The 144,179-nt window shown below is 40.6% G+C and overlaps 3 protein-coding genes across 7 annotated transcripts; 2 read left to right on the top strand and 1 right to left on the bottom strand.

The window, feature by feature from the left end:
• Positions 1-33,269: 33,269 nt before the first annotated feature.
• On the top strand, positions 33,270-56,468 carry TOM1L1 (target of myb1 like 1 membrane trafficking protein). 2 transcript variants are annotated; one of them, XM_048323413.1, is made up of 15 exons: positions 33,270-33,646; positions 33,728-33,812; positions 35,974-36,052; positions 42,013-42,162; positions 42,427-42,546; positions 44,077-44,184; positions 44,767-44,883; positions 47,749-47,882; positions 50,235-50,295; positions 51,677-51,794; positions 52,552-52,648; positions 53,106-53,166; positions 54,022-54,109; positions 54,386-54,458; positions 55,372-56,468. In XM_048323413.1, exons 1-15 carry the CDS (start codon positions 33,319-33,321, stop codon positions 55,415-55,417), a joined length of 1,665 nt encoding a protein of 554 aa, XP_048179370.1. In that variant the 5' UTR covers positions 33,270-33,318; the 3' UTR covers positions 55,418-56,468. The 2 variants fall into 2 exon arrangements, with proteins under 2 accessions (XP_048179370.1, XP_048179371.1); XM_048323414.1 differs by lacking the exon at positions 33,728-33,812 and having other exon boundaries at positions 33,477-33,646.
• A 1,064-nt stretch (positions 56,469-57,532) lies between these two features.
• On the bottom strand, positions 57,533-61,445 carry LOC125335636 (cytochrome c oxidase assembly protein COX11, mitochondrial). The gene is given in 5 exon segments (XM_048323415.1): positions 57,533-59,121; positions 59,611-59,736; positions 60,855-61,010; positions 61,077-61,348; positions 61,351-61,445. Coding segments are annotated over 5 exon segments (828 nt in total). The 5' UTR covers positions 61,442-61,445; the 3' UTR covers positions 57,533-58,938.
• Positions 61,436-142,389, top strand: STXBP4 (syntaxin binding protein 4). Of its 4 annotated transcripts, none has more exons than XM_048323411.1 (23): positions 61,436-61,562; positions 63,268-63,386; positions 70,674-70,747; positions 70,932-71,027; positions 72,008-72,077; positions 72,894-72,968; positions 74,974-75,059; positions 75,670-75,799; positions 76,357-76,489; positions 78,565-78,671; positions 79,054-79,234; positions 80,204-80,282; positions 82,818-82,900; positions 83,392-83,488; positions 84,814-84,926; positions 85,588-85,674; positions 86,728-86,793; positions 92,461-92,637; positions 94,677-94,793; positions 95,314-95,363; positions 96,484-96,614; positions 113,938-113,995; positions 126,934-129,840. In XM_048323411.1, the coding sequence occupies exons 2-23, from the start codon at positions 63,349-63,351 to the stop codon at positions 127,043-127,045; spliced, it is 2,160 nt and encodes a 719-aa protein (XP_048179368.1). In that variant the 5' UTR covers positions 61,436-61,562; positions 63,268-63,348; the 3' UTR covers positions 127,046-129,840. The 4 variants fall into 4 exon arrangements, 3 of the variants coding, with proteins under 3 accessions (XP_048179368.1, XP_048179369.1, XP_048179367.1); XR_007207506.1 differs by lacking the exons at positions 61,436-61,562; positions 63,268-63,386; positions 126,934-129,840 and adding exons at positions 66,955-67,187; positions 140,529-140,689; positions 141,792-142,384; XM_048323412.1 differs by lacking the exons at positions 61,436-61,562; positions 63,268-63,386; positions 126,934-129,840 and adding exons at positions 66,955-67,187; positions 140,529-142,389.
• The last annotated feature ends 1,790 nt before the right edge of the window (positions 142,390-144,179 follow it).

Genomic DNA, 144,179 nt, shown 5'->3' with positions numbered 1-144,179 from the left:
GTCTGTGCTTCCCTTTGCTCATTTCACAAATTCTGTTGGGTTTTTTTTCCTTAGACCAAGAAAAAGAACACACCTCAGTAAAGAGACTTGTACAAATAGAACTGGATATGAGTTTTATACAAGGACATCTTCTGGACCAGTGAAGTGCAGCTGATGCTCTTAGAGCTTAAGAGGGCACTTTCAGGTAAGCAGTGTTTCTCTGCCAGGCCATCTGCTCTTCCTTGAAGGACTCTTAACAAATTCTTGATGTAGAGATGATGCTGAGTTTAAAGTAGTTTAACTCATCCTCATTACCACCATCTCAAAATCAGTCATGTAGCGGTTCTGGACTCTTGAAAGGTGTGGATTTTCCTTCATTGGAGATTACATGGACATAATAAGGTGTCACTCATGGAGACATGAAGCAACATTTTCAAGTTTATAGTGTCTTACACAGCAACAGGGTTGTTCTCAGGAGCACTGAGGTCACTGGAGCTTGAATGAAAAAGGCTGCAAGGGATTTCCATTTTTTAAATGACCTTGCAGAGAAGACAACGCATATGGACATGAATGTCTTACCTGTAAGTTCAGGGTTTTCTACTAACCAGACATTTCTGATTTGAGTATTTGTTTTAATGGAATCCCACAAAGTCTGTGCCAGTGCCAGGACCTGGTGCATTGTCAATACTTCTGGGCTGTGTTTTATAACACAGATTTGCAGCATAGATTAGTTTTTGAGGCTTTTCTTTACCTCTGACAGCTTTTATTTTATTGTGGGATAGTCAGGGTTTGGTAAATCCAGTGTTACAGAGCTGAATGGCATTAAGCTGCTGGGGGTATTTTCAGCTTATGTGTTTGATGCAGTTTCAGGGAAGTGGCTCAGTGACCTAAAGGATCCTACCCTGTCAGCAAGACAAATGCTTCCAGATTGAACCTGTAAAGTTCTGATTTCATGTAATGAATCATTGCTACAAGCCTGGCATGAAACATAAAAAATGCAAGAGAACAAAAGTGTTAAATGATATACCAAACAGCAATTTTCATACTCAATTTCTTTCATTTCCAGGACATTTGAGTGTTTTTCTTGTGTTTTTGTTTCTATCTATTAATAGATTAATAGGTGTTTAGAAATGTTTTGCAACATTTGTAGAAGTTCTGGGATTTGATGAACTCTTTGAAGTAAAGAAAGGAGGTTTGAAATTTGTATGGTGAGACACAGCCCAAGTTAGATTCAGTGTGGTTCCTGCTAGAGAAGTGGTACTTCAAATATGGTATTTTACCTCTCTGATCATTTGTTCTAAAGTATCCATTCCTGTGGTTTCCACAAAGCAAAAGCAGCAAAGGATTATGCACCTTCTTACTAATTTGGTGTTAACTTATGAAAGAGTGTTTTGGAATAAAGATTCTTCTTGTAATCAGGCTCTAAGATCACAGTTGCTGCCATTCTGCAGCATTAACCTACAAAATTAATGTACATCTTGCTTCCCAGAGGAGTTTGGGCAAGTGTTCAGGGCAGTGAGTTTGGGCAAGTGTTCAGGGCAAGAGTTCAGGGCAGGTCTGATAGGAACAGAGACCCATTGAGCACTGAGGGGATTTGAGTTCGTAATCACTCTTACGCCTCTGAAAATCCTGCCTGGAGCTCTGTGGGTCAATTTACACAGTAACATCTGGCTGTTAGCAAGTGAAATGTAAGTGCTAAAAATCCCATCTTCTCATCTTTCCCCTTCCCCCCCCCCCCCCCCCCCAAAAATACTGGCCTTAGAGCAGATGCAAGTCAGCAGATTAAAAGGGATTGTTCCCAACAAGAAGTCTAACAGGAGGAACTTCCCAGGAATGAGCTGTTCTGGGAGGAAGCCAAGTTAATAGTTTTTTGTAGCAGTATGATAGCAAGGGAGCAGGGTTACTGTAATGACCTGAGCTTAACAAGCAACCCAACACTATGTCAGGAAGGATAACTCAGTCTTGAGGTTATCAAGGATGTAGTTTTTAAGTAATTTTTGGGTTTCAGTACTTCAGCCTTTCAATGGGACTTGCTTCCCACCAAGCCAATGCTGCCACAGGAGCATCATTCTCATTAACCCTTGGAGGATCCAAACAAGAGCTGAACTTCAAGGCACACATTTCTAGAAATCAAACTTCAGTGTTTCAGCTTTTCACAAAGCTACAGATTTTTCAGTCAAAAATAAAAAGTTGCCTAAATGGTAGAGTGAGAACATGATTTGACCAGCTCTAGAGCTGGGCTAAAGACAGAGACCATTGATGTGTGTCAATGAAAATATCAGCTCAATATGAAGTGCAATTGCAGACAAAAATATTTTCAAGTAACCACACAAGCCTTAAAGAGCAAACACCAGTAATGACTTCCAGAAAGATGAAGACCTTCCTCTTAGGGAGAATGTTTAATTTGCTGACAAGTTTGTATACTGGTTTTTTGGAGAATGGTGGCCAGTGTGTTCTTCAGCTGGACAGTCTTCTCAGGCACATCAGTTCTTGCAGGTGAATTTATGGTCACGCTTCACCCATGGCTTCATCAGGGGATTTGGATTTTTCTCTCTTGGAAGGCAGGGAACAGAAGTACTTGGATTTCATAGGGAAATGAGTGTTGGGGAAGATGAAACAGGAAAGCCTTATAAATATGATTGCCTGACAAAAGATTTTGGGAATATGAAAACTACAGGCAACATCGAAATGAAAGCCACTTTTGAAATACCAAGTCTTAGTTACTGAACAACTGGAAAACAATGATATGGCCGACTGAAGGTAATCCCCTCTTGATTGAACAATACCCTCTGCTTGCAGGCAGGTCCAAGGGTCAGAGCAGACCCTACTAGCTCAGCAGAAGGGGTCCAAAGAGTAGTGTTTAGAAGTTAAGATGTAACACTCTATGGTAATATAAGAACTCTTATAGGCTATATGTAAATGCTATAGGATTTGTATCTTGTATTAGATTGGTTAGTGACAATTAGAATATTCAGTACAGAAGATGATTTATTGTATTGTAACCAGGACTTCACGTTTCCATTCCATTCCATTCCTCTCTTACTCTTCGCACACTCTTACACTCTCTCTCTCTCTCCTTACTTACTCGCTTACTCTCTTGCTCTCTTGGGCCTGCTCAGAGCTGCCAGCTGCAGCTCTAAGCAGTGCCCCTATACCCACGCCCTTTGCAATAAACCGCATGTTCCAAGATCTGCTTATAGAGATCTCTCGTCTCCAACCATCCGTCCCGACCGTCCGAACCACCCCAAAGTCCTACAAATGAGGAACAGAGAAACAATTTCTGTGAGCTTATATGTAATGGACTCTGATAGGTATTGGATAGTATTACTGTTTCATCTATGAAGCTTCGTGAAATGGATTATCCAAACTTTTGTTTAATTGCCTGGTGTACTGGATTTGTTCAGCCTCGTTTTAGGTAGCAGGGGGGCCACAGAGGTGGCTCCTGTGAGAACCTCCTGGAAGTTTCCACCATGTCCAGCAGAGCCGGCTGATGGCTCTGAAGATGGACATGATGCTGGCCAAACCTGGGCCAGTGAGAGAGGTTGGTAACGCCTCTGTGATGACATATTTAAGAAGAAAATCAAAACAAAGTGAACACAGTTGTTTTCCCAGTCAGAGAAGAGGAGGAGGTGAGAACATGTGAGGGAAACACCATGGTGACACCAAGGTCAGTGAAGAAGGAGGGGGAGGAGGTGCTCCAGGCGCCGGAGCTGAGATGCCTCTGCGGGCCGTGGTGAGACCAGGGTGGAGCAGCTGTGCCCCTGCAGCCCCTGGGGATCTATAGGGGGATGCAGAGATCCACCCGCAGCCCCTGGGGATCCATAGGGGGATGCAGAGATCCACCCGCAGCCCCTGGGGATCCATGGGGGGATGCAGAGATCCACCCGCAGCCCTGGGGATCCCCGGGGGATGCAGAGATCCACCCGCAGCCCTTGGGGATCCATAGGGGGATGCAGAGATCCACCCGCAGCCCTGGGGATCCATAGGGGGATGCAGAGATCCACCCGCAGCCCTGGGGATCCCCGGGGGATGCAGAGATCCACCCGCAGCCCTGCGGGAGGTGCCCGTGCCGGAGCGGGTGGGTGCCTGCAGGACGCTGGGATCCAGGGGCAGTCCCGGTGCAGAGAGGGCCCTGCTCCCAGGCTGGAGCAGCCTGGCCTTGGAGCGCTGCACCCTGTGGCAGACAGAGCCCGGCGCAGCAGTTTTGGGGGGCTGTGTGCCCGAGGGAGGGGCTCACGCTGCAGCGGGGGCGGTGGGGCTGCTGCTCCTGAGAGCGGACCCACGCCGGGGAAGTTCAGGAGAGCTGTCTCCCGTGGGAGGGAGCCCACGGCCTCACAGGGGAAGATTCCTCTCCCGGAGCAGCGAAGGAAATCTCGGTGATGGACTGAGCAAACCCCCGTGCCCTGTCTCCCTGCGCTGTCGGGGGGGAAGGAGGGAGGGGCTGGGGGGAAAAGGTGTTTTTGAGGGGTTATTTTATTTCTCAGTATCTTCCTCTGATTCTGTTAGTAATAAATTCACTTTGTAACTTTAAGTTAAGCCTGTTTTGCCCTTGAAATGTTTCTCCCGGTCCTTGTGGAGGCCGGTAGACCTACCAATCAAGAGACCTTGAAGGTCCCCTGGATGAACAGCTTTGAGCCTATTTGTTACCTCACAGTTGTGGAGACCAAAGAAACCTCTCCCAGGATGCTTTGTTTAATTATGTTAATGTACCCTAGTTCTGTTTCCCTGACTGGTCCATTGGCCTCCCTGCCCCTTTTCTACCCTGTATGTCCCCGATCCAGAAAGTTCTCCTTTCCCCATTCTCCCATCGGCCCTTTTCCTTTTGCCACTCCCTCACTGTTCCCCTGTTGGCTCCCATACCCTAACCCCGCCTATGTGCCGCCCCTGGGCTCTCAGATCATTGGTCCCTGATGCTCTCCCCGCCCCGTATATAACCCTGGACCCTTGCCTGGTTCCTGACTCTTCGTCCCTGGACCCCTTCGTGTGGCTGGAATAAACTCCTCCCATGGAACCCCATACAAAGACCCTTCCTGCTTCTTCTATCATCGGTGTGCTTGGAGCTATCCGGTGTGGTGAGCATGCGTGGTGGCCTTGCCGAGTGGCTTCCTAAGGAGATGCTTCCGGGAAGGTCGCAGCACCTTACCATGAGCCCCTGCTGCGACAGTTCTTATCTCAGCTAATGGAGCCTTAGTTAATATTTTTTTCTCCCCCCTCTCCTCTGCCTGGCTGTGACAGGGGAGGGTGAGCAAGCGACACTTGTGGGTGCCTGGTGTCGGGCCAGTGCCAAACCACGACACCTGGTTAAAAAAAATGTCCTGAGAGCAAACAGTATCTCACTACACCAAGACAGATAAAATTATAATAAAATCGATTTGAAGAATATTAAGAATCCATTTTTATGCCTGGAATTAATTTTCTGAACAGGGAACCACTGAACACTGCCCTAATTAGTGCATTCTTAGAACCTATTAGAACATTGTTTTCAGGGCTGAACTTACTATGGAGTTGCACTTTCATTTTTAAATGCTCACCATCGTCAGCTGCAGCCAGAATTCCGAGGACACAGTTTCAATGTTGACACCACGAACTTGGAGAATCCATTTCTAGGTCTAAGAATAAGCTCACTGTGTTTGTTTTTTTAATTTCAACTGGTCCTCACCTCATTAAGCAAAAATAAAATACCTAGTGGATTTTTTCTGGGCTTACAGGACCCTAAACAAAGGCCTAAGACTCCTGTGCTCAGTCCTGGCTGCTGGAATAGGAAGACATCAGAGGTTTTCTCACACAGGTTTTCAGTGGGCTTGTGAAGTTGGGCATTGATTGCAAATTCTGCCCCCATGCCATCTTTGTCTACAGGAGAGTTAGCATTCATGGTGTCACTCAAAGTGAACTTTTACTGCCCACAACAACCTATTTCTGTAGCAAAGGTCACATTTGTTATCTATCAGGATGTAGCAGCACAGTGGAATAATGAGTTGCCACAATGAACTGGCCTTTTTACATTCTGAATGGGCTTCTAAATCAAGCAGAGGGAGCATTGACTGAAAATCATTGGGTCTGTCTACTTGAAAGGTCATAGTCTGAAATACTGCAGGATCATTACACCCTGGTTTATACAGTGAAGCAGCTTCTGGTACAGAGCCCACCACCTACACCAGTTGTGCAGGTGTCTGGCCTTCTTGGGATTTGAGATGGTAATGGGAAAAAAGAAAGGCTACTTGGATCTGTCACAGCCCTTCATCAAGGAAAGATACAAATCAGTAATGGTTTGGTGCTTTTTATATATTTTTTCTAATTTTTTTTCTTTGTGGCAAAAGCCACCAGAGCTTGCAGTGGCTTTCCTTAGAGAGAGCACACTTCCTTCAACTCCAAGCAGAGCTGCCTTTCTCAGCCAGCAGTGGATCTTACACAGCCATGTGTGGGCAGTACATCTTCCCAGGCATTTATTTTATCCTGCTCAGTGCTCAATTAATTGTATCCATTTCCTTCCAGCCTTGCTTTCCAGTTCTAAATCTCTTCACTCCTCAGTCAAGACAGGGCATTTCCTAAACTCAGGGCTGTCATTTCCAGTGTAGCTAAAGGAATTCACATGTTCTTGTGGCCTGTGACAGCAATTTCTTGTTTGCAGACAGTCTGAAATTCATCAGCTTTGTCAAATGGAGATGCTACATAAAAGCAATACTCAACATTATACAAGTAAAATATAAACTTTGGTGTCTGGCAAATTAGGCTCTTAATAAATACAGCTGCTGCTTGATTTATTTTGGAAGGATGTTTGGCCCTTGGCATATCAGTGAGGATCCAATGTTAGGCAAAATTCTCTCTTTCCTCACTCACATTTCTTTTACAGATGGGCCAAAGTTCATTGTCAGTAGTGTTTGAAACAATCAAAATGCTGCTGTTTAAGTGAAGAATATTAGTGTAGACATGGTCCAGTTCTCTACCTGAAATTGGCTTTGCACTGCTGTGCTATTTACCCTTATGATGTCATGTCAATATACTCAGGTTTTCCCAGGAGCCATAAAAATATTTAGTTTTACTGCTGCAAGACATTGCTATGACTTAAAAATACCCTGAGCTCCTGGGCCTGAGAATTTGACCTGACTGTCTTTGTCCTCCTGACACAAATCCCTCTGTGGTGCAAGGCAATGTCCCCTCTTCGGTGCGGAAGGCAGAGCTTTTTTGGCTGCTGCTCTGACACTGCAAAGCAATGTACTGAGAGTAAATGATTCCCACAGACCTTTCCATCTTCCCTACTGAAACCCACCAGGCATCTCTGAATATCTTTTCCTCACTGAATACAGAGCAGACGATAAAAAAAATCTAAAAGCACATGCACTCCATGAAAGTAAAGCAGAGCACTCCACATCTCACATGGTGCTCTCCGGAGGCAGGACAAAAAAAAATGAATAAACTGTGTCTGATAAATGTTAATGAAGCACAGAGACCCATTTTAATGAGGTGCTGGAGAGTGGCCAGTCTGTTGTAGCTGGGACATCATGAGCCACACAGAAAAAGGACAGGACATGAAGAATGTCTTCACTTTTCTCTAAAGTGTCCTTCTTTAAAGATTTTTGGGAGTTCTTTGTGGTTGTCACAGGGCATGCTCATGGATGCAGCAGGAGAACCCCCAGCTCCCGAGAGGCAGAAGAGGTGCTGTGCTGACTGGACTTTTCTTGGATCTGCCTGTTAAATCCTCCTGCAGCTGCTTGGGGAACACTTTTAAAAGGTCAGGAAGCACCACAAATTCCAAATGACAGTTCTTGAATTTGGCTCAGAATAACGTGGCTGGATCTGTCTCTGTTCTGCTGCAAATTCTGCTCAAGCAGGTTAGAGGGATGCTGCAGAACAGCTCTTCCCAGGGGTGCCCAAAAAACCTCTGGCCTTCCTCAGCAAACGAATCAGCTGGTGACAAGGCTGCTGCTGCTTGCAGCAATAGGAGACTGGGCCTGGCTGCTCTGAAGCAGAATTTGTGTTTTGTGCAGCTTTTATTTTATCTGCCATCACCCAGAGAGATTGGGATATATAAATGTATTACATTTGAAACAGGAATAAAATATTAAACTGAATGCAATACAGAGATAAAGAAACACGTGCACAAGGTAAAATGCCAACTTTAGATACTAAAAATATCTTAAACCAAATGAGTTGGGGGAACTTGTGGACCAGCAGTCTTAAGATGTATTCCATATTATTAAATTAACCTCAGAATGTAAATTTGGCTTTTGTTTCAAGCAGACTTCTTAAGGAGTTGTGGCTAATTTTCAACATATTTAAGGATGTACACTGAGCCCTCCCCAAAGAGTAATTTCATTAATTGCTTGGTACTGCTGCTGCTTGGACTTAGAATCCTTTTTTTTAAATTACAAAGAATATTCAAGCCATGACATTTTCCTTACATGAAGCATGACAGAAGATTCCCCTCCATGATTCTGCTGTGGCTGTTGACACAGTCCTCCTCTACAAATTTCAGGGTATTTCTGGAAAAGGATCTGTTTGTAATAATATTTGTGTGCACATGATCCCTACAGGCCTTCACTTTAATCTTGGTTAAATAGCCAAGTCATTAAATAGTAATTCCTGGTGCTGGAAAAACATCATCCTCCCGTGAGACAAAACAGGAACAGGGAATGTGTACAGCACTGGCATTTTAAAGCTAATTTAAAGAGGATTTATCACAATTAGAAAAAGAGTTATTGAGGCATATATACACATTGTCTGGCTAATAGTGATCCACATTCCACCACTGTCATCAAGCTGAAGCAGAGGTTGGAAGGGCCAACTCCTGCCTGCCTGCAAACATCCACGTGGCTGCCAGGGCTCCAGCACAGCATCTCCAGCATCACTTCTCAAAGAACTAGTGTGAGAGGAGCTGTAAGAAGTATTTAATAGCCCAAGACAACTGAGAAGTTATTGAAAAGAGAAATCCTGTGGCTTAAGGCAATATAATTAACCCTGCCTTCCAGTTTGGTTTATCTATAGAAAAAAGGCCAATGAAAATTTCATCAACTGTGCTGATCATCTGTGGGAAGAAACGTTTGTAGAAATGTGAATGCTGGCATGGTCGTGAGAACCTGAGTACATCTCAGAGGTGTCTCCTGCTGATGTTGAACACATCACAGTGCATGTACCAAGTTCAATGTCATTAATATTCCACAGGCTCCAACCTCAGCCTTCCAAGACCTCTGGTTCTTTGTCCCCTTTAGTGATTATATAGACATTGTCCCTGTCCACACTCAGACTGGGTTTTCCTCCAAAAGTGTGTGTGCATGTGGATAGAAAATGGGTGAATGAAAGAAAGAAAGTCAAGCAAATCAAGTGAGGACAGAGGCCAAATGGCAGGGGTTGAGCTCTCTCCAGAAGTGGCTTTCGTATTATGTGGAAATGGCAGCTGTGCTTGGTAAGGGCTGACCTGAAATCTGATCGGGGTCGAGAAAAAAAGGAATTAGGCCATAAAAAGCAACCAATCAGATGGATGTGAGAGAGATGGATATTCGAGGAGCTTACTCCTAATAGAGAAGGCAACAAAACATACGAAAATAATCTAATGTGTACTAATTTCCAGGGAAAAAAACACTTTTAATAGCCATTTTGCTAGAGTGGCAAGCTCCACAGAAAGGGCAAGAAGTGACTACGATCTGGCAGACTACATCTTCTCGCCAGCAACACAAAACATACTGCTTATAGAAAAGAAATTAGTAAAAGAACCTGATGCTCCAAATTTTTTTACTTTTGGCTAATGGGTAGTTGAAGGTGACACATTGCAGCAGACTCCTGGTCTGGGGATCCATGTGAAATGAGTTTAAAGTCTAATGAAAACCCCAAGTAAATTACCTAAATATTGCCCCCAGATGATTGCTAAATTTGGTGCCAATGTTAGCAGTGGGGGTTTTTTCAGTGTTACATTTTGATGTGTGTTTCTCTTGGGATCATAAAGAGAAAGTACCAGGATCTTTAAAATACATTAGTCCAAATTTGGAATACTTATTTTATCCACTGCCTCCATGTGGAAAATTAAATTTCAGAGTGTCCCATCCCGCTGTGAAAGGGGAGTCAGGTAGGATTCTTTTTGAATAGATTTCTCGGATGAAAATGAAGTACAAATACGGAAATATTACATCTGAGAACTGTTTACTCATAAAAAAGAGTAAGTGTTCTTACCAAAGGAGGACAGCGAAGAGAGCAGAGAAGGATAAAAAGAGACAGAGAGAGGAGCAGAGGATAGGGACAGCGTTACGGCAAGAACCTGCTCTGTCCCTGCTGGCTCGGCAGACGGAGCGTGTGTGCTGCGAGCTGCAGTGAGTCTGCGTGCCTCCCGTGGCGGGCCGGGAGCCATTTCCAAACAGCAGCAGGCCGCGTGTCCCTTCCGTGGGCCGAGGACAGACTGCCGTGGCCACGGGCACAGCAGCTGCAGGGCCCCGGGGTCAGGGCGCAGGGTGGCGGTGGCTGTGGTCTGGGTGCAGGCAGCGTCCGCTCCGTCGGGGAACAGCGGAGCACCGGCTGTCGCGGGGACGAGCTGCCTCGGGGAAGCGGAGAAACGGGGCAGGACGGGTGTGGACAGGGAAGACAGCCAGGGAAGAAGCAGGACCGCGGAGAAGAAAAGGCGAGGGGGAAAGGCGGGCCAAGCAAACCCTCCAGGTGAGCCCCCGCGCCCTCCCAGAAACACAAAGAAAATGGCCCCGGCTGTGTGGCAGTTCACCGCTTTTACGGGCTAAAGCTCCTCCCGTAGCCCGATTTCCCGGACGTGTTTTCCCGGGCACCCGGGACGCTGCTGGCAAGTGCGGGGCTGCGCTCGCAGCCCGATCGTGGAAGGTTGATTCCCCCTGACTGGTTCTCAGGGAAGCCTCCCGAGGGACAGGGCTGCCAGCACGTGTACAGCCCCTTACAGGAATTCTTTACCTCATGTGTAACATAGGTTGAGGCATAAATAAAAATCAGATTAATCAGATTGATCCCTCTCACATGGGTATCTAAACTAGATTTTGGAGTAAAGGGTCAGCCTGAGGGTCTATAACCCCATCAATAATGGAGTTTCTGTTCTAATATGGAAGTAATTCAGCACATCCTGTTTCATGTGTGTTAAAAACGAGGCCAGCAACCTTTAAAAGGTAAGCCTGTTTATGGTGAACAGAGAACAATTGGAAATGAGGCTCCAGGATAAGCCCAGGACCTGCACGACAAGCCAGAGTAAAGACAAACAGTGTATTGCACTGGGCGCTCCCCTAAACTTCGAGTTCCGCAGGAGGTCCAAGTGCAGAGCACCTGGTGGCTTTTAAAGTCCTTGGTACCACCGGATTGGTGCATTTCTTAATCTTCGTGCTGATTAGTCCCTTTCCTGTTCGCTGGTTGTGCTGATTGGTCCCTTTCCTGTTCGCTGGTTGGTCTATACCTCCGTGCATTCCTGACCAATCATTTCTGAGTAAGTCCATTTCATTGGCTGGCTCGTTCTCCAATCACAGTCTAGGGCGTCATCCTCATCCCTTGTACCCTATGAAGTAATGTGCTGGAAGGTTCCTTCTATTAAACCCATTGGGTCCTTGTTATACCCCCATCTAGTGGTTACATTCAGTATTACACCTGTACATCAGCACATTTAACTTAATAACTCATAACTCTTTAATATTACACTAATTATATCATTAGCTCTTGAATAGCCACCTACGAAAGCCAACCTACCCATAACATGTGGATAATTTAACACAGCAATTTCTCTGAGACTGAAGGCTGAAACCCAGTAAGTAATTTAAAATTTTTTTCAAAAAATTGAGATGTAGTAGTTTTTCAGCTTACCCGACTCACAACCAGGCTTTGTGCCAAAACATTGGAATAGAATCATTTCACTCCTGCACTATTTAGAACACGTACTAGTTTAATTTTTTTCAAGTGCAACTATAAATTGTTGGCTGTGACTGATAAGCAGGGCAGCAAGAAACACACTGTCTTTGTAGCTTCCAAGTGTGTTTACTGCTATAAAAAACACCTTGATCAGCTTGATGCAGACTTAAACCCAAGCTGCTGATGCAGACTCTTAGCAGGAAAACCCTCAGAGGAAGCATGTGCACAGAGGAAAAGCAGTTGATTGAAACAAGGAGGTCTGAAATTAAATGTGATGTTTCTGGTTTTTGTTACAGAACCAGGAGATGTGTCTGGCCTTATTCTTCTCCCACTGCCCAGCTGTTTGGATATATCCTTTCTTCTGTGCAATCATCCAGAAATTTTTCAGGAAGGTTTTACTTGTGTTTGTGGGATGTCATAGACTAGATAAAAATTCCATGTGTGTTTCAAATGCATTTCAAATAAATTTAAAACGTGAAAGAGTTTGATCTTTCATCACCTTTCTGTATTAACTCTGTTGCTTAATTCTTCTTGTTGTTCTAGTAAAGCTGAATTTGCCCTGTCAGTACTTCAGGAGAAGTAAAAGTAGGGGTAAGGCAGAAGCAGTATTAATTTTCTTATGCCAAGGGGAAAGCAAGTGTCTGCCCCTGTGGTCCATCTGTAGGCTAGAGCTGGAAGAGCTCCTACTTATTTTAATGCAGTTTAAATGTGTCATTATGAGTGAGTTTTTGCAACTCTGGTCTCTTAAGTCAGTCCCTGCTTCATCTTGCATCTTCAGTTCCCATTCTCTTTTTTAGAGATCCTAAAACCATTTTCCTCACTTTAGGATTCTTTAGTACTGCACTAAGTTCCACAACTAACATCTCTCTGTTTGTTTCTTCAGTCTGTATCAGGAGGTGGAAGTCAAAAATAGAAGATCACTTGCAGTGCCACAGGGAAAACGTGGTGGAGTGAATGCAGTCTCCAGCTCCTTTTCTTTGTGGGATTTTCTCTCCATCCTCCTGCCCCCACACTCTGTAACCGTGTAGTGAATAATAGGAAAAACAGGTAACCAACACAAAGCAAACATTCCAAAGGAAACACACAGTGAGAGAAGTCTGAAATGACCTAGTCTGGACATGAATTCACCCACCAGGTGAGCAAAGTCAGTTGCCCTTAGCAAGTAAGGGGTAATGCACTGCACATCTTACTCTGAGCGACACTAATCACTATAACAAGCCTGGAAAACAACTCCAGTGCCACAGATGTATTCTGCTTTTAGGCTATTTCAGTTGTTCCTTCACCAAATTAGCTCTCTGGATTCAAGAGAAAGATGCAGCTGTTTGGGGGGTACATCAAAGCTCTGTGACCCACTCTGTTCCACACCATAGACCTGCAGTGCTCTGTGTGAAGATGCCAATTCAAGTCCCAAAAGCTGCATCTGAGCCTGGTTTGGCAAAAGTGCCCAGCACAGGATGGGAATGCAGCGTGGAGCTCTGCAATTCCACAGTCCAGCTGGCCCCAGATATGGACAGAACTCCACATGGACTCATTTGAGACTAGTTTTCCAACGAGTTTTGGTTCTGAATTGAAGCCTTTTCATGTCTGTTGTGGAATGGGATCGATTTCACACAGTCACAGAATGGTTGGGGTTGGAAGAGACCTCTGAAGAGCCTCTAATCCAACCCCCTGCTAAAGCAGGTTTACCTACAGCAGGAAAAATGAAGCATTGCTTTCAATTCTAGCATTTTCCTATTCATAAATACAAGATTTTCTAGATGAAAATTTGTTTTGAAATAAAAGTAAATGCTCTGATTTAAAGAGAATTGTTGAGCATTTGATAACTTTTGATTGGTTTTTTATTCCCTAAAATCTACTGGCTAAAATCATCATTTCCACAGCACCTTAAAGGCATTCAGAAGGACTGAAAGCAGGCAGAAAATACTGCACCACAGGCCAGATGCTTACTTAGTGTTCAAAAAAAGACAAATAGACATAACCAAAAATCAGAATAAAAGGGACAACATTCACAGCTGCAGCACATGGCAGTGCTGGAAGAGAAGCTGCTGCCTGTGGAAGGAGCTGTGTGAGGACTGTAGAGTGGAATAACCTTGTGGGACACGGGGAAAAGGAAAAGGCAGCCTGAAGTTCTTGCCACGATTCTGAGGAAGAGTGTCTTCACATGCCCTTTCATTACTCACACAGCTGCCACATGTGGAGATGACTTCTTTCCCAAATGTACATTAATCAAAATGGTTAAATCTGCCGCTTTTTTGAAAAATGCAAGACATATCAGGAATTTCTACCCCTGAATAGTATCCTGCTGTGCACAGTAAGTAAATCTTCCACTAGATTTGACTTCCTGCAGGAGCCTGTGAAAGGACATGGCACTGTAACCACACGCTTCTGCATAGCAGGTTTGTGCCTTCCTGGAACAGACCTGCTTGTCAGCAGCAGCAGCTGAAATCATCAGAAGTTCTAAACAAATACAGTATTAGATCAATTTTAAAAAATTTTAGTTCCTTTTGATGTTTCTGTTTATGGGACCATTGTTCTTTTACCATGTAGAGCTTGCGAAGGGATATGGATAAAGCAGGAGAACAAAGAAGTTTTGAGGTTAGGTTTTTTTCATTTAAGAATTTAGGTTAGTTTTTTTCCATTTAAGAATCTAAATTACTAAACTGTATGCCTAAACTCAGTGAATTTTAATAGGATTAAACCACATGCCGATGCTGAGTTCTTAATGCCTTGTCAAGAATGAGACCACCCTTGATGTTGATTAAAAATTAACAACTGTTTTATTAAAAGAATAATTTTAAAAAATTAATTAAAGCTAAAATAATTGTCAAAAAAAATTCACTAGTAAGGAAACCCAAGTAATAATCCCAAAACCCAGGTCTGCAGCGATTAGAGACCTTTAGGCCTAACCGGCACAAGGCCCCCACTGCAGGAAGCCTGCAATGCTGGGTTAACTTTGGCTAGTCCAAAGTTAGATAATTAAAATGGTCTCTCTGGGAGAGAGAGGCCTGAGTCACCAGCGTTGAGCTACGCCCACAGCTAATCTGAGGTAAAAAGCGAGTGCAGTGCTGTGCACTGAGTTTTATAGCGTCCATGCTCCGCCCAGGTCCGCCCACAATCCAGCCCTCATGGTCTGGTGCGATTGGTGGAGTCTTGAAGTGAGGTCATCTGATCCTGCCAATGGCTGGCTGTCGTCTAGGTTAAAGTTTGGGGATGATGTCACTTGCTTGAAAGGCGGGAAAATGTCCTCATTGACATTCATGTTGCCATGGAGCTGAGTTGCAGGTTAAGGGACAGGAGACTAAAAATAGCCCTTGACAGTTAAAAGTCTTCTTCTTGGAGCTGAGCTTAGAAACTTGTAGAACTTAAGGACAATTAACAAAAGCATTAAACTACACTACAAACACTTCAAAAAAAACTTTTAAAACAGAACAATCAACATTTTAAGGAACTTTTAAAACAGAACTATAAACACTTTAAGGAACTTTTAAAACATACTAATTAACTTGGATAACTTGGGTATGTGCAGGAAACAATACATTTGTAAGTTTAAAGCTTAAGGAAGGGATTAAATTTGGGAATATTTTATTAATAGGGATTTTTAACTAGGAACTGTGTGATTAAGTGATTCTGAGAATTAACTCAATAACTTTAACTAGTTTGATGGGCATTTTAAGTATGTAAAGACTAATTTGGCAATTAAAACACTTAATATGCAAAATGCAAAACCAGAACATTTAACATCTTATCATGCAAAATCAGGGCACTTAACATGCAAAGGCCAATTTGGTGGATTTCATATATAACATGCCTTATGGAAAAAAAGAGATTTAAGGAAAACACCCAGTGATATAACAGGACCTTTCTTCTGTATTTCGGAGGCTCAAGTTCAACACTCAACTATGGTATTAAGCTTCTGAAATTAATCTAGTTAGTTCTTTAGCATGCTGTAGAAAGAGAGAGAGAGAGATGTGGTCGTCCATGTTTTTAGATTTTACAGCAGTAATGATCCTTCATTTTCCTGTCCTCACCTAAAGTCTTCCCCATCCTTTCTGGCAGCCCTGGGGGTGTACCTGGACAACCACAACTCCTCCAGTTCCACACCAAGCTGCTTCAAAAGCTGATTATTTTCCTCAGTGTGTGATATCACAGCTATTTGGGTACTCTAATTTCATGGCCAGTGGGAAGCCTCATGAATAAAATCTCCTCGCAGTGGCCTGGCCTGGGAATGCTCCATCCTGTCTCCCCTCCAGCCCTGCAGCAGGTGAGGGATGGCATGAGTGAAGCTCCTGTTCCCTCCCAGCTGAAGGGTATCAGCTCTGACAGCATTTGCTGATGGCCACTGAACCATAAGCCATACTGTAAAAGTACTTACACTTTACTCACTGCCAAGGCAATTCATGAGCAGGTTGTGAGGGGAAAAATATTGAAAAGTGAGCAGGGTTAAGGAGGACGTATGAAAGTTTGGAGGGAGGAAAAAAGTATTAGGCAATGCTAACTCATCAAAATAGGCCCTGAAATAGATCATAAAGGAGATGAAACAGTAAGAGAGGCATCATAGTGGAAATAACTACAGCACCATCCATGTCTGTCTGGTGCACACTTTTCACTCACTCCCTGATTTAAAAGCAATTTTTGACATTTGGGCTCCATCAGAACACTTCTTGCCAAGAGATCACTGTATAGTTTCACAAGTGTTATTGAGGACTCACACAGCGTCTGTGGAGTAGATCAGTGAAGTTATCTCTTTTTTTCAGGTGAGTAAATTGCATCATAGAAGTGAGTGATTGTTAGGGACCGAGTCTGGAGAGCTGGCCGGATAAAGGACACGTACACCGATACGATTAAGCATCGTTCTCCCTTTATTGTTCAACTATGCAAGCTTATATCTACTTTTGCAGATTCACGCCCCGTCTCTCTAGATGGCCTCTAATCTGCGGGGGAGCCGACCAGTGTATAACTTTGCCAAGGATTCTCAGGGCTACCTGCAGCCAGGGGCCTGTTCAGGGGCTTTTCCTCAGCAACACTGGGTTGTCCAATCTTTCCAGGGGTATCATATGCCCCTGTTCCATAAGGAATCCCTCTACACATGCCCATTTTCTTTTTGGGCAACCCAGGCCTGGTTGATAATCTTTCGCAGCCCTGCTTTGACACAGGAAAAAATGCACGCAAATACTATAAGCCTAATATAACTACAAATAGCAATCGGTAGCCTTCTACTACCAAGGTACGCAGCCATCCGGTGATACCCAGACCCTTAAGCCAATCCCCTACAGGGTCATCTGTCTTCCGAAGGTTGTGCAGGCCCCTCTTCACCGCATTGGTAACAGGCTACTCCGCCCGTCCGGGGACCAGGAGGTGGGCCAGCGGCCTTCGCCCCCTTTTTACTTTGCGCCCCTCCTGTCAGTGCTGTGGCGATGACTTGTCCCTGCTTTTGCAGGACATTCTGCAGCGTTGCGGTAAATGCAGCTGTTTGAGACGACTGCTCCGCGTGGCTAGCACGCACGAGCATCTCGTCTACTCCTGCTCCCTGGGGCAGCGTGGCAAGAATCGTCTTAGTTTGCCTATTAGCATTTTCAAAAGCAAGGGTCCGGAACATTTGCTCCTGGAGCTCTTCGGAGAGCTCAGTTGCATCCTTCAAGGCTGCTGACAGACAGTCGATGAACTGACCATATGGCTCTGACAGCCCCTGTCGGACTGCCACATATGGAGGAGACTTCTTTTTGGGTACTGACAACGAGGCTTTGTGGGCAAAAGTCTGTGACAACTGATGAATGATTGTGGGCATGGTCAGCTGTAGGTTCAAAAATGCTGCTAGCGAGGATTTTCTTGCTATTTTCTAAGTCCGTGAGAGATTTTTCTCTCTCACAGAAGAGGTAGCAGGGAATGTAAACAACCAAGCCACCTGCAACCTTGGAAAGTCTTGTTTATGGTATAGTAGAAAAATATTTTGACAATGGATGTTTTAGGATTTTGGCCAATCACCCCCAAGGGGTGGCTGGTCCTTTGTCCAATTAGACTATGAAGAAAAAAGTCTATAAAAGAGTTTGTAAAATAATTAAATCAATCAATCTTGCTGCACAATTCCTGCCTGCTGGATCTTCTCTCCTCCTCCTCCCTATGGTTGTGGGACACGGTGATATACCGTAGGAACCAGGCCTGCGGTAATAGTCAGCTGCGTCACCGTCGCTCCATAAGCCTCGCTCCCAGTTAGCATGTCGGCTTGGATCGCATACAGTGGGTCTTGCATACCACCTTGGTGTTTGCTAGTTTCTTCTTGTGCTAGCCACTTCCACGTTCGCTCCCAGAGCAGGAACTCTGAAGAGGTCAACAACAATTGTGCGATGTTGATGCAATCATTAGGACACAGGACATCTGCTGTAAAGATAAACTGCAGGATGCTCCATGTAGCTTTGGACCAGAGGCCGTGCATGGTGACCGTTTGCTTCGCTTTGCTGCAAGGTCTTCCAGTCATGGGGCTCCCACCTTGCAGTGTCCCCCTGTATCAGTACAGGGCAGGCTAGGGCATCTACGGCTTGCCAATCTCCTTCAATGTTTGCGTTACAGACAACTCCATTCCATCTCCTTCGCAATGGAACAGTTCTCGCCGTCGGGGCGGGGCTGACAGAGGCAATGGCTGCACGTCCTCTTGCGGGAAGGGAAGGGCCATAGGCCCTGTGCCCAGTTCTCCCAATGGGAACGGAGGAATTCTGGTGGCCATCTTGACCAGTGGGTCCACAGGATGCCACATTGCTGATGGTGTGGTTTCACAAGCCTTAGACTCCAGCGCGTCCTGATGTGTAGACAATTCAGCAAGCTTCTTCATTACTTCATGCATCATCTCTTGGTGCTTCTCCTCCTCTTGGGGCTGACCCCCGGCAGCCCTGGCTGGCTCTGTCTCTGCAGGCGACAAAGCCGTAGAGGCTGCTTCACCATTGGATGATGATTTGCTGTCCAGCAGAGGGGGGTGGCGCGCTGCCGTTTTCGGCCAGCAGCTAGGACCACTCGTTTCTCCTCTGCTCGCCTGCGCCCCACCCCCAGACTCAGGAGGGTCTACTTCCGCTTTTGCTACCAGTTCTCCCTCAAGCTTCTGTGGGCTAACTTCCTTCCCTGCCGGGTCCAGCAGCTCCCGCAGTGAGCATACAGGCGCTGATGTCCCTTCATCGGTCGACCTGCAGTCAGCCCAAAGAATTGCGCAACCCTGGACTCCGCCCTGGCCTCCAGCCACCGCTCCGTGAGCCCTCCCTCTCTTTCCTTTCTGGGGCCGCCACCCCCCAGCGCTTCCATGGCTGCCGCGGCCACCTTCCTCTCTGCTTTCATTTCTGCGAGGGTATTAGTCACAGCTTTCCAAGTTAATCCCAGAGCTTTTGCTTCTTTACCTTCCTTTCCACCCCCAATTGTGAACTGCCATAGTCTGTTTCCAACTTCCCACCACTCTTTGGTCTAAAACAAAAGCAAAGTGCATTTCAAAAACTCTTGTTCCTGGGCCCACATTATTAGGGCATAGAGATCTTGATTTTTTACAGTCTCGCCTCTCTTAGAGAGGATACTGGCTAGGAGATGAGTGCCAGCCTTGTATTCCATAGCTTCTTACCTGCGGGGCCTTGCTCGGTCGTGCGAGCTCCAGTCTCCGGCACCACTCAGCTTTCTGCCGGGACACTCCCGCTCCAGCTCTCCAGGCTCCTCACTGTCGGTGCGATCATTCGGAGTCTTGCTGCGTTTAGGCAAACTGCATTTAAGCAAAACAAGCCATGTTTAGGCGAACCGCATTTAAGCAAAACGAACCACATTTAAGCGAGTAAAATCACTCGAGTCCCTGTTCGGGCGCCAGGTGTTAGGGACCGAGTCTGGAGAGCTGGCCGGATAAAGGACACGTACACCGATACGATTAAGCATCGTTCTCCCTTTATTGTTCAACTATGCAAGCTTATATTTACTTTGCAAAGATTCACGCCCAGTCCCTCTAGACAGCCTCTAATCTGCAGAGGAGCCGACCAGTGTATAACTTCGCCAAGGACTCTCAGGGCTGCCTGCAGCCAGGTGCTTTCCAGGCCTGCCTGCAGCCAGGGGCCTGTTCAGGGGCTTTTCCTCAGCAACACTGGGTTGTCCAATCTTTCCAGGGGTATCATATGCCCCTATTCCATAAGGAATCCCTCTACAAGTGATTATTTTTTTTCTATTTTCCCTGAGACCACAGCAAGCCAGCTTTAAAGGAAGATCCCAAGAATCCTGGCTCCTGCATCCTGGTTTTATAACCTGCACTGCACTACCTCGGATTTAACAGAGTCCTGGTAAGTAATTTTGGGGCATTAAATACCATTTCTGATTATAAGTTGGATTTGTCTATATTTGGAGGTAGTCCTGGTGCATTAAGAGAGGAAGAGAAGGTGCTGCACAACAGGTTTGTATTTGCTAATGTTTTGCCAATCAGCCTAAAATATTCTTTCGTAGTCAGGGGCTGCTGTTCTTACTTTGATGTCAGGAATATAGAGAAATATTTGGAAAATCATTGGTAATGCTGAAATGCTGGTTGAAGAGTTTTCCATGTTACCATGCTCATGGATATCCCACAATTTCATGTGATGCCTCATCCTGAGGAAAAGCTGTGATTTTTGAGGATAGTCCAAAGACTCCTCAATCCCCAAACAAGAATTTGTGAATATCTGAAGTGTAACTCCTAAGAGGTGTAGCAGTGCTTCCCCCAGCTACAAAAATGCATATTGACTAAAAAAAAATTCATTTTACATTAGGTAAAGTGCACATTAAGCAAAACATTTTTGTTTGTGAATGTAGAGAACATACTGAATGACTGACTATTTATAGAAGTTTGTTGGATGATGGTCCTAATCCAAATTAAATCCCTGATAACTTTCTTTTTAAAAAGAAAAAGGACTAAGCACTAAGATTTTCTGGTTAAAAATATAAAATCATTCTGTGGAATGTATGTTTACAACCAGTCATTAGAAATATAGAACGAACTGAAAAAAAATTACAGGGGAATAAAGATTGACTCAACTGATAGCTAAGTATTAACTGTGTTCATAAGGAGAAGAGAAATTACAAAGGACTTGGCAAACTGAGTTGTCCAAACTGACTGACTAAATCAAGAAGTTAAACATCCTTGGGCAAAGCAAACTATGCACCAGCAAAGGTCATTACTGTTTCCTCAAACGGTTTGGCTCTTTCACTTTGCAATCGAGCTGGGGTTTTAAATATAGCTTTAGTATGCAGACGTAAGGGTCTTGGTCTCTGTTGAACAGAGAGGCTTTGAAGTGAATTCCCTCACACGGGTGTTAATGAACACAAGCAGGTTATTGGGGTGTTACTTGCAGCGACTTCCCTTTGTGATGTGTGTGAGGGCTCCACCAGCCACGCAGTGGTTAGAGATAAGAAGTCTAATTAGCTATGCTCTAGTGGGCTTGCCTTTAGGCTTTAGAAATAAAAGGGTTAAAAGAATAGCAGTGGAAAGATTCCTATATTTTTTTTTGTCTTCCATGGAGCAGTCTCAGGATCAACGGTATGCTGTGTGCTGCATCTGTGCTGTGGCACCTCTCACCATTGCATTGCTGTTTCAGGTTGTTGCAGTAGAGTTAATTTCCTTTATTATATTTGTATTCCATTGCCACAGGACTTACTTAGAAACCTAGAACTGGTGAGAAACACTGAGAAACCAGCGATCACCTTGTTGGTGTGCAGGTAAACACATCTGTATTCAAAAATCTGTTGACAATATGGCACATTTTCTGCAATTGATTTGAGCAACGGGAACAACGAGGGTCTAACTGCTGCTTAAGTGCCACGTTCACAAGATGATGGTGCATTGTTAACCAAATCAAAGCTAAGACTAAGCAGCACTTGAAGCTTAATACCATTCAAGTGAGCCCAGTTAAAAGCAAGCACCAATTTCCAGGTAGTGACCTTGAGCTGTGGGTGTTGCATTATCAGCTGCAGCTGAAAGGGATTTGGTTCAGCTGAGGGCTAGGCACAGACTCACAGAAAAGAAATTATAAGTAACAAGGCACTGCATGAGAGGCTTTGTCTGCCTTGCTCTCAGTCCCCATTCCCCACAAAGTCAGAAAATTGATGGTAAATGCACATCATCTTATCGTTCATGGGTGGTTAGAGAATTCCAGTTTGAAAGGGGCTGAGGTTATTCTTGCCTAGCGGAATAAATGCTAACTATATTCCAGTCCATTTGTCTATAGCAATGGAAAACATGATTTATCTGGGATGTCAGGAATGACATTGCCTTTCATTATCCTTAAATAATGTTATGAGGCTCTGCTCTCCTACTAGGTAGGTTCATGTACTATCAATTTCTGTGCATTTATACACATGCAGAATTAGGAAGGTGGAAATTCCTCAAAACCTTGCTAGGAGAAACCTGTTAAGAGCTTATAGGAGATATTTATTTTATGTTTTAAAATTCAATAGACTTCAGTTAATCTGCCCTCTGGTAATCCACAGAACAGTGATTGAGCCAGACACTTAGCTGGTATCATGTGAATCACTCCAAATTGAGTCTAGAGACACTTCAGAGACAGAGTCAGAGAAGTGGGTATTTGCTTTATTCAGGGAGCCATGTGTGTAGGGGATTGCTCCTCCTAACATGCACACACAGCACTCCACACAGCACAGTATATGGTTACAGTCATGAATATTCATTGCATTCCTTGAGATAGGAGTGGTTATACAAATTCTTCTCTGAAGTCATTAGTATCATTAGCATATGTGCCACGCAGGTGCTGTGTACCCCAGTGGTCGCACTGAGGAAGGCTCTGTGTCTTCCTTAGGGGTCTTTCTGATGAAGGCCACTGGTCTTCCTCACAAACTTTTCACCTTTCCTCTCTGGAGCATGTGCAGTCCTTCGTTGGCTGACTCAGCGGTTTCTGTGCTGGTTTCAACAGGTTCTGTTCCTCTTATCTTGACAAGGTGCATTCTGTTTATCTTACCCTGACAAGGCTAAGGTGTATTTGTGGATACAAAAATGCTGCTAGCAAGAATTTTCTTGCTATTTTCTAAGTCCATAAGAGACTTTTCTCTCTCACAGAAGACAGTAGCAGAGTTCTATAAACAATGAAACACATGCAACCTTGAGAAGCCTTGTTTATGGTACAGTAGAAAAATATTTTGACAATGGATGTTTTAGGATTTTAGCCAATCACCCCCAAGGGGTGGCTGATCCCTTGTCCAATTAGACTATGAAGAAAGTAGTCTATAAAAGAGTTTGTAAAATAATTAAATCAATCAATCTTGCTGCACAATTCCTGCCTGCTGGATCTTCTCTCCCCCTCCCTACAGCTGCAGGACATGATAATATTTTATGGCGTTAATACGCATCCTGCTTCTTAAGGTTGTGATTAACATTTGCTGACTCTTAATAGTTAACTCGTGCTTACAGGAGTTACTATTGATCAATCCCTCTCAAATCTACCAAAGCTCTTCTGAAAGCAGCAGTCAGGCTGCTCCTCTAAGATGTAAGAGGCTTAGGCTCAATTCCCTAATTTACAACAGGTCTCTTGTGTAACTTTGGCCAAATTCCTTCTATCTAGATAAAAACAAGGGTTTACAAACCTTAGGGTAAGGTAAGGGTAGCAAACAAAGTTCAAATCCCAATGATGCTCAGACTTCCTACACAATGCTTAAGAGAGAAAGGCTCAATGGATGGAGTGCAGAATTAAAAACACAGGGGCTGCATACTAAGGAGGCACCCTCAGCACCTCACCTTCTATGTGCTTTAGGAAGCCAATTCTATGAAAGAAGGCATAAATCTCCTTGTGAGAATCCTCTGTTGCTGTTTACTGCAACAGCAGAGCACCAGTTTCTTACTGCTCCTGAAGGCAGGTGGAAATTAGGGGCTAAGCAATTCAGTTCAGTCATGACAAAAGACTTTGTGGGCAGGCATGGAAGCAAAATTTTTCAGTCTCTGGTCAAGCCACAGCTGAGAACATTTCAAGCATCAGTTCCCTGGAAATAGGCATCAGAAGAGGGACTTTGGAGAAATTAACAACTCCAACATTTAATCTTCCTATTGTTGCTTCAGAACCTCAGTGTGGGATTGAAAGGTAAATGGATTAAGGACTGTAAAGCATTCAGTTATTGTAGCAATGGGGATCATCTAAGCAGCTAAAATTGATAGGTGCTGTCATTTATAATTGCTGAGAGCTTGAGCACCAGAGTGTGTTACAAGTGAGTATAGTGGGAAGGTCTGAGGCCTTCAGGAGTAATGGTCTGATCTCTGATCCATACAGGTACAGCTGTCTGGGGGGCAATTGTGTGCAGATAGGCCAGCCTGGAAAGGTCTGCCCTGCAGACAAGACTGCGGAACAGGCACTTCCACAGCAGTGATGTAAAGACTGGGTGCAGGTGCTCTGTAAGCAACTGGTCAAAAAAGCAATGGTGTCAGTGCCTTTTTGTAGCTTTGTGTTTCAGTTCATTACGGCAGAAATCTTTATTGTGGACATAGTTCCAGGAGTAAGTGAATGGAAAACATTTTAGGGGATGATTCTGCCACAAGAAAGGGTGGAGAAGTGGGCCAGGCAAAGATTCTAGAGGTCAAAAGTAACTGAGAAACAAGGCGAGGAAATAGTAAATCAAATAAGGAATGTATGGTTGGCCCTCTGTGAAATGAGAGAAATTTTGGGGGTCAAATTCTGCAGAATTACCAGAGGACAAGTATCTGAGGAAGGTGAGTGTGTGAGCATGCATGCAGTACATCAGGAAACAAGTTTCATGCTTCTCTCCTGCAGGATGTTGCCTTCTCAAATGACATCTCACCATGAGCTAAAAAGTTATATGCTTCCTGTTACAATTCATAGCATTTTCTTCATTCTCATCTTCTCCCCTTCTTCCCATTTGACCCATGACAGGTGTTAATATTAACTTTGACTATTCAGGAGCATTTTCTGACACAAAATCTCAGCTTGAGAAAAGTGTGGCAATTTATAGTTGAGTTACTTATTGCTGGATCTCAAAAGCTCCTTAAAGCAGGGCTGCCAGAAGACAGTGGTCTGTCAAGTGTGTCAGTGTGAGCCCGGGGTTGTCCTCAGTGATGAGAACAACCTGCACCAAACCATGAATAGTTAGTTCCTGGCTTTGGGCTTTGTATGGAACCAAACATGCAGGGAGAGCCCCAGCCATCTTTCCTTGTCCACTGGATGTGTAAATCCCTACCAAAATTCAGCAGTGGTGCTTACAAAGCATCAATGCAAAGCCAAGGATTGTGATTCTCTTAAGCTGAGAGGCCAGAAGTACAGTTCAACTCTGCATTTCTTTTTGAGCAGAGCTATGTGTACTGTTTAGGAGTCTTTCTGCTCATAAGATCAGAAGTAGGGAATGCGGATAAATGACTGTCATTGCAAGGAAAAATGAGTGTCCTGAATTAGTAGAAAATATGGAATAACTGCCTGTTTCCAGGAACGACTACATTAGCAAGCAGCAGCAGACTTGGTGTGATGGTCTAGTAGGGGAAGACCTCTGACATATTGATTGTGGTGGAAAAAGCAAATAATCAAATAATTTTGATACTCTTCTGTATTAAATATTTCAGTAAAAAAACCCTCCACTGCTGACATTACTGCATCATTACCCAGACATAGCTGTGGAGAAAGATGAAGTACAGACAAGCAGAAATTTCCAGTTTGTCTATGGGTCTTGTGCTGTCTCTTAAAGTGAGCATGCACAGTGCCTCCCAAACCATCCTCTGCTGTTGGAAATACCAGTGGGATTCCTGCAGCGTGTGAACTATGCCTTTTAGACATAACGATAATTGTTTCACACTACATTAAATTACTTGTAGCTGCACTTGCAAACATCAGTGCTCCAGCTCCCTGGGTAAAATGTACTGCACTGTTTGCCAAAAACACCACTGTGGAGGTGCAGCCAAAGCAGGGAGTGTATTCTGAGGTTTACAGCTGTTCTGAACAGAGATTCAGAGATCTTGACCTTATGTTTCAGAGCAGCAACCAGCCCTAATTCCACCCTAATACAGAGGATGTACCTTCTGCAATCTCTCCTTACTGAAGTTAATTTCAGTGAGCTCAGGCTCCATAACAGGTAACTGTCAAACAGTTTCTATAAACCTGCAGTGCAAAGGAGCTCTGAGAAATGTGTGTGTTCCTCTGTTCCACAAACTTGAGGCTCAGGATGGCACAGAGGTAACAGTGCCACAAGTCTCCATTTAGGCCATGTGTTAATCTGTGAGCCCCAGATTAACAGCTGGGGCTGTGTAGCAGCCCCACAGGTCAGAGCCACCTGCACTGACCATGTGCAGGTGTGATGGAAGTTAAATCTGAATCCTTTGTACTCAGAAGGAGGTTCAGTCCAACCACAAGCAGCCTTTGTTTCTGTGTCCAGATTAAGAACCAGATGAACATTGGCCTCCCTTAGAAACAGGGGAAGATTTTCTTCAGCTTTCACTGAGTTACAGCATGAAAATCTGCATTTATTTGTTTATTCTATTAACTGGCAGATATATGGCCATTTCTTTCCATTAAACAAGTTGCAAAATTTTCCTCTACATCCTGCTCTCCAATAGGAGGAAAATCACTGCCTTTCAAGTGGGGTCTTTTGGCAGGTCCTCATAACTGTCTCCACTAGTAGAAAGAGGTTTTTGGGTTGGATTTTTCACTTCCTAGCTGTGAGGCAATTAATGTGTGATAAAACCTATAGCCGAGTGGAAATTTTTCCAACAAAACACCTCTGATGAGCAAATACTGACTTGTCAAAATCAAAACTGTCCAAAATTCTAGTTCTGAAATTGTTAGCATATCTGGTTCTGCATGCTCAAAATGAAACCTAACGATTTTTTGTCTTTGAATAATTTTTGGATACACTTGGACGAGAAGTGTAGTTTAAATTGTTGTTTTGTTAAAGAAAAACCAGAAACATTAGGAAAATCCCAACACTTTCTCATTTTTATATGGATCTAACACGACAAAAACACAAAATGGATTTCTGAAGAGGATCGAGCCATAAATTGCATATGTATGTTCAGTTTAAAAAACAACAAAACAAAAAATAAAACACAAAGCATACAAACCCTGTAACTTTTTCTTCCCAAGCAGAAAACCACCACAACAGAGACAGAACCTGCATCCAAATGACCTCACTGTCTACTGAAAGCCTCTTTCCTCAGTTCACCTGACACTCTCCATGTCACCACAATGGATGAGACTCACTGAGACTGCAGATAAAGACTCCCATGGAACAGAATAATTGATGGAGAGCTCAGAATCATGGCACTAGTTTCCTCTAGTTTTCCTTAATATCCTGACCTTCATATCTTTTCAGGCCCTGCCTGTGTTTGCTGTAATGCATTTATTTCATTCAAACTTGTTTCAAAACTGCTTTGTCAAGTAATTGAAGTTATTAGTAAAGTTATGACAACATTTTTTATCCCTTCTAAGAGATGAAAATTAGTGTTTTTCTTCATGAGAGATGCTCAGTGTAACAATAATTGCTGAGTAACCAACTATTTCCATTGTTTACCTTGGCATCACACATTTTTTCTTAAATTAACAACCTAAAAAATAGTGGTTTTTACTTTTGGAGGAAAGAGGAACAAAATTACCCCAGCAAAAGCTAAAAACTAAATTAAGAACACACATTTATAAGCTTTTTTAAAAACCAGAGCCAAACCTGTTGCAATTGTTATTTTTATGCTGAGAAGTCCCCCTGCACTGCAGAAGAGTAACTGGTACTATGAACACTGCTCACTGAAAAGCAGCTAAACCTCCACCACTCACTTGTTTAATCATTCCTGAGTTTTTCTGCCAAGCACCTGCCTTTTAATTTGCTACAACCAACCTGAAACATCTGTCAATTTTTTTTTTCCCCATGAATTAATAATGCTGTAATTAAAATCCAGCAGAGAGCTCAGCTGAGACTCCTGGTTAATTAGCACAGGAAGGGGCCATCTGAGCAGTGTGGCACTACATGGCTTGGAGAAGGCTTGGATTGGAACCAGGGCTCTGTGGGCGATGAGTTTCTGCCAGTCCATGAAGCTTTTGGATGTTTGTTCCAGTAGCCAGCACATCTAATTGTGGGCAATCAAATATTGCTGAAATTATTTAATTTGGATGCAGTGCCCAAAAATTATTTTCTTTAAAGGATCTGAGTTTAGTAATTGTTTCTCTCTGAGCACTAAGAAAATGAGAAGAAGCAGTGCTGAACTAAGCTCTTACTGAGAGATGTTTTGCACTTCAAGTGGCAGTGGGAGTGTCACAAAGAGAAAAATGAACTCCTTGGTAAAGGCCATACCTGCTGCTAATGGGCAAAGACTGAGGATTTTAGTTTCTTCCGGGATTGATTTCCACGCTGATAATTGCAGTGGTGCCCAACTAATCAAGATAGTTCCTGGTACTGAAAATACCAGCTTGATTCAGGTTTGATGCTTGTTGACTCCTGTAGCTTAAGTTCTTAAACCACACACTCGATATATAAGGATTTGGAGATCGGCTGATTTGTTTTGTTTTGGAACAGCAGACAAAAATATTTGTAGTTTTATTGCATTTCAGCACACTTAGAGATGAAAACATCCATCTGAAGATCTCATCATTTATCAAGTAATTTTTTAATTTTAAAAAGTGCACAGATTAAGCTTTTTCAAGCTTGCTTGTTGAAGGCAGAGATTTATCTTACAGCTTGGAGTGAGATATAAGAAATTTTTATCATGACCTTAAATAATTTGAAAATGAAATTAAACTAAACTTGTGGCACACAGCAATGTGTACCATGTGTAACCTGAGTGTCCTGCTGTGCACCAGTGCCATGTAATTCAAAAAGCATTCCTGATTTAATTGGACAAGTGTGTTTGACAACTGTCCAAATTCCCAAAGGATCTCCTACAAAATAAATTTCTTTAGGTAGCCTCTAATGCAAAGAGAAGGTTAGTTAATTCATATATTCTTTATTGTTAGCTTAAATGAGAACCACTTGTTTGCCACTTTCCTTTGATGATAGAAAAGTTCCCAACTTCTCATATGTTAGTTTGCTCTAAATCTGAATTACCAAATTCATACCTAATTTTCAATTTTGAGCTTGTTTTTGTGCAGCAGTATATATATATCTATATATTTATATGACTATATATACACATATAGCAGTTGCATCCTATTAATGGGAATACTATCTACAATTCCTGTAATTTAAGATTAAGGGAGTCTTTATTTCTTTGTAAGTTTTCCTGTGAGAGTTAAGCTGAAGATTCTACCTTCCAGTGGATAAGATATATTTAATAGTTAACCTCCTACAGGAAACTTAAGTCAAGACTCACCATATTCTGCAATATAATAATAATTTCATAATTTCTTTATAAATCTAGAATCCATTAGAGGAAAATACACCTCTGGAAAGAAGCTCAGGGAACTGGATGATGGATGCATCTTTGTCTCTGAGAAGGTGAACTTCAGAAAAGGCTTAGGTAAGTTTCCTGAATATACAACAGAATATTTATCTCCAGCTTTGATCCAGGGAAAAAGGAGAATTATTTCCTGAAAGGGAGGAGAGGAAAGTTTTTGGATTAACACCACATTGTAAGGGTAAAATCCCAGAGGGAGGTAATGTGTAATATCTTTTAAAAAAAACCAAAACGAACTGAACAACAACAACCACAAAAACCAAACAAACAAAACCCCCCAAAAACCCCAAACAAACACAACCCCCAGCAACAAACAAGCAAAAACCAGAAAAATAAACCCCTGAATAGATGCAAAATACTTATTTCCTGCAAGACTGTAGCCTCAGCTTGATGCCGTGGTGATGTTTTGCCTTTTCTTTTATATACCTTTTATGTACCCTTTTATATAGCTTTTATGTATCCTCAGTGCCTTTAGTGTGCATGTTTGTAATTCCTTAAGCTCAATAATTTAGCATAGTCCGACTGTTCTGTTAAGCCAGGAGACCAAATATCCTGGAGGCCTCACAGCTGGGGCAGAAAGTCCTATGCTATCCTGAGAAAGCAAGGTCCTCCCTAGAACACATCCTGGAAACTGAGATAGGCCCATCCAGGGGGGAGTTCCTTGGGATGGGGAGATATCACGCTATTCATTATTCATATTCATTATTCATATTCATACTTTTGGGGTGCATTTTTGGGTGCATTTCATGGGCATTTTGGGTGCATTGCGGCGCATTCCACCTGGACAAAGTTATGCACCTTAAGGTTCCTTAAATAAATACCAAGGTAAAAACCCCTTTTCCCTTAAACAGTGTTTGGTTCTTAATTTTAAGACCAGGGAAAGGTAACAAGTAGACATGATTTTAGTTTTAAATTAGCTGAGACTCCTGGAGTGTGTTATTCAAAAAAAAAGAAAACCACTTGAAATTCTCAGTGGTTTTGGAGGGGGAGAAATACAGATTTGTCCAACTTCGCCTGAAAGTCCCAGGGCAGTGAGAGCTGCTTAGGGCATGTGATCAGGGAAATGCAGCACAGTCAAGAGGGAGAAAACCTGACTCTCATCCACAAAAATGCCACATCCCTGACCCTTTCTGACCTTTTGAGAGCTTGGCATTGCATTTACTGAGTTGTTTCTGTTTCGGTTTTTTTATTATTATTTCGAATTGCAAGACAGCATTGCAATGCTAACGAGCTGCATCTGAAGCTCAGTGTGTAAAAGAGAAAACCCAACATGGCTGAGAGGGAATTTTCCTATGACACCCTTCACTTCAAGCAGCTGCTGCATGAAAAATGAGGAGATTCCTTGACCAAGCTTGCCCTCTGCAGGCCTCTACTTCCCTCTGGCAATGCCAGATCTGTTCCTTTTCTACACAGGCAAATTAAATGTGCTGCTCACATAACAGAATTTGGATTTTTTTTTTCTTTAATAAAATAGTAATTACTAAAATAGATATTTGGGGACAGCTCTTAGTGCAACTGAGTCCCAAACATTAATTTAATTTGCCCAAATAGCTCCCGATTAGGTTTGCTGTTATCTGAAGGCAGTGAGCTAATGGAGATGATGCAGAAGGGATTTGATTTAACCCTGGAGCTGTTTGCTCAAGTAAAGCTCCCAGCACAGGCCATAACCAGCATCTGGTCTAATGAGCCACAGTGAGAATCCCACCAACTGCATCTCTGTTGTACTGGATAACAAGGAAGAGTCACACTAAAATAGGCTTCTGGTGAAGGCAGTGAGAGTAAATACAGCCCTTGGGAGATAGAGGAGGGAATACTTTGCAGCTCCTCACTTAATGTCTGATGAATAAGGACTTTTTAAGAATCTCTCATTTTTAAACCAAAAAATCATCACAAAGGTTTATAATTTTCATATAACAAATAAAAGCAGGTACAGGTCAATACCATAAATCAGTTTATGAATGAGAGTTGTTCAAGTATTTCACACAATGTTCTCTGTGTATGTGATTCTTTGAAAATAGGACTGAAACCTAAATAAGATAATGGTGTGATTTTTTTAAAGCTAAATTAATGAGATATAACTCTGAAATGTAAAGCCAGCAAAACTAAATTTTAAAAAATCTCTGCACAGCTATAGCAATTTGGGATTTTTTATTTGTAATTGACATAATATCATCAAAATCTCTGGTACAAATGAAATTACATTGACAATCCTGCTTATGTTGGTATAATACATGCTAGATGAGCTGAGGCAGACAAGCTATGCCCCTCAACACTTTTGCTTCAAAACATTTTGCAAAGAGAAGTTATTTAACCTCTTCCTTCTTTCTTTTTGTAACACACTCTATGTGCTTGCAAGAGGCAGAAAATGTCCATTAATAGTAATAATTAGGTGTAATATTATCTCTTCAATAACAGTAAAATTGCAAGGAGTGCACTACGAGTCTCCTGGGACTCTTTGACCACCAGCTCATGAATTCTGAGGATTTCAGCCCTGAAAAGGCTGGAGAGCCAGAGAGGTTTGTTTCAAGCAGAACCTCAAGCCCACTAGGAGTTCAGAGATCAAGACCAAAAGCTGATTTCAATGAGTAACTTTAATCAGTAAATTCCAGTGAAAAAATGCTTCATTGGAATTTTTTCTTCTGAGTAGCTCAATAAAATATGCTCTTTGAAACAAGATCTGACTCACACTGCAGTTTTAACAAGGGCTAATTTAAATAGGCTCTCATTTCAGTTTTGGTGTTAAAGATTAAATGAATTAAACACCTGAGTTTAGAAGATGCCTTTCAAAATTCTGCAAACAAGAATAAATAAATGGACTCCTGTTTTGACAGCTGGCGTCTGGCTTTTAGCCAAATGACAGGATAACAGAAGTGTGGAAAATTGAGATGCATTCTGGGCTGCGTGATGAATTCCACCCATTTACTACAGGCTGAGTAAGAAAAAGACTGCTACATTCATGGTACATAATCAATTTTCCTGAGAGTTCTTTGATGACTTGTTTTTCATAGAGATACTTGCAGGTACACCAAAAAAACGTGGTTTTCTCCTCCATTCCCGTTAAAACCATCCAGTAGATGGGGCCACAGAGTTGTACAAAACGCAAAAGAAAGTAAGATTAGTTCCTCCTAGGAAAAACTCTCATAGTGCAAACAGAGCTTTGTTAATCCGTTAAATTCTACTGTCAGGCAAATAATTTATTTACTTATATCGTGTCCTGACTGTATGACTCATTAAGCTGTACTCAAATGCTAGTTAATATGATTCCGTGTGTGTTTGATACTGAAATATTTACAACTCTCAGCCAACAAAAATTACAGCTGAGATCTTAATTTTCATTCATCCTCTATTCGTTCCCCGGTATTGTACAGGTATGAGATACAGTCAGGCCTGTGATGAAGTGACACAGTGGAAGTCTTTGACAGTAATTGTAGCAAGGAAGTCCCACATGTGGAAAGCTGTATGTGGCAAGGAGGAACGTGTTAGTGGTTGCTGCAGAATATAAAGGATGACTTTATGAGTGTAACTTGGATGCACCGTTCGGATTTTTTTCCCCGTTTCTTTGAGATCTTTTGCGTGTATTCTTTTAAAATGTGTGGATCAGAAAAAGAATGTGGGGGTTTGAGAGCACCTGTAGGGAGGTTGCAGGAGTAGGGGTAGCCCCGGGGGCTGCGCAGCGGTGGCTGCAGAGGTTTGAACTGTGTCCGCACATGGGGTGCAGCGTGGTACCAGCAGCAGAAGGGGCTCTGAGGGTGTTTCTGAGTTTTGCCTCACGAAACGCCAAGTTCCTCGTGGATTCAGCTGTGAAATCCCATCCGGGAGCCGGCTGAGCCACCGCTGCCTTTGAGCGGGGGGCTCGCAGGTTTCCGGGCCATGGGGCAGGAAAATGAGCCCGTGGCTGTGTGAGCCGGGGAGGTCAGGGGGTGCTTTGGGTCCGGGCCGGGGTGAGGGGCTGACCCGTCCGTGCGGCTCTGCCGGGCGGGGCTCGGCTGCCGGAGGCCCCGGACAGGGCAGCCCCGGACAGGGCAGCCCCGGACAGGGCAGCCCCGGCCAGCCCCGAGTCGCCGCTGACCCCGCGATCGGGGGGAGCCCGGTCCGGAGGCATCCCCGCCCTGTCCCGGCGGGTGTCGGGGAGAGCCCTATCCCAAGGGATGCTCCGGTGGGAGCGCATCCCAGGCGGGTGTCGGGGGGAGCCCTACCCCGGGGGATGCCCGGGTGGGACCCAGCCCCGGGTAGGACCCAGCCCCGCGGGGGCGGTGCGGTGCCGCGACCAGGTTCGAGGGGCCACGGCAGCACCTGGAGGCGGCCCCGCCCCAGCGCAGGAAGGGAGCGCCCGGCGGAGCGGGAGGGAGCGGCTGGATCCGGTGGCGGGGCCGGGGCTGCCGCCCCGCAGAGCCCGCGGGACGCTGCCGGCAGCGGCCATGGCTTTCGGGAGGGCTCCGAGGGACCCGTTCGGCACCGCCGTGGGCAGCCTGGTCGGTGAGTAGCCCCGAGCGGTGCCCCCGCGCCGCCCTTCTGTCCCCTCCGAGCGCTTACCCGCGGCTCCCCTTGGCCTTTCAGAGCGGGCCACGCTCGGGTCGCTGCAGACGGAGGAGTGGGGACAGTTCATGCACATCTGCGACGTGATCAACGCCACGGAGGAGGGGTGAGCGAGCGGGGCCGGGGGCAGCGGGGCGCGGAGGTGGCACCGGCGTCGCTCGAGGGCAGGGAGACATCGAGCAGCCAGCGTAGGGCGCTGATGTTGAGTGACCCGAAACGAAATAGCGCAGGGAGCAGATAGCTTTAGTCCGCAAGGAAAAGCTTTGCCTTTCGCGGGGCCATCGAGGATTAGGCTCGGAGGTTCTTCCCTGCAGACACACGCTAGAGAAGGGCGGTGACAGAGGTTTCTCACCTGAGTTTGACATGTTTTGTACAACTTGTTACGCTTGTCAGGCTGAACGGGTACTCCTGCAAACCCACCTTGAAAAAGGCTTTGAGCACTTGGTTGCCTGCAACACTTTAAAACTCTGGGCTTTTGCCTTCGAGTTCCCCAGCGTGCAGTGTCTCTGGCAGGCTGTGCCGCAGCAGGGGTGAAGTGAGAGCTGGGGTCCTGTGCAGTGGGATCCAATCCGTCCCAGTGTGCACCCAGGGCTCCCAGGACTGAGGTGCTTTCTTGCACTGAACGGCCACATCCAGGTTTGCTCAGCCACTTGCTGCTCTGAGCTTCCTTGTTTCCACCTGTAAAAGGGGGGCAAAAGGAAACTTGTTCTTATGTAAGATCTGCTTCAGCTTTGCATTGTAAGAACTCAGTTCTAGCAGTGGCATATTTTAATACATAACATATTCTCCAGGACAATGGAGTATGCTTTACTTTCTGCACGGGTGTCTTTTTTTCTGTATCAGCTTTTCTTTCCTCCCATTGTTTTGGATTCCACACTCTCACCCGTGGCTCTTAATGCTTGGAATGTCAGTAATAATTACTTCTTTCTGGTTATTGCCATAAGCAACAGCACACTTTGACCCTCAGTTTTTATGTAAAGTTTCCATGCAACAGAGCCTTTTTTTAATAAACTATTTCCTCTTGTGCACAGCTTAGGCTTGCAGAGGAACTCCTTGTAACTTCCTTCTAGGCAGCTACTACTAGTCACAGTCTGTAACACGATAGTAGGAGCAGCAGAACTGCTGCATCTAATTAGGCATATGGTTATTTTATTGCAATATACAGCTTCTGACCAGAGCATTTCCAGATGCTTCAGCGAGGGAAGCAAGCAGGAGTGCAATTGTAGTACAGCTCTCTGCAAGGGAAACTTCTTCTCCACTCTCATGCTCCTATCCATCACTTTATGCTCTACTGATGTGCCTGGGTATGACATAAGATTAAGAAAAATAGAGAAATGTCTTCTTCTTTTTTCTTTTTTTTCATGAAGTATAGCACTTCAAACTAAGAAATGCAGTAATGGTAAACACCCACTTAATTTCATTGACTTTGAAATGTTTTCAACAAAGATTTCTTAGTTTTATCTTAGTGGAACATTGTGCCTATTGCTCCATCTTGGATTCTGGAGAGATCCTAAAGAGAAGTTAGGACATCTTGTTTATGTTGATCATGAGTGTTGGGTTGGCCCTAATAATTGTACACTATAGATAGTCCATATTAACGAGGCAAAACTGCTTCCCTCATGTGATAAGCTCGATACCATCTTCCACCCTTTTCCTCCTACACAGATAGTTAAAAGATACGGGGTGTATATATAGAAATGAAAATGGCTGGGTTAGAAATACCCCTATCTCTGGGCTGGAATGGGTTGTCCATCCATCCATCTATGGTAATTACTCAGATGAGTTAAGTGCATCCTGCAATTATAAGATTGGAAGTTGTCCATGACACCCCTACTCCTGACAGCACTCCCAGGAGAATATTTTGTAATTGCATCATACTTGAAAAGTACCAGTCAACTCTTGATACAGCTGGCAATTGATACTCCCTTTCATGGCAATAAAAGCTAGATAAGTAATTCTATTGTACAGCAGTGAAAAAATATTATTTTGTAACAGACTTTGCAGAGGAGAATAACTTTATTTCTCTGCACAAATCTTTGGAGTAATGCACAGTCTGCAGTAACAAACCTGATTCACTGCTTTGTTGCTCTACTTCAGTGCTGAAGAGATTTTGCTGAAATCAATGGGGCAATTGCTCTGGTTTATGTGGGTGTAAACACAGGGATGGATTTGGTCCTGTATCTCAGGCTGGTATTTTTGGTTCTTGGATGAAGTTATGAACTAGAAAACTTCACTGGTAACTTTTCCTTCTTAATTTCTTGTCACAGGCCTAAAGATGCAGTTAAAGCACTGAAGAAGAAGCTTTCAAAAAACTGTAACCATAAGGAGATCAGGCTTACCTTGTCTGTAAGTACAGCTATGTTTATATTAATTAGACACTAAGAAGGCAAACATTCTAAACGATAAGGTGGCATGCAAATTACCCCTGACACAACTCTGCAGGATGTTTTCAGTCTTTGTTGTTTGTGTGTACAGCACTGCCACAGCTCAGATCAGATGGTTTGCTGGCATTCCATGGACTTCTGGATGATGCAAATTCTGGTTTGGGTTGGTTTTTTTTCACTTGTTCTGTGTAAAAGTAGTACAGTTCTTATTTGCTCCAGTGACTGTCCCTCTGTGAGAGCCCCACCTGTTTGTGAAAGACACGGAGGTTGGGATATTACATAAAAGCTACATTTGACCATTCTCTTACTCACCCTGTTAGTTGGTTAGTGAAACTAAGCACAGTGTGCAATGTGGTGGAATATGTGATACCTGCTTTGTAGAAGGAAATGTTATCACAAATAAATGATAAACTTGAAGGAAAAGGTAACCATGGTGAGTTAAGTAAGGGAGAGGCAGGGTGAGCTATGTGAAATTCAAATGTTATGGCTAAAGGTTGGCGTGTCTGGGAATATCCTCACTTGACATAACCTGGCCTCTAGAATCTGACAGTGTTCCTGAACTGCTCCTGGGTTTGGGGAGGTGTTGTGATTTCAGTCAATTTAAGATTTACCAAGTATGTTAACGCAGGAAATTCTAATAATGTCCTAAGTCCTGAGTTTCTGACTTGAATTACTCTTGGCTACCAATAGTGCATCTGTGACAAGAGTCATATTATTTGTATTTTAAGGTCTTGAGGATATTAGTCTGTCATTAATTAGCTAAAAGTATTTTCTTCACCATTTCCTTTTTTGAGGTTTTAGAGGCCTGTCTACGTCACTTTGAGTACTATTAATCATGGGTTTGCTATTTGTTGTGTAAAATCATTATCTATATCAAGATGTGCTGCGAAGTGATTAAGGAAGATGGGTGATGGATAGTGCCAAATTGTAGCTCGCTTAGCAATTGCCCAAGTGTCTCCTGACAAGTTAGAGATGAAGATAATTGTGTGAAACATGTCAATATAGACCTTCAGCTCACTCCACTTCCGCACTTCTTCCCTTGCTTCCTCCTCCACTGTCTCATGAGTCACATTTTTGTGTGTTCTGTGTGTTTGCATAATGGAAACACTGGGTTTCCACTGTACCTGCAATCCCTCTATCAGGTCTGTCTCCTGCAGCCCTTCTGCAGCAAGGTCCTGTTCTGATTATCTGACACAGTCTCTGCTGCTAATCCAGGGTGTAGGTTTAGGAGCTGTTTCCTGGGCATTTACAGTGCAGATATACCCAAGGTGATATTACAGCTTAGCTTTTGAGTATGTAAAAGTGGGAGAAGGATCTTGTTCTGGGTGTATCCAAGGAAGAACTTTACCACACTGACCTGGAAGTTTGTATTGCAGATGGAGCATGCAGCAGGTTCAGCTGGGAGTGCAATTCCTGTCCTGTTCCAGCCCCGTTCTCTGTCCTCACCCACTCCCATGCACACCTGTAACTTGCCTGCCAGGCAGTCACATCCTCTTGGCCCAGCTGCTGTTTTCTGTCTGCAGAGTTGTTCTCTCTATATTCCTTAATCTTGTTTCCTTTTTTAAATTTAAATAAGTTCCAGACTTTCCTCTAACTCTCTCTCTCTTTCTGGGTTTAGATCTTACATAAGATCTTCTATGCTTTGCCTCTCCCTCTGCCTCTGGCTTCTTTCATTTTTCTTTCTTTTTTTACCAGTACTGCCATAATTTTAGCATGTGTAAAATCTTTCCTTTGATGACCTCATTGCTGGCCATGTGTGGCTTTTACCTTTCCCACATCACTCTTCCTATGTGCTGTATCTTCTGTTTTTATCTTCTTAATTGCCTTAATGAAATTGTTCCTGTTTTCCATTTTGAAATGCTCGGTTGACAACAGCAATTCATTGCAAGTGGAAAAAAACCCCAATTTTCAATTCCTTAAACACAAGCCCTTCCCTCCCTGTGCAACTCTCATCTCTTAAAAACTGTTTTCCTCCCAGAGTTTTGCAAAAATAAGGGTTCTTTTTGGATGAACTGTTAGTGCCTGTATTTCTTACGGTAAATGTGGTCCTCCAGCTTTTGAGACTCTACATCAGATTGTCTCTCCTACCTACATTAGATACAACTAAGAAGGATCTACAAATCACATTTCTTTTGAAGTGCACTTTGATCCACTTTTATCTACTCCACCTTGACATCCTAGAATTTAATATTTCTAATGAAGCTGCTTAAGGAGCTCATTCCCAGAGGATACACACAGAGTGGAGTGTGAAAGTCTTCATGGAAGCCGCTCAACTGCACGTGTTAGGCCTGATTCTGTTACTGAGATGGGTTAAATCTCAACAGTGTGTTCCTCCTCCTTGCTCTTGGATGCTTCTTTATTTACTTGGAGGAAGAAGGCTGAGTGCCAGCTGTATAATGTGCTGGCTGTGGCTTGGCTTCAGGTGCTCTGAGCTGCTGAAGTTCTTGTGAAGTCACATGGATGGAGGTGTTTGTGTGTTAGGCCATGGAGTTGCCTCATACTTGGCCTTTGATAACACGGAGAGATCAGGGCTGGTGCTGGAGGTTGCACAATCAGAGTGAAGAGGATTAGAGCTTTCAGGCAGGAATCCAACAGACTGTGTGTGTGTTACTTGACTTTTTATTACTGGTAGACTTTAGATGCATAAATTCTGTTTATGTAATGAACAGTGAGACAGCTGTTCAGTTACCTCCATAGGTCTCCCTTGGTTTTGTAAAGCATTTGCTGCAGTGCCCCAGTTCTGATACCTCTAAGGTCTTAGGAGCTGAACAGCACATGGGGAAATTGTTTCTTGAATGTATCCCTCTCACTCCGGCATTCAAAGCAGTGGGCAGAAATTTAAGATTAAATTACTGTTTCACCTCTGTATTACATTGTTGGAAAATATTTTAAAGGAAGTCATTTTCCTAGAGAAATTGTGGATGCCCCATCCCTGGAAATGTTCAAGTCCAGGTTGGATGGGGCTCTTAGCAACCTGATCTAGTGAATGGCAGGGGAATTGGACCTAGTTGATCTTTAAGGTCCCTTCCAACATAAGCCATTCTATAATTGCTTAGAATTAAATTTTGAAGGGTATTTTTTCCTAAGAATAGTTCTACTTTTCCTTTTAATCACATGTAATTTTTCTGGTGCAGAAAAAATTTAGCATGGCACATGTGACCTTCAGATTTAATTTTTTTAATTAACATTTCACAAAGCAGAGGATCTGAAAAACAAAAACATGAGAGAGTCCTCCAGCTCCTCAATTGAAAGAGTACTACTCAATTTTATTATACTTTATGGTATATGCTGACAAAGAGAAAAAGAAGAGGACATTGAGTGGGGGCAAAAGAAATCCAAATCTCCGTGTTTGAAATGTGAAATCTGAAAAACTCAAGACTTCTGAAAATTCAGTGGTTTTGAAATGCTGAACCTTGATCAAATGTACCCAGCCCCTGCACTGTAATTGATGAGTGGCAGCTGAAAGAGCTGCTCATACCGGTTTGGTTTAAATGCTGGCCTTGGAAACAGCATCTTGCAGTTCCAAATGTCGGCTGGGCAGGCATTAGGATGTGTTCAGTGGAGTGTAATCCTGGACATGGATTAATGGCTTGTTCCCCTTGAGTCTGAAGTGCAAAGAAACAAACCGTTCATCTGGGTTTTCTTGCAGCCACCTTGGGTCTAAGAAGTGTCCATCACAAGCTGCATCCATTGCTCAGCTTTATGGACCAAACCTGGCTGCTTTAGATGAGCAGTGAGTCCTGAAACCTGGGTGAGGTCTCTGTTGATAAGGAACATCGTTGACTTTCTGCTATACTCACCAACTTCTCACTTTTCTGTTTCTGCCTCAGTTTGGCTTCACTTCTCTGTAGATGCCTTTTATCATTTTAGTTCTGTGATTCAGTCCTGTAAACCAGAGGCCTTGGATTACACCGTTTGCCCCCATTTTGCTCAGTGCAGATATCTGGGATCAGTTATCCTGGAACACAGCAGCTCTGTCAATTCCAGCACTTCTCACATCCTGTTTGTTATTGACAGGAAGTTTAATGGTTTGATTGAAGTTAATTTGCCAGTTTTGTTATTAAAACGTGTCTCTATTGAGTTCCCATTGTGCTGAGTGGAGCAGTGGTTGGCTTGGCCAGCTTGGATCTGTTCCTTCAGTGGAAGTGCTTGCGACTATGAAGTCCTGTTTGCACTGGAGTCCTATTTGCATGATAAATACCCGTACTGAAATTATAATGAAAGGTGTTATTAGCATGAAAGTGGCTTGTTCATGAATAGTCCAGTTAAAAATAATGGAGTCAAATTCTCCTTTTTCTTATACCAGCTTAGTTTTACCCTGAGTAAGTGGGCTGGGGTGTCATAATTGAGTGGAAGATCCAGATCATTCGTTCAGTACTTTCATTTAGCGGGTAAATACTCAGTCCCTTAAATAGAGAATTAATAATAGGGAGTACCATAACAAATTTGCCATGCACTGGGTTGAAAATATTTTACACAGACCATCTTTGAAGTACTGCACAGGCAAATGACTTTGCTTATTTGCCTATGTTTCATGTACTCTCCATGAAAAGCAATGTTTCGAGCCAAGATATTTTTGTAATTATCTTTCAGTTAGCTTTTTGCACAGCAGTCTGCCAGTGTCTCTTTTTTCTACCCTGTTTTCATTTTGGCAATATATTTTCTTCTGGTCTTAAACCTGTTATCCTGTAAGTTCCTGATCACACTGAGAGAAAAAATCCCTGAGTCTTGATGTTAGAAAATTAGTTACTAAAATGATTTCACTTAGTCAAATGTAGTCTGCTCTGAATAGAAAGTATATTTAACATACTTTTATCATCCCTTTAAATATGTGTATCCTTTTGAGAATATGTCCTGTCTGTTACATGATTCAGGGGAACTTTTGTCTCAAAACACATGAAATTTTGCAGCCTTTTGTTAATGTCAGCCCTTTACTTCCACCTTTCTATCTTCCCTCTTACGTTGGGAGGGAAAATGAAGCTATAGTTGAGGAGAAAGAAGCACAAGAGTGACCATTTTTGTCTCTGTGGGTCATCATCCATCTTCAGATTTGGGCCAGGTGAGATGAGTTCTGTTCCTGATTCTGCAGCTGATCTGATTGACCCCAGTTTCCTGTCAAGTCCCAGGTGACTGAGATGTAATGGCAGTTTTTGACATCTCTTCTGGAAAATGGGAATTATAATCAGCCACCTCCAGATGTACCAGGGAGAAGTGTTATGTCCTTACCACATCCTGCTGTGTTTGACAAGGCAGTGCTTACAGGGATCCTTGCTCTAAGCATTTCAAGCAGGGTTTTGGAAGTAGACTTCCTTCATTAAGATGAATCTGACAACTGGAACATTTCAGCTCATCTGTTTCAAATCAATGTGACCTTCGAAATGCATGGAGAAATTGTGCTCCAAGTTGGTGAATTTGTTCTTTCCTGTTTTATCATTAGTCTCTCACTTACAGGGCAGATTAGAGGACAGGCATTTAGTAATCTTGATTTTCTTCTCCTGCAGAGCTCTTCAGAATCTGTCAGACCAGGGTACCTATGTGCTAGGCAGTGAATTAATTCTTATTGCTAAATCTGTAAAAGTAACTTTTTTAAGATATGGGCAGATTTCTTGCTGTTAAGGTACTGTGTTCAGTAACTGCTGTGACATAGAAACAAGTGTGACCATGCTTCTCTGTTAAAAACAGTGGCACTCTGGCTGGCACAGCTCCTTTGAACTGTGCGGGTATCACAGAGCACGCAGGCAGCTGCTGTTCCCCTGAAGTAACCTCATCAGGCATTCTAGTGAGCAGTAATCTGTTCATATCCATTCTTACTCTTCCCCATAGTTCCTTGAAACAAATTAAACAGAAAGAAACAAAAGCAGTCAAGCTGTGGGGTTTTTCCCCCCTATTCGTTGTGTAACCGAAGGTTTTTTGTATGTGCAGCTGCTTGAGATGTGTATGGAGAACTGTGGCCCAAGATTCCAGTCTTTAGTTGTGAAGAAGGATTTCTGCAAAGACAAGCTGGTGAAACTGCTGAACCCAAGATACAACCTGCCCATTGATATGCAGGAGAAAATCCTGACCTTTATCATGGTGAGTCTGGAGTAAACTGTGAGTGTTCAAAGTGTCTCTGCTGTGTTGTAAATGTTTAATTGTGCAGCCTGTTTAAATCCTGGGAACCTCTTCCTAAAGCAGGCCTTAACTTTGGAGCTGTTGTGGCTCCTGCTGCACTGAATGGAGTTTTCCAGAGTGGAAGAAGGGAATGACCTGTCTTTAGGACTTGTTTTAAAAGCATTTGTCTGACCCACTGACTGACCATTTCTGTGACTGTTAGTGTCCCTGATATTTCGAAACCAGGTTTGGGCACGAGGTTTCCAAGGGATGGTGGATGTGAGCGAAGTAAAAGAAGTTTACCTAGAATTGCTGAAGAAAGGAGTGGAGTTTCCATCCTCTGACACCAGCAGAGGTGGATCTAAGGTGAGGATATACAAGGACACTTCAGAAACAGTATGTGTTAATTTTATGGGACACAGAAGGTGTGTTTGATCTGGGCTTTTTATTTAAATGCTCCAGGGCAGAGTATGACCAAACTACTTAAGCACGTGAGCAGGAATCAGTTTCAATTATAACAGTGAAGATAACAACAAAGAAACCTGACCTATATAGTAGTTTATTTCATTTCCAAGTACAGATTCATGGATATGTTCTCAGAAATGAAGCATCTCTGTCTTGAGACTTTGAAAGATCTGTGCATGCTGTTTACTTCAAAATAAATGAGTGCTTAGTGCTCCAAACTTGTCAGCTTCTGAAAGCCTCAACAAAAATGAGTAAGATTTTCACAAAAACACGTACTGTTCAGAATATGAGCATCATCTATCTTTAAGATTAAATTGAGAATTGTAGAAATCTATAAGAAGAGATTATTGTCTGCATATCTCTTCAGCTTTGCACAATCCATGCACAGTAAGTGCTATTTAAGCCTATGTCATAGGTAGTGTTGTGTGGCATTTAGGACATGAAATATAAGTATAGTTTGAGCATTGAACTTCAGCTGAAAATACAGTACATGGTTTAATGCCATTCTTTCTAGATTGCTTTTTTTTTTTTTTTAAGAAGAATTTTCACGAGATCTTTGGGCACTGTGAAAGCCTTCCACCACTGTGTGGAATCTTGCAATTACAGAATTAGATGTCTATAATCAGTGCAGACAGGAATAATTCAGATTTATCCTGAGTTTGATCTGCTGATTGAATAGTGGAGTACACAAAAGCTTATGTATTTAAAGGTTGTTCAAACAAGCCATGTGAAGAGTGCTCTCAATAAATACTAATTTTTTCCCTCACCTAGTACATTAGAGATTATTTTGTCTACCTCAGGTACTTGCCAATTAAAATCAGTGGCAAACTGTCTGTTTATCTTAGCAGAGCTGAACACAGTTTTTTACCTCAGTCTCCAGGAAGTGAAGGGTTTGTAGTGTGTAGTGCAGGCTGAGATTTGCATTTGCATTTTTTTTAGCAGTCAGTTCAGATGCAATGCAGGTGAAGCTTTCTCAGACTGTTCCTGCTTTTCAGCCCAGGAGGCTTTTGTAGTTCACCTTCTGCAGAGACCCACACTCAGCCCCCGAACCCTTCTACTGCTTCCAAGTGTCATCCCATTCCAAAATGTCCTTCATTACAAAATTGCATTAGCACTTTGGGAAGGACTCTTTGCTCTTAGATGACTTCATAATTCCTTGCTAGCCTGTTCTTGAGCCGTTCCCACTTTGTCCTGTGATGGAATTTACTTGCAAACGCTTTCTAAAGATACTTGATTTCCAAGCTTCATTTCATTACAAAATAGACATTAGATTTATTTTTGTAAATAGGCCTTGCTCAACAAATTCCATGGGAGCACTGATTATGAGGAAGCTCTTGCCCAGTTGTGTAGTCTGAGAGATGGTCCTCTCTCAGCAGGATGCCTGCTGCAATTTTGTTCAACCCAAGCTCTGGTTTTTTTGTGTTTTCACAGATTTCACCCCCGCCTTGTGCAAAGTCATCCCCATCCTCTACCAGTCCTGCCAAACGTTCCTTCCTGCCTCTTCCCACAGGCCCAACATTGTTGTTGACTCCGGAGCAGGTGCAACACTACAGGTTTAGGGGAGGGTGGGTCCACCTGAAATGTGCTGTGAATGTGTGACTTGAGCAGCCTGGCTGCCACTGGAGTGACCCTCAGTTCACGGGGTGTAGCTCTGGGTTCTTGGTCTTAGGTTTGTGGAATTACTACTCAAGTGTGTGAATATCTAATCACATTTTACAATTCTGTTATGCAAATTGATAAAAGCTTGTTCAGAGATAAGCGAGAAAGCCAAATTTACTTTCACACAAGGCTTGTGTGAAGAGGTTGTTATAAAAAGCAGGAAGGAAAGGACAGTTCTCTTCCATTCCTGCTTGCCTATGTAACTAAAAGGAGGAACAGTAACATCAGTGAGAGGGATTAACTGTAAGGAAAACAAGTAGTGCTATCAGGCTTGGATCTTAGTTTGATTGCACATTTAAAAGCTGAACTAATTCCATTCATTTTCATGGTGTGTTACCAGAGTAAAATAATGCTAGCTAAGTCCATATTATACCTAATGGAGAAGAAAGTGTGTATTAGAGGTAAGAATTATTCTGCTCGCTCTGTTCACTTACACAATATTTTCCTGTTGAATTCCAACAGATTGGGAAACTGTACAGTGAACTGGATATGGCAAAAATGAATGTGAGAGTTATGTCATCAATATTGAAAGAAAATGTTCCTGGCTCTGAAAATCTGGATGATATGAATCTTTTACAGGTACCTGATAACTCATTGATAGGGGCTATTGGTTTGGTTATAGTTGCTTTCTAAAGTGTTATGTCTTGTCTTTTAACATCTCAATTTAGATTGACAAATGGAACCCAACAGCAGGTTTCTATCTCTCATTTTGCTCAACTTGCTTTCATCTCCTTCACCTTCCCTTGACATCTCGATAGTCAGGAAAGGACAATACAGCTTGAAATGCAAATATAAGCTCTAGGGAATTCCAAGGGCAAAGGAATTTTATAATGGAGCGTTCTCTGTTGAGCATGTTCTGTCAAACAGCCCCGAGAACATTCCAGCTGAACACAGTTGCCTTGTGGGAGAATAGATGATGACACAGTCATGCTCTCATATCCGTCCTGGAGTTTGCAGAGCTCTCTTTATTATCACCAGTCCCTTAGAGGCAGACTGAGGGCCAGTAAAGAATATGAAGCATTGGCTTTATGTGTGTAACCTCAAAGGTTGGGAGCTTGCTGTGCTACAGAAGAATCCATGTGCTCTTGAAGTGTAGCCTGAAGGAAGTGTATTGCAATAGTCTAGTGATGTGACAGTGAACCTGTACGTGTTCCTTCTGTGATATTATGTGCTTATGCTGTATTTTTCTGTTTAGAAATTAAAAGTACAGTATTACTTTAGCATTGCAATAGTGACCTGTGTTAATGGAACCTTTTTGGTTTCATATTGTCTGCGAGAACTTAAAAAACTTTTACCACATCCTCCTGTTTCTTACCTTACCTCCAAACTGCTACAATGAGGAAGCATTTTTGGCAGTTTTGCAGCATTAAGTGTTTTGAAGAACTGATCTAATTTTTGCAAGCCTTGAGTGCACTTCTTCTGCCCAACATAGACATTTTCCTGTGCAACAAACCCTTACTGGGTGCTGTTGAGAATACACTGGTTTAATATGCTTGACCATCTCAGTCCAGTCCATGACAAGGCTGGGAAACAGAAAAAGTTCATCTTTCATTTCCTGTCTCCTGCTGTGGCACTTCTGTATGTGGCACAGATTCAGCTGCCCACAGTAAACCAGTGGATTCTTACTGACATTCCCAGTAATAAAATTGTTGGCAAAAGGTTGAGGACAGGGTGTGGAGTTCCCATATGTGGGAGAGTGAATGAAAACTCATTCCTTTCACTGTTGTTCTTTCTGTTCTTTTTCTCCTGTGCACCAAGTGGTGCAAAACATCAGGCATGGCCAGCCTTTTCCTTGAGCAGTGTTTAATGTTCTCTTTTTGTTTGGGACACTACTTGGATTGGACTTCTGTTGTCACAGAACAAAATCCTTTATTAAAAGAGCTGCTTGTTTAGACTTTGAGTGAGTTGGAGACATTGATTTCAGTCCCTCAATAAAAACTGTAACAAGGTGAACTTGATCAATGCAATGTGTTTTCAGTTCTCTATCTTCGTTAGTGGCCAGGCTCCTCCCTTTCCACACCCTGTGCTGGACAAGGCTTAAGATACCAGATTTCACTGGAACTAATGTGCTGGCCAATAACTGTAGTTAAAGAATAGCTCAGGATCAGCCAAGAAGCGTAACAAACTTTTGTACTGGATGGTGAATAGACATGGTGAACAGATAGTGGATGGATGTGCAGGAATTTGGGTCCAGGTCAGCAGCTGGTAAGAATTAACACAAATGTATTGGAATCACTGATGATTGTTATCCCAGCTGCTACTCCATCATTGTAAAACTCCAGTTTTCAGGCAAATCTGTGCCTGAAATGAGTGTCTCAATTTCCTTCTCTGTTGAATATTGACACTTGCAAAGGAGAGCTAGTCTGCCTGTGTAATAGAGTCATAAGAAATACACATTTTTTTAAATGTGGATCAGGTAGTAAAGTGTGGAGTCAGGTTTTAAATGTAATTACAGACATTAAGCTGAATACATTTTTGTGTTTTATCCTGGGCCATGAAGATACAGTACTGAAAAGTACAGCACTCTACAATCCTGACACAGATTTAGCAAAGGGGTGAAGATTTCTTTTTCCATAAATAATTGATTTACATGAAGTATGTATTTTTTGAGGACAAATCAGATCACTTTGAATATCAAAGCAATTTCTGAATAGTAGTTTGCAAATAGAGTAATTTTCCCCCTCCTTTGTTTTTTTTGTTTCTTTAAGCAGAGCCAGCCTGCATTTGCAAATGCAGAGTGAGTGAGAAAAAATGTTGGCTGAATTAAAGTTCCTGTTGCTAAAGAATTTGTTTCTTTGAACATGCAAAATCTGCAGAGGGGAGTAATATAAACAGACTGTCTTCCACTTCACCAGACAATAATGTAAAATTTTGCTTAATAATCTCTCATAATTCTCCTATCTGTTAATTCTGTAAGGTTTGTGTTACTTTCTCAAAAGTCCATAGATTAAGTTTATCCAGACTTCCCATTTAAAGGAATAGTTAGAGCTGGAGACTTGTCACAGAGCACTTCTGACCTTCAGACTAATACTTTCTTCAAGCAGATGTTGAACAGGATTGCATCCAAGTATCCTGCTGAGTTCAATCAGCTTCAAGCAGGATCAAATCACATTGGCTCTACATCACCCAGATGTGTCTTTGTTATTTTGCAATTTGTAATTTAGGCTTTAGAGATAGCTATATCTTTAGAAATGACAGTGGATCAAGAGGTAGGGGTTAGGTAGGAGTGATGTGGTGGTGGGAGTTGTGACCCTGCACTGGAGAGATCAAAGATGTGGACATTGTTCTATTTGCAATGGTTGGTACCCATGTGGTTTGTGTAAATTAAGGAATGTTACCTGTGACTGCAGTGCTTGAGTGTCTTACCATTCATCTCCAGAACTGACATATTGAGAGACCACAGTTACGATTTTTAATTTTTTTTCCTTCCCTTGGTTCGGGCAGAAATTGTACAAGACCTGTCGGATGATGCAGGAGAGGATCATGGAATTGCTGGTGACAGTGGAGAATGAAGATGTGATTGTTGAGCTAATACAAGTAAATGAAGATCTGAATAATGTCCTCCTGGGACATGAAAGGTAAGTGCAGGGCTTCTCTCCTCACATTTGGAATCCTGCCTGAATAAGTGCACTTAATGGGGAGATGGTCCCTATGCCTAGTGTTGATTTTATCCTTAAATTCAGAAAAGAAATATGATTGCAAAAAGAGAAAATTATGTATCTTCTGCCTCCTAAACACTTCAGAAATGGTTCAGGAAAGTAGTTAGGAAACCATAGAGTGGGGTAAAGCAAGTTAACAGCATGGACAGGAAATCAGATGGAGGCACGCAAAAATAATTTTGGAATTTTTGGTAGAGTCCAGTGAATTTGTCAACAGCTGCTACAAATCCTTTGGTGCTGGTGCTCATCCTTATCTCTGTTAAGTGTCTGTGCTTCCAAGAAAGAATGCTTGTCCTCCTTTCTAAACAATTTTGACAGCTTTACTGCAGGAATTGGCCATGGAGCAGCCTTCTGCCTCATTGCATGCTTAGGAGAGTTGCTTACTGTTCTCAGCTGGATTGAAACACTGTTTTGCTTGTCTTACAGCAGAAAATGTTTCTTTATTTCACACATGAAAGCACAGCAGTACTCCTGTTGACATCCTGGGTGTTTGTCTGTTATGGCACTGCTAGCATGACTGGATGCTGGCAAAACTGAAATCAGTTTTCAACTCAGAATTCCAGTGTTGTTCCGCAAAATATCACAAGTATACTCCTGGAGAGTGTTCTGATTTAATAGGAGATACCCCTCCATCTTAAGTAGTTGATCTCTTTCACAGCTAAAAAGTGTTCTAGGAATCATTATGCATCAAGTGCAATTGTTCTTTATTAAATTTAGCAAATTTATAGAATTTAGTAATCTTTTTAATCTTCTTCTGAGTGCTGCACTGAAAATACCACTAGTTCTTCTAAGTGTCAGGCATAAACTTTAGGCCTAATAATGACAACATTAAGTTTTCATGTGCCCTTATGTCTACTGTAGTGTTAGTGGATTTTACAGCAGCTGCCTTGAAAGAACTGTGTGCTCACTTCTTCCTTTAGGAGGTTTTTCCTTTTAATAATCAGAAAAGGAGTTCTATTCAACTTTTGTGTAAATCCACTGAAGTCAGATGCGGGCTTACATTTTTGTTACAAATGATGAATACTGGTGAGGCCAGGAACCTTGAACTGTGAATAGCAGCTTGTGGGTATAATTCAACAGATTCCTCAGTAAAGACATGGTGATGGAAAGAGTGATTAATTTGGACAGAAAACTACTGTATTCTAGTAATCCTATGGTTTTTATGTAACAGGTCTTCCTGAGTGCAGATCCACTGCACTTCAGAGTGGATGAGTATAAAAACGTATCTGGTTCATTTTGTGTTGCAGAAGATTTGTTTTTTGGATCTCCCTCTGAACTATGAGATGTGTAAAGGGCCAACTGATTTTGATGATCTGCATCTGTTTCACACTGTGTGTTGTTGGAGGATGAGTCGTGCTGCATTTTCTGTTTCTGATTATTATTGTAGAATCCAAATTAAATCCAGAGCAACCTCCACTGTACAACCAACAGCTCATGTGTGTAACAGTGCTTCCCTCTAGTGTCTCTGCAGCTTCTTGGTTCTTTCTGGATTTATGATAAATACTTTCTGCTCTACAGTTGGAAAGGTTTTTTTTTCCTGCTGCTTCTTCATGCATCTATACTCTTTCTGGGCCTCCCTAGTACAGTGACCCTGAATAGCAAATGCAGTTGGATAAACAGTCTCCTGTCTGTACAACTCGGGGCTTCTGGTGCTGAAACACAGAGACCTTCTGGATGCTCAGTGTCACCTACCTGGGTCTGCTCTGGACCCACAGTAGCAGTGTTATCACTTCTAGTACAAATGCAGGTAGATTTTTTTTGTTTCCATTTTTAAAAAAATTATTTCAGAGACCTGCACTAATGAGAGGGTTGTGTGCCAGAACAGGTGTGTGGTTTGTCCTGGGAGGGCATGAGGGAATGCCCAGAGCTCTGAGGACAGAAGGCTTCCGGAGACTCAGCTGGACGAGTGTTCTGGTCAGAAGGAGCTGGCTTTGGCGCAGAGGATGTTCACAGTTACCTAGCTGGTGTGAACAGAGGCAAACCACCGTCAAAGGAGCCTTGGTTTTGTTTAGGAACAAGCAGATGGCTGTTTCCAAATGTGAGGCCAGGAACAAACCAGCTGGTGTTGGTGTAGGAGATCCCAGGACCACAGCCCTGGAATGGGAGTCAGATTGCCCATAAAGAGACAGGTGCTCCAGGGACAGCACTTGGAGTACTTGTTCGGTGCTTCTGGAGTCTTTTGAGAATCAAACGTTGATTATTACTGGTTTCATATTCTGAAGGACATCATAGGAATGTAAGAATGAACATTTAACTCTGCACCTTCAACAGGTTCTCACGGAACAGAGTTCGTTTCCTGGAGAACCAGAGGATACAACGTGAGCGGGAGGAGGTAATTAAGGATGAACTGCAGGACTGCAAGCATTCCTTTTGCTCTTCCTTGTGAAATATACACTTCTGATACATGCAGAATTTTATTTTCTAGTTGAGAGGTACAGGAGACAACAGACTGACACTACTCTTACTGATTTTTCTAAAGTCTCACTTGCAGAATTTCATGCAAATTCATGTAACTAAAGTAGCAAATAATGTCAAATCTAAGAGGGAAGCTTGGGTAAGAAAAATGAGGGAGAGATCTATTCAGATGCTGGTTTATTGCCTCTCCAGCTAAGCACAATTATCTGCCATACACAAAATGAGAAACCATAGGTTCTTTTCATTTGCTTTCTGTTAATGATCTAGAAACTGAAATACTGTTGCACTTTGAGAATTCACTCTTGCTGCTGATTTTTTTTCCTGAGTCAAAGCTTTTTCTGAATTGTGACTAATGGCTTGTAGCAAATCTTTAATGACTGTCCTTTATTGATTGATAATTATGGTTGTGAATTATATTGCCCAAAGTAGTTTTGCACATGTTTCAGCTTCTGCTAAGCCGTAGTTATGCAGTCATCTAGGACTTGATATGAAAATGCATTGTAAATGCTGAAATACTGCTGACAATTACTAAAAAAAGGTAGATGATCTTGTTTTTCTTGAAAAACCCCTCTTACTACATTCTGGTTATGTAGGTGGATGGTTTTGCTTGATGGATGCACTGTTGGGTTAGTTAATAGCCCAAATGGTGTAGTCTGTGCATTTTTGTATTACTAAGGAGACTGTGAGTTTAAAATGCATCATCTTTTACTTACTTATTTTTCATCTGTTGTGAAAAAACCTGTATGATTCAAGCATGGGGTTTTATTAAACCTTTGGCTGGCTACATTTTTAATTCCAACACATTCACAGGAGAAAGGAAGGGAACTCTTTTCTATGTCCTAGGAAACGTTATTGTGATTTTGATTTTTTTCTATCCAAAATGGGACTGGAAAAAATCAATCTCCTAAGTACGTATCAATTTCATTAACACAAGTAAGTAGCAGGAAAAGAATTGTACAGGATCGATCAAAAGATAAATGTCAGTCCTGTAACTAAACAAGTTCAGAATAGCTTTATAGAATCGAATCCTTTCTATTTTCTACTTCAGAACTGGTTTTCTTTATTTTTTGAAACTGATCTTCTCTGAAATGCCTATTTTGTTTCATCAGTTACATTTCAAATACACAGAGTCCTGATCTTCTCTTTTATTTACCAATTTTTAATACTAAGATTTTAAAAGTTTATATTCTGTGAAAACAGTAATTTGTTTAAAACTGTGTAAGTTCCTTAAAAAAAAAACCCAAAAAACAGAACACCAGGAAAAACCCAAAATAACTTTCTCTCTTTCAAATATTAAGCTGTACAGGAAACAGCCATCTGCTCCCTCAAGTGACCTACTTGGCCTCTCCATAGATTCTCCATCTCCTGTGTCTGCAGTGGTGCAAAGTGACCTTGCAGTGTCTCCTTCAGGCCCAAGTAGGTGGTGAATGCCTCTTTCCCTTCCATTCCGCTTCCCTAAAACAAACCCACAAGAGCTTAGTGGAGGAATCAAGAAGGTCCTTGTAAGAAAGAAAACAAAGATACTCCTTAACTTTAAGGATGTTCCTTAAATTTTCTTAGAAGGAGAATTGAAATGTGTCCATAGGAACAAAACTGTAAGGTAGTATAAGGTTGCCTGTAATTTTTTAACAGTAATTTTTTTCCTCCATTTTATAGATTTGAGCAATAGAACATGCTCTGTTTTCTATTGCAGTGAGGCCTGTAAAACACTCTGGTAGTTTCTACCTCAGCTTGTTCTGTAGACTTGGAAGGAAGAAACAGGAGTTTTTTCAGGAGTGTTAGAAAGACTTGGCTTCAGGTACCCTGAATTACTGTTTGCAGAATCCCCTCCTTTACCCACTTTAGAGAAATCCATATACTGAAGCTAAAGGTGTGAATGTCCCCCTGGGAATAAATGCCTAGAATTCCATTTTAGTCCTTTACAAATAGCAAAAAGAGTTTTAAGTAGTATCTACCATGCAGAGCTCTGCTGATGCTGTAGAGATAAATATCTTGGATCTGAGACTTTTCAGAGTCATTAAAATTTTGCCTTTCATGTGATAAACAGCAATTCATTTCAGACTCTTTATAGGCCTTCCAAACAAAAACTTTACTCTTTCACTGTTCAAAGTACAAGTAGCTACTTTTGCATGATAATGTTTAAATGATCATTAATTATCGCTTTGAATTTCAGATGGCCTATCTGCACACCCTGAAGATAAAAGCAGGCCTCATCCATCAATTTACCCACAGCTGGATTCAGCACCTCCTACAAAAGCTCATCAATCCCCGTGAGTAGTTTCTTATGAAGGAATGGGAATGGATAACAGATCCTTAGGGGTATTAGTGCTCTGTAATTCATCTAATGAACATAGAAGGCTCTGAGGACACAGATTTACTACTTTTACATATTAGTCCAGTAAAACAAGTGAAAATTCCCTCTGTGCTAGACACTGCTTGAGAGGGTTCAAAATACACTTTTGCCTGCAGCACTGTTTTGTCATAAATAGACATAAATGTACCTGACTTTCAGCAGGGAAAGGGAGAAACATGAAACAGGTCAGTAAAAGAGTTTAAGACAGAAGAGGTGTCCTTATAATGCCTGTGCGTTGGACACTGGTCCATCTGCCCATGCTGCTCTCAGTTGTGACACACAGGAAAGACAGACCAGCCAAAAAAATAATGAACAATCAGAATAAACAGTTTTGATCATTTCTTACTTACATTCAGTGTACTGCTCTCTCCTAGATTTGCAGCTGAAGCACAAAACAATAATGTAAGCAGCCCACCTGGACACACATACAGCAATGTGAGTAATACTTAGGTTCAGGATGATCATTCTTGTCTGGCAGCTGTCAAATGAGAACTTTCGGATTGACCCCAACTGCTGTCCAAGTGGGATGCAAAGATCTCTTCTGTGCTCCCTTCTCCATACCTCAGGGAATATTCTACTTGGTGATCAGGTCAACTTTCCTCTTTTGCTGCCACAGATCCTAATGTGGAAGCCTGTTTCCTTGGGTCCAGCACAATCCCAGGGCAATTTGCAGAAACCACTTGCTCTGTTATTTGTGTTTAATTTGTTGCTATGCGAAGCAAGCTGAGATCTCCTCTTATTGCCATGATGTCACTCTGGTGTATTTTCTATCTCAAATAAGATATTAACAACAAACATACAAAAAAAAAAACCAGAACAACCCAAAGCCCCCAAAAAAAACACAGCCTACCAAAAAAGTCACTTAAACCCCAAGTACAGTGCAGGGCAAATGTCATGCTGCAGAGAAACACCCATGACAGAAGGAATGGAAAGAATATGAAGGGGCTTTGAAGTAATGTTATGAAGGTGGTATGAAATAAAAAAGATGAGAAGCAGCTCCCAAACAAACATGCACAGTCCTTATTTTAAACTGCAAGTCAAAGCAGATGTTTGAATCTGTGTAGTGTAACAAATCACACAGAAGTAAATTATACAAATGTGCTATAGAACACTAAAAGTTGCTTTGAAGTTTGTGTGGAGAATGAAGATTAATTGGGTTGCTAACTATTGGCCTTAGAATTTTACCTGCAGTAGTCAGAGATTAAAGGGAAGTCAGCAGTTATATAAGTGAGGTCAAACCAGTTCTCATAGAACAATCTGTTTATGCATTGTTTTGCTTGATGTCCTTAGCTGGCGACTCTTCTAAGCCCAGTGCCTCTGAACCCAATAAATCTGCAGACTGGACAGACCGTGCCATTGAATGGACCATCACCAGCAGGTAATAAATACTGCAAATCACCTCTTTCACGTTTCATTTTCTTGTTAGAACTTAAGGCCTTTACATAATGACTGGCAGTGACTAGGAGCAGCAACAAACATTGACAAAGTGATACTGCTCATGGATGCTATTACACACCTGTCCATTTTAGCATTTAAAGCAGCTGAATCCATAGCAGATAATGTGCTACTTTCAGGAAGACACAAAAAACATGCAGTAATCATGCTGTTCATTCTCATTTAAATCTGGATGTGTCTGCCTGTCTTTATTCTTCAGCTCCATCAAAGAACAAGTCACAGTCACCTCATTACTACGAGATAATGGAATTTGATCCCTTGGCTCCCACTGAGTAAGTAACTTTTTAAATATAATTTTAAAATTCAGAGGTGCCAAAGGCAAAACGGCTTTTTCTTCTGAGAGGGAAAGCAGACCTCTCTACGTAGGTTGAGTTAACTGACCAACTGCATCACTGATGGAAATGACAGTGGCTGCATTTTGTATGTTTTCTTCCAGTATTTCTGGCATAAACAATTAAGGAATAAACTGTAGTGTGCTCATTAACTGGCATCTGTAAAAATGGAGGAGTAATCCTGGGTCAAAATTACTAAAAATCCTATCCGGTGATACAGAAAGGTGGAGGAAATATGGTCAGGGTCCTGCTGAAGGAAGCTGATAGAACTTCAACACAGGTAGTTCTGGAATAAGATAACAGAAGGAATTCCTGTTCACAGCAATCATGTTTTTTAAAGAATGTTTTTCTACTGCATATGAAAAAAACCCTCAGTTTAAATATAAACCACAAAAGGGAATGGATGCTGTGTCTCTCCAGAAGGCCAAAATAGTGAGACAGTGAACTAATACAAAACTTAACAGATGGCAGAACCCCCCTTTCTAACAGGAAATTGCAAAAAAATTGAGCTGTCTATACAAAACTTATTTCCAAGGAGCCATTGAATTCTGAGGTAGGGAAATCTCAACAAAGCTTCCATTGTTTTTTTTTAATTAGTGCAGTAATTGCACAGTGGTGCCCTTGCCATTTGCGTTTTACAGTCCTGTTCCCAAACTTGTTTGATCAAAAGTAACAATGTCCAGAGGTACCTCATTAAATGTAAGATCATCAGAGCAAGGTTGGCCCTTTGTTTCCATGGAGACCTGGGCATCCTGCAAGGGAAGCTACACTGTAAACTTTGGGCAGGATTTCCCTGGTGCATTTTGTCAAAATGAAATGTGATATAGGAGTCACCCTGCTCCTCCTCTTTCAGAGCTATTTATGAAGAAATTGATGATGTGCTGAAGACAGACGTTTAAAAGAACACAGACTGAAGGTGGAGGTGGAATCCTTTCCTGAATACTCTCTGGTGCTGGTCCTGTGCAGTGCTTCCTGTAACTACAAGTGAATAACAGAAAAGATTTTGCATTTTGACACAACAAATAATTAGTGTTGGAGTACTAAGCTGTGTGCAAGTTGACGAGTTACTTGGCTCTACACCTTGACAATTTGTCCTAAATGTTCAGCTGTGTGTTCTTCAAAGTCACTTGAATGGTTATTTTGAAGTATTTTGGGGGCCTTTAAAATGGGACTTCCAAATTCACCTGTGTATGAAGTAACACTTGACATCAGGCACAAGTAAACAAAAAGGACATTACATTCACAGAAACTGCAGTTTCTCTTTTGGCCTCACTGCTGTCTATGTTCATCTCCCTAGAAATCTATCAGGGGGTTTTGATATATAAAATGTTTTTCTAAAATTGGCCTCTTGATAGATGTCTGAAGACGTGCAGTGTTACTTTCCTACATCCTTAATACAGATTTTCTTTTTTTATTTTCTTCCAAAAACCCCACAGTATAGTTGGATTTTTGTCTTGGGAAGAACCTAAGCTGGGACGCAAAGTGCTGTCATCCATAATTAACAGAGCAGGAAAAAAACCTGCTTGCTCCTGTGTTGTTGTTGTTGCTTTTATTGACTCAGTAAATATTGGAGGGGGATCAGTTATTTCTTTTGATGTTCCTGCCCTGCAGAGATTGTTCTGGTGAAGGAAAAATTAATCATCTACAATGCAGATGAGCAATAGTTACCCATTTATTTTGTTTAACCCTGTTAATAACTGTCTTTTAATAAGTGCCTTATCTATTTTAATGCTAAATGTAAACTGTGCACTTTAACAGGTATAGTTCTCTGAATTTATAGCTAATACAAAATTTGAGAACTTAGTTCATGTTCATAGCCGATAAGCTAATTTGTGAAATAACTGCATTTTAAACATTCCTTATGTTAACTGTTTAAGGGATAAGTTCTCAGCTGGTTTTGCAATTTTTGTAGCATAAAATCCCAAATAAAAGCAAATGCTGAGATGTAAACTCTCATCGCTTCCAACTTTTTCTCTATTTGTGTATTCCTTGAAACATAAATGTAGGTAGCTTTGGAAGTATTTTAGTGTGAGTCTGTGCAGTTTGCTGCAGGACCATTAGAACCCCTTGCTTCTATTCAAAACACAACCTTGACAAAGTTGGGGGTTTTGTAAGCTGAGGTGAAAAGGTGAGTTACTTTACTCTTAATTTTTCTTGCATATTTGCAGTGGTCTGGACTGCAGCCTGAGAAAACATCTGAAAATAGGATTTGAGGTGGATTGTTTTTTTAATTTTTCCCCTACAGCTTAGTTGTATAGGCAGAACCCCCACCGTGAAAGGTAACAAATCCAACTGGCTGTTCCAGTGTAATCCATAATGGGTGATTGCTGAAGAAACCTCTCTGTGTTTAAAGCAGCACAGATAGATGGAGGGGAATTGGCTAATTACCAAGGTTAGAGCCTGTGTTACAGAGGGAATGTGCTCAGCATCTGTGCAAATTTGGGCGTTCAAAACTCGGAGGGAGAAACCACATTTTTATGGAATTGCCACTTGCCAGGGGGATACTCCTTTTCTTCTGAAGAATGTGGCCAGAATAAAGCAATGGGTGGAGAACTCCCATAATCAGTTCAGCTTTTAGAAGGACAGTGGACTACAGGCAACTGAGGTAAGAAGTTTTTTTTTTCCCCTAGTCTGGAGTCAAATATTAGTCTTGATACTCCTTTTTTTTTTCCTGAAGCATACTGGAATTATAAAGCTTGCTGCTATCTTCTGTTGGGGCCCTGCCCCTGGTCAGCCTTGTTCCCCATTGGTTGTTTTGTGTTCCCCTGTGTGGGCAAGGACCCTCGGGTCCTGTGACTGTGAGAGTTCCTCGGCAGATCCTCAGCCATGTGGCTGGAGAAATAAACATCTCTGAAACATCCATCAAGAATTGGTCCATACATATTCTTTTCTGCGGGCCTCGTTGTTTGATACACGTGTTGCAGTTTCCCCAGTGTAACAATCTTCATACAGATGTATTTCATCTGTGTGGGCTTCACTTGTTCTGCTGGATAAAATGCATTAGAGAGACGAAATGACGACAAGTTTTCAATCTTTAATATACAGTAAAGACCTGTATGTCATCCAGAATCTGTTCAACCAACATAAGTAACTGGTACAATAATGCATTGTAAAGGTAGCATCCATTTCTTTTCAAAAAAGCATTTTTTAAACTACTGTATGCGAATATAATTGAGACTGAAGTAACTGGAAGTTATTTCTGAAATACTCATTGCCTTTTCAGAGTCCAAGCTAACCAACACTAGCCTTACTTTATTAGATCTTCTCTGCTGGAAGGGGTACAAAGACCTGGCCCAGCAGAAGAGATACTGGCTGAGATTAATTTCTGTCTGAAAATGAGCAGGTTACTTGAACTTGCTCTGCAACTCGCTCCTGGTTTGCAAGGCAGTGATAAAGTGTTATTAGACCTACCCCACAGATAATGACCAAAAGTTACATAAATAGAGGCTTACGTGTTCTGATGGTAAACAGAGTCCACCCGAAGAGCTGCTGCACTGCTGGGCAGGCTTTGGCCAACTCAGCCTCTGAAAAGGCTGATTTTGGTTTTTGAGGAGACGCCTATGTTGTTCATTTAGCTGCAGTTCACAGCAGCTGTTTATGCACTGCCATCCCCTCAAAGCATGTCAGACACAAGCCCAGCTTGTGTCTTGTGGAGGTGCCCAGAGTACAGCCCTCTGCAGAGGCAAAGAGCACTCATTAGCAGCACAGATACTTCAAATGAGTGGGACACAACAAGGAAATAAGATGGTGTTTCCAAATGGAAACCATCCCACAGATCTGATGTGCTTACACTTAAATTACTGTTCTCATGATGACAGTTTAGAGCAGTCTGCTCTTACCAAATTAACTACTGATTCAGTAATAACATGAGAGGGTGCATCACCTTCTGAATCATAATATCCTCCTGTGCCAGGGAGGCTTACACAGAAATACAGTCTAACTTTGTTTAGTTATGGAATTACCTTAATTTATTATCTGGGTTTACCTTTATCCAAAGTAACTTAACATGCAAGTTATTTTCTGGAGCCAGCAATGGAATTTTAGATGCTTAATCAACTGATTTTTTTCCTCTGTATTTAAATGAAAATCTTAATTTACACATTGGTTTAAAAATTTGCCTTGCAGTATTCAGATAACATCTTACAAAGAGATGGCCTGAGAAAACCCTCTCTGTTTCAGGAACAGTGTGTTCCCTTCCACTGTCTGATGAAGAAATACTATCCCTAAAAAATAGGGATACATTAAGTTGGTTTCAAAAAAATGTATCTATACATATGCTTTCATAACAGCATGTGCCCATGGTGGTTTAATAATATAATTTCATACTGCACAGTACTACTGAGTTTTTTCTTCCGAGGAAAAATGGCCTCAAAACTTGCACTCAGATGTAGCAGAAGTCACATTTCGTAGAGAAGGCCCATTACTGATACCCAGGAAGTGGCAACTTCTGTCCTTCCTTTGCTTCAAAGAAGGTGTAAGAGAGGGTGATCAAATCAACTTTAGCCATTTTAGGGTCCTCTGCAAACTCTGGGTCAATGTAGAAAAAGACAGGCATGTCCACTTCCTCCTGAGGATTTAGCCTCTGTTCTTCAAAACAAAAACACTGGGGGGGGAGGGAATCCACAATTAGACAACAATAGTGATGATAAATTATATCTCTGCCAACATGAGAGAAATCTTCATGGTTAAAAATAAACTCTCAGTCCCTGGACACCCCTAAAATCCTGGGAAGGATCAATATGATGAGCAACAAGACAGCAATTCTGTTACGATGGTGATACAGGAAAAAAATAAATCAGCTTAATGAACTGCGTAAAGGTGTCAGGGGGCCAGGCCAGCTCACATTGTTCCTGCCCTCACAGTGGTACTAAATAACAGATTTTGGAGCCACTGTGATGGATGAGCAGCTTGGTGTAAGACTAAGGCTAAGAATGAATTGATGCACTTTATCATTTGAAAAAAATCAAGGTATTTTCTTAAAATGTTGGCATATGAAGAATGGTGTCCAGGATTAAAACGAAAGAGTTAATTTATAGGTAACTGTTTTCGTTTGTGTATAGGAAAATGCAATCTTTGGTTTGTTCACACTTACTTGTATTTTATTGAAATACTGTCCTGCTTCAAAGGGAACAACGTTGTAGGTGGAGATTCCAATTACTGGTTTGTCAGTAGGGTTTTTTGCTTTATAAAATGCCAGTGCAGTCTCTCCTGGTACCACCTGTGTAACATAATTGTACAGTGATTTTAATTTTTTTTTTAAATCCACTGCAGCCCTCCACCCCTTAAACCAAGTTCTTTAGACTTTATCTAGAATTCATTTTCTCTTTTGCTGTTTCGAATTGGTTATTTCACAAATATTTTTGATTACATGCAATTCACTCATTCAAAATTAAAAGCTTCAATACTGTTCTATGTATTTTTAATCTTACCCATTTTGCCTGAGTCTTCTATTATTCTCAGCAGTTCAGCAGCACACAGAGCTTTTTTAATAAGCAGATTTATATATGGTGTGCATTTAATTTCTGAGGTTATTCTTTCAGTACTGGACTCAGAATCTATTAAGAAGCATGACTCCTTATTTTGAGAACTAATTTGAAACAGAAAAGTTAAAATATTTGTGATTTTTTAAATTAACAATACCGTTTCTATAAGGATTGGGGCAAGAGGAGAAACACTACAGGTTTAGATATACTGTTATACTATGTATTTTTAAGTGTATATATATATAATTTTGCAGTGTATATACCATGTACATGTGGTGTATATACCAGGAAATGTATATGTAAATATAGTTTCAGTAGCTTTTTTGATAGCTTCATGGGGTGGCAGAGGGGCAACTACAAACAATGTCCTGTAAAAAGGACATTGAGGTGCTGGAGCATGGCCAGCAAAGGGCAACAAAGCTCGTGAAAGGTCTAGAAAACATGTCTTGCAAAGAACAGCTGAGGGAGCTGGGGTTGTTCAGTCTCAAGAAAAGGAGGCACAAGGGGAACATGACTGCTCTCTAGAACTACTGACAGGAGCGTGTAGTGAGGTGGGGATGGGGCTTTTCTGCCATGCCTGCACTGAGAGGACCAGAGGAAATGGCCTTGAGATGAGATAGGGGAGACTCAGATTAGATATTAGAAAAATTTTTCACTGTTGGTGTGGTCAGGCATTGGAAGGAGCTGCCATGGGAGGTGGTGGAGTCACCATCCCTGGAGGTGTTCAAGAGGCGTCTGGACCTGGCGCTGGGTGATGTGGTTTAGGGGTTACAGTGCCGGGTGCCCTGGATGATCTTAAAGGCCTCTTCCAACCTTGAGCGCGGCTCTGCGCGGGGGGAAGGCGGTGACTCACGTAGATCTCGCTCTGCTGCGGTTTGAAGTTCCACTGCATGCTGGCGTGCGTGTCAGCGTTGAACGTGACCCTGATGACCCGGTCTCGCACGGGCTCCATGCGCTCGATCCGCTCCGCGCCGCGCCCCGCGCCCGCCGTCCCGCCGAGCCCCGTGGCCTGTCAGGGAAGCGCAGTGAGGGCCCCGCGCCCGCGGAACCGGCGCCGGCCGCGGGCCCCCCGTACCTGGCAGTAGAGGCGGTAGAGCGGCACGGCCGCGTACGACAACCCCACCATGCCCACGGCCGCCGCCGCGATGTAGCCCAGGGCTGAGCGGTTCCGGCGCCGCCACTCCTCCTCCTGCTGCCGGGTGAAAGGGTTGGAGCTGCGCACGCCGCGGGTCCCGCAGAGCCCGGGCCGGGGCAAGGCCCCGAGCCGCAGCCCCCGGCCGCACCCCGCCCAACTCCGGGCGCACAACGCCATGGCCGCAGCGCGGGGGCTCTCGGGACAGGTGGCCAAGGAACGGGGCGGGGAATGGGGCGGGACAGAGGTGGGAACAGGGCGGGAGTGGAGGCGGGAAGGTAGCGGGAGAGGGCGGGTCGAGCCGCCATCGTATCCCCGCCCGCCGCGGCCCCTCAGAGCGCGCTGAGCGGGGGGGTTCCGCCGGAGCCGCCTGTGGGTGCTCCCTCCTCGCTCGCCGGCGGGACGGCCCGGGCGCAGGTTGTGTACGAGGTAACCGGAACAGCCCCCCGGCCGGCGGGGTTCGCGCCCCCGGTACTGCACTGAGCGGGCTCTGCTGGACGGCAGCGGCACTGAAAGGCCGGCAAGGAGCGGGGTCACCGGAGGGGTGGTTGTCCCGCAGGGACACCGCACTGGACGTACGTGGTACGAGGGTACTGAGGGATGACCTTGGTCCCGCAGGTACCTGGTTATCCCTCAGGTTCTGTGCTGCCGGCCCCAGGACGGGCGCTGAGCGCGGGGCCGCTCCGAGTGGTCACTCCGGGGCCCTGCAGTTTTTGCCCTTTTGTGCACGCTTGACACCGGTTGTTTGTTTGTTCCTTTTCCCCACTGGTGCTTTGTTTCACGTTAATTCATTTGTAGGGATTTGTTGTCCAGGCACGGATATTGACACGCTGCAAAGGGAGCGAGCGCTGTTTGTAAACAGCAGCAACCTCAGGATGGGCAAAGTCAGCCAAGTTCACGAACAATAGTTTTTCATATGGCTGGTGCCGTGCACTGTAACAAACTTTGCTGTAGCAATACTTGAATTTACTGCTTCAGAGCTGTGCTTCTCTTCTCCTGTGGTTGTTCCAGTAACGTGAATCATACAAGGACTGGCAGCTCCTGCTACTGCTTCATTTTCCATGTTGAATAAGAAAATGGTAAAGGTTGCAGTGTAGCCATACTGTGGTATTTCCACTGTGTTTAGATGCCTGGTTTTTTGATCCTTTAGCGAGCAAAACCTGAAAACGTTTGCTGCAGGAGCATTTGTGGTATTCCAAAGTGCATTTAACATCTTTTTCACACAAGATAATACGGACATGCAGGAATTTGTGTGGTTTTGTGGAGGCTGACCACCTGGGCATTCTGCTGTATCTTGGCCACGGTTTGTGGTGTGACACTGGTGCCAGGAGGACCTGTGCTGTCTTTGCCTGTGTGTTGGGAGAGTTCCTTGTCCCTCTTGTCTTGGAAATAATTCCTGTTCTGGGTTGTGGCATGTAAGGGTTTAGCAGTGTACCTCACAAGGTCAGGAGGATTTGCTGCTACTGATACAAACAGGTATTTTTTCCATTAATGCTTTTGTTGCAGTTTTTGAAATGATTGTAGTTCAGTACATCCAGGGTTGTATTTCTTGTCAACCTGTTGTATGTACTAATAAAAATACAACGTGAATTTCTGGGGGTTTTGCTACATTAGTGGTGTGTAAGCCCATTTTGTGTGTTTTGGTCTGTTCCACATACTTCATGTGAGAAGTTCAGAGACAGTAAATACCAGATAGTAAGTTAAAAAAACATGAGAAAACAAGACACACAGAACACCTTATCATGTTGCAAGTAACATTCCCTTTCCAAGTAACTTTCAGTGGAAAAAAAAAAAAGAGATTGTCTTTGCCTTCAGCAGTTACATTACTTCATCTTAGAATTGTAATCGGTTCTTTCCTTTTTTACAAGATTTTAATCACAAGGGATTCAGGTTTACCCTAATTTCTGCCTTATAAATTAAGAGGAAATTAGGATGTGAAATGTTTTGATACTACCTGCAGCAAAGTCCAAGTCGTTAACTGTTTTCACCAATGAATTTTATCCATTTTGTAATGGCAGTTGTCTTTTTCCGGTTTGATTTCAACTAGTCAGTAATAAGACTGTTTTCAGTGTCTGAAAATTAAAATGGCCATGTAAATTTCAGAAAGTTGTTTCTCCTTTTTTGTTTTCTGCAGTTTTGATCCTGGGTAGGAGCCTGTTCTTCATGTGTCAGAACTCTTCATTTTGAACTTTTATTTAAATAAGCTTCTAAGAAGATGTCCAGTACAGATCCCCTCACAAATACAGAGAAGGAGTAAGTACTCTTTTTTGCCTAGATGCAGAAATACAATTACTGGATTATAATGTGAAAATTCTTGCAGTTTCATTGGTAGGATCTTGCTTTGATGAAGTCTTAAAGAAAAATAACTTTCATATTAAAGCAGTCTGCAGTAACATCGTAGAAGAGCTGACACCAACACCAGTGAATTTACACATTAAGGGAGAAAATGTCCCTTAAGCTTTTCATTAAGTTAATCAGCACTTGGTTGGGACTAGTTTTGTAGAGATAAAACCCTGCATAGAGATTTCTTAATTTAATGCTTCTGAAGTATGAAAACGTACTTGTATATAGTAGATCACTTCCTTGTACATCTGCAGTACCTGCAGTAGCACAAGATACGGTATGGAGGTTTTGTGTCACAGTGCGTTAATTTTTCAGAATACTCTGTCTCTATACCTTTAATATTTAATATGTAGTGCTTAGGAACCATCATATTTTTACCAATGTCATGGGATATAAAATAATAATTGTATTGATTCTATAAAACGTAATGTTATCCACTTAAGAGTTGGATCAGATTCTGAATGTCAAATCAAATGGATTCAGTCATGATTGAAAACTGTAACTCCAGACCGTTCCCAAACTGCCAAATAACCACGCCAATGTTGTCATCAAAACCAGAATTAAAACCTCTTGCTGGACTGATCATGTTTGTTGTACTTGTGCAATAGAATCCAGCAAAGAGTATTCAGAAAAATTGTAAAACAATTTAGCATAGATTTAAAATTATGCCACCTCATAAATAACTTGCTTATTTTGAAAAACAAAACCACATAACATTAAAAAAAACTAACTTGCTTTTCTGGGACCTGAAGAAGGCAACACTCTGCTTGGCTGATGGAAATTCGGGGTACGGGATCACAAAGATACATCTTTAAGACAGCTGTGGCTTGCTAGAGTCATGTGAAAGATGAGTAGTTTACATGAGTAGTTCCTAGCTCACTGTATTCCAAAGGCAGTTTTTCACATAAGAGATGAACAGGAAAGGCACCTATAACTGCACTTCAGCTACACGCTGATGGCAGACTGTAATTTTCTGTACTTTTATTTTTTATGGGAGATGGTCTCGATGCTTCCAAGAATGGACTTGGTTATATTTTAACTGAGGTTTACCTAAACTTTGAATCATACTTTCCTTTTCTGCACAGGGGTTAGCCTCAAACCATTCCTGCTTCTCCACTATTACAATGTTGCCCAAGCTTTTTTCAGGCTTAACAATTGCCATATAATGACATATGTTTTCTTTTAATCTTTATAACCTAATCAGCAAAATGTATTTTGAATAGTGAGTGGGTTTGGATGGATCATATTGAGTGCTCATCCATGATATTTGATACAGCATTCCTTTGCCTGTAGTCCTTAAAATCTGAATTTAGGGTTAGTGAACCTGAAAGGCTACAGTTGCATAATGGATTTGTATAGGATTTTTGTAAAAGGCCTTTGGTTTATTTATAACAAAAAAGATCCTGTGAATCAAACTTCCAAAGATTTTGCAGATCTTTTTGTCATCTGCTAAATTACCCTGTAATCCATCTCAGTTGCTAAAGCATTGCAAAACGTCCCATGGGAAAGGCAGGTTGTAATTACAAATGTTGCCAGAATGGAGTAGTTTTCCAGCTGTTTGGAAAGGAATCGTACTTAATAACAAATGGTAGCTCTTGAAAATTTAGTTTTACTCATTTATACTAAATTTCATGGAGTTTTGAGTTACAATTTTCCTAGATCTTTCTGTAAGTAAAAAGTAACTTGTGTTCTTCTGAGCATGTTCTTGAAAGGCAAAGGAATTGCAAGAGAAGAAATGATGCTGTTGTTCATTAAAAGCAGCGCAGCAACAGAATTTGAAGGTAAAGAGGGATAGAAGCCTCGGGGGTGAGTTCAGGAAGCTGAACAAAGCACAGTTTACTTTGAAGAAGGGATGGAGGAGCAAGTGATGTATTACTGGTAATAACTCTAATAAAATGGGAGCAATAAGTTTAATACTACTTTATATCTGCTTAAATTGTTCAGAAGTTTGTCGTGTCTGGTTTAATAAAAATAACTTTCTGCTTTTTAACAAGGAAAATGCAGAGCCTTGAGCCATGTGTTAATTGAGGTGTTTCTGTAGCAGAAAATGTGACATTGGTTGGTCTGAGTGATGTATTTTGACAAATGCTCCTGATATTGATACCACAAATTGAACTCCACTGTTGTTAAGATAAGAGGTAGTTTTGTTGGAGAAGAACTGTTGGTATTTTATCTTCTGTAACCTTGCCTAGAGCCAATCTAATTGATATGAGGCTTAAAATACCAATGGCTTTTGTGTAGTTCCAGTAGCACCAGCAGAGTGAACTGATTGAGAAAAGGCTACGAAGGGGCAAATTTTCATCTCTATATGGATGTGATCACTGTTCCAGTGGGGCTTTTCACATTTTGGCAACTGGGAAGGCTGCTTTATGTTCCCATTTCCATCTCTGATCTGCTCCTTAATCTGTGGTGTCACTCTGCCCCTTCTGTGTGTGCATTGCAGGCTCTCAGGACTGACCTCTCTCTATTTGAACAGTGTTCAGCACGTTGTCTCTCGGCAAAGGGATCCTTTCCCCAGAAGGATTATCTGCTAATGAAACCACAGTCACTGCAGCTTTAAAAAAAAAAAGGTGCCTGAGATAAGCATTTGCATTCCTGGCATAGCAGAGCCCTCCTGCTGCATGGCTCCAGACCTGACAGATGCCGTCTGATCCCAGGGTTGCTCTTGGCTAGAGAGGATTCACCTGTCTACTTAAAGCCCTTAGTGAATGCAGGGTAGTTGAGTTTAATTTCAAGCTGCAGTCTTACCATCTTTCAGAGAGAGGGGGAGTAGTAGGCGTGCTTCTTCTGAGGCAAGCCTGGAAGAAAATGGTCATTAACCAAAATGGTGTCGGGTGCTCAGAATTTCTGAAAATGTGCATCTCTCTGCAAGACCAAGCCTCTTGTCAGCAAGGTCTGCCCTCTGGGAACAGGGGTGATACATTTGACTCTGTCTTATTCTCAGTGTAATGACATAAATTTGGCAGTTTCATTCCCTTTCACAGAAAAGCACATCAGCTTCCATTTCTAGGGAAAATATATAACCCAAATTCTCTGTTGACTTTTGGCTGCTGTATTTCGAAAGTCTACAAACCAAGTTAGATCATGGCACAGGCCAATACCATGATTGAGAATGAAAAGTAATAGCATAATGGCATTCATTTCATTAATACTTTCAGTCTGCTTTGTTGGCTTTCCCTTTTGTGTGGCTGTGCATAATCCAGTCTGCTAGGAAGATTGCTTTAGAAAGGTCATGAATTACTGCTTTTGACCTTGTTTGCAGGGAGCATGTAAATAAATTTTTGGAAGAGCAGGAGGAAATCAGTTTCTTTTAATCATCTCATTTGCCTTTGGCTGCTGGGATCTAGACTGCTTAATCACAGTGTAGTAAATTTTCTCCTTTGCATTTATCAGTCTTAAAAGTTGCTCTAAATGGCCATTTCAAAGAGAGAAAAAGTAAGCATTACCTCCCTAGGTGAATTAGTGCATGTGACGCAGAGGCTTTCAGAGAAGATTAAGTAGGCAGAGACGCTCAGCTGGAGCTGTGTTTGGGTTTTTTAGCTGGTAGCAGAAATCATCCTGCTCATAACCTTTATCCGGCCGAACTGGAAACCTCCAGTGTGTTTTGGTTGCATTGTCCTTGTTTTTCCTGGCGTGCTGAAGGATGTCCTTGCTTTCTCCAGGGGCTGAAGATGAACCAGAGCGTTTTGATGGTCTCTCTCTCTTATACTGGTATGCTGAACCATTCAGTTCTGAGGATATTGCTCTAGTCTGTAACTGGGCAAAGTACATGACAGATATTTTAAAAGCTGTGGGCATTTTCAGCTTCTTTTCATGAACAGCCAGAGTTTATAATTTAGATTTTTCTGTGTCAGTAATATGTGTTTTGTGAGCAAAGTGTATTATTCTTCCATTGATAAAAACAGGTAAATGTTTTATTTCTGCACATAAATGACTAATAATTTCTCAGGAATAGAGATCAGAAGAATATCTGGAGCTGTATGTTCTGATAAGTACTAGAAGAAATAAAACCCAAAGTTGTTGAACTTCCTTGTGTATGCTGCTAAAAAGTAATAGAAGCAGGTTCATTTTAATTGCCCTTACTAGAGCATCTACACAAAATGTTGCACATTTAGCCTGTTAGCATTCCAGGACTTCAGCTGGAGTATTGAGTTTAGTATTTTTTAGTGTAAGACGGTTATAGTGTACATTTTGGTGAGTTTTGCTTGTTTATTTCATCTCTTGCCGCACATCTTCTCTATGTGCTAAAACCTTGCTTACAAATACTTTCGCCTGACCTCAAAAAATGAGTTGCAACATCATGTCATCAATAACATGGTTATTTAATTTGCATCTTTTTCTACAAGGAGTTGAATTATTTTTTGTTACTACTGCCAGCTGGTTTAGGAGCCTATTTCCTTATTTATACTGTTCAGCATGGTTCTAATGCTCTGGAGAAGTATTCTAACATTTCAGGAATATTAAATAATGATGACATAAAATAAATGTTGGATGGATGGGTGCTGAATCCAAGTCATTTTACAGTGAAATTGTTAAAGCTTTGTTTATTTTATAACTATGGCAAGTAGCTTGACTTGAAGATCTAAGTTATATGGGGGAAAAAGACCCCCAACACTGAAAGTCAGCTAGATGTGATATGCTAAACAAATTTGGAGCATTTGAAAATCTTTGTCTTTGCTTTTATGGGATAAAGTAATTTTAACTGCATGTACTGGAGGGATTTAGTCTTTAGAGCATAAAGAGACCTGAGTACCTTGTAGAAGTTGTCTGTCCAAAGTGTCAGTTCTTTCTAATTGTAGGTGGCAGCATCACAATTCCAGTGTTTCAGAGATACCTTATTCCTCTCCATTGTGCATTATTAGTTGTATATTCTCTGTATCCTCTTTGTCAGAATCCATTTTATATTCGTTAGGATCTCTCTTTTGAAAGTAGTGCCTGTTACTTTTGAAAATGTAGATCCTTTCCTATTAACTGGCCTGTACTTAGATTTGATCATATTTCGTGATTGTTTTATATGGTAGTATATAAAGAGGTTCTGCAGTTTCTGGTGAGCTCCAAACTTCAGACTTAAAGTCTGAGATTTGATCTTTTCAGACTTCACCAAAGTAAACCTCTGTGTTGGTTTGTATGAGGTTGAAGTAACTTTTGTTCTTGCTTTTTAATTTTAACAGAAAAACTGCCATGTGAAAAATGCTGAAAGGGGATGGCAGAGCAAGACCAATAGCAGTAGTAGCAAAAGGCAAGAAAGGAAAAAATAGAATAATTGCCTATTTTAAAGATCAGTGTACCTTGTTTAAGATTTCAAAGATAAATACAAGTCAGGACAAAACATGAGTAGCATGCTGTCCTTCCACCTCAAGACAAATTCATGGGATAATTGCAGTGACAGTACTGGGTAGTAATGCAAAATACTCTGTTCTTGTCGTGGAGTAGGAGGTTGTCCAGAGGGTAGTCATAAGCAAATATCAGACTTGGGGATTTGTTCTTCCTTTCAGGCTGTGGTTAAGTAAAAGCAGTTTGGTTCACTTTTAGCCTTACAAAGGATGCCTTATGCTCTGACATATCATGGTAAGGTCATGTGCAGTCCTGTCAAATACAGATCCAATACACCGGGTCTTGTTATTTCTTTTTAGCCTATGAAACAAATACTTCAAGAAATACTAAAAATTATACAGTGCTTGAAGCGTGGGTTTACTTTTTGCTTCTAAAGGTTATTAGAATTATCAGAATTACTAGGTCTGTTCTTGTAGCCAGCCTTTCCTAAAGCAAAGGCTAATTTTGCAATTATTTGGAAATAGGAGGTTTTGGGGAATCGTTGCTTTTCAAAGCTAGTGCTTATCCCATGATACAAAAAAACCTCATCCAGTTTTCTTTTACAAAACCAAAAGAACTGCAGATGTTCTTTAGAATCTGGATCTCTTGGCTGGTGCTAGAATTTTAAGAACATATGGACCTTCTGGATTTCTCTCTTCCTCTGGCACAGCACCTTTTAATGATGTACTCTGGCTTTTTGCAGATGTACCCAGTTCCAGGTATGGAGTTCAGGCTGTGTGCTTGATTAGGTTGTGTAGAAGGATTTGGGTCACTGTGTCCTCCACTTTGATCTTCTTTCCCACCCTGCTAATGAATTCTCGTTGTTCCATTTCACTAGCACCCTCTAGAAAATACAACTCTGTCTAATGTAGAACAATATGTAGGTCAAAGCAGAAAAACCTCGGTGGTGCTTCTGCTCTTTTCTAGAAGAGATCTGCTGAGTCGTCTCCAAAAATGATGCAGTGAAAGGACAAAAGAGCTATGATACAACTTACATTTTTTTAAACCCATAATTCATCTAAATGAAAATAAAACCTGGTAAAGGATAATCTGGATATATTGTCATTCTTAACACTCTACGTTGTCAGAGCAGTGTGCTGGTCATGAGTCTGATGGAACTGTAAATTTCAAAACTCTAATTTTACTTTGTATTCTTTTTTAATTCTATAGCATGATCAACTGTCCTGAAAATATTCCTCTGCCTTTAGACAATTCCAAGTGCCATCCTGGTGTTTTCCCTTGGGGTGGTGTCCTGGGGTGACTGTATGATACTGTATTCCCTATTGTCTGCCCTATGCCAGGAAGGTACACAGAGGATCAGGCAAAAGATTTTGGAAAGAAGTCTTTTTTACAACAAAGAAAGAAATCAATGTTGAGTGAAGAAATTAGGAGACTTGGGAAAATATTATGTTCATAAATAGCCACAAAATTATATTTTAGATATCTTAGGAAATAATTTTATTCACTGGCTTAGCCGTACTTTTGTTCAAATATTCATGACCTGATGAAGACTGATTTTATGGTACGTTTTTATTGCCTAAATGTTAAGGTGGACCAGCTTGCAGAATTTTGTTTATATGTAATCACAATCCTTTTATTATTCAAAATGGGATTCACAGTTTAGCCTGAAATGCTTTGGAGGAAAAGGAAGTGAACTCTGTATATTTATTATACCTTTCCATCTGGTATGGTATTGTGATGAGTAGATTGATTTTTGGCTGGGGAGATGGTGGCTCAGAGATATCAAACAATTTGAAGTTGTCAGTGGAGAAAACGGGTTTGGGTTTGTATTTGAGTTGAAAACACAGTCCCTGAAATTTCTTTTCTACTAACATAGCTCTACCTACATTTCTGTAATTTAATGACACTTATTTTGTTCCTTAGGACCATTATGGGCCCTCATGGAATTAATCGAGCTGTTCATCGCATCTCTTTCTCTGATTGCCAGAATGGATTAGGTAACTAAGACTGCACATTCTGTTATTCAAAGTAAATCAAACCTAAAAACACCTGGTGAGCTTTGCCAGCTCACACTGGCATCAGGAAAGTTTATTTGTCTTTTATGAATTTGGCTGCAAATACATTTAGCACAGTAGGTGGAATAACCAGTTTTTCACTTTTGTCTTTTTGTTTGTTGTGCAGGAGTTAAAATTATTGGAGGTTATCGGGCACAAACAGCAGAAGATTATGGGATTTTCATAAAGAGAATTCTACCTGGAGGGGTTGCTGCTGTAGATAGTAAGAAATTTTAACTTTTTTTCCTACAAACACACTGCATATAAAAAGCTGTCAAAAGAAGTCTTTATTTCACTTTGTGGGTAAGGATATTTAAAATAGTATGGTTTAGTCAGGATCCATGAAGTTTTGGCTTACTTTAAGGTAGAGAAATGAAACATGGACCTCTTGTGGAAGAAGATTTTAATGTGCTCAGGTCTTGAAAATGTGTTCAAATCTAAATATGGCTGGTGAAGGCAATTGGCAATCTTTCAGTGCTGCTGAGTAAGTGTTGAGATGCTGAATCACTTTTAATTTATAAGGTATAAGAGTGAGGTTTCCTGTATGGAACCAGTATTTCTAATTAGTTCTGGTAATTTTTATTACTGTTTTTTTTAATGGTGGTGTGCTGGTGGTTGAGATCAGTGTGCAAAGAAGAAATTACACTCAAGAGTTTGCAGTAATTAAGCTACAGATTTCCATCCTAGGTTTCTGATGGGATTCCATCTCGTCTTGTGCAATATGATTGTTTAAAGTAATCTGAATCAACTTCAGGTTCCTAAACTTGACATTTTCAGGAGGTTAAAAAATAGAATTGGTTCTAACAAATCTTTTAGCTGACTTTATTAATGTCTAAAACATTAATATATCTACACATGGTAACTTATATTAATGTTAAGAGCAAAATTCAAATAAAAATTTATTCCACAACTGGGAAATACAAATTCTTGTCTCCCAAATTTATGCTGTGTGTAAATAATACAAATAGCTACATAACACTTATTTTCAATGCCTACTCTGTTGTTAATAAGACTGATTTTTAGTTTCTAGTCTTACCACAATTACCTGTCTTATTTAGGATCAGGTGCCAAGAGTCATAAAGTTTTTTAATGCATTAAGTCACATAAAATTGAAAGGAGAAGCCCTGGTTTAATACCTGGTTTAATACAATATGTTCACCATTTTCTTGTTGATTCATCAATCACTCTTGGTTTCATTTAAAGGCCGTTTGCTCACTGGGGACCTAATTTTAGATGTCAATGGAGAAAACTTGATTGGAGTAACAAATGAAAGGTATGTTTGTACTGATTCCTGAACGTTTATTAGAGCTTGGAATGTTATATATTGATTATTTTGGACGTTATCAATGACTGATTGAAAGAGCACAACTACCCTGAGATCCTTGGAGTTCAACTGGCAGGTATTTTATCCTATAGATCTAATTCAGCAAAAACTGTTGTGGAAAAGTTAAGGATTTTATATGCTTCTATAACACCAGAATCAGCTGGTTTCTTAGTGACACAGATTACAGAATGTGTGTGAAAATAGCAGAAGCAGTTAAAATATGTTTATAACTATCTGCTGGTTCAGTACTGGTGAATGTAAATGATGGTAGCAATCATGTGATGGCACAATGAAGGGGAAAGAAAAATCTGTAGATGGTTTCTGTAGCTGGATCTCTAAGAGATCAGTGCAGCTTTTAGTGCTGGAGATGGAGATTGAAAATTCAAAGAAAAATTGCCGTATGTATTGTTGCGGGAAATCCTGAGCCAGGCACACCTGAGCAGTAGCTTTTGGTGTGTTTGTGTTGCTGTTGATCCTGAAGGAGGCCCAGGAAGGCAGCAGGATGGACCAAGGGGGGATGGGGACAGAAGGGAAGGGAAAGAGAGGTCAGTCCCAGTTTGTTGCTGTCAGCAGATGCACCACAGTCTGTCTTTTGCTCTGTTCCCCAGTGCTCACTTTGAGTTTTGCTGCTGAGCTCTTTTCTCTGTATGTGGCTGTGAAAATTAACTACCTTAGCAATTTGTCCATTTTCCTGCTCTTCTAGCACTCCCCACTTCTTGCCAGCATCCTGGTATATTTATTTGGCCTTTTTCTCCCCTCTTCTAGGGCTGTTGACATCTTGAGAACAGCCTCAGCCTCTAATCACATGTCTCTGCTTGTTGCTAGAGATGAAGAAGCAAAGTAAGAGGAAAAATTGTTTTAACCTCAAAACTAATAAAAATCCAGTTCTGTTTCTCTGGGTGGGTGGGTGGGCTTGCATGTATTTTTATTTCAGATTAGTTTTAATTGCAGAATTGTACCACATGTCACATTTTTCTGATGGTATTTGATACCAGTTCATTCTGAGATCACTTGCATCACTTCAAGTAGCAAGCTCAGGCCAACTTCAGTTTAAAGAGAAGGATTGTAATGTTATGTTTACAGTTAATACCATTAAAAATTATCAGCTGTGATAGTTTTTGAAATACTTCTCACATTTTAAAATAATGACAAATGAGGACTCCGTTAGAGCTACTACAAAACTATAAGATTTAAACTGGTCTTGCCTTCTGAAAAAAGGCAGATTCAGTTGTGTTTTCCCCCTAGAAGTTTGCTTTTCAATCTCTAATGAGCTTTGAATAGTTTGGATAAGTAGGTTAAACTGTTCACTGCAGCAGGTAGTCCAAAATATATTCATTTTAAGGACATTTATGGTAAATACTGCTTTAACTTGACTGTTGGACGTTAAGCATATAAAGCAATATTGGCAGAGAATCATTGGCAATGTGAGAATCCAGGTCTGTATCCCCTTTTGACTTAAATCTCGGGAGAAAACGGCTGTTACGTAACTATTTCTGATAACCGTTGTGAGAGTGTCTGCTGTTACTTGCCATCCCTGGGATGTTCCACTTCCAGAGTAATCTCCCCATAAAGGATTTTCCCCTAAATTCCTTTAGCCTTTTGTCTGAGTTAAGCTTCCTCTTTCTGTTCCTTTATTTTTTTTTTGTATTTGACATACATTTAAATCACTCTGTAGCCTCTGATCTCTTGTTTTTTCAGACTGCCTAGATATATGAGGTCCACTCTTAATCTGCTTTTATCTAAAGCATACTGGCCTAGTTCCTGTAAATGCCTTGAATAATTAAAATCCATCAGTCCTTTAACCACTCCAAGGGGGAAGTGCAGTAGCCTGGGCAGAATTTGCCACTCCATCCAGTCCCTGACCAGCCACCTGTGAATTCATTTCTTGTGACTTTGCATTCTAGGCTTAAAGTATGTTTGGTTTGCATTCAGCTGTGTTTATGTGTGTGCCCTGGGGCCAGCATTAGTACAATAAATGTTGTCCTTTTTTAAAATAAAGTGCACCCAGGAGTTTTGAACAACCTTCAGCAGGCAAACTGGAATTACCTGGGAATTACTCTCCTTGCAATCAGTTAATTTATTTTCTCTCTGACTAATTCTGTAATATTAAATTGGTGATGTTTCTGACTTACATCACTCTAGATTATTTATATCTTCTAAACCAGTTATCACTGAGGTAATCAGAGCTCAGATTATAAACTTTTTTTCTTAAATTAGGCTGGATTCAATATCAGATGAATCAAGTGTTTTTGTTTTCTCTTTAATGCCTGTCATAGAAGATGTACGTAATTGCCAGTCTGTTACAATATGATTGGTGTCTGCAAGGAACTTCTGCTTTTGATTTTCAGTAGTTAATAAATATTTCTTCTATCCCCTTGTTTTTGAGGAGCCATATCTTTGTCAGTTTCTTCTGGGTTCTTGTTCAATGTAATTGAACTAAAGGCATTCTTTAAAAACATGAGTATGCTATAGATGTATAATCTGATTCCCTCTAATATAAATAAATTGTTCTGGACCTTGGTAGTACCACTGTCTTGTTATCTGTAGTTGATTGTATTACAAGTTTTTAAAGTTTTGCAATTCAGGGTAAAGAGAGGCAAAAATAAAGTTTTTTTACCAACAGTCCATTTCATCCACAGTCTGTTGTTTTCCCACCTTTATCCTGCATTACATTTTTTTTTTTTTTTGCCTTTTCCGATCATTTGACAGGGCCTTCCTCTTTCAGTTGAGGTTGAGCTTCCTTCTCTGAGGAGGAGCAACTGTTCAGTACAAGCAGTGCAGGTTTCACAGGGTTCATTCAAACTAACACCAAATCCTGACAAAGACAATATTTTTATTGGCACAGGAAAGAATTTCATGACCTGATGGATAAGTATGGCTCTCACAGTGACACCAGCTCTGCAAGAACTTCTCCAACACATCAGTTAGCTGGTGAGAGATCACTTCCAGCCTGAAGCAATCCTGGGGGACAAAATCAGCCTTGGGTGGAATAGAAACTTGTACTTAAAATTCCTAATTTGAGGGGAGGTGTGTTGGAGGAGGTCACTGAAAATCAGACAAAACACACGTGTACCTTGAGGAATTTGTGTGTCAGTTTCCTCAAATCTTAAATATACTGATGTCTATTTTCAGTTTAATTAATGATTTATGTGAAAAGTTTTTGGTATTTCTAGCTGAAATGTGCCACAAAATATGAATAAAAATTTCATCTAGAGCACCATGAATTCTAATCTTTCTGGAAGTGCTGCCTAATTAAGATGCCTTTATATAGCATCGAGGAATTAGTTGAGATTTTGTATTTTGCACCCAATTTGAAAAAAATCATCACTTGTTATGTTTTAAAAAATTATTCCTGGAGCCCTGGGCAGCTCTCAGTTCTTAACTGTGTAGACTTTTCTTTGGTTGTCTGATTGCTTAGTTTGTCTGTTTTCTAGTATGAAAGTGGTCCTACTGAACTTACTTACATGAGCTGAAGTTTTGTGCTTTTTCCCAAATACGGGTTTTATTTTTTTTTTTCTTTTTATTATTTCTTTTTTTGAAGCAAAATCTGTAGACAGCCTTTCTTCTGGGTCATCCTCAAGGTCGCAGAGTCCTCAGTTGCATCCGAAGGAAAACATAACCACCAGCAGCAGAAATAATTCTGTGCCAGCACCATCCCCAAAGCTTCCAAAGTAATCTCCAAAACTGACTGTACCTGTCGTGTGTGAGCTGCAGGAAATGCTGTATTTGGCTGGTCAGGAAAATTTGGGTTGAGCACTAAGTGTTAGACTTTGGGTTTATTTTTTTAACTTTAGTCTTGTAGCTCGTAATACCGTTGACATTGCAGACTTTCCATTTTAATAAGTTATTTTTCTATATATTTATTGTTTATGTGGTAGAAGTAGATTAATCAGGTTGATTTTTTTTAGTGTCTCCTAATGAATTAATGTTCCTGGTTTAAGTGTACCCAGGTACTCCCACAAGCCTTGGATATATATAGTAGAGAGGAGTTTTTAGCCTTGTAACATAGGTATCAGTTCTTGTTGTAATTGTCAGAAGTGCCTGAGGTTGCTGATTTTGTAGTAAATAGTGTAATACTTGAACACTGAGATTAAATGTCCACTATTTCTATTTGTTACTGTAATACATATTTGCAAAACCAGTAAGATAAAGATAAGTTATTGCTTCAGTCTTTATATTATCTAGTTCTGTGAAGTAATTCTACTTTTCTTTCTCTTTGTGTCTCTAGTGATAGTGCATTTCAGATTATCTCTGTTTGCAAAGGAACAAGCCTAGGTTTGAATATTGTGGGAGGAATTAACAGAAATGAAGGGCCTTTGGTATATATTCAAGAAATTATCCCTGGGGGTGATTGCCATAAGGTAAAGGCCTTTTTTCCCTTCCTTCCCCTTTAGACACCTGTATTTTTGCCTTAATTTAGTACATGTTTGGTATGTTACATCTACAGTCATATTTTAAATACTAAATGTGTTTTGTGTTCCTCCTTGCCTTCTCTTTTATCAGAATTATCTCACTGCAATGTAACAGAGTTACATGGTAATGAAAATTTATTCAGAAGTTCATTTGAGGTAAATGAGAATCTTATTCCTCAGTTTGTGTATGAGAAGGTACAAAACCAACTTCTATAAGAGATTGCATAATGCAAGGTAAATGAGGAAGGATGGGACAGAGCTACAGATGGCACCTCTTTTTTATTTTCTTGGACATTCAAAAAATCTTATTTCCCTGAGACTTAATTTAGATGGATCCTTGCAGTTGGAAAGCAAATTAGAAAAAAATATTCTGGAAGTGCAGACTGATAAAGTGTGTGAATTGGTGTTGATTACTGTTTTAATTTATGACCAATGTAATATGTATATCAGGGGGATTTGTCAGTGTAAAAAGTAAATAAATAATATAATTGCCTGGTTCAGGTACACAGAACTGTTTATCCAAGTGTCTCTTCTGGCATCCTGAGTAATTATGGTTATTTAGAAGTGTAGATAACCAACTTTTGCCTCTGGCCCAGCAAGAGGGGACGATCTCAATTCATGAACAGTGATTTTTGTCCCCAAACAGTTTATAACTATTTGTTACTGAATTTTTGTAGGCTAAGTTAAATCCTAAAATGCCAAGCTGGAAGATAAAAATCCAATGTTTCTCAAAGACCTATTTCAGTAGATTAATGGTAATCATTCCTCTTCTATTTTCTCCTATTTTGTTGTGGGTTCTAAAATATTTTTCTCACTGTGAATTTGAGGCCTATCACACCTAATCAATAGACTGAGGCTAAGACATCAAATTTCAGTAGGCTCTAATATTAGCAATAATAGAGGTAATTTTCCAACCCTAATTATCCTGTTTGGGAAGGTGAAGCAGGAAGCATATTTTAAACCTCTGCCACATGAGGGCACCATTGAAATGGATATCTTTGAACATGCTGGATGAAAGCAAAAAAAAAGATATACAGCTTTTTTCTTTAACCAAAACCAAAACACTATGTGACCAAAAAAAAAGGTAATAGGCATGGGTTTGAAACAACACAGCTAAAATTATGGTATGTGGGTGTTAAGTAGGTAAAATTATACTGGTTTTGAGAAGGTATTTTACTTTTTTCCTGTGTATCATTGTCTGTACATATTTTTTTTTTCCACATAGATTGATTTCGTAGGAGCTGAAAAGCAGAGACATGTTCTGTGTAATGTGATGTGTATTACATTAGACAAATGTCATAACTAACTCTATAACCATAGGTGAATTGCATGAATTTCCAGTTAAATTGCTGAGGCCTCTGTTAAAATGTGAGTAAAGAAAGCTGTCTTACTGAGAAGTCTAGCCTAACATGTTTAAAATCTTGTCTTAAGAGTCTCTGGGACAGAAATGTGAGATGTTCTTGTGCTAGTAGAGAGCTGGCAAGTAATTCAACAGAACCACAAAGTTGACAATATTATTTCTGTCATGGTTTTGACTGGTGAATCCTAATAGACCAATCTGGTTTTCTCATTAAGTTTAGCATGGCCAGTGAGTGTCTGCAGAGTTCCATGTATTGCCATGAACATTTGCTTTTGAAATGCAAATTAATCCAGCTCAGAGCTGAATTAATTAGTAAAGAAGCTTCCTAAAGTCAGATGGGTTGGTGCTGGAAAAATCTGTTTTTTCTTTCCTTGGTTTTTTTTTAACAGAAATATTTATCTGGATCCAAAGTTCTTCTTTATACAATTTCTGAGGTCTGTTCTCTCTGATGAGTTTTTATGATGACTGCTTTAATAGTGAGGGATGATGGTTTAATCTGCTTATTTCTGGAAGATTGTCAGGCAGAATGCAGAGCTGTTCTTGATATTTCTTGTCCTAATAGAACCAGGGGAATGTGTCCAAGTGCTGTGACTATACAGTTCTTTCTGTAGTGTTAGCAGTTAATTTAAAAGTTGTGGGTTTGGTTTTATATTTGTTATTTTAGGATGGACGATTGAAGCCTGGGGATCAGCTGGTGTCCATCAACAAAGAGTCCATGATTGGAGTCTCCTATGAAGAGGCAAAAAGTATAATCAACAGAACAAAGATGAGGTATCTGTTACTGTCGAACAGCCAACCCTCCAAAATGGTTTAAGAGATGATATTTATGATCAGATTAATGTGAAATGTGTTTTTGTGTGCTTAGAGGAAATACGAGGGATACTAATTTTTTTAAATATTCAGTTGTAATATTATTTCATAGAAAAGACTCAAATGCACCTTTCAGGCCTGCAAAATCGTGATACTTTAATATTTAAAAAAAAAAGACAGTATTTGTCTTTGTAATTAATGATGGATAACAGAACATCCTTTTAGGAAAATAATTAAATAAACCCACACACAGTGTTTGGAAACATGTAATTTTTGTAGAAGTATAATCTTATGAATAATATAAGTGTACGATATGTTGAAATTTCTAACATTTTAATTTTAGGTTTGAAAATTTTTGGGAGATAGCTTTTATTAGGCAGAAAAACATCCCCAGTCATCCAGAGAATCGGCAGCGTCCTTTCAGCCTCTTAACATCTTCTGTAGCACATGGAGAACAACAGGCTGCACTTGGTCCTCTTCCCTCTCCTAATGGGAAGTTGCTTTCAACATTCCCTCCAGATGCTGTGAGTGTACTTATAACTCCTGTTAGAATAAACTCAGCAAATGGTTGTTTTTTTCCTAATTGTAATTGAGTTTCCATTTTAGTAAGAAAATTATTGTCTATTTTCCTGCACAATATTGTCTTTGGAATATCAAAACTTTTGGAAAAACCCATGTTGTATAACAGGAGATTAAAGCACACTGATGAGAGGAAATAGTTGACTTGGGGTAAGAAAACAAACAAGCATTAACTGTGTTCTTAGATACCAAGTTCTCCTTTATTGTTTCTCTAAAGTTTTGGAATTAGATATAAATAGTTATATATTTCAGAGTTTAAAATTCCCTGTTTACTACATATGTGTGAGTACAGTGCAATCTCACACTTGCTCTGTGATGATGAGATTTTTGCTTAAAAAAAGTCCTAGAAGGATGTGGGGTTTTTCCCCTTTCTTTTGACTAAGCAGCAATTGTTTTAATTCATACAGCTCACCATTAGTGTAAAGAAATAATGTTGACCGTGAGAAAGAAGATTTTAAGACTATTATTGCAATTTTTGAAAAAACATTTTCAGTTTATCATATTTTTAAAGCTAAATAAAGTATTGCCTTAGAAGAAGGAAGAAGAAAATGTTCTCAAACACAAAGTCAAAACAGGTGATTCTCAAATCTTCTTATATTTGTACTTAAAATTCTTGCCCATTTTTCTTTCTTATTAGGGATATAAATATTGAAGTGGGTTGCCTAGAGAGACTGTGCTATCTTCACATATTAAGATTTTCAAAACTCAAGGTTTTAATGAGGCCCTGATCTCTTTTTTTCCAATGCTCTTCCTTCTCACCACCACCCCTTCCATGCCTTTCTTTTTCTCCTGGGGTTGTTTTTTTCTGCCCCCAGTCTTTCTTCCTGTCCCTTTTTTCATTAATGTCTATTTCTGGTTTGGCTTGTGATCTGCTTTAGAAATGGTATTTCATGACTTTTCATTTCCTCTTGTAGATGGAAACTGGAGTCAAGATGGGAGAGCAATCTCCAATTACTGCTCTAGACGGCAATCCTGCTGATGTGTCTGCCACGGGTAAGTGCTCATTTAATTCCCTGCCATCCTTTTCCTTGTTCCTTCAATAACAGTCAGACAGAACATAGTGCATAGTGAGACTCAACAGTCTTCAAAAAAAACAGGAATATTGCACTGTTTTTATACTCCTAAATAAATAAAGGACTGAGATCAATGGATTTTTAGTAGCTTCTGTCAAATATCACTTACATTGTCTCTAATAAACAGCTGCAGCCAAACAAAAAAGAGTGATCACAACATTTGCTATACAGCAGTAATGATAATAGACTCAGTAGAAACCAGATAATGAAGACTCACGTATAGATCAAGATTAGGTTGCCATAGAAACTGTGCTTTCTTGATTTGATGAAATTCTGGGGATGTATGCTGCTTGCATGGTTTTTTTCCTTAAATCAGGGCAGCATATTGAAAGGATAGAAATAACTTGCAGCCCTCTTAACAGCTTTTCAGTTAATAACAAATACAATATATAGTGTGTATTTGTGCTTTAGAGTCATGACATTCAAGCAATGGCAAGAGTCACTGATCCCATCTCTAAATACCTATTTTGAAAACAACATTTAAGGAAAAACAGAGGTTTTGAAATTTGCTCAGAACCAAATCTGAGCTGAACAATTGCAATTCCTGTGGGAAACAGATGTGTTGTATTTAGAAACAGTGAAAATGCAGGAGTGGCACAATAATGAGAGTCCCCATTGACACTGTGATAGAACTGACTCTTTTCAGTATTTCTCTGTGCAGACCTGAACTTTATTCTTTTTCGTCAGGCAGTAGGAATTAAGCATAAGCTGAGCTTCTCAACTTGATGTCTAATGTACTGAGAAGAGGAAGAAAAAATACACAGGATCTGATTCATTCCAGATGTCTCTCCACTGATGTTATTTCAATTGTTCTTGCATTTATTATAGCCCATATTAGATATTCAGATTTAAAATGAAACAGTTCCCATATTGCAAATCGGACAGTTGGTTTCCTTCGTTGAAGGGTGACCTGACCAAATATGGGCTATTGAAACTGGAATAGTTTTAGTATTGAATACACCTGGAGAATAATGATCACACAGTTTTTACATATTGACCATGAAAAACGCTGCAACTAAATCAAAGGAACAAGACAAAAGTCTTATTTTTTAATATATTCAGAATACAAGACTCTTGGTTAATATAATTCAGTACACTGGAGCTTCATTGTTTGAAGACACCAAGAAGGCCACAGTCTCTTTAACACATCTGAATAATGTAGGTAGTAGAGCAGAAAGCACAAATACTTGCAGCTCCAGTTTGTACTGCTTCTTGCCACGTTTGATTTTTTTCTTATTTAACAGCACATCCTTTGTCAAACCTGCCACTTCTTTCATGCTGCCCTTTTTCAAGGATAAACTTTCAAAGATAACCTTGAAAAATTAAAGTATTTTTTAGATGAGATACTATTTTTTTAACACCTTATGAAAAAAATTAGCATAGTTTCAGGAAGTTTTTGCACAAACTCACACATGAGGCTTTTTCATTCTGAGCTGAAGTGAAATTGTGCCAATTCCACCAAGGTTCTAGCCCACTGTCTTCAGAATTTAATATAGCATGTGAGAGGTGTTAGTGTCAGAGATTTTCAAGATGTTTTGGTTTATGCTTTTGGCATGTAAAGAGAATATAAATGGCTTTGAGCTTGGAAACAGATACTCTGTGAAACTTAAAGAATTTTTTAAAAAAAGAATTCCCTGCAATTCCTTCTGTTCCTTTAGAGAGAATCTCAAACTGCAAGATCCTTTACTTGTCAAAAGCTGGTTTTGGTTTCAGTACCTTTTTAATTCATTAAGGAAATGATGAATTAAGATCTACATTATGTTTATAAATAATGAATGGAAACAATTATTTTTTTTTATTTGCATACATCTAAAATCCAAAGAGTTTAAAAAAAAAAACCCATGCAAAGTTGTGTTTCTGACTGTGAGGGTAGAGGGGGCTGATGGATGATGGCCTGATGGACAGGAATTCTTGGAAAAGTGTTCCTTCCCAGGAAAAAATACTGAGGAGCCTGGGGAGTTCAGCCTAAGCTCTCTCCACACAGCCCATGGTTGGGAACAGGTCATTCCCTCTCTTTCCCCAGTGTTTTCTAGATCACTCCATGTGGGAACTGTCAGTTACGCCGAGGGTGTGTCTTGGAGGTCTCTCTTGGAATTCACAAGTGTGTTTCCCCTTCTGTTTCCTGAGTGTCTGTGTAACTCTGAGAGAAGAGAAAATACCATGAGGAGAAGCCATATGCTTGATGGATCACTCAAAGTTATTCCTGGTTATTTTCTGTTAATTTGCTACTTGTCACTTTTTTATGCAAAAAAAATAGTGGAAGTGGTTGATATCCATAATTTTTGTTGATTACAATTATGTCTTTTAAAAGAAGAAGTCAGTCTAAGGATTAACATGTATTTTTGGCAAGTGGGTATTTAGCTGGCATCCACTTGATGAGCAGAGCTTCAGAACAAATTTTTCAAAGCAATAGTTACAACTACATCATTATTACTTTATTTTTTTTATTTCTTAGTTATTGCCCCCAGCCAGAATGATGATTATGAGCCCCAAGGAAAGAACTCAAGTATTCATCTCAAAACAGAAAAGCTGGAGAGGGTAAATACTTAAAATCTTCTGAGTTTTGCTTCTTCCTCTTCATGATGCAGGTAAAACCTCTAAACAATATTTCTAGGCTGACAAACTCTAAGGTATAAATGACACACAGAATTTTCTATTTGAGTAGCTCTTTAATGTTGCAGGCCAACATTTCAGTTTATACATTGGGCAAATTACTGTTTTTGTTAATCTAATTACTGATTAACTCTTCTGGGAATCAGAACATCCCTCAGGATTTTTAAAGCAGTTATTAAGGACAAAGGGGTTTGCTTATTACACTCATCTGTATTCAAGGTTAAATAATATCTGAACATCTCTCAATGAGAAGGAAAAGTCACAGAGTGGCTCTGGAATAAAAGTGTTGTCAGTGAGAGTGTACCGGGATACAAAGGCTCTTTGAAGTGTAGCTCTTTAATTATTCCCCCATGTCCCTGCAGTCATTATCCTTAGTCCTTTCTTTTTTCAGTCCAAAATAAGTTTTTTCCTTCCAGGCACTGAATTATCTTGGGCTTCAGCTCACAGATGAACAGCAGCAAGCCCTAAGGCAGCAACTTCATAAAGATTCTAAAGGAACAGTGTCTTTTGGAGGTAATAATTTGTTAATTACCATAGAAAATAGTGAAAAGTAGGAATACAGAAATGGTAGATAATAACGATTTATTATATTTTTTGTCAGTATTGGGTTGCTGCTGCAAATAAAATGATAGTTTGAGGCAAGAACCTTATTTTACTGTAGAAAATAAGCTTGAAATTTTGAAACTAAGTCATGGGAATGCAAATCACAAATTTATCTAATTAAGAGCAGCCTTGGGAAAGTTTTATTTTGTGCTCACAAAATCCTGAACTTTTTGTTTTGACAATAGGGAACTGTAATTTTTCCAAAAATTACTTGGGAGAGTTTTGATGGTTAGGGAGGCTTCTTGAAGCAAGTAAACTGACGGATCATTTAACTTCAGTCTGTGGGAAGCAAGAACATTTCAAGTATTGCATATAGAAACAGATTTGCAGGGAGACCATCATAATTCTTCCAGCTAAACCTAATTCTGATAGGATTGAGTTGCTGTTGTTGGTTATGACAATTTTGGTTGATGACACTGACAATTTTAAAATATTTTTCAGAAACTGTGAGACATGATGGTTTTGATGCTAAAACTGATGGAAATTTCACTTTTCCTAAAGTCTATGAAAAACACTAGTGTGTGAAAACTAGTATTTTGTACTTAAACATCCAGAAAGATCCTCAGTGAGAAAGATACTGGATCTTCTGTCAGATTTTATGTGAAGTAAACTGACCTTTATATTTCCACTTTTCTGTCATAGCGTAGCAGAATTTTTTAATTAAAAATGTATGGGTAATCCAAGTCATGTTGACTGTGAATGAGGGAGTGTTTGTATTTAAAACTTTCAACTTGGTCAACATCAATTTTACCAAGCCTCTGTCAGGGGTTTAAAGGGCCTGAAAAGGAAACCATGAGCTCAGAGCTAGCAGGAAATTTTTCCTTTTTCCTGTCTCCTCTGGTAAGGCCAACTTCTTGGGAAGGGCAGGTGTATATACCTGGTGTGCAGATTTATTTCATTTTTCACAGACACCTGCCAAATGCAGAACATCCCAGGTACTTTGAAGGTGAACTTCACACCACCTTTGTTTTCTTTTCTCCTTCACAATTTGATTTGAGGACATTTCATCCCACGGTGTGTTTTGGGCATTTTTATTCTTACCATCTTTGACAGAGCTTTCTCTTTGGAGATATCTCTCTGATTTTCCTATTTTCCTTTAGAAAGCTTCAAGGGCAGACACTGCATTTCTCAGAGTGGCTGTTCTTGGTGATATTGGAGTTGTGTTGCATCAGTGATCTGTTACTAAGCTGAACTTCTGGGCTACAACAACAAAATCTGAACTGTTTTTTTCCTAGATTTCTTTGAAGTTTCAAGAAATCTGTTGTCCATGCAATCAACTGCAGCTGATGATGGCCACAAATCTGTCACCTCTAGGGTCAGTGAAGTTGCCAGCTTACAGGACTCACAGGTAAAATATGTGCCTGGTCAGTGTTCTAACAACTGGGAGGAGATTATTGGAGAGTTTATTGTATGTAAAATAACTCCAAATCTTGGGCAGATGTTTAAAACAGCTCGATAGCATGGGGTTCTTTAAGGTAGCTTAGTTTCTGTGAAGCTTTTTTAAGCTTTTTTCTAATTTATAGAAAGCAATTAATGTAATTTAATTCTGGTTTGTTGTATGTCTGGACAACATTGATTTACTGAGGTCTCTTAATAAAATTTGGGTTGTTAAAACCTGTGTGAGTGAGAAACAACTACTGGGCACAGTGATTTGAACTACTGTGCTACAGTGAAAACCATTTTATTCTAGAAGTGACTTCTAAAAAGAGCATTTTTAGTATATGAACACTAAAATAAAATGCCTATTATTTAAAATATTAAAATAGTGATGTATTCTTGATAATTTAAAAAACACTTTATTAATCCACTTTAAAAGGAAAAGTAATTGTTCCTTTGGAAGATAAGTTGGTTAAAATTTTCTTAAATGTTTTTAGCATTTTCAGATCTATAACTCAAAATTAAGATTTTCTTCTCATTTTATTAACAAGAACTTTTAATATAAGATGTTAAAGATTATGGAAGACACAGTTAGCAATACATTCTAACCTTAAGTATTTATATACACACAGTTTGTAACCTGTGATTCCTTGGAGGGTGATGTGGAAAGACTTAAGAAAGAAAGAAATGAAGCTTTAAAAGAAATGAGTAAATTAAAGGTAACACAATTTTTATTTGCTTTAAATTATTCAAGAGACTAATTTTTTTTTGAGTTTGCATAGTAATTTTCTTTTTTTTTTTAATTTCATGTGCAGTTTTTCATAAATAAAATGGCAGTGCAAGCAGTCTTAATCATGTTTGAAGACTGCTTACAATGTATTTGTGGAGACAGTGAATTTTAGCTGTTACACTGAACGCTAACACATTTTTTAATCTGATCCACAGAGAAATGAGACTAAGCAGACATTTCACAGAAGTGAATTTGGAGAAATGACTGATTTGCATGGCAGTTTTATTTTAAAATGTGTGATGCTTGTAACTGCAGAGTCTGAGCATGTGCTGATACTTCTGAAAGGAATCAGAACTGGAGGATAAATTAATCTGTGTGCAAAATTAATACATATTTTCCCAGACATTAGAAAATTCCCAGGACTAAAGCAGTAAATACTCTTATTGTTTATTAATATCCCAGGTTCCTACCACATTCCCATGGTCCTGAATTTCTGTTTTAACAAACCAAAAGATATATGTATTCAGGATACATAACTCTGATTCTTGGACAGGAATACTGAGCTTGGGATAAAGACAATTAAAAAATTGCCTCTTGGTCCAAAAAAATTCTTGCTGTAAATTACAGAAACATTGGGTTGAAATGGCCAGAGATCTGTTCTCTGTTCTGTGCTCAAGGATTCTTCTTCAGAGAGCTCTGTACTGAAATGAAAGAACCCTGTTTACATTGAGCACAGTGACTGCTGACCCAGAGTCCCTAAATTGCTGATGTGGAAAACTGACAATGATCAATCTATAATTAATTGCCTTATTTCTTACACTCTTTTACACAAATCCCAGAAATGTTCAGTAAATAATCCTAAAATACTCAAGAAACTTAAAAAGCATCAATGAACTCACAGAAAAGTTAGCTTTTAGAGATGGTTTTATCACAGGTTTTGTAAAAGCTGTTGATAGAAGTTAAGTATTGCTACCTGTAGTTTTGAAAGAGCTAATTGTTTTAGGACCAAAACTCTTCTATTATTCTTTTTTTTTTAAAACAGGAAGAATTGTCTGAATCTGTGGACTTACAGAAACAGTTAACAGAGCAGCTACAAGTAGTCAAGCAAGTATGTTGAAGTTTCTAAAAATTACAATTATTTAAAAATTTTTAATTGTTTTTTTTGTGAAAGGGAGAAAGGAGCACTTTTTGTCTTGCTGCTCATACAGACTATGCTTTCACACTGATTTCAACACAAAGTGCTTCTTGTGTTACTACAGAGCTTTTGATTAAAAGTGGAGAATTGATCCTTCAGTTTTTAGAGCAGTAATATATTTCTCTACTATTGAATTGAGAGTGGAACCCTAAGACCAGCTGGATCAATGAAGTGGCATAATGATGTAGTAGAACCTTTCTGGTCTTAGAGCTTTTGCTGGTTTTAGCCAACAGTGAGCCTAATTTACAATCCTAACATTAACTATTTTATATGTCAGCCAGTCTTAAGTGTGAAAAAATTACCAGGAAAAAAAATTGTAGTTAGGGGTTTGTGAGGAAAGCCTTGTTTCTGTCTCCAAATCTATCTATAATTATGAGCCAGTAAATCAGAGTATTTGGCCTCCTTGTGTCTCTTAAAGGAAGTTCCCAATTAAATGTAAGTCTCATGTCATTTATAGCCTGGATTCAAAACCAAGTGGCTTTCTGGTTCCCTCTTTCTCCTGAACACCCTGTCAGCTTTTTCCATCTAATGAGCCTGGCTGCCTTCCTTCCCTCCTGCACTGCTGCACCTATCCTTTGCAGGTTTCTCATGTCTGATGTCATGTAAAAATGCAAGAGATAAAGTTTAAAAATCCCATGTATTAAGATTAGTCTTATATTTTTGCTCATAAGACTAGTTGAGCACCTTCATTATCACCTTTTATTCCTTGAATGTAAGAGAGCTGCTTGGAAGCTTTTTCCATTAGTATTGTGTCGTTTCCTTCTGTACACTGTGGGGAAATAAGTTGGGTTATCTTAAATAAATTAAATTTTATAACTGGAAATTAAATAAATTTTAACTGGAAGATTGTTCCAGTAATGCACTTGGAAGTTCCCATTCTCTAATGGGTTGACTGTGTTGTTCTAGACCAGAGCACTTGTTCTGTGTATTAGTCCAGACTAAAGCTATTACAAAGTACAATCCCCAGTACAAACCTGCTTTTTCTGGGAAGGCACCCTTGGACAGGGCTGGTTTAAGATGTTTTAAGTGGCAGCAGTGCCCATTTGCCACCACTCGAGGTCCTCCCACTTTTATTTTTCTCAGGTACTGTCGTGTGGTGATGAAGTTCAGCTTTGCCCTGCAAACCTCCCAGGGATAAATACTGATTTTCTTGTAGGCATTGAAAGGGTTCCATATAGAGAAGTCAAAGAGAAATAATAAATTATATATAATTACAGCATTGTGTGATTTGTTTTAGGACATGTAAGTGGGCTTTTAATGGACATTTTCTTTTGTTTATACTTGGTGCATTTTCAAGTGTTTCATATGTATTTTTATATATATATTTCTGTTGTTTAAAACCAATATTGGCACTGAGATTCATGGTGATAAGTTTTTTAGAAATAGGCTACCTACAGTACAAGTTGCCATTTAACTTACGGTGTGCATTCCTGCTTGAGCTGAAGTTTAGTGAAAGGAGTTAATGAGTGCATTATTGAGCCCTAATGGCCTGATTAAAAGTAACAATCAAAGTAAACAAAAAAAAACAATTAAAGTCTATGCATAAGGTCTTCTGACTTCAGTGTAATTTAAGCATTTTTTAAAAATGACTGCTTTCATGAAAAAACGAAGGTTTTAAATGAGGATATAGGTTACCAGTCATGTATTGGGGTATATTTTGTGGTATTCCTATTTTCTACTAATTGCGAATTGCAGAGATTACAGATTAATTAAGACAGGTGTACAAATATTCTGGTTAATAAACATGCTTTGTTAGTACCAATTCATTAAACAGTGCTTGACTCAGTAACTAACAGCGTGAATAAACTCTTAAGATTAGAAATGCTGCTAAACTTGCTGTAAGGTAGTAATTATTTTCTAATATTGGTATGTGACAATTAAAATTCATTAATTGACCTATTTTAGCTTTGAAGTTGTGATATAGCACTATATCTTTGGGGCTTCCTTGAAATCATATGTAAGCTGAAATTGGCACCAAACACAGAAAGGCACTTTTGCGTACCTGAAGTCTTGCCAAGAGCATGAATGTGAAATCTGGAATGATGTCTTCTGTCTTCCTGGAGGAGTTGGACTGGATCCTGTGCTGCCTCAGAGTCCTGGAGTATTCCAGCCTGAATGATCCCTTCTGTACTACAGCTTTTTCTGGGCAGTTTCTGTCAGCTGAAGCACTTAGCTAAACTTAGTAAATGGGAGAGCCTGTAAAGATAAGATACTGTTTGTGGTATTCCAAACTCCTGGACTCGGTTCATAGGGCTGAGATATGCTATTCTGCAGTTATTTTCTCTTAACAGGGAAAGAGGGGCTTTTGAATGGCTGCTATTTTGGAAGCAGTATGTAATTTATTTCACCCTGCCTGAAAGAAGGATTGGGTTTGTTTCATTAGCTTTTTTTATTTTAATACATAGTAAAGATATTAAAAGTTCTTTTGAAGGATAATTTCAGCATACAATTTTTATAACATTAATCAACAAGCACAGTTGACTTGTAACTACAATTTTCATGTGCTTTAAAAGAATATCTTAGTTCTGGTGGTTTTGGTGGCTGGAATAAAACTTGGATAAAACCTTCTGGCACTCTGAACCTGTACCTTGAAAGTGCTTTTTTACAGATTCAGCTTCTGTCCTCCAGCTTTCAGTTCCTTATTGGTTGTAGTGGCTTCATACCAGATTAGGACAATTGGCCCCATCAAGCATTTATATAAATGAAATATTAGCAGCTGCAGATTCCCTATCTGTTGTCTTAGAATCCTAGATTGGTTTGGATTGGAAAGGACCTTAAAGCTCATCTCATTCTAACCCCTGCCATGGAGAGGGACACCCTCCACTCTCCCAGATTGCTCCAAGCCCCATCCAGCCTGGCCTTGGACACTTTTTTCATACATTTGAGTGGGACAAGAGCTGTCTTGCTGAAGTGGGTGTTACCCATCAGTTCTTCACTGGTGGGGCCCCCTTACCTGCACAGGTGAGAGAACCCACTGTGTCCCCACAGTGCCAGCTCCAGTAACTGGAGAACAGTGAAATCTATTCTCCAGTTCCACAAAGGGAATAGTTTCCCTTTGTGCCCCTCTGCTCCAGCAAACAGCTCTGGTGTGTCAGAAGACTTTACTAATTCAGTTTTAGTGTGTATAATTGTTTAATTGTAATGTAAGAAGCCATTGTTCCTTAATTATTCCTTTAGGTCTTTCACCATTGAAATCTGGTCATACTTAGTCTGCTATTACAGAGAAATTAATATTCAACAACTAGGGTTCTGAAAAAACAACAGAGGAGTAAAGGCAGTTCTGGATTATAAGAGTTTAAACCTTTATCTCAAGGAGGTATTCTTTCAAAATGAAGACCTCTCTTTTCATAATAGCAATTTTCTCTTCACTTTTCTCATGTCGGTTTATTTAAATAATTCCTAAGTGGGGGTTTTTAAGACGCCATCCTTTTTCAAGGCCTCTGTGTTCATTCATATTAGTCAAACTTAACATCAGAGCATCTTTTCACTTTTGTCTCTGAGAGTCTTTTTCCCACCTCCAGCCTGCTTCCCAAGGATGCCTTTGGTGCTGACGGCTCCCAGCTCATCCTCTGTATCAGCAGGGCCCAGCTCTTCTTGCTATTGACTCATTTTGTTTCTTACAGTGGCCATAAAGTGCCTTCCCTAGAGGTAGTAATTTTGACCCCTGCTTCTGTAGATTGATAACTTCTTAGGAGTCCCTGTGTTCTCTGAATTGTTTCTAGGAAAAAAGGAGTGCCACGAGCAGCTTGCAGGAGGGGGGATTGTTCTGTTGTGCTTTCAGGGAGTGCAAGCAGTAATGACCCTCACACTGTTCTTAGTGCTGCAGACACACAACTCTGACACCAGCGTGAGGAATAACACACACAGAGCAATAAGCTTGGGGTGAGTCTGTGTTTCCAGGTGCAAGTGGTCCTCGTGTAGTTCACCTAGTGCTTCCAAAGGAAAAAAGAAAACCATTCTACTTGCTGTCAAATTAAAGGTCACTTAAATGGATCTCTTACCGCTTGTGCCCTGTAACACACCAGTGCCTGTACAGCAGCAGTGTCACCTGCCTTCACTAGTGGTGTTGCTGTTCTACATGTGTGGTTACTTCTTCTACTGCTCTATTTTCTGAGAGACCAGGATGTCCCTGGCCATCATCCAAATTGGTTTTATATTGCAAAGATGAGGAAGATGATGTACTGGTTATATGTGACTGATATTAGCTGATTTATGGCCTGGAGTATATTGTTCATTAAGGCTAACAGTGTAGAGGTTAAAAGTCGTGTGAAGCTGAGATTGGTAGATCATTTTACAGAAAGACCATTATCACAAAGTATAGGAAAACCTGACTTGAAGGATATTGATTGTACAGAACAAATGCTTCTACATGAAGAAAGAATTAAATCTGCATTTGTAAGTTTAACTGACCTCTCTATAGACATTTGTATCATGACACGTTATATGCAGTTTATTCCACAAAACAGACAGATCTGGTCATCTAGGTTTTTTAGAAACAGCAGTTTCAAACCTAGCTTCTAGAAGGTTGTTTCCTCCATGTTAAAGAGTCACAGTGTGTTTCTCCTCTACAGCCACCTGTTTTCCCTCTAGTTCCATTCCCAACCAGGATATAATGATAATAATAAGATGTAATAGGTAGACCAGGAATAGAATATTCACCTAAGTATCCTTAACTGAGCAACTTCTACAAAAAGCTTGTAGCTCTGTGAATTTGTGTATTCAAAGCTTATAACTTTAATTATTCAGAAAATTGATATAAGGTGACTTTTCATACAGATTAATTAATAGCTGAGGGCAAAGATGGTTTACTAGTTTTGGTGCCAGTGAGCCTGTATATTTTGTGTGAGCAGTTTGTTTGTTTTATTCCTAGTGTGTAAACCCATCTTTAGTTTGACTTTCTAATTTACTAATCAAAGTTAACTTCAATTAATATTCAGTCCTAAAATGAACTGAGCAATATCTTTTTTGAAAGGACATGTTGCAACATTTAGGGATTACATTAGCTGAATTAAAGCTAACAGTTTCTGATTTTCTGTTTTCTGTACGTTATTTAGATAAAAGTTTTATCCGACTCGCTTCTAATGTTCTGTGATAATATAGGATATTAGGAGCGTAATAGGAGCAGGAACTAGGCAGAAAAATAGTTTTTATAAAAAGCACTGATTCTGAGAAGAGTGTGGACTGAATACTTGCATTAAAAGTCCATGTACGTGATGTGTGAGCTGTGACTAGAGTGTGAATTCAGGCAATAATAATAAAATGAAGTAACATCTCATTAAGGTACTTTTTTGGTATGGAAGCAGTGGGGCAGATCAACAGCATGTGGTGCATTTCAAGGAAACCTTTCATTCACGTAGATTTTCAGTAATTGTAGAACTTGTTGTTTAATTTATTAGGAAAATTATGTCTCTGTGCTTACCTGTTTTTCATTTGCACATCATATATTAAAAATTAGCAATTGAGCCCTCTAACCATGAACACTAACAGGTAGCCCTGAGGCCAGCTGCAGTACTTGTGAGCTAAATCTGCTTTTTTGGTAGTTGGAGTTGTAACTTTTCCACTGAATTGTATCATCTGCAGGAAGCCAAGGCAGCTGTGGAGGAGACAAGAGCCCTGCGAAGCAGAATTCACCTTGCAGAGGCTGCACAAAGGCAGGCCCGGGGAATAGAGATGGACTATGAAGAAGTGATTCACCTGTTAGAGGCTGAAATTGGAGAGCTGAAGGCTCAGCTCGCTGAGCATTCTGGCCAAAATAAAGTAAGCAAAGCCTGTCAGAGTTACCATGGTTTCCTTCCTGTTGTCATGTATCTTGTTTTCATTTTCTTTTCATCTGCTTTTCTAAAGTAGGTCACTGTTTGTCTTGTATTATTCAATAACTGGGATGATGTGTAGCGAAGGGGGTAATGTGAAGTGCACGAAGCTTCCTTTCACCAGACATCTTTGGGCTGGAAAAACAGGAGCTCCCAGCATATTTGGGTTATAGGTCAGCATATCTCAAGCATTAAGCATGGAATAGTTTCTGGGCTGCAGATACATTGTCTTTAAAGGACTACACCTTGCATATATTTGTATGCTTTTGTACTCATGTGAAAATGGCCTTCAGGTTTATGTTTTTGTTAGGCAAATAACACCCCTGTCCTGTTCTAAAGTAAACTTAGATTTAATTAAAATAATCATTTAAATACTACTAATCCCGCCAATTTTTTTTTTTAATTGAGCCTTATATTTTAAACCCACATCATCTTCAGTGAGGCTTTTCAGAACAGGCTAAGAAATAAAATATTGGAGGCACTTTAAAATTTTTCCCTGTAACTCCTGACCTGTGTTCTAGACACGGTTTGAACAAATGCAAACAGGTTGGCATTTTTGAGATTACCTTGTTTTTCTCATGAAAAATGGATGTGCATATGACCTGGTGAAGAAAACCTACTGAAATGTTGCCTTGTTTAATCCTGAGAATTAATTTAATATTTGAAGACATTGGAAGGTAAAGCCAAGCTCTGAGGTAAACAAGCTTGCAGAGAACAGCTTAACCAAGTCCCTGTGGCTCCCAGGGAGGAATTCGTCTCATCCAGTTGTGAGTGATGAGGTGAATCACACCCTGAAAGTTCTTTCTGAACATTTGGGTGAGATGCCCCATCTTTTATGTCAGGTGTTCTTGCAGCACTGTTTGTTTTCTAGGACTTGTATAAACAGCCAAATTTTAAGAAATTCAGAGGTTGTGGGTTACTTTCCTGGGGGTTTGTTCCAGAGATTGTAGCTTGCATTCCTGAAATTCTGACTGACTACTTCAACACCTGTGTGGAGATTTGAACCTCTGCATTTTTTATCCAAAAGAAGCAGTATCAAGTAGGTACCAACTCCATATTACAGCCTTTTTAGTGTGAAAGATGAGGTCCCTCACCAGCTCTTTCTCCAGAGTGGACAGTGACATTACCAAAACAAAGGTGTTTGAATCAACAGATCCTTTGACATTCAGGGTGATGATGATTCTGCTGCTTTGTACAGTGTATACAAACAAATTATTTGCTTCCAGTAAAGTTAATAAGTGGGTTTGGGTGATTTTTTGATAAGAGTTTTAGAGTAGGTTGTGAGCTTTCAGAATGATCACCTGCAGTGTGATGTAAAAGTTTATTTTTAACTACAGTGCTGTTTTCTGTATTTTGGAGAGATCTTTCTAGATCTTGTGTCCAGCAGACAGCTCAGCTAAACAGGCATGCCCAGGTACATGTGAGGACTTCACTCGTGGTTCTCTCACAGGAACAGTGCCAGGCACTCTAATGAAACCCAAAGCCTCCAGGACTAGATCTAACAGGGCTCACATCCTCTGTACTGAAGGAGAGAGGGATGCATAACACTGATCAATAGGTTATACGAGTGCATGCAGAGACATCCTAGGGGGTAATTTCCTCCAAGATGTGCCGTAATTACTGTAGTGGCCAAAGGATGCAAGCTAGGGGACTGAGTTTGTTCTGGCTGTTTATGGCACCCTACTGAGGGATACTGTCACCATCAGGTTGGTATTTTTGATCCATTCATCAGTCGGTTCAAACTCTCTTAATTTTCAGCCCTATCAGTGTTGTTGTCTTCCAATTTTAATTTACCTTTCTATCATATGCCAAAATCTGTTGCAGTTTGGTGCTGATTTTCCAGCTGGTCCGGCATTCCAGTTATGAGTTTTACAGAAATGTAGAGAAGAGTGTGTTAAACATTCCAAACACTCAGTTCATACCATGTCTCTGTGTGATCCATGGGAGAAAATTATTAGAATAAAAGCCATAAAATACCTTTTCCAGGAGAACATTCAAGACTTGAGAAAGAGGGTTACGGTGCTTGACTGCCAGCTGCGGAAATCGGAGTCTGCCAGGAAGACATTTGAGGTGGCCACTGAAAAATTGCTACAATTTGTAGAGGTAACTTTGCCTTTCATTTCTAGCAATATCTTATTTGGAAAAGGTTTGTGTTGATGTCTTTGAGGAATAAACATAGTAAAATGGCTATAAACTAGTTCACAGAGATCCTTTCATTCCTGGAAATATAGATGATGTGTAAGTGTACAGTTCCATCCAGAGGTTTACATAATCTTTGTGTTTTGCTATACTGAACAAATGAAAATGATCAGATAATTTTTTACACCTAAACTCTACGAATTTCTGTGAAACTCCTCAGAAGAAAAAGGCAGAAAAGCTAATATTTGGTAATACTTTGGAATGTTATGAAACAACAACAAAAAAAAGTGATGTTGTTATATTTACTTTGTTTAAGGGGGTTATAATATTTTGGTTTTTACTTTTGCACTTCTAGCTGGGAGACACTAGACTCTTTAATTGACAGTCAAATCCCCCACCCCCAAATAGAACATCAAACTATAAGGTATTAACTTTTTGATGGTGTTGATTTATAAACTGATAACTTCTTGACTATGACCAACAGGTTGTGCATGAAATACTCTCTGATAACTCTACCTCCTCAACAGTTTTAAGGTAATGAAATGGCAATATTAATAATGAAAAACACTGCTATTGTTTCCAAGTCTCCAAAAACTGCCTTGTAGCTATTTTTTTTCCTATGCTTTTGCTGTGTAGTTCTGAGTGTCATTTTATTGAAAGAGAGGGAATGGCATGAATTATGAATTAGGCTTTCAGGATACAGCTTCATTAACAACCTCTGAATTAAATTAAAACAGTTAGTAATTACATAGATATGATTGTCTGGATGTTTCCATAAAGTAATTATAATGTACTAAGGATTAGTTAAAATGCAAGGAACTTTAACAGTGGGTTATAATTTTTTTAATATTTTTTTAGATTCTCCTAGGTGATTTTGCATCACAATGAATCCAGTAGCATATAAATAAATTGATAAAATGCGTATCCATTTACATTTGATTAATTTTCTTGTTTAAAAAGCTGCTGGGAATATTCAAGAAGATTTAAGAAGCCTTTGGTCCTTCAGAATATTGACATGATTGTGCCTATATATCCCAGATAGCATTCTATTAATATTTATGTAACAGTAAAATTGTTCAGTCTCTTTCCTGCAGTTTTGTTTGGTACAGCTCTCAAGGAAATCAAATGTATTTAAGTGAAGTGAACTGGAACGTTATTTCAAAAAACCTGTGCAGGCTCAGACCAACTAGGATATCATAGATAATCAGTGAGATGCAGTTCCCATTGGCACTGCACACAACAGTGATGTTGTCTGTTTATAAAGTTCATAGAGTATATTTTAGTAGATGGATTTATTATCAAATACTAAGCCAAGGTGACAAGCTGACTAACAGCAGAGAAGAGTTGGGTCCCATGAAGCAGTGTTCCTTCTTAAATGCTGGTATGAAAATTCCATTCAAGTTCCTTTTGTGACACCCACTGAGTCCTTGACACTGCATTTTGCGTTGTGAATGTTATTTGAATTGAACTTTCCAAATAACCTTTGTTGTTCAGCCAGGACTGCTGCTGGGGCAGACTCGCTGATTTGGTAGCGTGAATCTTTTTTGTTCATACAGTGAGAACAAAACCACTTTAGAAAAACAAGTTTACCTTTTTAAAAGGAGCAATTTCCTTTATCATCTTACAAATAAACACTTACTCTTTATTCTCTTAGTGACAGGAGAACATTGTCCACTAAAGCACTTCTGGCACGGCTGGGAAGGGTCGGACCTACTGTCACAGCAGCTCTTGCAGCAGAAGCTGGGGACCTTGCCAAGTCTGTCCGTGCCATTTTGGAAGTAGATTGTGAGTGAATGTGTCCATCTCTGTGTGCTTTGAAATCTGGTATCAGTTTATCAGCCAGGAAGATGGATAATTTCATTTAAAATTGAATGTGAACTGGCAGAATAAATCATTCCTAGCAGAGAAGGACAGAGCAGGTTCAGTGTCAGTTCAGGACACATCTTCATCAAACTATAATTAGAATATGAAGTTATTCCAGAGTACATTTCTTCACAAGAAAACTTAAAGTACAAAATTAATGCAGAAATGAGGAATATGAAGATTACCAGAATCATGTAAAACAAGCAGAATTTCATTACTTTAATGCTCTGGTTTTCATACTGGAATATTTGTAAAATGTTATTCTGCTGGATTTACATGGATATGTATCAAAGTGTTTTAATGAAGATGTTGTTGCTGTAGGGAGTGAATGTAGGCAGCAGTTCTGTTTGGAGATATCTGTGTATGTCCTCAGGTCACGAACAGAAGTCTCTTCCCATTGCTGAAAGTGATGGTAGTTCATGAGAGTTACTGTGATAAACTACATGAGTTGAAAATCTAAGAAACAACTTTGACTTTCTGTAGAATTCCTGGTTAAGATCATTGAAACAATTGTGTATTTGGATGGTATTTTCCTCTAGTTGAGCAGACATGTCAGTTCTAATCCAGCTTAAATGGATTGATTTACAGAAATGGAACAGAAATGGTACATTACAGGAGGTTTTGGAAAGGTGGTTAATTATGGTTCCCATAATTATTATATCAAAGATTCGAAGAGCTTAGACTATTTAGGAATTAATTTAGAAAGAGACTGAAAAAATGTTTCTTGAGAAAGTAAGATATGAAAAATAGGTTTTTTGACATTCTTATTGAAGCATTTATTTATTATTCACTCTGTGGCAAAGAAAGCACAATAAATTTTGTTCTAAAGTGTCCAGATAAAATTTGTTCAAAAGTGTCCAGAATATTAGAGTTACTGGTGGAGTGAAAAGAATAACAGTGACCAGGAGAGGAGATAATTGGTTTTCCACCAGTGACAATGATAGTTCTGTCACACTGAATTGGTTTTATTACACTACACAGGAAATGGTGCAAATAAAACTTTTGGTTCTAAATGCAGCTGAATTCTAACATGTGGTTATGTCAAACATAATAGGTAGAATGCATGTTAGAGAGCTCTGGAGCCACAGCAGGAATCCATTTTATGAACCTGAGAATTAAAAATAGGTCTGCAGAGAAGGATTTAAAGGTTGAACGTCATCTTTCTGCGTTCATTCTGATTTGGAGAGCATTACAGATAGATTTGGACTCTGACAAGCTTGGGTATGAGATTAAAGCTTTAAACTTCACTCGTTTTCTCTCTCTCTGTCAAAAAAAAAAATTGTTAAGGCAAAGGAACTATCTAATAGCATTCTGTCTGCAGTGTTCTCTGCCAGCTTCTCACTAGATGTTTCCCACGTGATCTGAAGTTTTCTTGCAGATGGGCTGTCATTGAAAGGGGGCTCTTGTGTATGTGGCATTTCATAAATACCATACATCAAAGAGAAGAGTGTAGTAGAGACTACAGTGCAGACTGAAGGGTTTCCTTTTTCCAGGCAGGTGTCCACAACATAATAATTTGTTACTTAATTCTTAGAGAGAAAACTGGAGTTAATATTTTTGAGGTTGCTCAGTGGATCAGAATGTCTGGCTAGGCAGCCTTTGTGATACATTTTACCTTCTAAATACAACTTTGCTTTCATTATTTGCTTGATACTTGTAAATACAAAGTAAAGGAGCCCCAGCCAAAATTCCTCTTTGATTCACTTACAATACATGTGAAACAAAATCTGGGTGCTAGGACAGAGTTGTAGAGTGTTTTTCCAACAGAAGACTGCTTCCTTTGTAAAAAATCTTTCTTGACAACCAGGTCAAAATGATATATTTATGAATTATCCGCACAAACTATCCCCTTCCTCTCTAATATCCTGACGTTTTGCCTGAGGGAAGAGGCTTGAAGAAGTTCAGGGTATTCCTGAAAATCTTCAAGTACATATTGCCTTGTGATACTGCTGCAGGTCAGCTTTCAGCTCTGCAGGCTGTGGCAGCTCTGTGAAGGCACTTTGGTGATTCTTTAGGCAAAGACTCTGAAAAAAAACAACAGCTCATTTTCCAGGGCTTACTGCTTCAGGATCCTGCAGATCCTGAAATGCAAACAATGAAGTAATAAACAGAATAATCAAGTTTATCCCTTGAAAGAGCCATTCTTCATCTTCTTTAAAGACTGTAAGCTATTTTTAGAAACCAAGCCTTGAGAGACTGTTCTGCTTTGCAGAATGTGAGCATCTCCTGAACACTTGAAATTACTTTCGTCATACAAAGGATAATAATGCCTCAGTGAAGAACTGCAGCATTTAAAAGTAGCTGCTGCCTGCACTTAGCAGACCATATGGTGCAAATCATGCTAAAAAGAATAGAGAAAGCATTTTCTTCTTTTCTATTAAAAATTTAGAAAAGGAATACACTGGGTACGGGTAATGGCCAAAAGCTGATTAACCCTGGAACATACTTATCTCCTCATCAAAGAGCAGGCAATCAGCATTTTGAAATGGGCAGTTGTATAACACAGCTTTCAAGTATTTTGGCTGCTGATTTCCTCCCTCTGCCTCTGAAACTTCTGTCCAAAAATACAATCTTGCTGTAGTTGACACAATCCCAACCATCCATATCCAGGAAGTGCTCTGAAGCCAGGTTCTCCACTCGGCAGGAACTCAAGCAGTGAATCTTGAGCTATTTTATCCCATCACGTTGCTTTAATTAGCTCTCAGCCTGGGATCTGACACAAGGCAGTCATGCTGAAGTTCACTCAAATGATCTCCAAATTAATAAAAATTCCAAAAATCCTACTTACCTTACTCATATTGATCTTGCCAGTCACTATGCATTTGATTTTGATGATCCTAAAGGCAGAAATTTTGTTGCCTGGATTTTATATTCATTTTCCTTGAATGCTGACTAGATAAAAGGAGGATGTAAACTGCTGCTGCTCAGCATCCATTAGTGCTTGTTCTCTTGATGGTTAAATTGCTTTTGATTTTTGGACAATGCTTTACATCTTTGGTATTAAAAGCTGAAATATTGGATCTATCCATTTCTTCAGTGTAGGGATTTTTCAACTATATTGTGTTTAAACGCCAGAACCATTCCATGGCTGGGAAAGTGTCAGTCCCTTTCCATTCTTTTGACAGTGTGGGTGGAACTAAGCTATAAAGCAGAGTAGCAAGGCTTCACAAATAACAATTTTGCTATTTTGAAAAGAGCCAATATTGTTAAGTATTAATATTTCTTTTGTTTGTTGCAGGCCTGGTGTGTTTGTTTATAGAATAAGTGCTATATACATTTTTGCTATTTTGTTCTTGAATCTTGTATTTTATGAACGCAGTAGTGCTGTAACTTTTTACAGGTAATTGGCTGTAGTTCATCAACCAGAACATGGGCTGTTCCCCTTCCCCTTTTTACCTTATGCCTGTACATCAAAATGTAGCTGTAATTGTGGCATGGACAGGCATGTCTTGGTTAACTTCTGTATGTTTGGCTCCTGATATTAAAGATGCTGTATCTTGTATTTTTAGTATTAGACAAAATTATCTCCTGCAAGGTCCGATTTGTGGGGAGGAGTGTGAATTGAGAGAATACCTCTGACATTCTTTCAGCTGATGAGCTAGAACTGTGCTTTTCCTTCCTCACTGGAAGAGCTGCTTGGGAAGGAGCAGCATAATGATAACTAAAGAGATAACTGTGTATTCATTGTTCTGGCAAGGCCATAAATATTTCAGTGAATTACTGAAATCAGAAATAGAAGAGACCTGATAAATTATACAGAGTATATCCTGAATGCAGCTGTACAGGTCCCTTTTTAATAGTTTTTGCTAGCAAAAGAATTAAAATTAGTGCTGTGTGCTTTAAAGGTAAAAAACTTATGTTTGTCAGCTAAACATTTGCTGAGACAGTACTTCCATAGAAAATACTAATTTGGTGAAATTAATATGTATTATTCCTTTGAAACTTTTAACAACAACAAAAGAGGTGAGTTTTCCCAGAAGAGAATTTATCAACTGTTTTATTCAAAGGAAAATTTCACAGTTTTGCTAGTCCCTGAAGGTCAATTTTTTTCCCCTCCAAACAAAAATACTTAATGGGAAGATAGTTTCATTTTTGTCAAAAGTAGTAATATTAAGTTACTCAATTAACTTTTTGCTGTTGGATCTTATTTGAATTGACATTAAAAAGAAATGATAAATCTCAGAATTACATTAATATTGAGATATGGCCTGGTCATCTGTAGCTCCTTCTACTTGAAGAATTTTGCTGAATTTTGAGCTCCTGGGGACAGCACAGAATCTTTTGGCACAGAATATTGTCACTTTATTCCTCCTGGAATAAATACCAAATGCTGTCAGCTCCTCAGAAGCAATGCTCCAAAATCCTTTGTTCTTTACCAAGGAGATAGGAGGGCCTGTGGCCTTATCTTTGTGGCCTCCATGGCCTCTAAAGACAACGTGTTACATACAGCGTCTTCCCTGTGTAGCTGCAGAATCTCTCACTTTGCCTGGAATTTGGAATTCAGTCTCTTGTTTGCTTAGTCTCATCTTGTAAAGTCAGAGCAAGGCAGGACAAGATGGAGCAAGGCAGGAAGAGTTTGGTGCTGCTCTGAGTGCAGCCCTTGGCTCAGGCTCTGTGGAACAGGGGGATTCAGCTCCCAGCTCTGCTCCGTGGAAATCTCTCTGGGCACTGAGATCTGTCTCCCAGCTCAGCCTATGCTGGGGGCTCTGGGTCCCTGCTCTCAGCCACGTGCTGGGAGTCAGGGACCCTGTGCAGAAACAGTGGCTGCAGCTACACAAACTGGTTTGTCCAAAAATTAAACTTAATTCACCAAGAAATTTTAATACTGTTTTTATTAAATTGCAGAGTGCCCACGTTACTTTTCTGATCTGTAAACTTTGCTGGTGCAACTCAGAAATAGAGTTTGAGAATTGAAATAAAACTTGGAAATTTTCCTTTTACATTTTCAACGATGTAAACTGAGAATAACCCCGACTTAATTTTAATTTTTCCAATACACAACATCAAATATACACAAGATGGGAAGTGGATCTGTTTCACACTATATTACAGACCTTGTTAAATTTTTGCCTTATTTTGAAAATGGGAATGTTTCATTAAAAAATTGATAGCTTTTCTGCAACTCTATAGATACATTGCAAATCAGATCACAGTAAGAAACCTGAAGGTGAACAACTTATGTACTTGCAGAAAAATTAAATTTCAAAGTTGCATAACAGTGAAAATGGTTTCTGTAATCCTCAGGAAAAAAATCCCATCATATTTAATACAGTTTTACAAGGATGCAGTCAAGAATTTGAAAGCTTTTTCTACATAACTGTTTACTTGCATCAAGACTTTTAATTTCCTGGAAATCATTTAAATTTCCAATTTTGCTTGCATGGTAAATAAGAATAAAGAGTTGTAACTCTGACAGTGTTCATAGAACTGTAATTTCAAAAAGAAAATCTGTCCAAGAATTTGAATATGTTTCATTGCAATGGAAAATAAGTGTTCCACTTAAGAAGTGTAATACTGTACAGTATTGAAAATAACTCCGATATAAATGAAATTGAGTGTGCATAAAAACTAATTTGAAAAGAGAGCACTAGACCTGTGAGACAAGTCCATTCTCTCTCCAGTCTGTAAATGTGATACAAACTGCTTTATTGACATGATTCCTACACCTTGATTAAAATTATTACCCCAATTAAAAAAAAAAAAAATTGAGTCATGAAGCAGCTGACTTGCTTGTTCATAGGTAAGAATGACAAAAACTCAAGGATTTAACAAAAGTCTTCTGAATTTATTATTAATGGTTTTTTCTGATTAAGTGTCTTACTGATAGGAAATCTTGAAAGCAGCTTTTTTTCTTCCCAGATAGTAATCTACAATTACTAGAATCTATTATTACACTAGAGATGCTATTCCCCAGCATTCTTGGGTAACTGTCAGGTTTATTAGTGACTTGTAAAAATACTTCGTTTCTGGTTTATCATTACTGTGTGTGATGTTTATGCAGTGACTTTTCATTGAGCAAAAATGCCTGGACTATGGAACAGTGTCAGGGAGCACCTTTGCACTGTCTGACCTGGAAATCTTCATTAGGAAAGGGAGTGGCTGATGAGGAAGCACAGGCTGGAGCACAGAGACAGCCATAGGCTCCCGTACGGTTTTCTGAGAACATTTTACTGGGTTGGGTTTCTTGCCTTTTTTTATCGTAATTGCTGCAGTTAAGTACTGTAGGTCTGATGCAAAGTTTCAGTGCTGTGTGCTGGATCCACATTAATTTTTTAATGCATGGTTATCCACATATTTCTAGGTAATTTAGACTTATAGCTGTGGTTTCCAGGCTGTACTTGGTCATCAACCACTGAACCGCAAAAGTCTCATGACTGATTTACAGCTTGTCTGCAGAACCTGGATTCTTTTATATTCTTTTCAATTGCATGATTTATTATGATAATATGGGAGAGGTTTCAAGGTTGGGTGGTGATCCCTGACTCAATAAAAAAAAAAAAAAAGGCTGCTAAGCTGTAGCATCATCACTGATGAAATAGTAATATTTAAGTATTTATCTGTACTCAAAAGCAGTTCCTATAATGTTACAGAAATAAGTTCTGCCAGTGCAGACAAATCAAGGCTGAATTAAAAAAAAAAAAAAAAAAAAAAACCCACAAACCAAAAAAAACCCAAAAACACAAGACCAAAAAATGCTTTTGCGGTTTCACCTTTGACTGTGGTTTTGTTTGGTTTTAGTGTTATTATTGGGGTGTGAGTACAGGTGCTTTCTGACAAGCCTTAAAAACGTTCCCTAAGCCCTGTTTCTCTGGCCAGGACTGCCTTGTGTTTACAAGAAATACTTTGAAGGAGACAAGAGAGGAGTTTTTTAGTGCATAATACAATTTAAATATATCACTTCTGTGAACACAAGACATAAAAATGCCTTGCAAATGGGAAGCAGAAGAAATGTCTACATGTAATGTAAATTACACAAAATTGTAGAGAAGTAGCACTTGGTAGTTTGCCACCAAGGCATCAGAAAAGATTTGGCTGGGAAGGACCTCTAGCAATTAGTGCATCCATGTGCCTCCAGCAACACAAATTAACTCAGACAGGTATGTTAACTCAAACAGGTAATTGTTTAGCATATCCCACTGCCTCTGTGGGCCAGCTATTGCTGTCCTTAATTACCTGTGCCACTAGAAACCTTTTCCTTTGGCTTAAATCCTCCTCACTGTGGTTAAAGCCCGCTACTACTTGTCTTGACCCCTGTGGTTATTGAGAACACCCCACTGCTTCCTCTTAACTTTTAACTTTTGAAGACCGTGTAGCATCTCCACCCTGTTTGCTGTTCCCCCAAATAAATGACACTAGTTTGCTGAATTCTTCCCTACACCACATCTCTCCTGGTCACTTCCTTACCTTTGTATTTCTCTGACTTCTCTCCAATTCATCAAAGTTGTGTTGAGTTCTGTACTTGAGAGCTTCCTGTGGGAGACAAAAATGGAATAAGCTTGTTTGCTTTAATATGAAATCACACCAGGTCCCAAATGGTGTTTCCTTTCCCCAGTAGCTCCATGTTACTGGTTCGTGTGAAGATTGGGCTTTCTTCTACTCCCAGAACCAAGGGCAGCTGGGTGTGCCCACTTCCTTCTGGGCAGCTGATTATCCACACCTTGAAGACAACACTCTGCTGTTGTCTTTATTCAGCTGCACCCTGTTTATTTCAGACATTTGATCCAGTTAGTCAAGCCCTTACAAAATTTTAATCTTGTTTTTCAATGGCATTTCAAAAAAACGTCCTTTTACCAATGGGTTTTAAATCCTGAATTATCCCCAAGCTCCACTTCCTTGGACTAAATTCACATTTTGTTGAGTGTGAGTGAAGAATGACATTGTTTTCACCTAACTGGTCTTACTTGTGGGTGTTGTTACAGGGCCCAGGAACTAGACCCTGCTTGTTTAATTTGGTTTTTGAGAATCAGAACATTACAGTAATTATGGATAAGCAGAGAAGCCAGATAAAAGCTCACACTAATAAGGACAGAATAATTTTAGACCCTGATCAAATCAGAAAATACATTTAAATATCAATTATGAACAAGTTGCACACTGATTTATTGTGATTGAACATGCATGTTAATCCCCATGTTTCACAGTAAGGAAAAATACAATTCAGTGTCTAAAGCTTGTATTTCAAGACAGTTCTTTAATGTGACCTAGATTTCAGAACTCTGTTGTTGCTGCTAGAAAAGCGAATTATTCTCTCTCCATTCACTTACCTTTAATGAGAAAAGATGAGTCAGCTTTTGAATAGGCACTGCCTGTCCTGACTTTCAAATCAAAACATTTTAATAATGAAAAACAAGTGGTATTATTATATCTTAAAATACAGATGACCTAACAAGATTAGTGCAGTATCATTAGGATAATTTCCAGCATCTCTGAAAAAAAAGGTCATTAAAGAGCAGACCTTTAAAAGTCTATGGACTTGTTTAGTTCAGACTGTGACCCCTCTATGAAAAAATCAGTTGACTTTGTGCCTCTTCCCATACAAGTTGTATTTGCTCTTGGTAGCTATGGAGACTGAAGTCAAAACTCTCCAGATTCAGCAATTTTACTCGCTGGTAAATACTTCCTAAATTGTCTCTCTATTAATTTCTGTTGACATAATGCTTGGAATTTTGATATATTAATCCTTCATTATAGCATGGTGTTTTGACTTAAAGGAGGAAAGAAACTTTAAAATTCTGTGTCACGGAGATGCAAATTGCTCCCAAGTTGGAGAAAATACACAGGGGAAGCAGGAACTGGTCTCGGCCCCAGATCAGTGTCTGAAAGCCAGAAAATACCCTGGTGAGACAGGAATTTATCCTTGAGGGGTCAGTCCCAGATCCGAGTCTGACATCCTCCTTTTTTGGCTGGCAGGGACAGCTCAGATTTAGTCAGCTGGTTGTGGGGAGAGGTGGATACCCCGATGCCTCCCTGTGGGTCTGGGTGCCAGGGAGCTCCTGTGTCACCATTTAAGGTGACCAAAACCAAAGTGACCGTTGCAGTGGAGCTGATCCAAAGCAGTGTGTGTGCTTTTGGCAGTCAGTGCTGAGTTCATTTTCTTTGAGCATCCTGAGAGATCTGGATTCATGCTGACAAGGGGGAGGGGGATGAGCAGCCCTTTGTTGGGAATCAGTGTGTGCTGAAGCTATCAGGGCTCATCTTGTCTCAGAGGGCTCGTAGGCTTTGCTGTCAGCTCCTGCAGTTGTCACATTTTTTCACTTCTCCTCAGTAGGTAGGAGTGAGAAGCTGAGGGCCAGCAGAGTTCCTTAGACATATATGGCACACCAGTGTGTTAATTTAAATGGAAAGAAGTACAGGGAAAGTTGATTGCCAAGAATGAGAGAGGAAGCTTTTTAAAAGTGTGTTTTAAGGAGAATTTGCCAGAGGAAAATATAATTGCTTGGTGCTTATAAAGGAGACCTAAAGGAGGTAAAAAATGTATGTATGGCTCAGACTAGATCTGTTACCTCATGGCATGAGGCATATGGATCATTAACTGAGAGTTGAGGGAAATTTTTGCCTTACATTAGTGATTGCTGTGGGTATTGTGTTTGGTAACAGGAATTTTCCTTTACGTGTAAATTTTACCTTTACAGTTCAGGTAAAGTTCAGTATGCTAAATTGAGGCACTTTGTGATTTTTTTTTTTTCCCTTCAGATGTAAAACAAAAAAGGAAATCTATCTTAGATTTTAAGAACTTTTAACATTATCTCTAAAATATTTAAAATTATTTCTAAAGCCTCTTCTTTTACCTATGTGTAGCTACAGGCTTTTCTGTATCAGGCTAAAAGAATGGCTTGAGTTGATGTATTCTTACAATTCTTGCTTCAAAAGGAAAAAATATTACTTTGGTCAGTCCTTGCTGTGAAATGAGCTGAGCACAGAGTGGTTCTGTCTCTCAGTTGTAGGTGGTTCGTGCCAGCCCCTTGTGCAGTTTAATTTCATCATCAGTGCAAAACAAGTGAGGTATTACTTAGCAAGAAAGGCATATCATGTAATACTATTGCTTTTTAAATCTCAGACAATTTCTGCTCAATTCTAATTTTAGGCAGTCATTTTAATTTGTTACCAGTGAATGCTTTCTAATTAAACTTGCATTTAACGATCACATGCGTCAGTGAGCAATGTGAGCTGACAGTGATGGAAGTGGGTGGATAGCACAATAGATGCTGACAAGAGAAGTTGATCCAGTAAGGAGAGGAGATGGATGAATTCCGGAACAGAGGAATCAGGGGAGCAAGAAAGGAGGGAAACTGGGTAAAAAGAAATGGGTTCTTGGGCCATGCAGTGAGTTATTCCAGGCTATTCCTAATTACCTGGTCCTGGTGGTGAATGCCCTGTGTGCAGAGCCTTGAACTTCTGTAATAAGAATGGGTTATTCCAGGTTCTTTTTAATCAGCTGAAAGTGGCTTGTACCAATTCAGAACAAGAATGTCCTCCAGACAGTACTTACTTCCATGAATTTAACTTTTGTTAGCCTACATGGCATTGGTGTAAAATTCCCCAGTGATGGACTGTTTCTCTAATTTAAGAATTAATAATGTGTTTCCTGTCTTCTCTTCAGCGCTTCGAGATTCATAGGTATAAACAAAACTAATTTTTAATTTAATTTATGCAAATATTCCTCAAAAATTAATTCGTAACTTGTAGTGTGTTCAGTCAGCAGTGGAAGCAATAATGTGTTCTTGACTCATCCCAAGGACAGCATCATGTTAACAGTCAATAGTGGGAAATTGCAAAAAAAAGCCTGCAATTAATTCATAGAAAGGAATATTTTTTTTTTTAAAAAACGGGAAGGGGGTGAGAAAAATGTAATGGGGAACATGCTTTTACTGTTTTTCAACCTTAGCAGGGAGCACTACCAGCCCTGTGATCCTCGGGCACTGCATTTCTCTCGCTGTGTCACCAATTGAGACTCAGCTATTGCAGCCTTTAACACTAAAATAAAACAAAACATCTTTAACTTGGCAAACTAAACAGATGGGAGCCATTGGAGGATAAGGAACACTGGTATGATTTCTTTTTCTTTCTAGCCTTTTCTGTGAAAGAGGTCGATTTCTGCATTCGTCATGTTTCTGGTTTTTTTGTATCGCCTCCACCTTATCGACAGATTCTTGACCACAATAAGCCAAATAATTTGGAGGGATTGGTCACTGCATTCTTTTGTATTTTCACTGGGCAGCCAATAGCATTTTAGAAGCAGTGTAGGTGAAAAATGCAAAAATCAGTGTCAGATAATCATATGTTAGATGCATTTTTAAAAGGAAAGAATAAGAGCCAGTAGATTATGCAAAATCCAGTGTTTGGTCAGAAGGAGCTGGTCTGAAACCCCTCCCAGCTTTCACTATCCCTCACCTTTGAGGGTTTATGCTCTCCTGAACTAATACCTAAACAAATGTATTGCACCCATGACTGAAATGTGATAATATTGAGAGACAAGCAGCCTCATGGTATCTTGGCCTCCTCAAAATCTGTTGTTGAACATCTAACTATCAAATGTGTGATGTGGAAAGACTTTGGAAGCCAATTTATTCGAAGCATGTTGAAATAAACTTAGTTTTTTTGATCCAAGTTGCTAATGAATTACTTTTTTTCTGAGAGGTGATTATTTTATATTATTTCGACTACTACTAAGCTTCTGCACAGATTAAAATGAGCATCACTTCCTCTGTTTGCTTCTCATCTTGTTAACAGTCCAAATTGCTTGGAACCTCCAGCACCTAAGAGTTATGGGAAAGTAGATAATTAGTCTTTATCTGAAAAATATGTAGTTTGGAGGTTTATTTTCTGTTATTTCCAGTATTCACCTTCTGAAAAGGTACAATTTTAAAGGTAATCCTTTATCCTTCTTAAAGACATATAGCAGGAACCTCTTAGCTCAGGTGACTGTAGCTCTCACTCATTTCTGAAGATCTTCACACTGAGCAGAGTTGGTTCTAACTTTGGATTTCCTTCCTTCTTAGGTAGGAGAGGAAAATGACTGTACTAATGTCTGACCATGTGCTGTTTGAGGTCATTCTTATTTCTTTAAATTTTAGCCAGTTGACTGGTCATTGTTCATAAATTGCAATTGCTCTTGTATTCAAACTATTTCTAATTAACTGTACCAAGCTTTTCACAGACAAGTATTAGAATAGAAGAAAGATATTTATAGCAATTTGTAATTTGAGAATTAGCAAAAAGATCTAAAAGTTGTTCATATAATCCTTCAGCATGAAACACAAACTATTTAATAACTCCTTCTAAATTGTAAATTGTAATTGTTTTAATCCAAGATTAATGAGTTTGCCAACATAGATGGGTCAATATGTTATGATTAATAGGCAGTGGGAAAACACAAGCTCATCTTTCACCATGCCCTGAATGTCCAAAGTAAGACAAATACTGTTCCTGAAGCCTTGTTTCTAGGAACAGACTGAAGGGAGACAAGCCAATCTGCCAACCATACTCTTAAATCAGCAGAAGTTTCAGTTGATACTTTTTGCCAGATGTCTCCACTTGAAGACTGCTGAGTCCCTCTTTGTTTTATTAAGTGACCAACAACAAAAGAAAAGAACAATTTCTTTAAAATGGAATTGGATATGTGAATAAAGGAATGGAATGTCCCCTCAGCAGAGTATTATTTATGAAAGGAAACATATTTGGTTTTGGGAAGAGCACTTGAAATGATCTAAAGTGACACACAAGCAAATGCCAGAAGTGCATATTCACTTCTGAAAGCTGTTTTTCTGAACCTGGGTGTTTATAATTTAATTCAAAAATGGCAAAATACAGCTTGTATTATTGATAGCATCAAAAAATAAAAGGCCCATTTTGTGCCTGCACCCCACTGAACACTCTGGACAAACAAGGGTGGATATTTCTCCACAGATTTTTGCTTCAGCTGTGTCAAATTACATAAGTCACAGAGGGGTTCCTCTGCTGGTCTCACAACATGATACCTCTGGTGTCATCTCTGGGATATTCCCATATTCCAGTAGCACTCAGGAGTCCAAAACCAGGCAACTTAGAACCAGCAAATCAGACCTTCAGCTTTCCATCCTCTTTGCTCAATAGCTCAGAAATAGTGGCTCAGAAGAGAAAAGCCAAAGGCATCTGGGATCTTAAGTAACACCTTTTCCTTTATTGTTGAAGCCACATGAAGAAGGTTTAAATGTTGATAAGAGCTGAAATCGATGGCTATTGAAAAGAGATCAGAATTCAGAACCACATTTATCAACTGACAGAGAAAGCTGGTTTTAATGTCCTGTAGCAAATCTTCTGCATCAGAAACCCTTTTAGCATGTAATTCCTGTTTCTAAAAAAATTTCATCATTTTTGAGACTCTGATACTAAATACAAATAAATTATCAGGAGATAAACGGTATGAGCTGGCCCATACTCAAGTATGTAAAAAAGATATCCTTGTTTCTGTTGTTGGTCAAGGAATGGTTCATTGTGAAACAGAATATGTCAATAATGTGTCTTTAGCATTCCAGATAGATACTACATCCCTTAAACTAGATATTAATTCCAGATACAGACTGTTCACCCATAACAGGAAGGGTATTGCAGTCATAGACCGTTTTAATGACGGGTAACAGAGATGTGAAAAATGCAGGAAAGTAGTTTCTGTTTCACAGAAGAGTGCTTTGGGTGAAATTGGCACCTCTGGTAGGCAATTGTCCCTAAGCACTTCTTCCAGATTCATCAGAGATGTTTGGTGCCTGCTTATAATGGAAGGAGGGTTTTAAACTGTGGCCTCAAGGCCAAAATAAAACACTTAAGGACATACTTATCTTGCAGCATCTAAATAGGGCAAATCTAGATAGAATCCTAGTGCACGGTGCATTTCTTTGAGCAATTCTGTAGGCTCTAAATCTCTCATTTCCTTTAAGTAATTTTGTCAAAAAATAAGCAAAATAGAGCATTTTTGGATTGCAGTATTTTGATGTCAGTCAGGACTGCAGTTTTGAGTCAACTGAATATTTTGCTGTGGTATCTGTTTTACTTTCATCTGCTGATCTCCACATATCTTTTGCTTTAATGATTTTTAACTAGATTATTTAGAGGGAAAAAAATCACCCAACAACATTACTGCAGTGTCTAGGTTTAATAACTGCCCAAAATGAGGCTTTTCCCATAATACATGTATTTCCCCCTTTTTCCTTTAGAGGGATTATGCCATGTGCAGTGTTACTGAGGGGAGAGCACACACATTCTCTCTTGGGAACTGCAGGCAAAGTCTTCCATGTCTGTCACTTCCTACGGGTTTATAATTTGGGCTGATGCTCATCTCCTTTTTTCTGGGACCCGCAGTGTCAGTGCTGGTGCAGTTTTTGTCCCGTTAAGCCAAGGAGGTGATAAAGATCGATGAGCTCCACATTTATCAGGTATCAGGAAAGTTCTGTTTGCCCAAGGGCTTCATTTCCTCTCAGCTTTGGATAAGTTCAGAGCAGTGGTTATCCCAGCAGGCATCTCGGGGAAGGAGGAGCAGTCCCCAGGGACCCTGACCAGCTGTAGTCCTGGGGTGCAAACAACAGCAGCCGCTTCCTTGGTTGTTTTTCACAGAGAATTACAGACATTTCTTTGGCATTAACCCTAATTAAATGCATATACTCAGAACAAAATGCTGGTAGGTTATTGTGTATTTTGACTGAAGTGCTCTCTCTCAGGAGACCGCTCTTCCCGTTGCATGCACAATTGCTTTTGCAGTTTTACCTTTTCTTCACCTTGCAGAAGGTAAATAGTCACAAGTATTTGAATAGCAAGAAGCCCTGTATTTTCTGCTGAAATGAACTAGTTTTTAAATACTGTAAATCTGTAATTTCTTAAGATGATCTATGCAGACAACTGCAGGCAAATATATTATTTATGAAGATTCATCAAATAGACTGTAGCAGTTCACACGAGAAATTATAAATATGCAGGAAATCTGAGATTGCTGGAGTTTATGTAGGTTAAATCCTGTATATTTCAGACTGTTTTTCTGACTTTTTCAGCTCCTTTACCTCCCGTTTACTCCAGGTGAGAGCTTAGCAGCCTTTCAAAGCAAGTCCTGAGACAGACAACAAATTTGACCCTGGAGGGTGTGAGAAAATAGAGCAGGAGGAAGTAGATCAACTTATGAATGATTCATAGAGACAGCAAGCTTGGAGGAAGTGGAGATGATGTCTGGGGAAATACGATGCAAAACATGAGAGCTTCCTGGCTACCAGGGGAAATACATGAAACAGAAGTACAAATCTGAAAGGGAAGGAAAGTAATAAAGGGAACAGCACTGAAAAACTAGTGGAGAGCAAGTAAAAAATGTGGAAAATAAAAGCATTAAAAAACCTACAGATGTAGGTGGAACGTGGAAGCATATAAAGAATGGATAGGATATACAATCTAACACAAAGTCAAAAAGGCGAATAAAGCTCTGGAGATATCTCCAGTTTCATTTCTAGGCAAATGTATTCAGTGTTTTTGAAAAGCAGTCTTCAGTGTGTAAGGGAAGAATACAGAGCATCAGTTATTGCTACCTACATAGGGTTCTTCATTTAGAAGAGAAAAAAAGCCATAATTTTAATCAAATCACCAGTGAAAAAAGTGTAATTATGACTGATAAATGAAACAGGTGATGTAGGGGATCCATGTGAGCACAGAGCAGATGCTGGGCTTTTACTCATAATTGAGCAAATTTGTTGTCATTTATTGGGACATGCATGTTTCATGCAGGAAGAAGGAAAGGCCAGGGCAGATGGAAGCAATTGAGGGATGAATCCCGTTGCCATTTAAATAGTCAGAAAATATCCATGCTTGAATAAAGGTCCCATCTTTCATGGGAGAGGAAGGAAGAACCACTGAGCATGTCTAGCATATTTATAACTTAAAACATCCTTTTCTTCCTCCCTTCATAATGGAGTCAGAGCCTGAGAACTTCTACGCAGCATCTACCTTGTGTTTAAAGGGAAGTAGCTGTGGATTATTCTCTTTGAAAGGTAGTGGGCGTCATGTTTGGAGGAACAGATTGTAAAGATCTGTTCTAAACTGAAAATGGGAAGAAGCCTGAGATAAGTGACTAATGGGGGTAAAAGTGATAGGAAAAAAAAAAAAAAATCAATCTAGTGGGTTTTTTCTTTTTCAAGCTGTACTGACTGATCACGGTGCTGTTCTAGTTCCGAATTCTCAAGTTCTCTTCCTGAGTTCTGGAGTTTTGGTTACTTTGGCTCCTCACTTGGTGCCTACAGGTTTAATTCCTTCTGAGAAGGTTTGTACCAGTTCCACTGTGCCCCGTCCTGATTCAGTAGCTGTAATGAACTCTGTTTATACTGGAGAACTGAAGTTATCCCTCCCCAGACTTCTAAGAGAAGAACCACACTAGAGACAAAGGTGTGACAACAGAAGAAAACCAGCCTTTTAAAAAAGACATTTAAAAAATAAACATGTGCACTTAGGCAGTCCTGGGGAGGAGGCAGCTTTCAAAGCTCAGATGGTGCGTGCAGTCCAGCACATTTTCCAAATAAAAGTTTTAAATCTAAAGCAGGCTCACAGATGGTTCTAATGAGCTGGTCTTTGAGATACACTGGGACTTGAACAAAAATAGTTTAACTCCTAAGACACTAACATTTTGAGATGAGTTTCAGGCAAAACACTTCAAGAACAATTTTTCTTGAATATTTAAATTTTATATATATTTATATATATATATAAATTTTATATATATTTTTTATGTATATATAAGCCAGTTTTTTAGGACCTTGCACTTGCCATTATATACCTTACAGTACAGTATCACAAAAGTGGGAGCATTTTTACACAGTGACTGATGCTTTTTTTCTCCAGCACTTTTCAAACCCTACAAAGAGTTAGTTTTGAGCAAATAGTTATTTAAAAGGTAAAGATTTGTTTGGAAAACTTAATTTTTAAAGGAATATAGGGTAGTGCCCTACTAAAAGTATTATTCATCATTCTAGTAATAGAAATGTCATCAAATGATACTTATCAAAAAGTATTATCTAGTAATAAATGTATCATCAAATCATCAAAGCTAGTAGCTTCGTAGCACAGCATGTATTTGTTAAATTGTATTGTTTATATTATTACATATTACAAAAGTAGGAATTGGTTTATAATCTTTCTATGATATTGTTTGAAATTACAGCATTGTAACTTACACTGCCTCAAAACTATGTTCTCTGTGTCACTTGAGCTTCAAGAGACTTCTTATGTCTTTATCTCCTCTTAGGTCTGCCTTATGGATGGGAAGAAGCTTACACAGCTGATGGAATCAAATATTTTATCAAGTGAGTAGTTCTGGGGTAAACGGGTCAAAGTTGAAATAGAAGCACGTCAAAATAAACACATTTTCAGTCCTAGAATTAATGGAAAAATTTATTGCACATTGTACTGTATGCTGTTGTTTTTTCTAGAATATAGTGAAGATTAATTTATATAATATGGGGGTTTTTTGTTATTCCTCTAAAAGATTGAAAGGTGGCAAAAAATATAATTCACCTCCATTCCATATATATCGTGATCTAGTTAATAGCAAGTTATTCTAGTTACTGAAATTTTCACATTGTTTAATTCTTATAGGTGCCAGAAACACAGGGTTTTGCAGGTGGATTTCTGCAGTCTCCTTAAACAGAGGAAGGGCAGCAAATAAATTACTTTTATCCCGAACTCTTCCAAAAGTCATGTAAATAACACTGAAGTTGATGCATTTACTGGCCAAGAAAAGTAGAGGTTTTTTTCCTTTTTTTCAAGCACAGTGCTCAGTTGTCCTTGCTTCACCCCGTGCTGCCTCGAACGAGATGTATTAAAGCAGACATGGCTTTTTCTGCAGAGGTTTCCAAACACTCTGTATATGATCCTGCATTCCAGCTCTAATCAAAGGGTGCCTTTTATTTTCAGGCATATGTAGGTTACTACATGAGATTTATACCCAAAAAAATTGTCGAAAAATAGCTTAGGAAATGAAAGTGAATTAAAAGCCAATTTCATAGTCATGGAAATAAATACAAGAGCAGCTATTAAAATAGAGCACTGTTCCCTTGGGCTCTGTCTGTTCATACAGGGAGACATGATAGAACAGTTGGGAAGTTAAGGTGGATGCTGGACTCTTTTCTGGGTAATACTCTGGGTTTGTACCTGTGTAACTGGAAACTAAGCTTGAAGATAGTATTATCAAAAATAGCAAATAAAATTTAGAATCAGAATAGAAGAAATGACACATTCTTGAAGCATCTGTTCTGGGTTTTTTTGGGGGGTTTGTTCCTGTGTTTCTCATACAGATAAGTATCTCAATGACTCAGCAGAAAGCTGGATTTGCTGGATATGTGCAGACATTTCTTTCTGAGCTCTGCACTTGGATGCTGAACCATTGCAGATGTGACAAGCAGATGCTTATTAGCAACAGCAGAATCTCAGCTACTCTAGGTGGTGCAAGTCTAATTTGCAGAAAGCATCAGATGTTTTGTATCTTGTCCCCACTTGCTGAAACTCACAAGTTCACATGAAAAAGCTTTTTCAGGAATTTTTGCAGATCTGACTTAGTGACTCTCTTCATTTGCTCCTGGTGACAGTGCCCAGGTTTTCCATTGCTGTTACCTTCTGTAATCTGTCCTAAAAAGTTCTGCCTGTCAGTCTTTGTGAGGAAGGAAGGCAAGGAAAATTTATCCATTTAATTGCAGAGAAGGGTGTGAAATCACCCTTTATGACCACTGGCTAAAAACTTCTTTTGAGTGGAATCACCACACTGAAGTGGTGTTAGAGCTCTTAATGCAGCTCATTAGAATGGAGTTAACTGAGCATTTCAATAACACATCACTGTAATTAATATTATTTTTAACGATTTCCTTATTTTGCTTTCATCACTGTTTCCAAATGCCTTTGCAGAGTGTAAGCCAGGCTGTTTGCATGCCTGGCAGTTCATACCTCTTACTACACTGTTTAATGTGTATGAAGTCAGCTGTCGAAGTTAACTGTTTGGAGCAAGGAGCAGGGCTTGCACAGACCCTTGTTTCTAACATCAAATGGTGGAGATTTCAGGGTGAAAATCAACTTTGAAAACATCCTTTTTCTAGGAGGAACTCAGTTGAGGGACCATTTTATCAGCTGATCCTTTCCAGTAGGATTTAATCTTAATTGTTTAAATGGGAATTATCAGAATAGTTGATACTTCACAGCTCTGGTACTAATGCTGTCACCTTCTTGTTCTCTTTGGCTGTGAATGTCAATCCTTTTATTCTATTTTAGAATCCTTTCATTCATTTTTAGTCCAGTCAAAGCCATGAGGGGCTTAAGAGTATTTCAACACTAGCCCACTTCCCTGTGTACAGATAGGAAAACATGTTAGAATTCTGAAAGTGAGGCCACAATTGAACTGGTCTTATATGTGAATTGCCATTTTTCTTACTGTGCACTGAGGATGCATAGAAGCTGCAATGGCTTTGTTTAAATCCACAGCAGCTTTACAATATGCTAAGGACAATCAAATATTATTTTAATTAGCAGTTGCCTTCAGTTCCAACATGCTTTATTGGGCCATCAGGTAGCTGAGTCCATAAATCTATACATTATAAATCTAATGCAGTAAACACCCCAGAATGGAATCTTAATAGCACATAAGCTTGAGACAGCTTGCTGTGAAATTTCCATAAATATCTCTGAAGGGGTGTAGCAATATGAGGTGCATGAGAAATCAGAGTTTAAAAGAAGCAAACCAGCTGGCTTGTGTTACACACTAAAGTGAAACCCACTTACATGAATAAGTGACATGAATAAAACATTTACATAGGGTTGAGAAGCTCCCTGTACCTACCAGGGAAAGCTGCATCTTGTCCGTGAATCCTGACCTTAGGACAACTTTTGAAATTGTCACTTTATCCAGCAAATCATTTCAGCCTCAGTAAATTATTTTCAGTCAATCAGGTTGTCAGGACTGCTCAGTGCTGCAAGTGTGAGAAACCACCCTTTAGACTGCTAAAACTGACCTGATTCTGGGCTGGCCATTAAGCTCATTTGTACAGGTTTACCATGGAATAGCAAAGTGTAATGGAAGACTCTCTGAGTTACAGCTCAGTGTGCACTGGAAAAAAGCAAGTTCAAGTGTCTTACTAAAATAAAATAAATTAACAGTTATCAGAAGGACAAAAATTACAACAGTAGATAGGGATCAGCTTCCTTGCAAATGTAACTTCTCTCCTGCTGGGCAGTAAAGGTGGAATTTGGGCCTGGATATGTTTTAAGATAACTTGGTATACCTTAACAGAGAGGACAAGCACTGTTGTATTTTTATGTAGCAATACCACCATTCATACATGGCACCAGATTCATGCCCCATCAAGAGAAACAAAGCACTGGTGCCTGTGTCCTCACCAGTTTACATTTGGAATTTCAATCCTTTTTATACTGGCTGGGTATCCCATTCTAATGTTTAGTTGTTCTCACAGTGAAGAATATTTTGTTAGTCTAGTCAAAATTTCCCCTGAAGCAACTTATGCCCATTGCTTCTTGTCTCTGACCAACATCTTTGTGAGAAGAGTGGGCTGAACAAACCCAATTCCTTCAACATTTCTTCATGTGCCAAGTTCTCCAACCCTCTCATCATCTTGGTGACCCTCCTCTGGATCCTCCCCCATTTTTCCATTCTCTGTCTTGAACTTGGAAGATCAGTGCATTGAAGAGACCCCACATAATAAGGTAAAAAGGTCCATTAATTAATTTTACTTATGGTTGATTAAGGCATTTTTAAATTACTGATTTTCTAATAGAAATTCCTGTCCCAAGCAGGCATTTCATCTGTAAGTCCCAGAAACACAAAGGGGCTAATGAGCCCTCATAAAATACCACCTACACCCAGATGAGTGTGAGAGCACTTAGAGTCAGCTGGGAGGCATTAGGATGGGAAAAGTTTTGTAAATAAGGGATAGGCCATCTTGTTCACTTTCAAAGTTTTCATGTGGCTGGTTTTGCCCAGGCTTAGTTCAGGCATTAAATGAGTTAACAAAGTGTTGTAACCAACCACCACTAGAACAAAATCTCACTTTTGCTGCATGCTCTAGCACTAAAATCCAGCAGTGCAAACAGTGTCCATTCTATCACTGAATTTATTTTGTGAATTAGGAATCTTTGGGTTTAACTTTCAAATAGGAGAAAGATTCTGTGCAGAACTGCCCTCCCAGGGAGGGCCATATCTGCTAATTAATGGTTATATCATGCTAGTTTAGAATCACACAGGAACAGCATAAAACCCCAGAGCTGGGACACACTAATTTTTCCCTAGAAAACCCATTCTAGTTAATCTCTTTCATCCTCCCACTATGTTCACCTTTAACATATGGCAGCTCTGTATCATGAGGCTGGCACCTAAAATTAGGTAGGGCCTTGCTATGCTCCCTCCCACTCCCACCCACTCCTTGCATATGTATGTGGTTTGTAAGGACCAGCTGTGAATTTTACCCCTGTAAACACTGTTTTTCTAGCATTTTAATAGAACTAGATTCCAAATATTCCACACTAACAACTATTTTCCTCAAGAACACTTATTTTAAATTTTCATTAAAGACAAGTAGAAGTTCTCAAATATTTTAGAACTTTTGGAATCTTTTCCCTTAGATGTACTAGGGCCTGTGATGTTTTCTATCTTACAACAAAGGGGAAACAGTAATGTTTCATTTAGGATTATCTTTCAGCAATTTATCTAAAAATCAGAAGTTTCCCATGGAGGCCATGTGTACTTCAGGTGCCTCCATTGGAAGGTGGAGAATTTGGTCCAGGTTAAGTAGAAGCCTAAAGTCAATACTTATAAAATACAGATTAATAAAAACCACACATGATGTGTTCTAGTGGATTTTTAAATCATGCCTAAGAAATCAGGTTTCTACTTGGAAAGCAGACACATCGTACTTAGATATTCTATAAAATTGTATTTTGTTTGGTCTTGCTTGGGAAAGAGACACCATTCATTTTGATGAAAACTGGGCATTCATAGAAACTGTGTATCATTTTAGCTGAGCTAAGAATAGCAGAGCATGTGTGATAGATGAAGAACTTCTGTAGTAGAAACATGGATGTTTTACAGCACTACAGTTAAAGGTATCATCGTAAAAGGAAAACAAATCACAGTTGATTTTACTTAACTGCATGGTAACTTGAAAATACAAATTTGTTCCTTTTATAAATGTTCTCTGCACATTTCTACTGCTCTATAAATGAAGGATCCAAACCCCAGCACACTGAGGTGTGTTCAGCTCATTCCTGAATACTCTGGTAATATTACAATATCCTGGTTACCTGCAGGTTATCTCAGCATGGGTTGGAGTTGCCCTTGCTAGGAGACTTCAGTGAAGTTCAAATCACAGCAGACCTGATGTAGAAATAAACCTGTGTATGTTCCACTTAATTTTCAGTCAGTTCAGAGCAGCAGACTAAGAAAACCCGTGATCTGCCATACTGATTTCAACATGGAATTGAAATTCCCCTGGACTGAATCCAGTGCCAGCTCTGCACCCAGCTCCCTGTAAAGCAGTAGGCAAGTTACTTGCACCAAAATTAGCAGTTATCAAATCATCACTGTAGGTGTCCCCATCTTAACTCTGAAGTTTTGTGGGTAGGAATGGGTAATTTGAGGCATGCAGTGCTGGTTCCACTGAGTTCAAAGAAAGCTGCAGTTACTTTACGTCTCTTAAAATTTGGACCTTTCCTATTTTACATTTCACAAAAAGAAAGGAGGTTGTTTTTGAAAATGTTTCCTTTTACCTGTCATCCTCAAATTCTCCTGAATGAAAATAAAGAATAGTTATATAGTTACAAGTAGTGGCAAATATTAAACAGAACTGGCTGAGCACTAACCAAGTGCTTGCTACCTGCTATTACTGCTGTTCAATGTACAGGGATCCAAATTTGTCTCCATCCATCAGCTTGGCATCAGTTCACACACCTCAGATGTAACCACGTGAATTTGGGTAGTCCTGACATGTTTCGCTTGGATTTTTGGAATTCAGTTTCTCTAATTCTCACTGAAATCATTTTCCATGACTATAAGGAAAATAATCTCAGATGCAGAACTAGGAAACTTGGCATTGGATTTTATGATAACATGAGCTTGTAATACAAGAATGTTAAGACCTTAAGCTGCTTTTGGTTGGGCAATCTTTTTTTTCCTGAGAGGTTGTTTGTTTTCTAATATCAAGAACCAAAATGGAGAAACATTCTTTCGGCTTCCGCAGATACTGCACACTCTGTCCAGCTTCTGGCCTGTCACAGAAGGCATCTGTTAAAATTTCTTCTGTGAGAAAACACAAGAAAGTGAAATTATTTTGCTCCCTGGGTTTTGGGAGGGCCATCGGAAGCAGATCAAAGCACACAGCAAGGTTTTTTGGGATGTGCTTCATCTGGAGCAAAATCACTGCTCCAGGTTCATGTCAGTTTAGTACACAAGGAGTTTAAACAGTAGCCTTCAACATGCTCTGATGCATTTGCGAATACACAGCACCAGAATTTTTATGCAGCTCACTTAGAGACAGCACTGTGAGTAACTGCACACATTAAACCAGCACTTCCACAGGAACAGCACTTGGCTGGTACTGGGGAAACAGATTTCAGGTAGCACTTTCAAGCTGAGAAGTGCCTGTGCTGTCACTCAGACCTTAGTTCTGATTCAGCCTTGGCTCAGATACTTTTGTACTGATTTTATTTTAGTTCAGGCCATTTGTTTATTGTTGACAATTTTTAATGATGCAGCACACACTATTTGGCTGGATAAATCTTCTTCCTAGTGATTGCTGCCCGCTGAAATGGCTCATAGATTTTTCTGAGTAGACAAGGGTTTAATTGGTTTAATCAAGGAGTAAATAGCAAGACTGTCTTCTGGGGTTTCACTTTATATCCCTCAATCTTTAATTAATACTCAAGCAAAATCTGCAGTCCGGGAGGGAAATACAATAAACATTTATGTTGCCTCAGGACACAGCTCCATGAGGTGGCAAGTGCTCTTGATTTTATTACAGCCAGTAAAATTAAGGTCACTGACATCTTCCAGGACCTGCCCAGCATCTCCTGGGGTACTATTACAGGTTGTATGGTCTTTTGAAATGTCTTGAAAGAGGGTACAGCTTAAATGAATTTTAACAAAAAAGGAAAAAGAAAAAATGAATGTTCCAGTTCAAATAATCTGATCTTGATAAATGCAGTGCAAAAACCCTTCCCAAACTGCCTTTAGGATTCGTGTCTGGAAACTGTCATCCCTAGATGCTCTCAGGATTGATTGATTGATAGATAGATTATACTTCCATCAATGTAACTCAGTTGTTTTATTTTGCTCTGATTGCTTACCCGCTAAATGAAAATGCTTTAGTTACAGCTCAGAATAAGTTATTCCTCACAGATCCTCCCAGCATTTGCTCTTCGAAATAGCAAGAGTTTTCCAGTGCTTGACAGCATTTAATACCTGCTTTCCAACCACTGTCCTTTCCAAAGGGGCTTCCAGCCAATGCAGACACCTTGGCTGGCTCTGCAGGTGTGTGCTGGCTCTAAGAGAAGAAGAAACAAAAAATGAATACCAAGTTTAGATTCATAAGGGACAACAGCAGAGTATTAAAAGCACTGGCTCTGGAAAGCTGAGAAATGGTTCAAGTTAGGAGTGCATTCCCAAAATGTGTGAGGTGCAGCACCAGCAGCTCCACGTTACATTTAATAGAATTATAGAGTGATTTAGAAGCAAGTAGAGATTTGAGGGCAACAGAGTTAGCCCACTTCCAGCATTTTAAGCATCCTGCCTACCAAATCTTGATGTATTTATCTAAACTCCACAGCCATGTCAGGGTAACTAAAGGCCAGCTATTGCCATGATCCCATGAACTGCCTTCAGGAGCAGCAGCTCCCTGGAACTCCTGTAGATGCTCCATTACGACCTGCTCTCATTGGGAAGGGTGATTCTCTCTCCCTGCCAGGATGTGAAGGTCCTCAAGATGCTGCTGCAAGCTGGGACTGCTCCGCTTGTATGCAGGATCTATGTTTGGTTGTGTATTTTCTAATTATACAACATTTCCAAACATGCCCAAGGAATTCTGATCATGGCTTAAGAGGGTTGCTTTAGAGACGCATGAGAATAAGAGCTGAGAACCTTCTCTGAGGTGTGGAATTTGGGACAGTGGGTTTGAAAGGGAAGAAGGATCCTTGCAAAGCAAAGAGCTCTCCCAAGCACAAGGGGAACAGGAACAGAAAGGCCTGGAAACGAAAGACAAAGGCAGTAATTCAAGCAAATCTTGAGAAGCCATGTGGAGTCCAGCACAGAGTGACACACAGCCTGTGCAAGAGCAAGCAGGGAGGACAGCAGAGTCTCTACATGAAGGATTAAGTTTCAGGATCTTCATTCAGGGGCATTGTTCTTTATTTTCTTATAGTTCTCGCCCTTATTAGCCTCCAAGCCAGCAGTGCCCAGGGCCTGCATGCCAGTGGGTAAGAAGGGGATGTGGAGTTCATGTTCCCAGTCCTCTGGCAGATGGCACACACTCCTTTCACAGGAACTCCAAACCTTCCCTCTGGGAGATGCATGTAAGTCTAAAAACTACCAAAGCACAATGTGGAATATATTTCTGGGTAGTGTAGAGCATGTCCCCTTCAAACCTGTTGCATCTACATCTAGCAGTGCTATTTGCTGCATTTTTTAATGATTATTTCAATAGCAACAGTGAATACACCAAAGGGTGAAGCCCACAGGGTGTGCAGTGCCCCTGGCTCAGGCTCTCAGCAGCACTGGGGGCCTTTGCAGAGGTTTTGCGCAGAGATCAGGAAGAGCTTCATCAAGCATCAATATTCTTCAGCTGAGCACTATTGTATGTTAAAGGGCTAGTGAATGGGAAATGAAGAAGAAGAGAAGATTAAAAGTTTAGCAAAATTACTGCTATGGATTACATGGATTTAGTTTATGGGGTATGCTCATTAAGGAGGAAGACATGGGGTTTGTGTTGTTTTACACAAGCAGAGTTTCACTTCCGTCTTCCATACTGCTCAGTTTGGTAGAGAAGAAAAGGGCTCATCTGAGGCCAGAATTCGGCTTTTTAAGTTCAGATACAACTAAATCTTTTTTGGCCCCTAATGAGTAACGGTCCCTATTCATTAGGAGAGTTTGACTGACTAATTGCTTAAGGCTGCATCTCCTCTCCTGAACTGATCTCAAACAAATGGGTCTTGCACAAGACAGCTCCTTTTAAAGCTCAGGAACAGTGGTGCAATTGAAACATTGAGCCAGGTGTTGTCAATGTCATCTCATGTCAAAAGGGGGGGGGAAAAACAACTTCCAAGAATGCTGTATGTCAGGTTTGTAGCTCAACATCCTGCACCGAGACCCACAGCACTTGTGGTGTCTGCAAGATTTCACAATTCCCTGTTAGGCTCCAGAGTTTGGCCCTGGCTGGAGAGCACAATTTAAAGTGAAAAAGATGTCTTGATGATGCTAAAAATCTAAAAACAAGGTGCAAATATTTTTTCCATTAGCCTTTCTCCGAATTTTTGAGTTACTCTTTTCTTAAAATATTGTCTGCGGTTGTAGTTTTAAAAGAAATAATTTTCCATGTGAAGAAGGAAGAGCCATAAGGAGAGTAATTATAATGGTATTTGAATAATCCACTACTATTTCTTTGCCAAAACATCCCTCTGTTCTCATGTTTTGTTTTCCCAAGCTCTGAAATTTGTCCTGCAGTTTGCTAATGTTAAAAAGACAGACTAATCTACTGACATATTTCCAGATCAAATGTTTGTTTTCTATCAATAAATTTGGCTGCCCTCCGATAGCAGTGATTTGTTTGAAAACCTAAAAATCTTTAAATGTTGCTAATTGCTCTGAAGATGTTAAATTGCTCTGAAGATGTTAAATTTTGAACAGGAACATTTGCAAATGGAAAATGTTGTACATTTAAACTTTGTAATGCTGGCTTTCCAAATATTCCTTTAATATTCAAACCAATTGCATCAATTAAGCAAAACCTAGAGGTAGATTTGGACTCTCTCTCACTTTTTATTGCTGGCCCTAACACACAAATCAGAGAGGGTGTATACAAGAATGTTCTGCAAACCACTAAATCTGGGATTATCTCTTCGGACTGATTATGTCAAAGCTCTTTAGTCACAGCACTTTTGGAGAGCTAAAAATAAATAGCAGCAGGGTTTATACATTTATTCTGTACTTAAATAATCTGTGCGTATTGTGTGTGTCTGTCTACAATGTGAGACATGGTATCTGGACTTAATGTTTATTTATAAGAGCTCTTTTCCTAGGAAGGATTTTGGCAAAGGGTTTAAACCAAACTGTCGTAAGAGAATCGCCCATGGGATAAAGTCTAGAGCAAGTTGAAAGGAGCTGGGTTCAAATCAGAAGTGTTTGCAGCAGCAGACTGACAACAGAGCAAAACTTGGCCCCTGGTGTTTTGAAAATGAATGAAAACTGGTTCTTTTCTTTCTTACCTGTGATGAAACAATCTTATGCAATCAAATACAGGGAATCGTAACCCAGATTTCAGTGCCACAATTTTGCACTGCTGAAGATCTGGAGAATTGTGTGCGTTTAATTTGTGTGAGAGCAAACTGAAGTTCTTACAGCAGTAGCAGAAAGTTGGGCATGCTGTCATTTGCCTGGGGTATGTAGGAGAAAAATCTGAAGAGGAAGAAACACTTTGAAAAGAATTTTTACAGCAAAGAACTGTGGATGCCTTTCCTTTACTCCTGTGCAGTTTCTCCCCCTTCACAGGGTTGATACTGCATGCTCAGGAGAAAATGGAACCAAGGCTTCAGGTACACAGCAGGTCAGGGCATGCTACACAAGGAAGACAAATGGGAAAAAGAAACAAATTTAAAAATCATTTTGTTCTTATTTAAATTCAGCAGTGGATTGCTCAGAAATGGTTTGATAAAAGTAGGCAATACAAACATAGTGCTGGAGGCAATAAATCTTGCATTGGCAGAGGTGGAATGGATGGAATCCAGTTTATTCAGCTCCCATAATTCTGCAGGTATTGAAAATAGTTCTATGTTGTTATACCAATAAATCATATGCTGATACTTCAATCTGGAGCACATCTCCAGTACTAAGCCTTATTGACTGAATATTTTAATTGGGAAACAAGGCATTTCCTGACGTTATAGAAAACATTGCAGAAATGTGCAGCAAAATATTTTTCTGAGTATATTTACAAATGTAAATATATTCATAATATAAATATGATGCATACATTTCCCCGTGTTGTGGAATAATGGGAACAATGTTCTTGGTTAGACAGACTTTATTCACAAGTCTCTCATAAAACATTGTAAAACAACTCTTTTCATGTTCTTCATGTTGGGTGTCACCTGACTTTCTAAAGGTAAACATTGGAAATGTTTGCTAAGTTGCTCTTATTCCTAGTAAAAATAGTACATTTGCTTTCTTAGAATGAAACAATTACTGTCCTTGAGAGTGGTCATTGTCTGCTGCAGTGTATTTTCTGTAGGAACATGTTTTTCATTTATCCTTTTGTTTTAACTCTGTGAAACTGATCCTACAACCCCAGTAATGCACGTTTTGTAACAAAAGAAGGAATGGAGTCCATCCAGTCCTGCTCTCACCAAAAGAGCACTTCTTGAATTGGTTTTACACATAACTGGAGCTTTGGGGTTTGGTATTTTTTTAATGTGTGAGAACCGAGGGTATGGCCTTTATATTCCACACTTTGTTTTCCTTGTGTGGTCCTTGCTCAGGCATTGCCTGAGTTGAAGTAATGCCTGAATTCACAGGTTACCTATTCAGAGCAGCTCCAGCTGGGATTTACATTAGGATCATATTTAGCCCTTGGTGAACAGTATCATACTCATCACACCCAACTGATTCTGAGCTCAGTGCACTCAGCTGAAAGGTGTGAATAGTATGATCATGTTGATGGGAAGAGTGATCCCAAACCCATCACTCCGTGTAGTGGAACATTGGCTCGAATTCCTACTTCAATGTATCTGTTTCCATAATCAGTTATTCAAGAGACCATTCTTGCAGAGAGAAAGACAAAACCTGTTCTCACTTGAAAAGGTAAATCCAGAGTAGTTCCTTGATGGCACTTCAAATTTAATTAAAGCAATGCACCTGGAAATTGAGTACAGACCTGGGCATGAGGGATACTGTGCTAGGACGTGAGAAGAGCTGTGTGTCCTTCGTGGTATTTATTTTACCTACAGTATTTTTCAGCTTGTTCTTGTAGTGAACTTATATTACAAAATTAATCTTTGCACTGACTTGACTATAAAAGCTGTGAATTTATTAGCAAGATTTTTTTTTTCCAAGTGAAAAGAAGCTATTTCCTTTCCCAAGAACACATTATTCCAGAAGGGAGAAGAGGCAGTGTGTTGCCCACACACAGTATGGCTCACATGCACACACCACTCATAAGGTGTGCATGTTCTCACCACAGACACCAAACCTGTCCGTGTGTCTGTCCTTACTGAGCCCTGCTTGGGCTCTTTCCATTCACACAGAAGCTTTCCAGAAACTATAAAGCAGCTTAGCCTGCATGTCAAGTGTAAGGTTTAAACATTAAAAATCAGCACTGATACCCTTTTATTACATGTGTAAAGGCTGTGGGAGCACGTCCAGAATTTGGGCTGGAAGACATGTAAAAACCATCATTTTTTAATTCATTCTTTCTGCACGAAGAGGAGTTACTTAATGATGCTAGAATAGTAATCATAGAATGGTTTGGGTGGAAATGACCTTAAATACCCCCTCATTCCAACCCTCTGCCATGGGCAGGGACACCTTCCACTATTCCAGGTTGCTCCAAGCCCTGTCCAGCCTGGCCTTGGACACTTCCAGGGTTCATATTCTAAAGAGCTGAGTGTGTTTCTATGATGTGATTCCACATTTGCTCAACTTCCTCTTGACCACCCTGCCTCCCTCAGGCTGGAACTGGTGTGATGGCCATGTTAATACCCTGCTGTGTTAATTGTCTACATCTCCAGTAATTAACAATAAATGTCACCAGTCTGTATCAGGAGTCTCATACAAAAGCATTTTCTTTATTGCATTGGGAAATGGAATCTCCAGTCTGAAGACTCCACATTTTGTTTTTAAAAATCTCGCAGCTAGCAAGAAAAAGACAATTCTGTGTTTGAAGGTGTCATAATGATTGTTACAACTCCAGAATCCACCTGGAATTCCTTGTTTTGGGGTGGGTAAGCCTCTTTTGGGTTGCTGATAGCATTTCTTGTTGGTTTTTAGCCACGTGACACAGACAACGTCCTGGATCCATCCCGTCACGAGCGCACTGAGCTTGCTTTGCTCTGAGGAGGAGGAGGATGGGATCAGAGACCTTCCCAGGCCCAAGAGCTGAGGACAGCTGTGGACAGAGAGTAGTTTGTCTGCTTTTAGTCCCTTAGTGAGAAGATGCACAGGTTTTAATCTACCTACTTTCTCGTGTGATGTAGTAGTACCTGGTGACATTTCTCCCCCTTAAGCTGAAGGAAGTTCTGCTGGTTTTGAGGTGGGTTTGTTGATGGGTGCTACAAAGGATGCAGGTGCCACAGGAGTCCTTAATCTGCCCCAGTTTGGTGTGCCAGGGATCAGTCTCACCTTAGGGCCCAGTCCAGTCTTTTCATGATTACCCCCTTGACCCATAATTTCCCTGACCTGAAACTGAATTTTTCAGGTCAGGTGAAATTTTCACAGCTTTGAGCAACATGAGATTCAAGATGGGACCACTGGTGATAGATTCCAGCTGTTGGTTGACTGAGAGATGCAAAGTGAGGTGGGGTATTTGAACCAATGCTAGTGAGAATAATGTAGATGACTTAACTGAAAATTCTTATTTCTGTGGGAGAAATCTGCAAATAAGTTTTGCTACTAGAAATTTAGGGATTTATTACAAATATTGGAGCCCTGATGACTTTTAAAACAAATACTTCTATAGATTGGTTGTTGAGCTTTAGAAAAATGTGTCTTTGATAAGTTGTCAAGTAAAAAGAAAGTTTTCGTAGAGGACACCATACTCTGACAACAATATGAGGCAAGATGAAAATTATTCTACTTTTGTACTCTGCTACAGTGATACAGACACACATCAAATACTTCAGTGGAAGCTGTGAAGTTTCAAGTACAATGAAACCTGTGAAACCACCTCCAGGATCAGCAGAAATCAGTCACCTCCTCAGAACTGGTCTTTTAAGTAGAGCAAAATCATTTTGTACACATTGGTGATGTTTTAAAGAGGATAAAGAAAATGATGGTGGGTGCTAGTGCAAGTTAATGAACAGAAACTGAACAGGTTTCTGTGTACCTCAATAGCACAGGATATTTTAAATCTCATTATTCACAGCACAATGTCTGATCTCAGCTTTCTCAAATGTATGATTTCTGTGCTACATTTTTCTGGAGGCTCTTTTTGTGTGTGTTGTGTGTATAATGGTGGCTGTTACTAATGAATGAGACAGCCCTGAACCTGCAGAAGCACTGATGGATATGCCAAAGGGAAACTATCTCTGTGCTTCAGTGCAGGAGGGAGAAGGGGATTGTGGCAGTTTAAGGTACAGGCTGCAATCACATTTTTTAAGGTCTGTCTTCAGCAGGTGTAGCATTGGAGTTAAGAATCCTTGTCCCCTGAGGAATGAATATGAAAACCAGACTCACTTGCAGTTCTGGTGCCTCAACCACGCTCTCTGTCCTCAGCAGTGCAGAGTTCTGCCAGGTCAGGCTCACTGGAACAGTTGATCCTTTTGAACCAAAATAATTCACCTTTTTTTGAAATCCAAGTCAGGCTTCTGACTGCGCTTGGCCTGAGAGCTGGAGAGCACATCACCAAATGTTCTTCCTGAAGCTCACAGAAGAGGCCTTTGCAGGAAGCAAAAGTCAGTGTACATTGAATAAGCAAATAGGAAAAATTTGTTTTGTACTTTTAACTAGGTCAGACCCAAATTATTTGTGAATCTACACAGGTGGTGTGGATTAGGGAAAAAAGCTTGCTCAGCAGACCCACAGTAACTTATATTTCTAAGAAAACTTCTCCTAGCAATAATACATGAATGGTTTAGCCATATTTGCTCCAGTGGCTCCTGCGTGCTCCACAGCCTCCTTTGTGCTCCCGGAGAGCTCAGGCCAAAGGGACAGAGCGGGTGCTTCAGTTTCAGGCTTGGACGCTCCAGAATCATTTTCATTTAAATCCCTTTTCTCAGAATGGCACAGACTCATGACCCACAGAGGGTATGTGATGTTTTGAATTCTTTATGGTATTTGCTGTAGCCATAGTAGTCATTTGAAAGCTTTATGACAGCACTTTCTGTTCATACTTCAGTGATATCCAGCCTGCACATAGATTCCAGCTTCCCAGTTCTGTTCAGGAGATGTTTGAGCCATCACTTGCCTCTTGCAGCCTCAATGCGTTCTGCTCGTGGCTTTGTGTCAGCCAGCCGGGTGCTCCAAAGGGGAGCAGCTATTTAAGGATGGGGACTGTGGCTCAGGCAGGCTCTGCACGAGCAGGGGCTCCATGGAGAGCAGTTCAAAGCTGTCCTTCTGTTGGATCAGCTGCAGGAAGACAGCTCTGCACATGCTGCCCTTCCTGGGGCGCTGGGGACGGCGCCGGGCGCGCAGCCTGCTGTGCACGGGGACAATCCGCCTGTTCTCTCACTGGCACCTCCCACAGATGAGAGTGGCACAAACTTGGAGCCTCTTCCTCCCTCTCTCTTATAAACTTGCCTAGAAATTGAAGATGTTAGAAATAGATCTCTGCATCTCTTCAGCTGCTCCGGTGAGCATTTCCCTCCTCAGATAATCCACCAGTTCACATTCTCTGGGGTTGAGAATACATTTTCTTACCTACAACCTCCAAATGTTCCAATCTATTTTTGTACACTGGCATACTTGTTTCCTAGGTTATTTCTCTTGATCTCCCCTTGTCTCTTCCTTTCGGTGAAATAGTTTTGTGAATATTATTTTGCTTAATCTGAACTGTGTATATTGAGAAAATGGTTCTAGGATAACTTGGAACAGAATTTGTAAAGAGCAGTTGTCAACATATGCAACGCTGTAAACAAAAAAATTTCATTTTTATTCCTGAATTTAAAAAATTAAGTGGAAAAGATACTAAAGTGCATGTTATAGCCTTTAAATTAATAAAGCTAAACCTTTATGTAGGAATGAATCTGTCCCATATAACATTCTCTGTCTGTTGAAATGCCTCTTGTAACAGGCTGCTTTAGAAATGGTTTGGTTCATTTATTTTTGACACTCAGGAGGTGCCTGGTGCCACTGAGGTAAGGAAAGGAAAATCCTTTAAGAAAAATATTTGTGGTTGTGGAACAGGCTGGGCCGTGCAGGACTGACTGTGGGCAAGGCGCTCCAGGAGCTCAGGAAAATGCTTTTCTGGTTGGCCTGTGAAATGTTTCATTTTCTGGGAACTGGTGGGATTCTTAACCCTCAGCTCAAGATACACAGGAACATTAATGCTCACTCCAAACCAAGCTCCAAAATTCAGTGGCCTTTTGGCAAGTGCTGCTCTGAGTGACTTTTGTGTGGCTCTGCTTTAAGTCAGCAGCAAAAATTTAAGTCAGCTCAGGAGCCTTTGTTCAGTTCTGTGCTCCTGGTCCTCATGTGTTACCAACACTCCCCACTCCAAGGAGCACCAGCCTGCAGGGAATGAGCCCAGTCACACCAGTTCACACTGGCACCTGTCAGCCCAGGCACTGGGGCCAGCTTTGCAAAGATGTTTAGCAGCTTAAACATGTTCATGGAGTTAATGGGAATTAGGCACCTAACCTACTTAGATGCTGCTATAAATGCTGCTTGGCATGTTTAGGTACCTAAATACCTTAGTAAATCTTTCCCCTGGCTGCTTGCAGTGATAGTGTACCAAAAATCAAATACTGGTAACTAAAGCCTAACCTTTGTCCTCTCTAACCAGCTTTGCCTTTCCCTGGGGATTGTTTTCATGTAACACTAAAAATACCAGCCAGCTCACAGGTGGTACCATTTAGGCTCTGCTCATATTTTCTGGTGGCTTGATTATTGCTCATTCTAGATTTTTTCCACAAACAGTGGCTGATTTGGCATGGATTTAATAGGTTGGTGTTTTCGCAACACTCATTTAAGATATTTTATTACAAGATAATAGTATTGAATTCACTTCCTACAAAGATGAAATGAGTTTTGTATAGTTCATTATTAAGTCAATAGAGTTGAAAAAAAAAGGGCATGGGCCAAAGATCTGTTATAAATGGAGCCTCTTGTTTCCCAATATGAAGCTGGGAAGTTGAAATCTGATAATCAATGCTGATTCTGTCCCTGTGGTACAGTATCAGTCAAACCCAAACTAATTAAAACTATCATTTAAAGAGAGTGGATTAAAAAATCTTTATCCCTCCTGCTCCCAGGTATGTTTGGGAGGTTGGTTTGCCCCCTGCAAATTCTGGCCCTGAAGCCACAAGGCCATGTTTGATGTGATGTCCAGGATCTCTATTTACAACTTCAGGATTAGCTGAGGTTAAATATATGCAGGGTTAACTGCTGTCTAAGGATATTTCCTTGCCTGTATCTTGCAGCTCAGGAATTCTCAGCACACCAGCCAGGACAGTGATGTGTTTGGTGTTTACAGTGGCGCTTGAGACTCCAGAGAATTCAGCTCAGCATTTTTCCAAAGCAAACATAAGCTGTGCTCTTCCTTCACCTTAAGAAGGATGTTGATAAATAGAGACATTGAACTGCAGCGACATGATCCTTATTATTCACTGAGGGCTCCAACGAGGGAGGTTGCTGAAATGATCCCTCATCCTGATGAGGAAGAATCCAGTTTCTCCAGACAGTCACTATGGGGAATTTTGGTTTCATTGTTAGGCTTCTTGGCTAAAAGCAAACCATGAAAAATCAGTAGTTTTGCTGCTGTTTTAGATAAGTCACTATTTCACCCTGACCCCCAAAAGCTACACTCTGATCAGAAATGTCTTAATCTCCTCTCAAGTACCTTGCCTGTCAGCTACCCACAGTCAGTATTTCCCTGTGGTCCAATTATTGTTATTATCATCAAGAACTATCCTTGCTTTTGTATGTGAAGAGAACTCATTAAAACGTGATTGAAATGGAAAAAGAAATTAAATTATATTTCTGGTCTGAAACAGAAATATAACAACAGCATTTATATGGGAAAGAGAAAGGATCCTAGGAAAGCAAAGCATTGGAGTTCCTGCTGATGTTTTCATTTTCACTCCAAAGGCTGGTAATGCATCCCTGTTCCTTTCCCACCCCACTGTTCCAGAGAGCAGCAGGAGCAGGGGGCTCTCTGGGGACAGGGGAGATCTCAGGCCCTGGCTGAGCTGCACATTTTAATCTCCAGACTGAGCCACTGGGGACCCATCATTAGGGACTGTAATTAGTCACCGTGGGGGTTACATGTTCCAAGCCAAAGACAACTGCTCATCACTGATGGCATGGCATGAGCAGGAGTCAAGAGGCCCAGTAAGAACCTGCCTGGCACATTCAGACCGTATTACTCCTCCAATTAAATGCAGAAGTGTTGTAAATAATAAAGATTCAGAGGATCAGGAAATAGGACCTAACTGTCAAAATACGGCTGTCTTGTTACTTGGCTAATTCAAAGACGCAACCAAAAGGAATCATTCTGGTATTAACTGAAAATGTGTAAATGCAGTTAATTACTCTTTTCTCTGCTCATCTTTGGGAATGCAGTCCAGTCTCTTGAGCCTAAATTCTCCATGAATGTGCTTAACCCATTCTGGCTGTAGATGCTGAAGCAGCACAGTCCTGCATGCTCTGCTGTTTCAAATAACCACTTAGAGTCCTGCAGAGAATGATACAAAAGCCAAAAATGAAATCAATAGTAAATGTTCACTAACAGGAAAAGTCCTGCGGCTGGCTGAGGATAATAAGAGTGTTTTACTGCTGTGGTCAGAGGTTGTTGGGTACAAAACCCTGAAGTCTGTTTCAGACCAGGTTTGTTATTGTTGCCTGTCCTGATGTTTTGGATACACAATTTAACCCACTTACAGGAAACTGGAGGAAAAGGCCTTGGTAGTTTCACCACATTCATAAAAATGCACATTCTCATTTATAAGAAAACTCAGTAGCTAGCATAACTGAAGTTTTGAACAGCACCAGTGGGTGCTCCCAGGGGGCTGTTCTGGGCCAGGGACACTCACCTGGAGCACAGGGGGAATTAGCAATTCAGCTTCTGATGTTGCTGAGGGAAATTACAGCTCTCCAGGTAAGGAGAAGGATTGAGTTTTTTGGTTTTTTTTTTGTTTTTTTTTTTTTTTTTTTTTTTTTTTTTTTTTTTTTTTTTTTTTTTTTTTTTTTTGCTATAGCCAAAAGGGAAAGGCAAGCCAAGGGCTCTGGGGCTGGAGTGAGGACAGGGGCACCCTGCCAGGGGCATCACCACCTCCCTGAGCTCGGGAGCTGGATCCTAGGGAGTGTTACTAGGGGAGTGCTTCCTTGCTCTTTTAGCTCATTGTAGTGGAAAGCCCTCAATCCAAAAAACCCGTGTGCTCTGCAAAGGCACCAACAAGCTCCAGCTGCAGGCAGGGGGGTGAACCAGCAGAGACGTGCAGAGCAGGCTGTAATTCCTAGCCAAAGCTGCAGCTCAGCCTCCTCCCTCTGTGCCCACTGCATCCAGAAATTGTTCTTGGCTCCATCCATCTACAGCTTTCCTGCCCTACCCAGTTCTGATCATGATCTCTCCCCTGGAGGAGCGCAGTGCTCAGCTGCCTCTCTCTGTCACTACCACATTTCCAAGGGACGGACTGCAGCTCTGACAGCTCCCAAGTGGGTAAATTGAGTTTGCAGTAGTCCCAAATACCTGAGATAAGAAGCACAGCTGTGCCGTGGAGGCTGAGGGCTTTAGAAGCAGGGAGGCACAGGGACTCGGATGGATGTACGTGCCTCATGTCATGTGTCTCTGCCAGGGCTGGATCCTAATTGGATTTCACAAGTGTGACTTCTGCGCCTCTTGATCACAAAACCAAATCAAACCTCAAGAAGTTTTGAATAAATCCATACCTGAAAGTTTGCCTAAAAAAAAAAAAAAAAAAAGACTCATTCCAGCTCCTCCTCTGCCTCAGCAAGGGAGCAAAATGAAAATTTCAGAACTATTGCTTTAAAACAAGAAGAGAAGCAAAGCACAGCCAGCAGATCTGAATTCCTGGGTGCACTGAATAAAATCAGTCATGTGATAATGAAGGGATTTTCTAGAACACCTTTTAGGCATACAGTTTCTGCATTAAATCTATGCAGATGTCCCTAGAACATCTGCTTCTATAAAATGGGAGTAACAACCACTTTTTTACAATGCACTGATAGGTACAGATAAAAGCCTGGTAATTGCTAGCAGGGACTACTGCCTAACCAGAGATTTTCTTCAAAGTTAACCTGCCAAGATTTTTAAGACTATTGCACATGATAGCCCTGTGCCGGTTCACACAATTTTGGGGGGTGGAGTACGTGTTAAAATTGTAGATAACTGGGATTCAAACAGATTCCAGCCTCCCTTGAAGGCAGATCAGACGCGGCTGATGCCTGGAGCCGCGGGAGCAGAGGGAGCAGAGGGAGCAGAGCAAATCCACAGATTTGCTGTTAATGTGACCTAAAATCAGTGGAGCTGCTTTAGCACGTGGGTGCCATGGGCTGCTCTGCTTCCCTTCAGGGAGACACCGAAACACCTGCTAAAACCCTGGGTAGCCCCGAAAGAGAGGAGCCATTTATAGGCTCTGCCCGGGAAGATGCACAGCTCTGCAGCAACACCGTCCTGGCTGCTTTTCATTTCCTCCCTCTCTGCCTATGTTTATTCATGAGTCAGGGTGCAGGGAAGATGAAAAGGCTGCTGGCAGACTTCTCCCCGGAGTCTCCACTTGAAATGGTACCACATTTCCAGGGAAGCCTCACTTGTGCTCACAACAAGGCTGATCCTCATGGGAATGCCATCATTCCTCTGCAGCTCTCAAGGCAGGCAAACATCTTTATCATCCAAACACTAAGGCACAAGAAGTCACTAAACCTCACCTGCTTTGGTGAGATCCAGAGCTGGAATGAGATTTTACTGCTCTTGAAAAACACAATATTTTGATGGATTTGCCCGGTGCCAGGCTGTCCCTCTGGTCTTCACAGAGGCACTTGAACAGCTGTAAAACAGCACCTGAAACCCGGGGGACTGCTGGCACACAGGGCTCGAGCAGAGCAAGTTCTGCTACAGAAAACCCAGCTGAGATCTTTCTTTGTAAAAGGGAATAGCAGCTAGTGGAACAGAAAAAAGAAAGCCATGCCTGAATGAAAGGAAAGTGACATTAAGGAGGACTTCTGAGCTCAGAATAGCTCCTGCCATTCTCTGTCACAGCCTCACTCTGTGAGCAGGGATAGCCAGGGACAGGCTGCCAGGGTGCTCAACTCTTGTAGGCAAAGTCCTCTGCCTGGAGCACCTGCAACCTGGAATAAAAATCAGTCTGATTTTTGTAATTTTGAGGGGAAATGTTAAAAATACTAAAAAGAAATCACATCACCTGTTAACTATTATAAAACTGGAAAGCCTAAGGTTTTTTTTAGTTGATTTCAAACTCCCATCAGTGCTGTTGGTGCTGCTGCTGTATCACAAAGGGGTCTCTGCTGAAAAGTTTGTTCTCTAAACAAAGCAAAACCACAGCATTTTATGTCTGCAACTGCAGTGTGTGTTAGTTACAGGATCCTCTCCCATGAACTCATGCATGTTTTACTTCTTATTCAAATTTACAAGCACACTCAGATGACAGCAAATCCTGTGTTTATAATAAAGCCAGTGTTCTCTTTCCAGAAAAGCCAGTTGTATGGACCACCATGGACCCTCTTCTGACCCTTTTACCAGAAGTATGACATTTCCACAGATTTCTTTGAATTCAAACCCAGTCTCTATGGCAGGGAGCTGTAGCAGCTGCGAAGTTGCAACAGTGAGAGTGAATTGTTCTAGTAGAGATTACTCAAGAGCTACTAATCTTAGCATAATAAAGCCTTTGAATGACTTCCAAAGGACCTCAGTGCAACTCTTAAGTAAATCAGTCTCACCTACTCACAACACAGAGCAATCAAGGTGTTTTCTTGCAGGAGAGCATCTCACAGTCTCCCTGGCCCAGGCTGGACCCGCAGCAGCCGTGTTCATCACCTGCTCCGAGGGGCTGAGGGTGGCTCAGCTCTCAGCAGCCACCAGCACCTGTCAGGATCAAACCCCCCAAATCCAGCCGGGATCTAAGCAGTTCAGTTTTCCTATGAGGAACAATTGTGAGAGGGTTTGTGCAGAAATCTGCAGTAACTGAGGTCGATGCTGACGCTGTTACTGAGCAGACACTGCCGAGCAGCCTCTGAGCAGCTCAGTGACAGAGCTTGAGAGACAAGAGGACGTTACTGTGACGTTCAGCGAAATCTAGTGTACTGCTGTAAGACTTCTTACTGGAAACAAGTACCTGGCTGCTGTGTATAAGAGGTTTGCAACCTGTCGGTGTCATAACAGACCTTGTTACCTTACAGATATAAGAAATCACACAGTTAACTCTGGCAAATACTCACCTGGCATACAGGTGTTACCCTCTTAAGATCCCCCTACCTGATCCTACAGGAAACGGACAAAGAGAGAGACAACACTGATGAAAACTCAGTGACTTGTCCAAGGTCACGCAGCAAGTGGTGGCAGGGGCCGGAGAGCTGAGGTCACCAGCCTGGTGCTTCTACCCCTGCACTGAACTGTCTCAATAAGTGAAGGCTCCAGATCAAGTGTAAAGGTTTAAATTATAAGAAAATTTTATTCTTCAAAAACAGTAGTAAAAAAATGGTTTCCAACTTTTTTATCTCCTGCTCAAAAAAATAAAAATAATAAGACAATATGAGCTTCTCTCAGAAAGGACAGGTTTTCCAGGAAAGAATTTACATAACAGAATAGTAGACAAGTCAGTTAGACAATGATCGAGATAAAGTAATGATGCTGGATGTCTGAGCAAAGTATCAGAGAAATGTTCCGAAAATCTGGTCTAAAAGTCTGCAGCAGATGACGTTTTGTTTCTGTTGCATGGAAGATTCTTGGCCATGGAGGCATTGCCCTGCCCGATGGCTCCAGGACAAAGAGGAAGGAGTTCCCCAAAGAGAAAAACAATCCCCGAGTTGTACAAGCACAAATGCAGAGTATTGTGAGAGGCTGATTGTGCTGAATGGAGCCAGCGGATGGGACTCTGTATCCTTGGTACCTGAGGAGGTGACTCATGGCACCGCTATAAATACGAACTTGCCTGCAAGGAGCACACTTGAGTAAAATCTGCATTTGTACTGCGTTTGCACAACAAACTTGAGACTCCACTTCTCCCGGCGTTACCAGTGCATCCCTCAGGATGAGATACTGGTGTGGAACAGGAGAGACCCCACAGTCCCCCTGCTCTGCCTCCCCTTGTCCCAGGTGGTGGCACTCAGGGACATCGCACCCCGGCAGCGGCAGCACATCCCGGGCTGAAGGAGGGATCATGCCATGCCATGAGGGCACCAAAGCAGGGAGGGAACATGGCTGGGTACAACTGCAAGAGCTCAGCTTACAGTAATTCAAAATGTTTGATTCACTCAGGAACAAGCCACTGACACGGGCAGTGCCATCGGCTATTAAGAACAGAGTGATGGCACAGGAGGAAAAGGTGGCTGCAAATGGGATAGCTATTAAACAGCTACACGCCACCTCATTTTGGTCTCTCCTGGGAAGGAAGAACACGGCACTAGACCATCTGAAAGTTCCTAGAAGGAATCGCAGCCCTCGTAAAGACATCAGGCAGAGCTCTGCTGGCAGCCTGGAATTCGCATCAGCAAATCGTTTTGGATGTTTGCGCTTGTGGAGACTGCAACTTGCCTGCCTAGTCAAAAAGGGGGAAAGGGAAAAAGGAAAAAAGGCAGCCTCTCCAAACTGAGAGAAGTGCCATTTGCTTCGGAGCTGTGGAGCCCCGTGCCCCCGGCGCGAATGCAAAGCCGTCCGTGGGTTTCAGACCACGCTGCTCCCCCGGCCACGGAAACGAGGGTGGAGTCGCCCTCCCGCTCCTCCTCCGGCTGAGGGGTGATGGATGTGAGTGAATCAGAGGGGAAAGGGAGCTGCCTTCACGGCTGCTCTGCAGTCAGAGGTCTTTAAGAGATAGAAATAGGACTTTTAAAAAATATTTTACCGAATTCTTAATGATTTTTAGGAGGTACAAATAACTCTCTCATTACAAGAACCTTCTTCTCTCCACATGTTTAAATATCCCCTGGCTCAGGGAAGGTGGGAAAAAAGTAAGAAAGCTGATTCGGTTCAACAATTTGAAAAACACTTTGAAAAAAATGATAGACAAGCACTCCCTCTCCATTCAGGGTCACAAACCAGATTAACTCTCTGCTCTTGATGCCTTGAGAACTCCGGTAGTTTTTCACAGGTGTTATTGTATGGCTTGAGATTCTGATATAATGGAAAGATAATCAAATTGGAATCCCATTAATATGTACCTTTAGTAAGATTAGCAATTTCACAGTCTATTAATTTTTTCCTAGCTGAGTTTAAATGTGTAACAGCACTTGATTTAACAGAGCTGCATGGGCAGACAGTATTCCAACATTGTGAACATCTGTTCTGAGTTACCAAAATTCCAGCTGAAAACCAAATATTTTCCCTATAAATCAACCCAAACATTATCCTGAGTGTTGTAATAGATGCAAAATGATTCTGGCTCCCTCTGCCCTGTGGTTTGGCTCTTTCCTTAAACTTGATGTGGATATATTTATTTAAACACTTCAAGAAATACACATCTGAAATGGCTATTTAAGCTTCCTTGGAGTCTGTCTGATGTTGGTTCAACATTTATGGTCAGTTGACAGACTGCCTCATTAACTACAGATTCTATTAATTAGTGTAAGCTCTGGTTACAGCTTTGCAGATGAACCTGTTCTGGAGCAGCACTTAAAGTCCCACTCAAGTGTTCTGAACACTTCAGCCCAACAGCACAGAACTGATGACCCCAAGTTTGTGAGGGGGCAGAGTTTATTTTGGTGTTTATATTCATTCTGTTCTGGCCTGTTTCAGTGGGCTCTTTGCCCCCATTGTTACTGCTGCTGGTCATCTTTCATGAGTTAAATGAATCAGAAGAGGTATTGATTTATCTGGCATAAAGAAATGAGATTTGTTTACTAAACATGAAATTTGGAAAGAGGCTTTGCAAGACGGTTCCCAGTTAATGGTCTGAGTATGTGAATAAAAATGTTTACTTAGGCAGAAGCAGCAATTCCCTACTTTGAGGTGTTTAATTGCATTAAGCTTCATATGAACGACTGGGATTCAAGATTTTTTTTTTTTTTAGTTTATATGTAACAGCTCAGACAGACAAGGAGAGAACTGAATTGTGGTATCATAAATAACTACAAACTCCTGTATAGAGAAAAATCCTTTTGGTTCATCTGTCCTTGCACAAAATACCCTTTGGGGGCAGAAAGAAGGTTGCGCTTTGAGGATGACATTTTGGAGTTGTTAATCATTTTCTGTCTTAAATTGTTGGAGAAAAACAGTGTGTGCGGACTAAATATAACCCTGCCTTTAGTGCTGGTTGGGAAATGGGAGTCCCAGGCCAGTTCTCTCTCACAAACAATGGGAACACGTGGGCCAAATGGAGACAGGAGGATGGCAAAGGGAGCACTGTAGGACCCAGGAGTCTGTGTCAGTCAGTGGAAACCACACAGGGGGTTCAGCCATGAGAACCTGCACTATTCCCCTGCAGAGCTGCCAAAGTTATTATGAAGTTGAGGGCCACGTTTTCCAAAGGCAATTTGTTAATTAAGGCATAACAGTAAAAATACCAGAGAGCTGCAGATATGTAAACCTGCATAAAAATGTGCATTTTGTTCAACCTTTCTATTTTTAAAGAGATCAGAACCCATTCTATATGCAGTAGGCTACATCCTTCTATGGCATTATACATTAGCTTTATATATTGTTAATTAGACCTAATTTAGGCCTTGAAAAATCTCATTAAAATTCTGATTAGTGCTGTTGGCAAGCAGCCATCTAAAAAATCTCTATTTCTTTCTTTGATAAGTTTGAAGCCACTATAACAAACAGTAAAAATAAGATCACAGCCTTCTTTCTCATGCCAATCAACATAATGTGTTCTCCAGGTCAAAGTCATTTAAGAAAAAATACAGGAGAAGGACATCTTTATTTCCCTGCATGGATGCTGTCAGGTGGCTATAGAAAATTATATGTTTATGCCCTTTGGCAGTTAAAAAAAAAACAAAGAAAAAACCCCAAACCCAAGAAACTTGTTATGAAAATGCCAGTTGTAAGCCTTCAAAACCAATTTATTCTGCAAGCCAATTAAATAAGGGGTTTTTTTAAAGGCTTTAAAAATTAATGGGAATAAAAATATTACAAAGTTGGTTTAATATTAAACCAGTTCTGTCTGATGTTTTCTGCATAACTTTCTGCCTGATGCTTTCCATACAGCTTGTAGTCTAAATGCCTGGCCAGGAAAACATACAGACAAGAATATCTTTAGTCCAAATACAGTCAATTATGCACCCACATTGCTGCAGATCAGAGAAGATAACTTTAAAAGAAATCATGGCATTAAAAAAAAAAAGTCAAAGGCAGAATAAAGCAACAAACAATAGCAGGGCTGCTCTGCTTCCTTGTGCCTGTGTATGTTGAGGGGTTGTTATGATACAGCTGCCAGCTATCATTGTATTCATCTCAATTAACTTCAACATTTCGCTTTAATGCAGAAAAACTTTACAAAGCTGAGCGCTGCTTGAAATGGCAAACATGAGGTGTCTCTTTCAGTGTACCTTGTCTCTGTGCACATCTGTCCTCGCAGGAGACACAAGCAATGAGCCTGAGCTTGCAGAGGAGCCACCAGGACTCTGCAGAGCTGCTGACTCCAGCAGAGGAGAGGCAGGAGGGCTCTGATCTGTCCCTGTCCCTCGGAGCACAGTCCCCAGTGTGCAGCTACTCTGTCTTGCGTTACCCTGGACACTGGTAAGACAAAGCATATATGATTATGGGAAATCACCTCCTTTTCCTTCTCATAAACACCCAGCCATGCCACTGAAACTCTGCTTTGGGATGCTCTCTATAAATAAAGCTGATTCTGGGTTGGAATATACATTTTTAAAAAATCCATAATGCGAATAAGAGAGGTGGTAATTTAGCAGAATGCCCTGGCTGGGGGTACCTGGGGTACCCAGGAAGGGCACTGTGGGCTGGCAGCACTGTCAGGAATCTGCTCAGGTACTGCATGAAACTGAGAGTGCATTAAAAAAGAGGGGGGAAAGAACCCCCCCAGTCTCATCAACAAGATTTAATGAATCTAAACCTGCAGGACAAACTGCATACAGCTAGTAATGTGGATTTCTGCATTACTTGCTGCTGCTAAAATAATTCTTTCATAAGGAGACATAGCATGACTTTAATGCCTTTATGTTTAGAACCCTGATTTTTGTCTGTAGGAATTTTCCCAGTCTCCCACAGAAGGTCAGGCTTTCCTACCAAAGATAAGAAAGGTTTATCACATTTCTGGGTCCTTAATAATTTAAACCCATGGGATTAAAAACTGATCTGTGTTTCTGCATTTTGGTTTTTTAAGTAGGAAACCTGGGAGCAAGGTGGATGTCACAGAACTGATCACAGAAAGAAATCCCAAGCTTAGGGCAGTCTAGCAAGCCTGAAGCCCAGGGCAGCAGTCACTTCAGTGACTTTGAGAGAGCTCGTTGGAGAGCACGGGGTTTGCAGTATCGAGCTGTACAGATCCCGAGCTGATAAGCCTATGCATGCAGAATTCTTCAGGCTAAATTCTGCCTGACCTTCCCCAGCACCGTGCCTCCAGCAAGCTCTCTGAAAGCAGCCATTTGAAGTCAGAGAAATCTAGGTCATTGACTTCAATAGAAACTCTGATTAAGGAGAGGATGATGCTCAGCTCCTGCACCTTTCACTCCCCTTCTGCTGCAGCTCTCGCCGGGGATGGGCTGTTTTATTCTGTGCTCGTGGGTGCTCTTCTGTCTCCAGTAAAACCAATGCCAAATTCCAAAATCAAACAGCCTGAGCATGTAAGAACAGCTATTTCTAAACTGTCTTTTTGCAGCATGCAAGCCAAGAGTGAAAAAGGAAGAGGAATGGAGTACAGAGGAATAAATGGAAGGATCAAGTTGTTTTTCCCATTGGCACCAGCTGGGAGTTGTCCTTATTTAGGGGAAGGTCTGACTGCAAAACGGGCCAGCTACTCCCTTATCTCTCGTCTCAGTCCAGTTCTGTCATCTGGCTGCTTACACCTACTGGGTCTAAATAATTTGCCAAGGCACCAAAGGCACAAGGTGCCTGGAAATGGCCTTGAGAGTCTGGTTAATGCTCTACAAGGGGAAGGTTGCTTTAAAAAGCAGAGCAGAGTATTTGTTCCAAAACTGTAGTCATCAGTGAGAGCCACACTTACTGAGTTCAAATCAGGTCAGCTGCCCAGGCAAGAACATGTATTTGATCTACCATGTCATGGTAAAGGCTGCCTGTAAACTTTGGCAGAGAAAATTATTAATCTTTCAACTCACAGCATATAAGCAATGACTAGTAATACCTATTTTTCTGCGAACTGGAATGCCTTTTGGAACCACCCCAGATTACTTAAGAGAAGTTCCTCTGCCATCACCCAAAAGCAGTTCCAAACCTGTCTCTCCCACATTCAATTAAACTTAAAAAAAAAAGAAAAAAAAAAGAAAAAAAAAAAAAAAAAGAAAAAAAAAGAAAAAAAAAAAGGCAGGGGCAGCTCATGGTTCATTCAACAGGCATTCTTAGTCTTGTGAGGAGCCACAGCAGCTCACTCGGCTGCACCCCATGGGGACAATAAACATCCATTTTTCAGTAATTCAGTGCTGTGGGTAGTGGCTTTCACTTGGAAAGCCAAGCGAGGGCTCTGGCCAGAACCTCTGTGGAGGCAAGGGAAGTGGGGGGCAGGCATTGCTCCTTGGTGTCTCTCGATCTTCTCTTCAAAAGCTGCTGCTTTTCAGCTCAGTTGGGTGTGGGTGTCTGAGCGTTCTCACGCAGATTTTCATGGCCCTCCACGTTCTGCGTCACATAGCTGGAAATGCACTGCCCTGCAAGGTCAGCCTGAGAACTTTGCACTGCTTTGGGACGAATCAGAACTAAAACAAAGGCTGAATCATGAGCCTCTTCAAATTCTCTCCTCTGCTTATTTGTTTTGTTGTTTTGTTTTGTTGGTTTTTTGGGGTTTTTTTTGTGCATCTCACTCAATCCTTTCATCCACTGTGTTGGCTCCCAAAGGGCTGAGGTGGAGATCCACTCAGTGGATGAACCAGTGGGTATTTAAGGTACTGTAAACCATTTGCTTTTTCAGTCTGTCCTGTGCCTTGACCCGAACACTTGTTCTGCATTATTTATCCTCTCCATCTTGCAGCTTGTTCTCTGCCCGCCTACTTTTGCAACTCTTTTTTCCAGACAGAACATATTTAACAGTGGAATGAAGTGACAGTACCATTTCAGCTGTGACCATACAGATACCTGACTAGAATCTTTGCTCAGGTTTGAGAGATTTCTCACACTGCACATACAGTACTGGCTCCCATTTAACCCTGAGAAAGAAAAGCCTGAATTCTTCAGACCAGTCTATATTTAAATACACACAGAGTTCTAGATCACAAGCTGGCTGTACAATACCTGTCTCCCAGCACGGGAGTGGGTGTCTCTCCATCTATCAGTAACCATATTTCTGCTGAGCCATGATTACTGCATCGCCTTTCTGCCCCACTTCTATCCATGTTTATGGAGAAAATACAAGTAGGTCCCTTGGAACATACTAGTCAGTTGGATCCCTTAAAAAACCACTTTCACTCCAGCTTTCTGAATGAGGGAAAAAACCTGCAGTCATGTTTCCATGAGATATTTCAGAACAGAATTCCCAATTTGCATTACAGGCTATGCCAAGGCAATGGGTAGGAGAACGGGAACTGCTGCAAAACAGTGGAGAAAATGCATCTCATGAACCGTGCTGGAGGTTTTTACCTAAAACCTGCAGTCTCTCCTTTTTAAACGCATTTAAAATAACTTGGAGCGGGCGGGGGGGGGAGCTTTATTGAGTTTTCAGCGAAGAGGCACGAACAGATTCAGACCTAAGGGCAGGACCGAGTGCAGGCCGGGCCGAGGGTTATCCAAACGCGTAACCCGCGGTCCCCGTGGTGGGAGGTCACGACCCGAGCCAGGTCTCTGACTCGCAGCGCTCTGTGCGCAGCCCCAGCGGGAGCGGCTCCGGGCGGCAGTGGCCGCCGGAGCTCCCGAGGGGCCGGGGGAGCTCCTGCCCCAGCGAGGGCACGTCCCGCACGGGGGCCGGGACCAGACACGGGGACATGGGACAGGGCGGCGGGCGGGAGATGGGGGGGCGGTGAGGGGATCGGTGCCGGAGCCGCCGCTCGCCTCGGCGGCGGGAACACATCACACGGCAGGACAACAGCCCACGACAGGGCAACCC

Source organism: Corvus hawaiiensis, chromosome 19 (assembly GCF_020740725.1).
Source record: "Corvus hawaiiensis isolate bCorHaw1 chromosome 19, bCorHaw1.pri.cur, whole genome shotgun sequence".
NCBI classification, from domain to species: domain Eukaryota; kingdom Metazoa; phylum Chordata; class Aves; order Passeriformes; family Corvidae; genus Corvus; species Corvus hawaiiensis.
The sequence above is the reverse complement of the archived record's forward strand: the minus strand, read 5'-3'. Positions and strand labels throughout refer to the sequence as shown.

Bases quoted from the DNA above. Each gene is read 5' to 3' on its own strand.
- STXBP4 (XM_048323410.1), top strand. From the start codon at position 67,120: ATGTCCTTGCTTTCTCCAGGGGCTGAAGATGAACCAGAGCGTTTTGAT. The intron at 67,188-70,673 runs GTATGCTGAACC...TTTGTTCCTTAG, and splicing joins GGTCTCTCTCTCTTATACTG to GACCATTATGGGCCCTCATG. The intron at 72,078-72,893 runs GTATGTTTGTAC...CCCCTCTTCTAG, and splicing joins ATTGGAGTAACAAATGAAAG to GGCTGTTGACATCTTGAGAA.
- TOM1L1 (XM_048323413.1), top strand. From the start codon at position 33,319: ATGCTCCGGTGGGAGCGCATCCCAGGCGGGTGTCGGGGGGAGCCCTAC. The intron at 44,185-44,766 runs GTGCAACACTAC...GAATTCCAACAG, and splicing joins TGTTGTTGACTCCGGAGCAG to ATTGGGAAACTGTACAGTGA. The intron at 44,884-47,748 runs GTACCTGATAAC...TGGTTCGGGCAG, and splicing joins ATGATATGAATCTTTTACAG to AAATTGTACAAGACCTGTCG.